At 37.5% G+C, this 144,179-nt stretch overlaps 1 protein-coding gene and 3 long non-coding RNA genes across 13 annotated transcripts in view, besides 13 other annotated features; 2 read left to right on the top strand and 2 right to left on the bottom strand.

Moving 5' to 3' along the window:
• Positions 683-1,674: an enhancer, noted in NCBI's record as "H3K4me1 hESC enhancer chr7:115825203-115826194 (GRCh37/hg19 assembly coordinates)". NCBI's record gives its function as "activates a minimal SCP1, AML or CMV promoter by ChIP-STARR-seq in naive H9 embryonic stem cells {active_cell/tissue: H9 hESC(naive)}" and the evidence as "EXISTENCE:reporter gene assay evidence [ECO:0000049][PMID:30033119]".
• Positions 1,675-2,664: an enhancer, noted in NCBI's record as "H3K4me1 hESC enhancer chr7:115826195-115827184 (GRCh37/hg19 assembly coordinates)". NCBI's record gives its function as "activates a minimal SCP1, AML or CMV promoter by ChIP-STARR-seq in naive H9 embryonic stem cells {active_cell/tissue: H9 hESC(naive)}" and the evidence as "EXISTENCE:reporter gene assay evidence [ECO:0000049][PMID:30033119]".
• Positions 25,792-25,921: a silencer, noted in NCBI's record as "silent region_18553". NCBI's record gives its function as "represses an Ori minimal core promoter by ATAC-STARR-seq in GM12878 lymphoblastoid cells {active_cell/tissue: GM12878}" and the evidence as "EXISTENCE:reporter gene assay evidence [ECO:0000049][PMID:35858748]".
• Positions 25,955-26,217: a silencer, noted in NCBI's record as "fragment chr7:115850475-115850737 (GRCh37/hg19 assembly coordinates)". NCBI's record gives its function as "represses an EF-1alpha promoter that drives an FKBP-Casp9 reporter gene in an ReSE screen in K562 erythroleukemia cells {active_cell/tissue: K562}" and the evidence as "EXISTENCE:reporter gene assay evidence [ECO:0000049][PMID:32094911]".
• Positions 25,972-26,171: a silencer, noted in NCBI's record as "silent region_18554". NCBI's record gives its function as "represses an Ori minimal core promoter by ATAC-STARR-seq in GM12878 lymphoblastoid cells {active_cell/tissue: GM12878}" and the evidence as "EXISTENCE:reporter gene assay evidence [ECO:0000049][PMID:35858748]".
• On the top strand, positions 26,073-74,317 carry TES (testin LIM domain protein). Of its 2 annotated transcripts, none has more exons than NM_015641.4 (7): positions 26,073-26,268; positions 50,068-50,153; positions 64,554-64,806; positions 65,695-66,030; positions 67,294-67,509; positions 67,852-68,010; positions 72,828-74,317. In NM_015641.4, exons 1-7 carry the CDS (start codon positions 26,242-26,244, stop codon positions 73,014-73,016), a joined length of 1,266 nt encoding a protein of 421 aa, NP_056456.1. In that variant the 5' UTR covers positions 26,073-26,241; the 3' UTR covers positions 73,017-74,317. The 2 variants fall into 2 exon arrangements, with proteins under 2 accessions (NP_056456.1, NP_690042.1); NM_152829.3 differs by lacking the exon at positions 26,073-26,268 and adding an exon at positions 38,487-38,560.
• Positions 26,312-26,401: a silencer, noted in NCBI's record as "silent region_18555". NCBI's record gives its function as "represses an Ori minimal core promoter by ATAC-STARR-seq in GM12878 lymphoblastoid cells {active_cell/tissue: GM12878}" and the evidence as "EXISTENCE:reporter gene assay evidence [ECO:0000049][PMID:35858748]".
• Positions 26,762-27,001: an enhancer, noted in NCBI's record as "active region_26526". NCBI's record gives its function as "activates an Ori minimal core promoter by ATAC-STARR-seq in GM12878 lymphoblastoid cells {active_cell/tissue: GM12878}" and the evidence as "EXISTENCE:reporter gene assay evidence [ECO:0000049][PMID:35858748]".
• Positions 45,086-45,205: an enhancer, noted in NCBI's record as "active region_26527". NCBI's record gives its function as "activates an Ori minimal core promoter by ATAC-STARR-seq in GM12878 lymphoblastoid cells {active_cell/tissue: GM12878}" and the evidence as "EXISTENCE:reporter gene assay evidence [ECO:0000049][PMID:35858748]".
• Positions 46,150-46,219: an enhancer, noted in NCBI's record as "active region_26528". NCBI's record gives its function as "activates an Ori minimal core promoter by ATAC-STARR-seq in GM12878 lymphoblastoid cells {active_cell/tissue: GM12878}" and the evidence as "EXISTENCE:reporter gene assay evidence [ECO:0000049][PMID:35858748]".
• Positions 46,290-46,369: an enhancer, noted in NCBI's record as "active region_26529". NCBI's record gives its function as "activates an Ori minimal core promoter by ATAC-STARR-seq in GM12878 lymphoblastoid cells {active_cell/tissue: GM12878}" and the evidence as "EXISTENCE:reporter gene assay evidence [ECO:0000049][PMID:35858748]".
• LOC124901730 (uncharacterized) lies at positions 51,402-72,838 on the bottom strand. Of its 3 annotated transcripts, none has more exons than XR_007060484.1 (4): positions 70,652-72,838; positions 59,376-59,470; positions 54,549-54,780; positions 51,402-53,810 (listed from the first exon to the last, which is right to left on the bottom strand). It is a non-coding gene; the product is annotated as an uncharacterized LOC124901730 (long non-coding RNA). The 3 variants fall into 3 exon arrangements; XR_007060483.1 differs by having other exon boundaries at positions 51,402-53,866; XR_007060485.1 differs by having other exon boundaries at positions 54,549-54,783.
• A 16,822-nt stretch (positions 74,318-91,139) lies between the features above and the next one.
• LOC102724434 (uncharacterized) lies at positions 91,140-102,261 on the bottom strand. 3 transcript variants are annotated; one of them, NR_130922.1, is made up of 4 exons: positions 102,233-102,261; positions 101,646-101,729; positions 99,902-99,940; positions 91,140-92,966 (listed from the first exon to the last, which is right to left on the bottom strand). It is a non-coding gene; the product is annotated as an uncharacterized LOC102724434 (long non-coding RNA). The 3 variants fall into 3 exon arrangements; NR_130921.2 differs by lacking the exon at positions 102,233-102,261 and adding an exon at positions 102,152-102,198; NR_130923.1 differs by lacking the exons at positions 99,902-99,940; positions 102,233-102,261 and adding an exon at positions 102,152-102,198.
• LOC105375463 (uncharacterized) overlaps positions 101,013-144,179 on the top strand; it is a 51,730-nt gene continuing 8,563 nt past the window's right edge. For 2 of the 5 annotated variants that reach the window (XR_001745329.2, XR_007060482.1), the window contains exons 1-5: positions 103,168-103,648; positions 105,386-105,584; positions 131,966-132,044; positions 135,175-135,293; positions 138,336-138,422. This is a non-coding gene — a long non-coding RNA (uncharacterized LOC105375463). Of the gene's footprint in view, positions 101,092-102,950; positions 102,963-103,167; positions 103,649-105,385; positions 105,585-131,965; positions 132,045-135,174; positions 135,294-138,335; positions 138,423-144,179 lie in introns of those variants that run through there. The other 3 variants (XR_001745336.2, XR_001745335.2, XR_001745332.2) reach the window with 3 other exon arrangements.
• Positions 132,673-132,752: an enhancer, noted in NCBI's record as "active region_26530". NCBI's record gives its function as "activates an Ori minimal core promoter by ATAC-STARR-seq in GM12878 lymphoblastoid cells {active_cell/tissue: GM12878}" and the evidence as "EXISTENCE:reporter gene assay evidence [ECO:0000049][PMID:35858748]".
• Positions 132,853-133,002: an enhancer, noted in NCBI's record as "active region_26531". NCBI's record gives its function as "activates an Ori minimal core promoter by ATAC-STARR-seq in GM12878 lymphoblastoid cells {active_cell/tissue: GM12878}" and the evidence as "EXISTENCE:reporter gene assay evidence [ECO:0000049][PMID:35858748]".
• Positions 143,389-143,683: an enhancer, noted in NCBI's record as "tiled region #1934; K562 Activating non-DNase unmatched - State 21:Repr". NCBI's record gives its function as "activates a minimal TATA promoter and a strong SV40 promoter by Sharpr-MPRA in K562 cells {active_cell/tissue: K562}" and the evidence as "EXISTENCE:reporter gene assay evidence [ECO:0000049][PMID:27701403]".

The raw sequence follows: 144,179 nt of genomic DNA on the forward strand, positions 1-144,179 counted from the left end.
TCTCCATTGTGTATTCTTGACACTTTTGTTGAAAATCAGTTAGCTGTAAGTGCATAGATTTATTTATTCTTCTCTATTCTGTCCCACTGGTTTGTGTGTGTCTATTTTTATGCCAGTACCATGCTGTTTTGGTTACTATCATTTTGTAGTATAGTTTGAAATCAAATCATACGATGCCTCAAGATTTGGTATTTTTGCTCAAGATTGCTTTGGTTATTCAGGGCCTTTTATGGTTTCCTATAAATTTTAGGATTGTTTTTTCTATTTCTGTGAAGAACTGCTGACCTACCAAAATGTAATGTAACACATTTGTCTTTTATAAGCCACCAAACTTGCACTGATCTGTTATAGCAGCAATAGAAAACTAATATATCTACATAAGTTATTTATTTATCAAGGATTAAGTGTATGAGCATGTGTGTGTATGTGTGTTGTACATCATTCATATTCCAAACCAGGTATTTGGCTTCTATTGAACTATAAATAAAATCCATGCCCTGTCAACATCTAAATAGTTATACTATGGAATTATCTTTTTCTAATTTTTATGTCACAGAATGGGAGTTTTCTGGTTTTTCAAGCACTCTGTGTTGTCTATCAAACTTATGGCTTTACTGTATGAAAACAGCAACATAGAGTATCCGAGAAAGTACTGATTTCTGGAAAGTATTATCACTCTCAGATAAGAATGTTGCTTATATGGAAATTTTTCAGCATTGTCTAGACAGCTTTGGAATCTTTATAAATGTCAGATTACACCTTTCTGTCCCGTACTTTTTCCTAGTAGAAAAATGATGGGCTTTTTCACATAGCCAAAGCAATCCTAAGCAAAAAGAACAAAGGTGGAGGCATCACACTACTCAACTTCAAACTTTAAGGCCACTGTAACCAAACCATGGTATTGTCATGGGATCCTTGGGGTGTCTCTTCACCAGCCAGAAACCTCTGTGGCCAGTGGTGCCTTCTACCTGAGTATTGCTCACACCTGCTGGGCTCATTCTGCCCACTCAGCCTGGCTAGCTGCACTTGGCTCACACTACCAGCCCAGATTTCACACCTGCCAAGGGTGAGCCAGGCATGGACCAGTGAAGGGTGTGTGAGTGAGTGCAGGGTCCAGCCACTGCACACAGCCAGGCACGCTGGCAGCTCCAGGTGCCGGCACAGGTGCTAGCTCCACGCAAAGCTATGGCTGGACCAGATGCACTGCACGCAGCTTCTGCTGTGGGCACCCACAACTGGATGAGGGAAACGCAGTGGCACCTGAAAATTTGGAGATGCCAGGAACCACAGAGCCCAAAAGAGGGTGTCACAGCCCTGGCTCAGGGAGCCCCTAAGTCTGGGCTCCCCGAAGGTCTGCAGCTCTTCTGTCCTCATCACCCACAACATGGTGAGCATGGGGGTGTGTTTCAGCCCTGTTTGTGTTACAGCTCTTTCAGTTCCGCCATTCAGTGGGTCCAGAATTCCCGTCCTGCGTCCAGAAAGAATGAGGTACATAGACAACTGGAGGGTGAGCAAGGCAGAGAGGAGCTTCATTGAGCAACAGAACAGCTCTCAGGGGACCTGAAATAGGTAGCTCCTTTCCACAGGCAGGTCATCCTGATGTGTGTCCAGCTCTCAGCAGAGAAGAGATCCACAGTGGGCAGCTCCTTTTCGCAGGCAGGTCGTCGGAACATGTGGTGACTCGTAGTGTGTAACTCCTTTCCACAGCTGGTAATCCTGATGTCTGTGTGAGTCTGGCTGGGTTTTTTGTGGTCTCAGAAGGGAGGAAATGTATGCTGATTGGTCCATGGGCAGCCATGGACGGGCCTGCAAAAAGCACCATAAGTTCTCACTCCAGGCTGTGGACTCCACCTGAAACTGACAGTCCAGCCCCCGGTTTTCAGGCCATCCATGGCTTGAAGGTGGGGCTTCACTAGGGACCTGCCCCTTTCTGCCCAGGAGCCTGTCTGCCTCCTGCCACCATCAACATGTCATCCATGGCACCCAGGCAGTTCCTACTGAAGAGCACCTGAAGGCCTGTGCTGAGCTGCCCTCAGCCCCTATTGGCCTCCCTCCCATGCTCGTTGGCACCCAAAGTCCAGAGGAGGCCCAGGCAGCAGGGGGCTGGCCTGTCAGTGCCACCCCAAGTGCATGCACACCTGGCTGGGTTGCAACAACACCCAGGCTCAGCCACAACTGTGCTGCACCCTGGAGTGGGTGCTGGGAGTTGGGAGAGAATAGGCAATGGGAGCAGGCACTTGCCAGCCTGTGGGAGCAAGGAGCTTTCTGGGCCCCCAAGAGCACAGGGATGCCCAGCTGGGTGGCTGCAGCTGTAGGAGCATGGGGCTCCTGCCCAGCTGACTCAGTAGAGGCCAGGGCTGCCACCTGTTCTGGCCCCCACTGGCTCCATGCAGCATGCAGCCCCACTGTGCCTCCGCCACTGCAGCCAGTGTCTTCCCAGTGGTCACTCCATGGTTAGTATCCTATTTAAAGCTGTTGTTATCATCTTGCTAATACTATGTAAGTTTGTTACATCTTTGCAGAAATGTAGCCATTTCTAGATAATAAATTTCCAACAATATTTTTATTTACAATTTCTTCCTAAACTGTAGCCTCACTGCTTGCTATTATTCTTCTTGCCCCCTCTCTTTACTTTCTCCAAGTAGCCTATGCTTATATCAGTAAAAATATTGGAGTAAACATCTTTAAAAATTACCTCCTTGGTAAAAGCAATAAGAATATTGGCAAAAATTATCAAAACCAACTTTTTTAGAACTCTGAAAATTAACCAAATGCTTGAGGCACTAAAGGGATAATTTATTTAAGAAAAACTTTAATTTTGTTATGAACAGCAAGATTTGTGGCATTTTAACTTGTCCTATTCTCAGCCTTCTCCCAGCTCCACAGTAGCCTTAAAAATCAACAGCTCATAATTACAGTGAAAATCTGCAGTGTGTCGACTCTTGAAAAAGTAAATGGAGATGGACCTCTTCAAAGACATGATGCAAAAAGTTGTTATTATTTGACCTCTCTGGTGGTTCTCTGGAAGACTCACTCACAAGGCTGTCTTTGTTTGATCTTACCCAGCCTAATCACTGGAAACAGCCTTTCCCCTAGGACATTTGTTGAAAACAATCAGAGACAATTGCTGAACATGCTGGTTGTCCACAGTGATAGAAAACAGTTGGGGCAAATGATAGGCTAACCTGTAAACTTAAAAGGAGAAGCTTGGAAATTAGATATCCATAGTTGGCTTTGAAAAGCTCTGCCATGTCACTGGGAATGTAGAAGGCCACATATATGCATAGTGCTATGTGTCTGCCCAGGGCCAACCTGAGAAGGCCCTAAGATTTACTACTGGCTAACATGAGGCTCTGTGCAAGTAGGTAATGAAAGCTATTGCAGAGTTGGTAAGTGCCTGACTGAGTGGTGAAGGCATGCCCCACCACACACAGAATTCCTCAACAAAGACTGGGAGACTTATTGGTTTCAAGAATTTAAGGAAGTATTTGTCCAATCACTAGCTGACCCCTAAGATAACCAAGCAGAGTCTTCAGTGTTCACACATAATAAAGAGTACAGTATTTACAGAATTAGTTCAGAAAAGTCACTAAACAAACAATGAAAACAAACAGCAACAACAAAATGTTTTGGGGGAGGGAGATATCTGATTTTCAGATTGGTCACATTATATTATTTAAAATCTAGTTTTCAACCAAAAATTATGAGACATATAAAGCAATAAGGGGGAATAGCCCATCCACAGGGGAGAAAAAGCAGTTTATAAAAATTGCCTTAAGGAAGTTCAGATGTTCAGCTTACTGGGGAATCTCTTTAAATAATATATTTTAAATATGTAAAAGAACTAAGGAATACTATGTTTTAAGAAGTAAAAGAAAACATGGAGACAGTGTCTCACCAAATAGAAAATATCAATAAGGATATAGAAATGATTAAAAAAAAACAGAAAGAGACAAAGAGAGACTTGGAGTTGACAAGTACAATGACTAAAATACAAAATTTACTAGAGGGGTTGAAGAGCAGACTTGAGGAGGTAGAAGAGTCAGGTAATTTGAATGTAAAAAAATTGAAATTACCCAGTCTGAAAAACAGAAAGAAAAAAGAATGAAGAGGCCAGGCGTGGTGGCTACACCTGTAATCCCAGCACTTTGGGAGGCCAAGGCAGGTGGATCATCAGGTCAGGAGTTCGAGACCAGCCTGACTAACATGGTGAAACCCCGTCTCTACTAAAAATACAAAAAAATTAGCCAGGCATGGTGGCATGCACCTGTAATCCCAGCTAATCCCAGCTACTCAGGAGGCTGAAGCAGGAGAATCACTTGAATCTGGGAGGCAGAGGTTGCAGTGAGCCAGGAGTGCACCACTGTACTCCAGCCTGGGCAACAGAGCCAGACTCCATCTCAAAAAAAAAAAGAATGAAGAAATATAAATAGAGCTGCAGTGACCTCTAGGATAACATCATGCATGAAGCATACACATAATATCCCAGGAGAGGAGAGAAAAAAATGGGGCAGAAAGAATATTTGAAGAAGGAATGAATAAAAACTATCCAAACTTTAAGAAAAACATAAATTTACACTTTCATAGAGACTAATGAACTCCAAGTAGGATAATCTCAAAGAAAGCCACACCTAAACAGATTATAATTAACCCATTGTAAGCTAGAAAGACAGAGAGACTCTTGAAAGCAACAAAATAGGAAAGCAATTCATCATACACAGGCATCCTCAACAAGATAGAGCTGATTTCTCATTGGAAACTGTAGAAGCCAGGAGGCAGTGTGATGATATACTTAACGTGCTGAGAGAAAAACTATTAGTGAAGAACTGTATATCTTGTAAAACTGTCTTTCAAAAATGAAGGAGTAATTCAAATATTCCAAAATAAAGAAAAACTAGGATAACTTGCTGCTAGCAGACCTAGCCTAAAATAAATACTAAAGGAAGTCCTTCAGGCTCAAATGGAAGGACATATATAGTAATTTGAATCCACATGAAGAAATAAAGAGGACTAGTAAGGAAAACACACAAATATAAAAGCTGGTATAAATTTTTTTAATGTAACTTTTTTCTTCTGTCTGATATAAAGCAATAATTGCTACCTTTGTTGATAGATACAAAATACACAAACATATAATTTGTAAGATAATAGTACCAAGGAAAAGAGAGGAAATTGAGCTCTATAGAAGCAAAGTTTTTATTAATATATCCTGTTGTAATTCAGTTGGTATTAATCCAAGCTAGACTGTCCTAAATTAAGATGTTAATTATAATCCCTGGGCTAAGAAAGTAGTTAAAAACCATATAGTAAAAGAAATAACAATGGAATTTAAAATGGTACACTTGTAAATGTCTATTTAATACAAAAGAAGGCAGCAATGGAGGAATAGAACAACAAAAAAGGTCTAAGGCATATAAAAACATCAAAAAATGGAAGACATAAAGCCCACCTTATCAGTAATTATATTAAATACAAATGGATTTAACACTCCAAATAAAAGGTAGAGATTGGCAGAATGCGTTTTTAAAATAACATGATCCAACTATATGCTGGCTACAAGAGACACTTTAGATTAAAAAATGTAAGTAGATTGGAGGTAAAAGGATGCCAAAATACACTATACCAACCGTCACCAAAAGAGACTTGGAGTGGCTAGACTAATATCAGACAAAAGATACTTTAAGATATAAGATAAAACTTTTTACTAGGGACAAAAAGGACATTTTACAATGTTAAAAGGATTGATTTATCGAGAAGATATAACAATTAAAACATATTCACCTAACAACAGAGCCCAAGAATACACAAAATTTAAAATGACACAATTGAAGGGAGAAACAGACAATTCACTGGTAATTGTTGGATGTTTCAGTCTTCTGTTTTCAATATTGGATATAACTAGACAGAAGATTCACAAGGAAATGGAAAACTTGAACATTATGAACCAACCAGATGTAGCAGACATCTATAGCACACTCACCCCAACAACAAAATACACGTTATTTTCAAGTGTGCATGGAACATTCTCTAGCATAGACCATACATTAAGCCATACAACAGTCTCAATAAATGTAAAAGGATTGAAATCACACAAAATGTGTTCTCCAACTACAATGAAATGAAATTAGAAACTGATAATACAGGGAAAATTGAAAAATTAAAATATGTGGAAATTTTACAACACATCCCTAAGTAATCAAGGGTTCCACCTGGTACGCATGGGATTGGTCAGTGCTAGTCATGTCGATGATTATCAGTGATGAGCCTGAAGGCTAGAGCCAGTGTTAGGCAGGGCCTAGGAAATGCTGCTGTGTTCAATTTTCAAATATTTCTTAGATCTGTTTTTGTAAACAAACAAACAAACCTTTAATGGTGTCCCAAATAAGGTCTCAATCCCATTATAATCCAACCTCTGAATCTATTGGTCCATTACTCATTACTACCTAACTCAACTGCCCAGCCGGGCGGATCCCTCAAAGTCTCATAATGCAGAATGTGCCTTCCCATCCTCTGTGCCTTGGCTATGCTTTTCTTTTTTTTATTATTTTTTATTTTTTCATTTTGAGTGCCTGCTCTCATTTATCTCTGTTATCAAAACAATATGATATCATATGCATGTAATGTTTTATAAACTATAAAATAATATATAAATATGAACTATATTTACTGGAATCCACACCCTGCAAGAACTAGTTTTTGTCCCCCTCCTTCCAGGAAAACTTACTAAACCCCTATAGCCTTCAGTGATTGACTTTTTCTTTTCTATGTTTTCTGCCTGCTTATCTTCCTTCAACCATTCTGAATTTTGTGTTAATCATTTCTTGTTTTTGTCACAGTATTTATTATAAACTGTTTTATTTTGCCTGTTTTTTAACTTCACATAAAAGCAGTCATAACATATTCATGCTTCTGTACTTTTTTCTTTCTTCTTTTCACCAGGGGTCTGTTAGTTAATTTCAGTAGGTATTATACACATGCTGCAAAAAAATCAAAACAATACAAAACAATACACAATAGACTAAAAATCCCTGCTTCCTCCCCTATTGCTGCCACTCTATGGACCCCTCCATCTTCTCCCCATAGATAATCACTCATTAATTTATTTTGAATCTTTCCAATATGAGCAAATACAATTATATTTTTATGTTTCTAGATTTTTGATTTTTAAAAATAAACATCTTGGCTGGGCGCGGTGGCTTACGCTTGTAATCCCAGCACTTTGAGAGGCCGAGGTGGGCAGATTATGAAGTCAGGAGTTTGAGACCAGCCTGGCCAACACAATGAAACCCCGTCTCTACTAAAAATGCAAAAATTAGCTGTGTGTGGTGGCGAGCACCTGTAATTCCAGCTACTCAGGAGGCTGAGGCAGGAGAATCACTTGAACCCAGGAAACAGAGGTTGCAGTAAGCCGAGATCACGCCATTGCACTCCAGCCTGGGCGACACAGCGAACTCTGTCTCAAAAAAAAAAAAAACAAACATCTTATCACATATAGATCTTTCCACATCCTTAACACAAAGCATTTTCTCATTCTTTTTTATAACTACATAATATTCCATAATGTACATCTACTATGGTTTCTATACCAGTCCTCTATTAATGGACATGACTATTCTCTAACATTTTACTAATACAATGTGCAGATCATAACATATGTCATCTCTTATGTGTGCATGTATTTCTGTAGGATAAATCCCTGTGAGTGGGACTCCTGGGTCAAAGGTGAGATACATTTGTAATGTGATAGATATTGCCAAATTATACTTCATAAAGAATATACTATTTGTACTCATACCAATGATATATGGGTGCCTCTTTCCCTTCAGCATCACTAAACTTAATTTTTGCTAATTTAATAACTGAAAAAATGCATCTGATTGTGGTTTAATTTAAATTCTCTTATTATGAAAGAAGTTGGGTATTTTTTTCTTATGTTTATAATAATTTATTTGACTTTTCTGTGAACTGGTTTTTCTGTCCTTTGCACATTTTTCTCTTAGATTATTGATACTTTAAAAAATAAATTCCCAGCATATTAATTCTGAATATTATTTTCCCCTCTGGTTTGCCATTTGTCTTCTGACAAATGGCAGATGGTTTTGTCACAAAAAAGATTGTTTAATGTAATCAGTTTTGTCAGTTTTAAAACAGCTTCTGCATTTTGAATCAAAGTTAGAAAGGACTCTCCTAACATAATTTTATAAAGAAGTTCTCTTCTGTTCTCTTTTCTGGTACTTAATAATTTCATTTAAACCTTTGAGTTTATATTGCTTTATGGTATAATAAATACATCTGTGTCTTTTCTAAGTGGAGTTGCCTGATTGCCCCAAACCAATATTGTATATAAGGTTCAATGTCAATGCATATAACTGTAGTTAATTCATTTTAAATGTTGAATTCCAAAGTGCGAATATAAATAATGTCTTTATCTTCTCCACTGATAATGAGCATTTCGATTGCTTCCAGTGTTTTGCTATTATGAATAGATCTGCTGTAAACATACTTATACATGTCTTATTTTTTAAGTCTACAGCACTTACTGTCTATCACTTATACCTCACATTAATTGAATAACTGAATTGCTATTTAACTGTTTCCTACCATTTACTCATTCTTTTTTTTACTAGAATTTAATGAAAGGTCATCTTACATCTTTGGACTATGTGCCATATTGACTAGGAGAGGAATAAGCTCTCAGTGGGAAATGAATTGAATTGAGGTGAATTAACTTGAATAGAATTAGTAGCCTGCTGTGGGCAGAGAAATGTAATATAAAATTAACTATTTCCTAATAATTCACCAAAACCAGAAAAAATGGGATGAAGTAAATTGTGCACATATTTTGACCATATTATTTTTTAAGATTACAGAGAGATTAAATCTTAACCAGTACCAAAGAAACCAATTAATTAATTCATCTGCCTTTGATACCTATAATTTCTCATGTGCATAGGAACACTGATGCAGTTTCTGTGATCTATCAAAAGCAGATGAAATATGGTGGAAAATTTGTTGCACAATTTACTTTTCACCGATCCAAAAAGAACATGTTGCCCTTATTTGGCATATTTTTCACATCGTTATTTTGACTAATCTATTTGTTCAAATGATAGGCGTCTTGAAGTTACTACATCCTCTTACGGTAGAAGCAAATGTTATGTCTTTCAGAATGCATTCCAGGCTAGGTTTTTATCCAGGGATTAAAAGCCTGAGTTTTAAGTGAACAAAATCTACATGTCTTTCAGAACTATAATTGATTTTCCTCCTTACCCGGCTATCACAGCAAGTGCTATACTAAAATAGTCACCAATAGACTTGTGCTATCCCTTTTTAGGGATGATTCAACTTATGAAAAATAAATGAGTAGCTTTTGTTCACACTGAGGCTTACCAGAGACTCATATTTATATTACAGTTAAGAGGCAATCTGACAATGACAACATTTCCATTAACCATAACACACTGAGCTCTCAGGAAATGGTATACCCAAGGGAAAGCAGTTTTAAAAATGAGATCTTGTGTAAATGTTTGGAGTAAGAAAATGTATTAAATGATAATTTAATAGAAGAATTTTTTATTATTAAGTAAAATTACTTAGTAGTAATAACCCATTAAGACAACATATTGTGTTGTAATTTATACAGAATTTGTTTAAATTTGCATGGTGCTTTGATCACAGAACATTTCCCCTGCTATTTTGATTACTGTGTAACACTTTGAAAAGCCCTTACTGCTTATTCCTAAAAGGTATCATTCTAATCATTCTACCTAGGGAGCGTGCTGCCATAGAGAATCATTCCACAAATACCACTCGGTACTCACTGTGTTTGCCCACAAGGAATTATTTGTTTTAAAAATGATGTGAAATTCTCCATTCTGAGACACATAGGAATTCCTAGCCAATTACCTCAATAAACTCCAATGCTATGATGCCTCACATTTCTATTTTACAATCCCATCTTTTATTCACATTTTCTGGGTTTGCTGAGGAAAAGAGTAGGCATATGTCTAACATTATTGTTAATACTTAACATTCACTCATGAGAAAAACAATCTATATCTTTCCTTTCTGCTTTTTACATCATTTCTAAATTTATTCAACAATTTAAAAGGGATTATTCTCCGCTTTGGATTTCTGCTTAAAATAAATCTTACTGTAATTTGGTGGAATAGTATGGAGTTTTTTTCAATCAAAAAAAATATTTCTAGAGTAGAAAATGAGTATTTTGTACCAGTATTTGCCTTAAGATTATAAAGGGCAGCAGCGGATAATGATACCTCATGACTCTTTAGTTTAATGAGAAGAGAAAACTCAGTTGATCACAGATCATTCCCAGGGTTTTTCAAAACTCAATTTGTAAAGACGAGGCCTCTTTTGTCTGGTTATGGAAGATGTGACCTGGAACTCTCTGTAGCTATGTTCCCCATGACATGGAAAAACTCTTCTAAGAGAATGAATCTGGAGTGCTGCAAGAAACAGAGAAAGAGAGTATTCTAATGGTGTTCAAATCTCTTTTTAGTGATCCTTAAAGGTAGTTCCAACCACCCTTCTCTCACTGTTACATAAAGCCAATAAAACCCCAACTGGCTTAAACTAGTTCGAATTATGTGCCTGTCATATGCAACTAGATAACAGCAAGACATTTAGGCATTATACCTAAAAGTGGGGTTTTACAAAGTAAAGACCATAAAATGTAGTTCTGTTTGAGGTGGGAGACCATGAGGAGATAGCAATCCTTTGAAAATGATATCAAGGGAGTTGGTTAAATCTGTTTCCAGTTTTCTGTTAGGACATAGGCCATATACACAAAAGCTGTTACTTAAGAGGATTTCATAGCAAATGTCAGGGTATTGGAGGGTGTTGGCGAATTCTTGCCACCTTCAATAAATTACAGGAAAGAAACAAGCTAGGATCTTTTTTCTGATTTATCAGACAGAATAAAAAGTCCATTAGTATGGATCAGCAATTTTTTAAGAGAAACTCTGGCTGTGGCCAGAAATACAAGTTAGCAAAAGTCAAAAAATCATGGGTCCTACTGAGGTACAAAAACTGAACATGTTGTCCTATATCAACCAGAGTGTATTAGCTTGGAGTAGTGTTTTTCAGGAGTCAGAGTAATGGGGGAGGTTTAATCTCCCATGATTCATCAAGTTACAGTCATGCATCTCTTAACAACAGGGATATTTTGAGAAATGTATTGTTAGGTGATTTCATCTTTGTGTGAACATCATAGAGTGTACTTACACAAACCCAAATGAGATAGCCACTGCACGCCTAGGCAATATGGCAGAGCCTATTGTTCCTAGGCTACTAACCAGTACAGCATGTTACTGTAATGAATACTGTAGGCAATTGTGACATGATGGTATTTGTGTATCTAAACATATCTCAACATAGAAAAGGTACAGTAAAATATATATATAAAAGATTTAAAATGGTATGTCTGTGTAGGGCACTTACTATGAATGGAGCTTGCAGGACTGGAAGTTGCTCTGGGTGAGTGAGTGAGTGAGTGAGTAGTGAATGAAGATGAGGGCCTAGGACAATACTGCACACCACTGTAGACTTTATAAACACTGTACACTTAGGCTACAATAAATTTAAAGTAGCTTTATTTCTTCAATAATAAATTAGCCTTGGCTTACTGTGACTTTTTTACTTCATACATTTTTTAAACTTTTAAAGATACTTTTTAACTCTTTCGTAATAGCACTTAGCTTAAAACGCAAATACATTGTGCAGCTGTACAAAAATATTTTCTTTCTTATATCTTGATTCTATAAGCTTTTTGGATTTCTTCTTTTTTTTTTTACTTTTTGACCCTTTTTAATTAAAATCTAAGATGCAAACACACACATTAGCCTAGGCATTCACAGGGTCAATTTCATCAATATCACCATCTTCCTTCTCCACATCTTGTCCCACTGGAAGGTTTTCAGAGGCAATAACATGCATGGAGTTCTATCTCCTGTGATAGCAATGCCTTCCTCTGGAATACCTCCTGAAGCACCTGCCTGAGGTTGTTTTACAGTTAACTTTTTCCATAAGTAGGAGTACACACCAAAATAATAAATTGTTAGTATTATAAATACCTAAACCAGTAACATAGTTATTATCATTGTCAAGTATTATATACTGTGCATAATTATATTGCTATAATTTTATATAACTGGCCACACAATGGGTGTGTTTTGGCAGCATAACTACAAACACATGAATTATGTGTTGTACTATAACATTCTAATGGCTACAGTGTCACCTGGCTGTACGAATTTTTAGTTCCATTACAGTCTTACGGGACCACCACCTTATGTGCGGTCATTGACTGAAACATCATCATTTGGTGCATGAATGTGTCTTCTATGCACTTCCTGCCTAAATCCTCTAAAACTCTGATTTCAAAGCACAGAAACCTGGAATCAATCCCCATACAAGATAAAACTTTCTATTATCTCTGACTATCTAAGACAGTGACCTCAATTTAAACAGGCCTTTAAATTGAGGATAGAAGAAATAGACGGAGACTTAAACCTGTTGCTGAGAGATTTAAAACTAGGGTTACAGGCTAGATACAAATATTTTACTCGGTAAGTGTAGCAGATTGTGTCTTCTAAAGTTAGACACAAAAATATTTTCCATACCATATTCTTACTATGTAATACGGATACTCTAACTATTGCATAATATGGTCTATGTCCCCTGAATCCTGAATGGACCTTTATGACTGCCTCAACCAAGAGAGTTTAGTGAAAGCAATACCACAGGACTTATGAGGCTAGTTCAGAAAAATGCCATATACTTCCAGCCTGCTCTCCTGGAATATGCAGTCCTGGAACCCAGCTATCAGACTGTGAGCAACTGGCCCATATAGAAAAAACACATGCTGAGGCCATGTAGAGAGACTCTCACTGATAGTCCTAGTCAACAGCCAGTATCAACCAGATATATAAAGACAACTCTAGATGATTCTGGCCCCCAGCTAGATGACTGAGTCATCACCAGCCTTCAACACTTCCAGCTGAAGCCCCATACACCATGGAAAAAGGCGGTCTTACTGTGCTCTGTTCTAATTCCTGGCCCATACAATTTCTAAGCCTACTAAAATGGCTGTGTTACGCCACTAACATTGGAATGGTTTGTCACAAAGCAATAAATACTACAACAGCTTTTGGGTACTAGTAGTGGAGTGCTGCCAAAAAGAAAATCTGAAGCATGTGGCATTGGTTATAGGCAGAAGAGAGCAGAAACTCAAAGTGCCTTGCGATACTATTTGAAAGTTTATCAAGCTTGTCCAACCCACAGCCCGTGGGCCACATGCAGCCCAGGACAGCTTTGAATGCAGCCCAACACAAATTTGTAAACTTTCTTAAAACATTATGACTTTTTTTTTGCTTTTTTTTTTTAAGTTTTGGCTCTTCAACTATCATTAGTGTTAGTGTGTTTTATGTGTGGCCCAAGACGATTCTTCTTCTTCCTAAGTGGCCCAGGGAAGCCAAAAGATTGGTCACCCCTGCCTCTTAAATTGTTTCTAAGCGACAGTTAGCTAAAGCTAAAAGGCCTGAAGGAGGCTGTCAATGAGGGTTTAACAGAAAGGTATGGTGAATGTTACTAGGAACTGGAGGAAGGGAAGCAATTGCTATGTACTGGCAGAAAGTTTGCCAAGATTGTTTTCTGCGATAACGTAGAAAATAGAAAATGTACCTAAAATTTGATGATTGCAGAATATTAAAAGGGCACCTATGATAAAATGTGAGAGGAGAGAAGAACTAAAGAATGCAATATTAGACAAAAAAGACTGTCAATTCCTGGGTTCTAAAGTAAACCTGTGTCTCATACCCAGGATTTCCATATGGAAAATAATTTTTTTAAATTAAGAAATGACTTCTGGGCAAAGATCAAGTCCAGGATGGTGATTAAGAGTCTTTGTGAAGACTTCAGAAACACATAACATAGTGACTGATATATAACCTTTCAGAGAGACAGAAGGCCCCCTAGGTATCTTAGAGTGCACCACATAGATATTACACATTAAAAAGAAAAGATTTATAAGAATAATAAATGTGTTATCCAATGAAAGTTTCACAGTTTGAGCTCAAGATAGGGAAAGAATAATCTCAAAGATATTTGTAGGTGTAGCTTTGACCTAATAGAATGTATTATATGTTGATACATAAGAAACTCACAAGATTTCTTTAAGTAATTGTAACAGCACAGACTCAACAGACAGAGTCAGTACAGCTCCATCGAACAGGCAGTTCCTTTGAATTCCCAAGTTTGCAAGCTGGAAGCTGGTTAAAAGAATGACTTAGGTGCAAACATGGAGTATTTTTGGTGGAAAAAGAAGATGATTGACTTGGAAACCGGAATGAATAGCCCAGAAGGTGAAAGCAAGATCCATGAAAAACAATCTTTAAAGAGCAAGAATAAGCCCTAGTCAAGAAAGTGACAACACATCCCTGGCTGGATTTCGGAACTGCTGTGGAACAGTGACTGTTACGTGCTTCCTGTTTTACCAGTATCTGAAGGGATTTTGTATAGCAGATATTCTAGGACTATCTCAATATATGCTGAGCGTGTGTGAAGAACAGATAACTTGTCCCTTTAGTTCAGAGCTTTTCAGATCAAGAGGAATAGTACTCAAGCAGCTATACTAATTAACCACACCTGAGGAGCATCGTCCACACCTAGACTTGATTCAGATGACAAGTACCAGACTAAGCTGTGGAGACTTGAAGATCTTAAAGGATGAAATCATTCTATTAGGCAGATGGAAAGAATGTGAGCTTTCATGTCCACAGGGCAAATGGCAAAACATTATATTTTCTGAAGATTGCAAGTATACCTCCCATTCCACATACTCTTCTTAAATAACAAATACTACATGACTTTGAAAGCCAGTTCATAAAAATTTCATGGACTCCACTTTACTCTTTTGGAACATTTTCTTTTGAAACCCAGTCACCGTTCATAAAGACACCAAAGCAACTCATAGAAGCCTAGCTGGAGAGGAACTGATGCCCCAGGTGACAGCCAGCACTAACTTGCCAATGAATTGTCCCATTTGGGCTATCTCAGCTGATGTTGTATTCAGCAGAGAAAAGATATCCTTACCTTTCCTGCCCAAACTGCAGATTTTTGAGCAAAATTAATGATTAGGGTTTTTTTTTTAATCAACTAACTTTTGAGGTATTTTTTTTTAACACAACAACAGATGATCCATTTCTGGTATCATGTATAGCAGTGGTTCTCAACTGAGGATGGGTTTGCTCTCCAGAAGACATTTGGCAATGTCTGGAGGTATTTTTGGTTGTCATAACTGGAGTGGGATGCTAGTGGCCTTTAGTGAGTCGAGGCCCAGAATGCTATTATACATTCTGCAATACACAGGAGAGCTCCCTACAACAAAGATTATCTGATCCAAATTATCATTAGTATCATGGCTGAGGAATACTTATTTAAAGGTTCCCTTGAAATAAAAATGACAGTCAAATGTTAAGTAAATCCCAAGCCTGGCAAAAGTAGCCTATATCTCGTTGTATTATGGCATCCCCCAAATCCCAAATACCCAAAGGACAGGACAGGATAGGACAGTTGTTGGGATAGGACTACTCTCCAGAACAAAAATTTCAAACAATGCCTCTCTGGAAGGTCATCACAGGGGACAATGGATAAGGAAGGGCATCTCGGTAGTAAGAATTCAGTGCATACACAATGGAAGACCAAGAACCTAACTCCACCCTTAGGAAAGTTAGCTCTTATGTTCTCAGTTCTGCATGATATAATATTTGCTATGAAACAGTTTGGAACAGAACAGATTGCTTTTGTTTTTTACCAAGAAGTTTTACTGTTGCTACCTTGCTTTCGTTTCCCCAAACAGAAGTGGGTTAAATAATGTTTATTTGTAGTGGGTTAAATAATGTTCCCCCAAAATTCATATATGCCCAGAACTTCAGAATGCGACTTTATTTGCAAATAGGATCTTTGCAGATATAATTAGTTAAGAGGTCATATTGAACTAGGGTGAGCCCTAAATCCAATGACTAGCATTTTTATAAGAGAAAGGAGAGGGAGATTCAGACACAGACAAACATAAAGAGAAGATGGTCATGTGAAGAACAAGGCAAAATTGGAGTATTGCAGCTACCCTAGTTGAGAACCACTGCTTTGCATGATGCCAGAAATGGATTGTCTGTTGTTGTATAACAAAATACCTCAAAACTTAGTAGATTTAAACAACCCAAACTATTAATTTTGCTCGTAAATCTGCAGTTTAGGCAGGAAAGACAGCAAGGATACCTTGCCTCTGCTGCATACATCAGCTGAAATGGCCCAGCTGGGGCACTTCCTTGGCAAGTTGGTGCGGGCTGTCAGCTGGGGCATCAGTTCCTCTCTAGCTAGGCTTCTAGACTGGGTTTCAAAAGAAAATGTCCAAGCAGGAAAGTGGGTGACTGGGTTTCAAAAGAAAATGTCCAATCAGGAAAGGCAAGCCAAGGAATGCCAAGGATTGCCAGCAAACACTAGAAGCTAGGAAGAGGCAAAGAGAATTCTTTCCTAGAACCCTCAGAGGGAGCATGGCCCTTCTGATACCTTGATTTCAGACTTCCAGCTTCCTGAGCCATGAGATAATAAATTTCTGTTATTTTAAGCCATCCAGTTTGTAGTAATTTGTTATGGCAGCCCTTGTAACTTGATACACCCACTTTACATTGTTTAAGTTGGCTGTTGGTTATGTTTATCATTTAGCTCATTTGAACAGAATCATGATAAACCACGTATAGACCTGATTGAGACTAATTTGTATCATCCAGATATCCTAGATTTAGAGTTAGATGCAATTGTTATATTTGAGCTGGGAAGAGTTAAATTTGTGTTTATACATGAAACAGATGTATTTTGGCAAAGCTGGGGGGGTATGAATGAAAAAAAGGCATGTTGGTGTATCAAGAACACAAGGAATAGATGTAACTGGGAATTATTATTTTCTGTTTAGAACAGAGATGCCCCATTAGCTTTCTGGGATTCCTTATTCTGTGAAGTTTGGTGAGTACACAAGAAACCTTGTCTATTTGCTCCATCTCAATCATAAGCCCCTCCTGTCCCCATTAGTAACCATTTTCCTTATTTTTTAAATGCCAATTACTTCCTGCATTTTTAAAGAATTTCATTATTCAAACTCGTATCCCTAGACACTATGGTTTAATTTTATCCTCGCCTATTTTTAAATAATTGATATGTCTTTTTAAGTCTCCTAATCTATAGGTACTCCTTTCATCCCTTTCTTTTCCTTAGAATTTTATATTGAAGAACCAAGATCATTTGATCTGTAGAGTTTCCTGCAGTCTGGATTTTGCTGATTTGGTGTTCTTGGAGTAGTTCAATATGTTCTTCTGTCCATGGCATTTCCTGCCAATTGGCAGCTGGATACAAAGATTGGACCAGATTCAGGTGTTACCCCTTTGGTAGCCCTATGGGAGGTGTTTGACACGTAATGTCAGATTGTGTCTCGTTTTATGATGGCAGCAGTCAGCGATACTGATTTTACTCATTGTTTTGAAATGGTGATATTCTAATTCTATCATTTTTAATGTATTAGTTGGAATACTTCTATAAAGAGACACATTCTAATATTTGGTTATCCAGTGGTACAGTTCATATTGAAAAGATACAATAAATCCTTGATTCTTTCTCTTTACTTACTAATTCTTTAGATTGTTAAATGCTTCCCTATTATTCTCCAAAGATGGCTCGTTTTAAAAATATTATTATGAATTTATAGATATTTGATGGGTTTTAGTTTACTGTAATTGTTATTATTATTGAAGCTCAAGTTGACCAATTTTTGGCCAGCAAGAGACTCTTCAAGCTGGCTTCTAACTTCTTTTGACATGAACCCAGTAGTTTTTCATACCCTCCTTGCTCTCTTCTATGACAACATGTTTCAGGCTTAACTTACACATTTTCTGCTTTAGAGCTGGAATCAGTAATTTTTCCATGAAGTTCTAGGTTCCTTTTAGTGATAAATTTTATTTCAAGATCACAATCTGGGTTCTAGAGATACTCTTTGCTACTAAGTTAGTCATTGTAGCCCTTCTCTGTGGAAAGAGCTAGTAAAGAGAGAGAAAGTCAAATTCAAAACTATTATAGTTTTAGGAATTTAGATTAACTTCTTTCTTCTACACCTCAAATCCTGGTTGTCAAGATGACAGGGGATGATAAAATTAGACTATCCCCTGATTACTCATTTGTCTTACTTCCTATTATATGCATAGCAGCAGATTACTAATGCTAATATTACCACCAATATGAATATTGAAAGTCTGTTAAAATTTGTATATGCTTTCCTCTCATTTTATTTTTATTATATCTACATTGTCAGATCATATGGTTAATATACATTACACTCTCTCCTTGTTCCTCATTTAGTTTTTGTTCTATAAGAGTTGTCTATATAGTTAACACTCACCTCCTTATTCCAATATCTCTCCAGTAACTTTGGTTGTCTGAAGCTCATTCTCTATAGATTCCTCATAAAGGGCTGATGGGACCAATATTTCTTGAGTTCTCGTATGTTGATAAAAGTTTGTCTGTGTCCTTTACACTTGAAAGTCACTTCAAATAAAATCCTTGGCTCACAGTATCTTTCCTAAATATCTTGTTTGTCCATTTTTTTCTGACCTAAAGGGATTACTATGTCAGATGATAATATAATTTTCTTTCTAAGTTATATACACTTTAAAAAATCTAAATACCCAAAGGATTTTTCCCCCCATTCTTCAAAGTCCAGTAATTTTACTAGATTATGCTTTGGTGTTGATTTTTCTGAGTTGATAGTGTCAGGTATGTAGAGCAATCTTTCAATATCTAGTTTTAAATCTTTTTTTAATTCAAGAAATACTTCTTTAATTATAGCTCTTAGTATTTGTTTTTTTCCTTTGGTTTGGTTTTCTTCTTCAGGGATTCCTATCATCCTTGTGTTTCATCTTTTTAGTCTATTTTCAATACTTGTTACTTTCTCTAGACTGTATCTTTTTTAAATATTCTTCTTCTGTTTTGCCTTGTATTGGTCTTAGCCATTATCAGTTTTTTGCTCTTTTATTCTTTTACTTTAGTCTTCATTTTGTTAATATTGTTTTCTTCATTTCTAATTTTTTCCTAAGTTCTCTCAACTCACTTCTTAGTTTTTCTAATTCTGATTTGTGTGATCCTTTACATATATTATCTTGTTAATGCCTTTTAGCTTGTTCTAAAATAATAGCCTATAGTTTTGTTTTGTGGACACATTTTTCTGATGCTCTTTCACTATCTGTAGTGATGTTATGCTGCTCCTTTTTTCTCTTTTTTTGTTATGACAACTTTTATGGAATTTGATCTTGATAATTTGCTGTTGCTCATTTTCATGTGGTATTAGTTTTCCTGAACTTTTATAATAATGCAAGGTTCAGAAAATCTTGCCCAACTTAGCTCCATCTTTCTTTGTTTTTATTTTATTTATTTATTTATTTATTTAATTTTTTTGAGACGGAGTTTTGCTCTTGTTGTTCGGGCTGGAGTATAATGGTGTGATTTTGGCTCACTGCAATCTCTGCCTCCTGGGTTCAAACGATTCTCCTGTCTCAGCCTTTTGAGTAGCTGGGATTACAGGCATGCACCACCACGCCTGGCTAATTTTGTATTTTGAGTAGAGACAGGGTTTCACCGCGTTGGTCAGGCTGGTCTTGAACTCCTGACCTCAGGTTATCCTCCCGCCTCGGCCTCCCAAAGTGTTCGGATTACAGGCGTGAGCCACCACACCTGGCCTCCTTGTTTTTATAAAGTGCTAAAAATAAAAATAAATAAAAAATACAGCAGTACTTTTGAGATTTCCTGATACTGCTCCCCTCTCTGGCTGTTGAACATTTGAAGCATGGCCAGTGTGACTGAGAAGCCAAATTTTAAATTTTAATTAATTTTAACTAATTAAAACTTAAATAAAATTAATTAAAATTGAAATAACCACGTGCAGTTAGTGGCTACCAAATTGGATGGTGCCCTTCTAGACTTATTTCCATTGCCTCTACTGCCCCATCCTGCTCAACTTTGATTTCTCTCTAAGCAACTTCTGATTGTGGAAACTTGTCCTAGAAGAGAGTCCTGGAGGGTCAGCTTTGACATAGCACAAGGGCTAGATGGCTTCATTCCCTCCCTTTGATCCTTTTTACTTTTCCAGCTGCTATTATAAAATTGGCCTGAAACGCTTTACAATAAATAACTGGAGGAGAGCATTCTAGTTCTTCCATCCATCAGACACCATTCCATTATTTTCTTCCCTCCTCAAAACATAATCTTTTATGCATATATGTCTTGTGGCTTTCGGTGGTTTGCCCTCACCTCTTGTGTTCTGGGGTTTATGAAGGTACCTTATTACCAAGTTTTATTGTAAAGTTTATCCCTGGGCATTTGGTTTTGCTAATTAGTGGATCTGGTTTTTGTTTGTTTGTTTATTTCTTAATGTAGATTTTTGTAGAGATTGAAAATTACACAGACACTCCTCTGTCCCCCTAAAATGCTTGAAATAATGTATTTTTAAATAAGGTTTTTCCATTTAAAATAGTCATACTAATCATGGAATATTTTTAAAAGGAGGAAAGAAATCCCCATGGACCCACCAATCAAAGGCAAACTGCGGGTGACATTTTAGTGTATTTCCCTCATGTTCTTTTTCTATTCATGGTATTTTTGTATAGCTGTGAGCATACTGTATATACAATTCCATATTATATTCTGTTCTTATAACATTATAATTGTTTTCCATTACAAACATTCCTAAGTATCATTGATCAGTAACTATGCTAAATCTGTCATGTGGCTCATCCATTATTTACTTAGTCAATCCCCAATTTTTGGTCAATTAAAAAAGTTATGGGATATTAGTTTGCTCTAAGCTACATTGGCACCTATTTTCTTTAAAAAATATCCCTAGAGAACAACCTGTAATCTTATACAACCTGCTAATGAGGAATAATAGCTGTGTCAGGCTCACAAAGGAGTTCCTATGACAGGTGTTAATAAATGATTAACATCTCTAAAGAGGCCTCCTGGGACCACATTAATAATTGATGAGACAGGTGTATCATTTTCATCTTGAAATGTTTACCTCATCTAGTATAGAAAAGTTTTCAATAATTATTTTCCCTGGCATATGTAGTGTTTACTCCGTATGTGTATTTATGTGTGTATATGTATATATGTTTATGTATGTGTACTTGTGTATGTAGCATCATCTGTATCTTCAGCCCTGATGTTTCTTTTGTCCACCAGACTCATATCCTATTGGCCTTGCCAAATCAATACACACAAAACAAAACCCATTATCTTTCTCAATCAAATTTTCTTCTCCACTTTTGTTTCCTGCCTTAAGGTGTGTGTTATATCCACCAAACTGGTCACCCAAAATAGATTCCTAAGAGATAGAAAATAGAATCCTAATGGATTCCTTATCCTCTCTCTTTTCAAGAATCAGTCAAGTCCAATATTTTCTACCTGTTTAATATCATTGATAAATCCTTCTAACTCTCCACAGTCATTGCTACTGCTTTACTTTGGCCCTCATCATATTTCTTGTGGGCTATAGCTAGAATCTCCTGATTAATCTTCCATTCTTTAGACTTGTCCTATTCATTATCTACCCCCATTCCTAGCAATAAAATAAACATCTACAACTTTTTGCCCAAGTGGGGTTTCTGTAATTTAAATAGTTTTTGAAATGTTCAGAAACATTGAGTACACCAGAACACACAGAGGGGAACAATAGACAATGGTACCTACTTGAGGGTAGAGGGTGGGAGGAGGGTGAGGTTCAAAAAGGTACCAGTTGTGTACTATGCTCACTACCTGGCTGATGAAATCATTTGTAAACCAAACCCCAGCAACATGCAATTTAATCATGTAACAAACCTGCAGATGTACTCCCAAACCTATAATAAAAGTCAAGGGAAAAAGTTCTCCAATATCGACAGAAAGAAAAATCTTCTGCTTGTACTTACTAAGCCTCTTCCTTTGCTAATTTCCTTGTAACATCTGAAACAGAGATAGATATCTTTGGAGGCATTTGGAAAACTCTTATTACTCCCTCTCTGTGAGATTTGTCCTACCTATAAGTTTGGGCTTTAGTCTATGTGTTGTCCTTTGTGTCTCTCAACTGGCACCAGCTTCAGCTAATTGAATCAGAAGTTTAAGCTTATCCAAGCTGGGCTATTTAAAGTCTTTTTGTTAGAGGGGTTGAAATCCCAAACTGGGTATTTTGCTTGAACTAGGGTGATGTCAATTAACGAGCTGAGACTGCCTTTATTGGTTGCCCATGTGTGCAGGAAAACAGAGTCTTCAAAGAGAAAGAACTAAAGCTGATGGAGGCCAAGCAGCAAGATGAGAGACCACATAACCCCAGTGAAGGAGTAGATTCCTTGTTCCAGATGTTGGCAAGTGCCTGGTCTAGTCGCAGATGCATCTGGCCCTTGAGTTTTGCAACAAGCCTCTGTATCCTTAAAATAAAATGCCATCTTTTTAAAAGTAAACTAGCTCGAGGGTTACTATTACTTGTGATATGGTTTGTATATTTGTCCCCACCCAAATCTCATGTTGAATTGTAATCCGTAATGCTGGAGGTAGGGCCCAATGGGAGGTGTTTGGATCATGAGTGGCTTGGGCCATCCCTTTGGCAATAAATGAGCATTCTCTCTGAGTTCACAGGGGAGCTGGTCATTTAAAATTGTGTGGCACACCTCATCCTCCCCCACCAACACATTCTGTCTCTCTTGCTCCTGCTTTTACCATGTGAAGTGCTTTCTCCCACTTTGCCTTCTGCCATGATTGTAAGCTTCCTGAGGCCTCCCCAGAAGCCAATGCAGAAGGTATGCTTCCTGTACAGCCTGTAGAACTGTGAGCTAATTAAACCTCTTTTCTTTATAAATTACCCAGTCTCAGGTATTTCTTTATAGTAGTGCAAGAACGGCCTAATATAACTTGCAATCAAGAGTTTTAACTAAGACACTTATTCATCTTCCAAGACTAAGCCAAGGTTACTCTTTTCTAAAGATTTTACAAATCCCAATACCACCTTCTCCCTGACTCTCACGTGTGCTTCCCTCTACCTGTAACATTTCATTACTCTTACACACCTGCTACTCCCATACTAATCTGTAAACTGCTTAAGAACAAAGGGAATGTCTTATGTATTTTTACATCTCTCCAGTGATGAAGGGTACATAAAAGTTTAACACATTTCCCTCATCGGATATTGTAATTTGATAGCATAGAAACTGAATTTAACCTGAATAAATATTTTGTTTGGCCTATACAGAGAACTTCAGTCTCTCTCTCTCTCTCTCCTCTGTCTCTGTCTCTGTCTGTCTCTCTCTCTCTGTGTGTGCCTGCACACATGTGTAAAATCTAGTATTTTCATTTACTTCTCTAAAGATAAAGATCTTAAGACCATTCCTTAGTATTATCCAGTATAGTATATTGATTTCCTCTCTACTTGATTGAAACAGCAGAGTTGGGCATTTATTTGGCTGATGTGTCCATAAGTTTTGTGGAAAAGTCAAGTCCAACATTGACTAAAGCACTCTGGTAGAAACAAAGGGAGATAAAATTATAAAGTAATATCTTTCCCCACAACTGCACCAAAAATGCACTTTCCAAAGTCACCAATGATCTCCTTTTTGTTAAATCCGAAGGGCATTTGACCCTTTTCTACAATTTGACATTGTTAACTAATTTCTTCTTCAATTTCCTTTCTTGCTTTTAGGGATTTGACTCCTAATTTTTTTCTTACCCTTAATCTAGCCCTTATCTCTTTTATGTGTTTCTCTTGCTCAGCCTTGCTCACTTGGTGTCTTTGATATTCTTCTCTTTTATTTTACTGTCTCCGAGGCTCATCTCACTTCTTGGCCTTTAATTATTTATTTATGTAGGATGTGAACTCCTAAATCAGCATTCAAGATGTATATTTGGATACTCATTTCAATGTCTCAGTCTCAAACTCAATATATTAAAAGTTGTATCCTTTATGTCCACCACCAGCCCCAAAGAATGCACAACTGAACAAAACCCTGACCATCATCCTATATTTTCTCTCTTTCTGAGCTATCCATAGAGGTGATCAAGATAGAAATGTGTGCCATCTTCTATTCATTCCACTGTCATCAACTACATGTACTCATCAAACCATGCCAGTTCTACCTCCTTAATAACTGTAGCTTAACACCTGAATAACTGAACAAAAACTTACAATTTAACTCTCTTAACACTTATCTACCTCAATTTTATTTTTATAATTTATACATAATCTATAATTATTTTTATATAATTGGCACAGTGATAATTCCAGATAAAACTCACTGAATTTCTATTTCCATCCTTGCCAATGATACACACACACAATGTAATGCTGAGAGGGTTGGGAAGGAAGAATGGGAGAAAGGCAGAAGTTGACAGTTAAAAAAAAAAAGTTTCCAGATGGTTTTCTTAGTGTCATCTCTGCAACCTCATCAAATAAGGGTCCAAAATTTATGTTACAACATTTGTTTGATGCCTTATTTAAATTGCTTTACTGGACATTTTCCATCTGTTAAGCTCTCTGAAAGAAACAAAATTGCCTTGTCATAGCTAGACCTCATGATCCTATACACTTACAACGGGCAGACTTTGCAGGGGCCCACACCTTTCAAGGTGGTTTGGGAAAATGACACAGAAAAGTTTTACATCAGCTGAAAAGAAAAATGCATAACTCATTTTGGTAATTTCAGTTTTAATTCTTAATAGGATAAAGGAAACATGCACATTATAAATCAATGCTCTGTGTTAACAAATAATCAAGTAAGCAGAGTTGCAAGTATTGGCTAAAATGAATTTTGGATATTTTTAGCTACCAAATTTCTCGAGGCAAGGCAGACATACATCTGGACCTGAATATCTGCATTATTAGGGAATTTTTGTTTGTTTGTTTTATATTGTTTTGTTATTTTTAAAAGTAGGTGCCAAATTAGGTCACCTGCTGTCTGGGCAATGTTATTTTTTGCCATAACCACAAATTGAAGAAAATTGACTGCTCTTTTTCCTTAGTCAACATGCTGTGCTTCCAGCCCCAAACATCTTTGAGAAGTTGTTTAGATTCATGAGCAATGCCTCTGTCCCCAACAGGCTAAGACATTAGGCAGGTCCCTGCACCTCTGGAGTCCTCAGTTCCCTGCAAAGTGAGGAAGCTAGACTAAGTAATCGTTAGGCTCCCTTCCAGACCGACCAATCTGATGGTATTAGATGCAATTGCTCCTGAATTAGGGCATGAAATGAATTCAGCTTTGGTGCACCAATGTGATGACTCTGCTTCATCAAAGCCTGAGCACGCGATAGGCCTAGCACCATCTCACACAGAGACAAAGGGCAACCCTCTGCTTCCAAAGGAATGACACAACCTGTTTCTGAAGTGATTCACATCATCTTTACTTTTGAACAACCCAATGCTCAGAAAACAATCTAAGAATCTTCGCTGACTTTAGGGATGTAAGATACGGTTTCTTGACAGTATTTGGGATTGTGGAAAAAAGCAATTGAGGAAAGGGCATCTCCACAACGCAATATTGAATTTAGTGCCCAAGGTCCATCACAGGAATCCCTAACGATCCCTACAATCTCTCTCTCTCTCTTTTTTTTCTCTCTTTACCCTGAAAATAAACTGAGAAGTTAGTATTGGGATAACTATTCCCCTTGACCCAAATAAAAAGTCCTGGGCAAACACAGGTACAAATTGCCAAATGGAAAAAGTTCTTCTCCATCTTCAGCTAGAGGGAGGCTGGGGATCCCAGCTCTTTAGAAGCCGGCCCGTGGACGCCCAGAGAATCCCTTCGGAGACCAGGTCAGGGTCACTGAGCTTGCCCAGCAGGGCGCCGCCTCGGACGCCGCCCCGCCTCTCACCTTGCCAGCGCCGCGCTCGGGCCGCGAAGGTGCGTGCGGCGCTCGGTGATTGGCGGCGGCCCGGAGCTGCCCGGCTGCCATTGGCTGCCCGGCCCCCTTTGTTCCCGGGTCCGGGCCGCAGGCCCGCTGCGGCGGACTGGGCGGCGGAAGTTCGACGGCGCCGGGCGAGTGGCTGTTGAGCGGCGCCGCGGGAGTTCCGCAGGTTTCCCGTGTTCGCAGCGGAGCCGGAGGCCAGCTGAACCCGGCCGTGGGATCCCGGATAGGAGGAGGAGGGGACCCATAGGACGCGTTAACATGGACCTGGAAAACAAAGTGAAGAAGGTAGGGGGGCGCTCGTGGCGGGCGGCGGCTGCTTCACCTGCGCGGGTCGCGCGGCGCGCGGCGGCCGGAGGTGCCGAGGTGGGTGGGGCTCGCGGGCCCCCCGGTGTGAGCCCGGCTCTGGGTCTGCGGTGCCCCGGGCCCAGGGACCTGGCCCCCTGGGTAGAGGAGGTGCTCGGCGGCCCCGCCAGCTCCCCACACTCGGGAGCGACAGAATTGGAAGCGCGAGCGAGGGCGGGCGCGGGACTCTTCTCTCCAGTCTCACGGAATCCCAGTGGTTGTAGGTGTTGGAAACTTTACTTAAGATGTTTCAGCTCTGCCTGTGCCTCCTCAAAAGGAAAGGACGAGCTTAGGGCGAGTGCGGGCGAGACCGTGACACTTCCTGGCTCAGGAAGTTGAATTTCATTAAGCCTTTGTGGTTTGGGGCTCTGCTGTGCTTTGACAGCTCTGATCTCCTCCCTTCCGGCTGGGCTGTCTGGGGCGCTCTAAAATGAGTGTTGATTTAATGCACTGCCTTCGCACCCGTGCTGGTGATAACTTCTAATGTGATTTTTTTTTCGGTCATTCATTACTTGTCTACCGACCGAGGCAGTGCCTCCCTCTTAGGGAATTATCTGTCAAAGAGCGCATTCTCCTTGTTTGGCAGGTAGTCCCAAAGGGCGGTTGTCACCAGCGTCTCAGCGCAGGGAGACATTTTCAGCTTGGCTGCTGCCTCGCAGGCACTGGAACCGACGGCCCTACCTGAGCCACTCCCGGGTTATGCGGAGCCTGGTGTCGCCTGGGAGAAAAGGGTGGGGACCAGACTATGACTCAGAAGGAATGCTGATGTCACATTCGAGTGAATTGCCCTGTGCGAAAGTTCTCCTCGTTCCAGGGGATTTGCTCATGTTTTACTTTGTGGTAAATTTAAGCTAGCTGTCCCTTATCAAATAGAGAAGTTTTGCAGAGAGAGGAAGGGAAAAATACAGAAAACAGTTTTTGTTTTTCTCATACTCATGGTTCCTAATATTTTATCTTCTAAACACAAAGTTTTTGACTTGAGCATTAATTCTATTTTATGCCCAGAACTGGATTTTTGAAAATGGATACAAAATATTGTGTTAGGACTGCAGAGTTTTCGGTTAGGAAGCTATTGACCAATAAAAACTCGAAATGAGAAAACAGTTTTTTTCATTCCTTGCGACTAAAATTCTCAGGCACTCAAAAAGGTATCCAAGAACAGAAAAACATAAATTGTTAATGGTAGCGTGATTGCATTCTATTCTCTTCCCATTTGGTTTCTTTCTTTTTTTCTTTTAAATAACTGTAATATTTTTGGTTAATCTTGCTTGTCATGGGGGAAAAGCGGGGAAAGCATTTTGCCCGCTTAGCTTTCTGTTGATGAATACTACTCTCATTTAGTTTTCAAGTAGGTAAGAGCTACTTAATTTAGTACTTGTCTAAAACTTGGGGGGTCTTGTCCTTGCTTTTAAGTATTTATTTGAAGACAACTTTGCAAAAGTAAACATATTTTGGGCTGCCGAGGATGAACAGGTGAAGCACAGGATTTTTAGGGTAATGACACTATTCTGTATGATACTATAAAATGGCTGATACATGTAATTATACATTAATCAAAATCCATAGAATGTAGAACACCAAGAGTAAACCCTAATGTAAACTATGTATGTTGGGGATAATGATGTGTCAATGTGTTTCATCACTTGTAACAAATGTACTGCACTGATACGGGTTGTTGGTAGTCCGGGAGGCTGCTGGAGACAGGAAGGCATGGGGGAGGTACATGGGAACTTCGAATTTTCTGCTCAATTTTGCTGTGAAGCTAAAAAATGCTTTAAAAATAAAGTCTGTTTAATAGGGGGAGAAAAATCAAAGACATTTTTGAAACTTTTTGAGACAAGGAGTAATTCTGAGGGAAGAAGTTCAAACTTAAAAATTGTATATGCTTGCAAAGGAAAAATCCAGACGTTGTTTATAAACAATTTCCTTAGAGTTTGAAAATGTGGATTATGATAAATAATGCCCTTGACATATGGTGTAATTTTCCTCGTTTATCCCCCACTTTACTTTTAAAAGTTATATTTTCAACCAAGAATCTTAACTTTCTCTAATCCTCCTCTTCTCCGCCTCTACCACCCCAGAAAGAATTCCATAAATTAAAGGTTTTAGAGAGAATCCCATGATATAACAAATCCCTGTTTCACTACGTTGTCTTCACTGATGATTCTTAGAATCCTCAACTGGTAAATTGGAAGCTATTAAAAAACCGCAGAGATGTCCCGTATGACTCCAATTTGTGAGTCCCTTAATAGGCTTGATAGTCTAACAAAAAGTTTCCCAGTACAAAATTTGGAAATCTCAGGAATGTATTTCACAATCTTAGCCATACTCTCAAAAAGAAATTTATGTTCCTTTTAGCAATTGTTTTCTAACACGTCCAAAGAAGGAAATATTACAAGACTATCTGATTTACCAGCAGAGTCCTCACCCTATTTTGGTACCTAGTTTTCAAGTCTCCTTTCTTTTTGACTCAGTTATTCAAGAAAATTTATAGTTTGAATGTACCTTGAGAAAAGGAAGATTAAAAGTTGGAACAAAGATACAACCATTTAAATACAACTAATATGACTTCTGTTTTAAGATGTATGACATTTTTTCCTTCTAAAACTTTTACATTGTTGATTTCATGAGGAATTTCTTCCAGACAGATGAAAAGCATCATTGTTCCACATTAACATTTCATGTAAAAAGAATTAAGGAGGACTGTCTTTATTAAACAGTGATTGAGATAGATGATACTATTATAAAATTCTTGGTTTGTAAAAGGAAAGCTCGTCCACATCAGTTGTACAAATTGGGATTAATTACCAGTTAAAACCCACCATCACAAAGACAAGGGGTTTTTATAATTAGATTTTGCTATATTTTGTTTTGTTTGAAGAAAGCGAGCTGTTGCTAGGATGTGGGAGCTAGTTTGGTTATACAAAGTTTTTGTTTTAATAATACTTTAGAACAGAATTGATTCTATGTCCTTGCCCTGTCTTCTGAGTTACACATCTAGACCTCTTTCTTATTTTTTAAGTCTCATCTTAATTGGCTTTGTGTCAGTATGGTCCATGTCTGCTTGGGAAAAACAGTGGACTTTGAGAAGCAGAAACAGTCTCATTTTGCGGTGAATGGTAAATCATGGCCAACAGCCAGCTGTTTTCCTCTTTCCTTTCTGTGTTACTCTCCCATGAGAAATATTTTTTTTCAATTAAGAACATACCAACAGAGAAAGAGAACTACAATAATTTCCCTTTTACTGCCTGGAATTGCTGCAGGGCTTTTTCATTTTACCGTGTTCATTTTTTCTCTCCTCTAACCCCTTTATTTTGATTAATCCTAATATTTTGCATACTTTTCTTAAGACTCTTATTTCTTTAATTTTACTTTTTAAAAATATGATGCATTTTAAAGATTACATGTTACTAAAAATCCCCTTTCTCTGTATCCAAACTTGTTTTCAAAACCTTTGTCATTAGCCAAAAAAGCATAGTGAAACCAAATGAATACTATTGGAAAAAGGACTAAACTACAAAGATTATTTCCATTGGAAATTAGAATGAGTTATTTGCCTTAGGTAGCCCCTGGTTGAAGTGGAAAAGGCAATATATGGTGACCTGGATGCTCAAATCTACAATTGCATTCCAGGCTTGAAGCCATTCTTGCTGCAAGAACCATTGGCAAGACTAAGGGTAAAGGTAGGGCAAGGCACATCCAGGGCTTTGCTTTAGAGGTGTTCTGCCTCTCTGAACAAGTGCAGAAGAAAATGAGTGGTCCTCGGCCAGGCTTTTATAAAACTATTCTAACCCATGGTGTGATTCATTACATTGGTAGAATATGAAAAGTCCCTTTCTCTTAATTGTCCTGAATATTGGTTGGAGAAAAAAACTATAGTAGGTTTTCTATTGATTCTGTTCCTTTATGCTGTCCTATGAAGTAGAAATAGGAATTTATATTGCTACTGGCTATTACCTATGTCCCATCAACTCACCCTATGACTTTGCTTGTGCATGCCCATACTCCATCTACAGTTCTAAATTTTTTCCATCCTTCAAGGACCAACCCTTCACACTGCACACTCCTCTAGGAAATCTTTCTCCATGCTGCCACCTAGATGAAAAATATTTTCTCCTTTTCTCCTGAATTCCCAAAACATGTTATTGGTAACACTTAGGACACTAATCACTCTCCACCTCTGGATTATACTTATCTGTTGTATGTTTCACCTTCTTACCTTGCTTACAAACTTCTTGAGAGATGAATCCATATCCTGTTACACTTACGTGGTTATTTTGTTTGCTGTTCAAAGCAACCTTAGGAAGTAGGCCTTAGCCCCATTTTCAGGATGAAGAAACTAAAAGTTTAGATAGCGTAATCTGAAACCTTACTATAGAGAACTTTACTATGAACTTGAACCATAATTTGAAGAATCCATGCTGCTTCCATCATGCCAACTAGGCCGAGTCTTATATTCTTCATCTTGCTCACTAAATATATGTGGAATGATAACTGTTATAAAAAGAGAAATAAAATAAGGTACATTTCAACACTTTCACTCATTTTTTAAAGGAATTATATTTGAGGAAGTGGTTTATATTCCAATAAAATCACCATCCTGCTAGTTTTCTATATTTTGTTTCTACTTTGTCCATGTTGTATGTATTCCCTTTAGTGTAAGTTGCCATTGACATTCTTTGGGCAGAGGCAAAGTATACGAAAAGTAAAAGTATTGTGAAAAGGAGTTTCTGGGAAACTTCTACAGTCAAAGAAATAGCATAAACTCCAATAATATTCTGTACCTTATCTTCTAAGATTCTCCCAACTTCCTGACTTTTGGTGTGAGCCAATGGTAATGCTGTCTCCTAACTATGTAAAATGGCCCTAGGTAACAGTGACCCTGTATTTGGCTCTTTGTTTTGTTAAGTTTAACCAATGGCATCTGGAACTATAAAGGGATGCTCGTGGTCTTTTCTCGTGTTGAGCTCTGCAGTTGAGAGAAAGCCTTACACATAGCATGAGTAGGCTAAACCTCTTTTCCCTTGTAGCAAAGTGTTCAGAGTGCCTCTGGAGTGGCAGACCAGACAGCTAAGAATGGAGCAGCTAAAAAGAAACAAAAAACAAACAAAAAACCTCTTAATATTGGGAGAACTATTTTTTTGTTTTAATTTCCCATTCTTCATGCAAAAACATTTCTTATGAAGCTGAGAAGCTGTGGGAAACACCAAAATGATCAGATATTTCATGAGGCTCTCATGGAGCTCCAGAGTGACATCCAGCATTGTTAGCATGCGATCAACATCATAGACCATCAGTGTGCAACACGAGTTACCAAGAGGGGCTTTCTTAGTGGAAAGAGAGTGATAAATTGGTAACATGGAAGCTACTTCCTGTGTTCTTTTTCTGAGAACTAGAAGAAGGAATACAAGTTGGCCCCATGCTAATGTGTATATACCTTTTTTACATACCAATCACTAGTGTGTTTAGAAATTAGGAAAGGTCAGTAAGTCTCCAGTATATATAAACATCTATAGTGTATGGAAAGGTCTTCCATAGTGTATCCGTTTTCTCACTTCCATTTATCAGTATAATATATTTAAAATTGCCCTAAGCTGAGAGTTGGTAGATCCGAGTCCACTATTTTTTGTGATATTAACCACTTTGGCTATCAATTTCTATTTATATAAAAATCAGTAGGGGAACCAGATGATTTCTGAGGTTTCTCCAAGTCCTGTGACTCTTTGATCGTGGGAAATAATATCAGTAGTCTACCATGTGTAATGTTCCACAGTGCTTTAAAATCACACAAATGAAGAACATATATGTATAAATATATACATAAAGGAGATGGCATAGTTTAAATGTTAGTGAATTCCATGAAGAACCTATAGATTGAACCAAATAATTTTTTTCCACAAATCTTAGCTATTTTCAACTTGTTTGTACTTAATTTTCATAATATTTGTGGAGGTATTTGAAGATATTAGGTTAAGTTTAATTAATTTAAATCTGTAGTATAAGGCTCTGAAGGCTGTAATAGTGTGGGTCCCATAAGTCTAGGAGTGATGTATTACTTACCTTGGTATTTAATTATGGGAAAATGAAAAATAATGGAACATTTATTTTCTTTAAAAGTTATCTCTCTCAAAATAAGGCTGTTAAAATAATTTTAAAAGATTAAAAAAAAACTATATGAGTGCTTTTTTACGTACCATGCACTGTTCTAGACTCTGGGGTTATAGTTGTGAACAAGAATGACACTGAACTTAAGCTTGTATCATAGAATTATGCTATTGCAAGTGTTGATAGAGCAATGTAAATATTGAAAGTAAGCACAACTGGAATTATACCCGTCAGTGAACTCTTGATAGGTTAGCAGTACGCTATGTTTCTAACACAGACAGTGAGCAATTTTGATGGTGATCCCTGGGCTTGATTCTTGGTTTTGCAAACTTTGTAATTAGGGATTCTTATTTCATTTGTCTTAAGTAATAGCAAATGTAAAAGATGGGAAAATGAGAAAGCAGCTTTTATGTATTAGAATGTGAAAAAGATTATGAATGCATAAAGCTATACAAATAGACTTACACCTATAATATACACAAACTATAAGTCTTCTCCCTGCCTACAAATGCCTTACAAAAGAGTCATTCTTGGATTTCCTGTTTGCAGTCATAGCTAATTTTTGTTTGGTAACTACTGCCATGGTAACCAAAATTATGATTTTAAAAGAATTGTTTATTAAATCATTAATATACAGGAAATTATTTTACTTTTTACAAGGTGGTGGTATCCAGAGAAATTATATTATTAATTATGAAATCAACTTTTTCTAGGAGAGGAAGATAAGGAAACAAAAGACTAATCAAAAACATTGCAAAACTGCAGATTTTCAGGATTTTAAAGAAAAATAATTTGGTAATTGATAACTTCACTACTGTTCTTTGAGTAAATATCCATGTTTAAAATTTGCCTCAAGCACTATTAGAGGATTAAATTTAGAGGTTATGCTTTTCAACTGCCCAACTACAATCTTTGACTCTCCTACAAAAGAGCTGCCATTTAGCATGGTTTTGTCAATTTTCAGTTCTAAGTGCCCTGTCTACCTAACATTCTAGTTAGATAATGGGGAATTAGAGCGATAAGGATATGCATGACTATAATTTTCTAAGTATCACTGTATTTATTTTGGTCAAATTCAAAAAAGTAAAAAAGCATAGTTTAGAATTGCCAATTTCTCTGTTCCTTAGTCTGTTAGAATGGTGGGGAGTCGGCTCAGATTTGAGCATGGCTTAAAGTGGGAGAGCGTTATTAGAAGCCAGCCTAGTGGGGATTGCTGAGATCTCATCTGCTGAATGACAGCAAAGTTACTACTCTGTAAATATACTTAATCTGAAATGCTGAATTATCCTCAAACCATGAGTGATTCAGCTTGTGTTTATCATTGTGACATTCTGGCCACTGTGAAAAGCTGTAAACAGGAGTTTCAGGGTGTTCATTGCATAGCTTATCTGAGCAGCGAGCCCAGCAGAAAAGATGGCATTCAGCCCAGCAGAAATGCCTTGATAAGGAGTCCATTAATGCATCTCTAGCCACAATGAACTTTTCCCTTGCTTTGTTTGATGATAAAGTGATATCATGTTTCATTGAAAAATGACCATGTAGATGTTAGGTGGATTTTTGTTTTTATATGACCACAACGTGACAGTCTTAACAGAATGAGTCACAAAGTAAGGATCAAGGATCTGATTTTTCCTTTATGAGATACTGGCCTACAATAAAAATAACTGGGGGTTAAAAAAATTACCCTTTGTTTTTCGTAGAGAATATTAAAAGTGCAGTTTAGATTTAAAACTACAGACTCTAAACTCCATATCTATCAGTATCACCTCTTGAGCAAAATACCGATGTCACCTTTGATAGATTTTTTTTTAAAAAAGGAAGGAAGATGAGTGAGCAAAACAGATGTGTAAGTTAACTACAGTGCTGGATAGAATGACATAAGTGCTATAATACAATTTCTTATCTGGGATGAGGAACCTTTTTATAAACAAAAATTAATCATTGGTTGATATTTTTAAAAACACAATAAAAATTTATTACTTAAAAGACAAATACAGGGCCAATTAAAAAAATTATTAAATGCAAGAGACACAAAATTACTTTAAGTATATAGTAGTTCCTAATTGCCTACTGTCAGTTTCTCTGCCTATCTCATCACAGACTAGTGACTTACACTTTGTGAACTGCCACTTTGAGTAGCACAGCAATAATAGAAATACAAACAACTGTTATGAAGTCTTAGAAGCAGAAGTAACTAACTTTAATTGTGTGGGTTGCGATTATTTTATCAAGGAAACACCTCCTATAGAATAAAGAAGCTTTCATTAGGCAAAGAAAGCATTCCATAAAGAGGAAATAGCATGAACCAAAGGTACCTGGCTGTGAAAAGTCAGTAAAACCACCCTTGACATTTTCAGTTTTGTCTCTTCTAAAATAAAGCTAAAGTAGATGAGCTGCAGTAATTTGTAATTTTTCCACAGTACAGGTTTGAATTAAAGAGGTATGTCACTGAGCTAGTATAAGACCCTAGCCCACAGCTGAAGAGTTTCTGATCTCCCTTAACTGTGATGATTATTTAATACATTGTGTCATCTATTGAGAGAGAGGAGGAAATTTCACAGTAGAGTCTAGCTCATTTAGGCTGGTCTGGACTCTGAGCTGTGGACTGGGACCACAATGTTGCCAGGTTTTCATCCTTCTTAGATCAGTGAAGCCAACAGTAAAGGTCATGCCCAACTGCAGGAGCACCTTTTAAGCCTCTTCTTATGCCAAAGCAGTCACATGTCCAGTTCTGAAGTCAAGGAGAGAAGTCCAGTCTAGCAACTATGAGGCTAGGGCAGGGATATGATGTTGAATACTATTACGTGGGAATGAAGGATTGGGACCATTACTTCAGTCTACCACGTGTGCTATAGAGGGACAGTTGAATGTAGGGGCTTGAGGATACTTTTCTGAAGATCTTTCATGTATCAAGAGTATTCTGAGATGATATTCTGTATGGTATCAGACTACACGTTTCAAAGCAGAGTAGTTTTTGGTCATTCTGAAAAACTGTAGAGGAAAGTTAACTTTGCAGTATCCCTTACTTGATATTTAGGGTTTCCTTTTTTTAATCTGGTCACTCTTCTGTTAGCTTTGAAACATAGGCCTCTCCAAATTCATTCCAGCCGGGTCATGTGACTTCCGTGTTAAACGAAGACATGTAAAACTCATTTCTTTGGGAAATGGCAAGTTGCCTAAGGTTTTGAAGGGGAATTACAAAATATTACCTTTTATATACTGCAACAAATGGAAAATATATTCTGTGAACATTCCAATAATATGTGTTAGACTCTATCTTTGGTAATGGAATAGAAGGTTATCCCAAGATAATTGGCAGAATTTAAAGGTAAAAAGAGGCAAGACAGATTTCAGTGGCCTAACTCCACAGCTCTTTTAAGATGTCCCAGGTAAACCAGTAGTGATGTTATTCATTGTTACTTTCTCATGGACCAGATAAAATTAAGCCAGAGGGTAGGATCATCCTGTGGACCACTGTTGCCCACTTTTCTCTAACAGTTAGGGAATTTAAAGGAAGCAGCGCAGACTTTGACTTTTCCAGACATAGATTTGGATCCCACCTTTGATATTTACTCAGTAATTTGGCAACAGTTGCTCCTTGGTTTCAGAGATCTAATCTGCAAAACATGGATAGTACTTCTTTATTGGATTATTGTGAAATTAAATAAAGTAGTACATGTAAATGTTTAGAACAGTGCCTGACATATAGCAAGTACCTGGTCAGTGTTATTAATGTTCTCTGATCAGTTTTGTTTAGTTAGTTAGACCTTAGTACCAATAAGTAAACATTTTGAGAACCAGAACTGCATTAAAGTTGGGTATCAGCTTTAGAACCCTGGGTTCAGTTTTTGGCCCTGGCGTTTATTAGCTGTGTGAATTTGGGAAAGCTACTTAGCCCTGTAAACCTTAGTATCCTCATCTGAAAATGGGTTTCAACTGTCTACCTCACAGGGTTGTAAGGATAATCGAGATGAATATCTTAAAGCACAAAGTATGGTGCCTACACATAGACAATAAACAAATGTGTGGTAATCCTCTTCAAGAAATTCAATCTAGAGGGAAGAAAATCCTGCATAGATCTTCATGCTATTTAACAGACACCTGAATATATTGTCAAGAATTTTATGATGGCATGCTCTCAGTAAATTATTGCCACTTGGTACTTTGTTGGACACAAATATCCATTTAAAGTTCGATAACTGGGGGATATATTAAATTACTGGATTTAATATATCCTTTTGCTAATTTAAAAATTTAATATATTTAATGTATCCTTTTGCTAATTTAAAAATTATTCTGATTTATATTTTTATAATGAAATTAAAATTTATAAATATTTCTGGAACTTGAGTACCTACCATGTGCCAATCGCTATGCAAAGGATTCAAAGCTGGGTATATTAGGTTCCCTGAGAAAGCACTTGATTGAACACTGCAACGTATTGTGGTCCCGTATAGGGAATTGGTATGTTTCCCTGATTGGAATCTTCCTCAGAGTTTCTGAGGTAAATTACAGAAATGGTTACTATTCTTTGCAGCACCTCCCATTAAAAAGTGGAGTCTGTTTTCCTTCCCTTTGAATCTGGACTGCTTTCTGACTTACTTGGATCAGTAGAATGTGGTAGAAGTGGTGTGTGAATCCTAAGCTTGGACCTCAAGAGACCTTGCTTGCTTCTATTGCTCTGTTGCTGGGATTTAAGTCTTCACAGCTTCCCACAGTGAAAGCTGTGGAAGGAGTCTTACAGAAGACTGTCCCCACTCTGAATTACTCTCATATTCCTCTGTACATCTGAAAGAATCAAGAATCAATGTACTGAAACTGCTCTAATTTCATTGGTGGCTTAAGATTGAGCCCACTTTCTGCTCTAGACGAATCTGATTTTGATTTTTGTGCTTGTTGTTCCATTAAAGTGAAGGAAAATTAAATTAACATGCAACTGCAATTTTATCTTAGTTGTAAATAGGTGGTATATGCATATTTTGAAAATTGTCTGATTTCCTTGAATCACTAGACAAATTTTAAATGATGTCTGTGCACCTTCTTTAGTGGTATAGTCTAAATATAGAGCAAAAAGTATGGTAATCCAAACCACTTCTCTGATACATCAAAAGTTAAAACATGGGTCAAAAATTAGTTAAGGCTCTTTGATTTATGCAGCACAACATATCAATAAACAGAATTCTTTTTTTTCCAGAATAAGGGATGGTGTGAAAAGGGTATGCAATAAATAAATAAGCAAGCATGAGGACCTGGCAGTAGGGTTCTTACATCTCTCCCTTCCTTTCCTGGTTTCCAAGACCCCTCTCCTTGCTATAAGACTTTGTTTTTGTTCTAAATGCCTGTGAATGCTAATTTGGGGCAAAAGAGAAAAACGAGAAGACTGTCTTTTTGCACCCCCTTTTCTGTTTTCTTTGCTGTCTCTGTTGGGCATTACTCTCTAGGTTTCCTTGGATCCTCCTGCTCCTCTGGGCAGCCTCCTTCAGTGAAGCCCTCAGCCAATGCCATGAGCCTTTTCTTTCATTCTCCAGTCTGTGAAAACACATCTGTACTGCCGTCTTTTTCTGCATGTGCTCCAGTTAGATAGTTAAAGAATTAGTGGCAATAAATCACTTAATTGTACAGTCAATCTACTCATCCCCTCACCCATGTATTATGATGGGTTACCCCTGAAGAAATAATACCATAGCCTTTAGGCATCGCAAGAATGATCGCAGTATTCAAGTTTGGGGATAAAGAGCCTTAATTAAGACCTCTCAAAGCAGCTCTCTGTGGGATCCACCCTTTAGAAGCAGCTGTGGAGATAGTGACACAAGACCAAATTAGGAATGGTTGCCATGATCCAGATTCTTTTATGGAACTCCTACAGATGCGTTTTGGAATCAGGTTTTTAAAGTCCCTTTTATAGCAAATAAATAGGAGGTTTTGAGGGCTGTTTATGAGCGCATTCCATTACAGTGTCTTTCAGCGGAGCCAGAGCTCAGCCAATCCTAATTAAGAAGCAATTTCAGCTGCAGTCATTGCTTATTATAATAATTGTGACATTTTTATAGCCCTACATTGTCTTTCTCAAAGTAACGGATTCAGGAGGAGTCCTTTTCTGAGTAGAGTCCACAGAAGAGGTATTCTATTGGTAAGCATTTCAAATGACTTCCTTCATACAGTAGTATAAAAATAATTTGATAGCAGTCCGTTTGAAAAATGTTTATAAGGAACCAGCTTAAACTGATCAGATGGAATATATTTTCATCAGTCGCTTACCTGAAATAAGTACAAACCTTTTTTATTTTTTAAAAGGGGGGCCTAAATTTCGCTCCTAATAATATTGTAAGGTTACATATTAAGTTTCAAATAGATAAGTAGTACTGTGAGGGAAGGAACTGCTAACTGTAAATACTACCTAATTTGAATCAAGTAATTTTGGCTCCTGATGTCACATGGAGGTACTGAAATTTATTTTCTTTTACTTAATTCCATCTCCAGGTGGATTTATATAATGGAATTTAAAAGTTTATGTAAATCTTTTCCAATTTTTATTCTGTGTTCTTTAAGGATGACTGTGGCATAATATAAACATTGCGAAAATTTTCTCCCAAGTATATTTGGTATTTTAATAATCTGGTTTGCAGCTGTCTTCTGTAACACAAGTGTGTGTGTATGTGTGTGTACCCAAGTGTGTGTAACTATATATTGAGAAAGAAAATGAGACTTAGAGGCTAAAAATCATATTCTACCCTGTCTTCTGAAAGATCATTTCCTGGTTCTTACTGAGTGAACAACTAACAAATTGAAGGGAATAAGTATTAATGAGGAAGGAACAAAGTTCTGCTTTAGATGCCCATTGGGTGAAGAGAATTTAAATATTTGAAATGGGCAAAATAAAGAGAAGTGGTAGATAAGTACCCCATATACCCCTGTTCCCCTTTATAATATGTCTGTCTCGTCACAAATCACTTAGTCTTTGGATTTAAAATCAAAACAGAAAAGAGGATATAGTAGGCAGCATCTAAGATGGTTCCCAATTACTCCCACCTACTAGTAGTCACACCCTTACATATTGCCCTGCCATTGAATGCAGGCTAGCCTGATCAGTTGCCAAAAAATGAAATGTGGCAGAAGCAATGGCATCACTTCCGAGATTAGGGATTACAGCTTCTATCTTGTGGTTCTCTTGCTCTCTCTGGGATCACTTGCCCTGGGGAGAACCAGCTACCATGTCCTGAGGTACCCATGTGGGCAGGCCCATGTGAGAAATCTTAGAAGTGGGTCTCTCCCTAGTCGATCCTTGCAGCCCAGCTGACCCCGATTGCAAACTTGTAAGAGACCGTAAACCTGCCCATCTACCTAAGCCACTTCCAAATTCCTGACACACACAAACTATGACATGATAAATCGTATTTTCAAACCCTAAGTTTTGGGGTAGTTTGCAGCGAATACAGAGGTGTTCCATTATGAATCTAGAAATTCAGTGATTTGAAAAATTTGAAAAGAATGATATTTTGCTTCATTGCCCTGAGTACTGCATAATGTATGTAATCTTACATATAATATAGCAGATAATTTTTAGTACTAGTCGTGTCTACATGTTTTGAGTAAACACCTTTCAATTTTGAAATATAATTTGTTCATTTGTATTTCTTGCTCATTCTTTTAATTTTTTTTTTCTCTTGCTGTAACATTGAAAGAGACCTATTTTGCGTCAGGACCCTGGAGATTTTTGTTGACTCACACCTCATTCTTCTGAGGATCCCCTTGTGTGTGAATTTATCACCTCGGGGACTTCCATGTTAGTGTAGCTGATGTGCAGACATTCAGCTTCCTCATAATAAGTCCCAGGTTTTGCCTAGGATGGAGGAATTCCTGCCTAGCAAACAATGAGCAGTCTTTAAGATCAAAATTGATTACTCTAGAGAAGTTACAGAAGAGGAATATTACCCTTTACATTACTATTTACCTTTTTAGTTTCAGTTTGGAGGGAAAAAAAAACAGTGACTTTGTAGTGAGTGCATAGAGTTTGAGTGAGAAATGCCAAGATGCAAATCTCACTTCTGCCACTTGCTAGTTGGGTAGTCTTAGGCAAGTTAATTTCTCCAAGTCTCAATTTCCTTTTTATGAAATAGGGATGATAATACTTTTCCAATAGGTTGTTGGGGATTAAATGTGATGGTTATATGTATTTTAGCTGGCAGGTAGTAACATTTTAACAAACGGTGGTTGAGGTGTTTTTACTAACACTTCCACCATCACAACCCTCAGTGCTCATTTTTTAAAGTATAGTTAAAAACACTTCAACATATCCTGCCAAAACTAAAATTTATTATTGTTTCCTAGAATGTAGCAGGATCTATTTCTGCTCTTCTTCAAATATGTTACTGTATGTATTGAGGTATAGATGTTTTGAGTAATCAGCTACAACTTGATTACATCTCAAACTCAAGTAGAGAAATTGTCTTGATGACAATACCTTTGTCATTAACTTAATACTGTTACTGCCTTAAGAAATGTAGGGATAGATTGAGTAGGAATCATCCACTTTAATTTGTTAAAGTCCCAGAAAACTTGACGTACTACCTCCAGAATATATTTTATTACAAAATATTTAGGCAGAAAGAACACTTGTTTCCTTTTCATTCCTAACATAATAGTCTATGTGATTATTTACTGCTGTCTGTGAACAAAAAAGATTTCTGACCATTTGGCTTACAGTGGATTTTGTGATAGAGATGCATACAGGGCTTCTGGCTTTATACATCTAAGCTGAAAAGGTGAGGGGATGTGGAAATGAATCCTAGAATCTGCAGTAAATAGTTTTATTCCTGTTTCCTTATGGATGAGCCATGTTGACAACTAAAGACCCTTAACTGATTATTCTATTCTTGAGCTATAATATTTGGTCTTCAGTTAAAAATTCCATTACATTCTATTTTTAAAACTGATTTAGGAAATAGGGCTTCTTTATCAGGGCGTTCCATTTTATGACCTATCTTGAGGCACTATTTATTGGTTAGGAGCAGTCACAGCTCTGTCCCAGTTTCTTCATGTGGATAAAAATGTGGGTAGTAATAGTATCTCAGACTCTCATAAGATTGTTATGAGGTTAAAATGAGATAATCCATGTAAAATACTTAGAACCCTGCATGGCAGTGTAAGTGCTCAATAAAAATCAGCTGCTGCTTTTATTATCACCACCCCTTCCAGTGTCTTTTTGTGTGTGTGTAAAAAGGCAGTGGAAGTTCCTTGGGATAAAGATATGTTATGATAAAGATTGTTTGATAATTAAAACAATTAAATAAATAAAACTTTCTAGCACTATTGTAAATCTCAGACACTGGCAGGTACTAGGAGTTCAAATATGAACAAGAAGCTCACAATCTAATGGGGGTAAATTGATGTGCACACAATCATAATATAGTAAGGAAGGACTTAATAACACAATTTGTGCCAAGGGGATAGTTAAAGAAAGGTATCACAGAGTTACTGACATTAGAATTGAGTCTGTGGGCCCAGTAGAGACAACGACTTTGGCAGATGGAGAAGAAGAGGAGCAGAGGTTCAAGCAAAGTGAAAAGCTCCGCTTAAAACAGAGAGCGGCTGGAGGGGAGTGGTGTGAGGAAGGCAGGTGGCGCCAGGCTTTAAAGGATCTTCTTTGCATGCTAAGAAAAGTGAAATTCATTGAACTTATTAAAACCATCTAGCAAGGGGAGTGTTATGATTATCTTTAGGTTTATTAAAATAATTTTGAGAATAGCAATACAACGTCATACAAAATGATCAGTTAGGAGAGTGTGGTCTCAGGATGATATGATGTGAGTTTGAACATGAACACTCGAGTGCAGATGAGGGAGCAGACTGTGTGGTTTTTAGAAAAGAGACACTAGAATTTGGAGCATCGTAAGCATGGCTAGACAAGGACAAGGAGGCCTCTGGGCCCCAGGTTGGGTGACCAAGTGGGTGGTGACAACTTTGTCTTCAGTCTTCTTCTCATGTATTTCAGCCTTGAGTAAGTGAGAGATGGGAAGTTTTTGTTTTTATTAGCAAAGAAAGAGAAATGTAGCAGATTTATTAAGAATGACTAATTGTAGCTCTTAATCACACTAGTTCTTTGTATTCTTACCTAAGAAAGTTGGCAAACTAATAAAATGTGCAACTATTTTTATATTTAAGTTTGGTTTTCTGTGTAACCTACACTTTTTATTTTATTTATTTATTTATTTATTTATTTATTTATTTATTTATTTATTGGAGATGGAGTCTCACTCTGTCACCCAGGCTGGAGTGCATGGCGTGATCTCAGCTCACTGCAACCTCTGTCCCCTGAGTTCAAGCGATTCTCCTGCCTCAGCCTCCCGAGTAGCTGGGATTACAGGCATCTATCACCGCGCCCGGCTATTTTTTGTATTTTTTTTTTTTAGTAGAAACGGGGTTTCACCATCTTGGCCAGGCTGGTCTTGAACTCTTGACCTCATGATCCACCCGCCTCAGCCTCCCAAATTGCTGGGATTACAGGCATGAGCCACCGTGTCTGGCCAACCTACACTTTTTTGGTAATGCAAATCTTGTTAGAGATTTGGAAACAGGCAATGAACTAAAACGTTCAAATTTTAAATCTTGTGTCAGATCTTAATAAAAATATATTGATTGGGTGGGGGACTTCACAGATCACACTGGATTTCTAAGAGAGCCATTTGCTAAGAGGAATTATTTAGATATGTAGTTCCTTTGTCCAGAATATTTATCTGGATGAACAAAATCTAAAATGCTTCTTTAGGAGTGTAATATGAATATATGTGTGTGTATATATACATGCATATGTGTGTGTATATATGATAGGTGGATAAACATGCATGCACACACACACTGAGAAAGCGGGAGTGGGAGAGAGAGATGTATATTTCATATGATCTACCTTCATTCCAATATTATTAAAGAAGTCTTAGTAATGCTTGTTTAGTAACCACATAGGATTCTTTACTCCAGAGGGAAATTTGGTTATGAAAACAGCATGAATCAGATGATCTCACCCTGAATACTGCATAATATCTTCCAGACCCAAATTGTCTCCAGATCAACTCAGACCATGTTTGAAATACCAGATGTTCCATAGTCTTTTTTTTGTTTTTTTTTTTTTGTTTTTTTTTAAGTATCTGACATGCAGTACCTTTTTCTGGGTCAGAAGGGTCACCTGAAATGTTGCCAACCTATTCGACTGCTGAAAATTATGAATATGGATACATTGATTCCATTCCCATTTCTTATTCTAAAATAAGCAGGGGATAAAAGGGTGTTTGGAGGCACAGATCATGGGAATGTAAATTCAGTTTATGGAGCCTGCAGTTAAAGATACTTAAGACCTATTTGTCTATGATTCGTGTTTCACAGTAAAATTATGTAGTCACTTTTATTTTTTTCTTAGGACCTTGATAGATAGTCCCAAAGCCTGACTGTAATTTCTCCCAATATAGTCAATCCAAAGGACCTGTTTTCTTGGACGCTGAAGAAGAAAAATTATTCTGTCATATCCTTTTATTGATGCTGGCCAGAATGTGTTACTAAAATTATATGAAGTAGACAGCTTTGAGACTTGTGCGCTTATGAAAAACATGTGTTTTTAGGCACTAAGTGTTGAGTCTGCAGGGAATACCGTATCACATTTACTGTTGAAATTATGTTAAAATAATTACGTGCAACAGGACTGAGTTTTATCATTCACAGCTTAAGTCTTTTGTTTCCTATGCATACTTTATAAAACTACTCCACCAGAGTTACAAGTGATTCTGACTTCTGAGAGTCATTAATATATTAGCTTTTTCAAATAATTATTTTCTATTTAGTGATTAAACTTTGAGCAGATGACCATGCTGAATAATAACCAAACTAAGACACAGTTAATCTGACACATGATTTGCAATAAAATTAAAAGGTATCTTGGAGCCAATCTAGTTTAATTTCCTCATTATCTAGATGAAGCCTAAAGAAGAAAGATCACTTTCAAAATCCCTGAACACGCCAGTGACACTCTGTGACCAGAACACAGGTTTCCTGACTCTCCTCCAGGGATCTTTCTACATTTTCAAAGTTCCCCGTTAGCTCTCTAGTATCTATAACTATATATATATATATATATATATATATATATATATAATCATTTCCTTAATATTTGGTAATTCTCACAACATAGATATGACATACAGGTACACCTATCTTGGTTATATTTGTCCAAGGGTCTAGATTTCACTTTCTAAACAGCTAGTTCGCCTTAGCTGAGGAGCTAAGCCTCTCTGGGCTCACCTTCCTCCCTGCCACTCTCTCTCGCACCCTGGGCATCATTAAATAACACCTTCCCTATTTATATCCCTCACCAAGAGTTCTCCAGCCCAGACATCTGTAGACATCTTGTAGGCAGAAACTAACCTACAAGATTTGGATGTCCAAGAATAGTCATAGCCTTGGCTCTTCAGGAAAGGAGAAGAACACTAAGGAGAAGGTGTGGTCTATGCTGAGGGTAAAGAGAAGAGATGAGAAGAATTCTGGGTCCTGGACTTCAGGGAATCCTGAATACAAAGTGAATAATGGAGAGAAATTAGAGAAGCCCTTAGAGTAGATGGGGTTCCAAATCCTTGAACTGAAACCAAGAGGAGTTGAGGAACCTCAGTTCTTGTGACACTCTGCCCAAAATAGGCCCTAAGAAACTGTACTTGGGGCAGTTCTGGCTGTGAAACTCCTTTTACCACAGATTAGAGTCCATATGCTTCCCTTCATCTGATATGCATTTGACTTATGAAGGGGAGAATAGCAGATGATTAGATGCCTCAGTTGGAAGAAATTTGCCTCACACTGGTAGAGGTATGTCTGCTACTGTGTAATTTTATAATATAAATTGGATTTAACAACTGCATTCTAAATTATAATTCAATCTGAAACTAGGCACATCCTAAACAAGGAAAATGCTAGAGTGTGAATCACGTATCTTCTTTCTTGGAAAGGCATTGTTTTTGTTTCCTAACAGAGGGTTGATAAAGAGGATAAAAATATGGAAAAAGTTCTCACCCAATAATGTGGCATAAGTCAGAGATCTTCAGTGCTGGTATCAATGAGATTTAAGTTTTGTAGCTATATACTTATAGCTATAAAATAAATTTCTTACTGAAATGTTCTCAGGAAAACAAGTTTATTGCCAGTCTGAAACTCTAATTTCTCTAGCTGCTAAAAGTGATTTTGAAAACTTGGTGTCATTTTTGTTTGTGTTTGGTGTGTGTGTTTGTTTTTAATTAGGACTGCTTCCATTGGGTTATAGTAGGAGAAAGTGTATCATATTGCCGTGACCCATTCCACTCTCTTTCACTTACTTGCTCTCTGTCTGTGATGTTTAAAAGTTCCCTCACACTTAGGTCTGAGCATGTGGGGAAAATGAAAGTGTTTGTGTTTGGAAAGGTAGAGGGGCACTTTTTCCAGGCAGTCACAAATCTAACTGGAAAGAGTCCATAAAGAGATTAAGTTGGCCTTCCAGGCAGGTCCCAAGGGCAAAAGAACCCTGGAACAATACTTTCTGGGTTTTCCAGAGCGGCCTACAGAGCCAATTTCTCAAGTTACTGCTTTTCCCAAGGCCTGGTCTCCTGGTCCCTGTGAGGGCTTCCTGAGCTTCTGCTAGCAGAGCTTGAGAGGTGCTCTTGCTCCTCACCCTCCCCTGTTGCCCTGTGGCTTTCCTCTTTACCAGTCTCTCCTGTCTCTGAGGATGTCATCCTCTGTTAAGCTGGTAGCCTAAGACATGGCATTGAATGCTTCAAGAGGTTTAGTTTCTTCCTTGGGAAAATGAAAAGGAAAACAAAACAAAGTACTCCGCCTGCTACAAGGCCAGCCCTGTCACTCTGAAAGTGCTTTACAATTTTTTGGCTCTTCCTTTGCCCTCTTCTGCCACAGGCCTTGTGTATGGTGTTTCCTCTGCCCTGAATGCACTTCTCTGAGCCAAATTAGATACTGCTCAGCCTTTCCATTGTAATTCATGCACCTCTCCTTCAGCGAAGCTTCCCCAGCCTTCCTTATTTATCTTGTCTTCCTTTTTAAAGCTCTCAGAAAGTCATCTACACTTAGAGATGGTGCAAGAGTGTTTCTGGAAAAGAAAGTTCTTTTCTTTGGGGCAGAAATTAGCTAGTGACTCTTTGGAAGACAAGAGCTCCCATTTGACACGCTAGTCCTCTGCCCCAAAAGAACAGTAGAGCAGGAGCCAGATGCTGAGTTTTAGGTCTGGTTTGCTATTGAGTAGCTGTGCAACCAGGAGCAAATTATCCCTCCTCTCTGGATTCTATTTTCCTGATCTCTTACATGAGGGAGATGCCTAGTCCTGTCCAGAATAAGAATATGTGGGAGACTTTAAAAGAGCAGCAGTTCATGAAATACCACCAGCTCTAGTAATTCTAATAAATAAAATGATAGCTATTTTAAGAATATATTGATGAAAAGTGTCAAACTCTGTAAAAGTATTTGAAGATCTTATTCTGAGCCAAATATGAGTGATCAATGGCCTATGACACAGCCCTGAGGAGACTCTGAGAACATGTGCCCAAGGTGGTCAGGCTACAACTTGGTTTTATACATATTACAGACATCCGTCAATACATGAAAGATGTACATTGCTTCAGTCTGGAAAGACAGGACCACTGGAGGTGGGGGGCGGTCCTTCCAGGTCATGGGCAGATTCACAGATTTTCTGATTGGTGATTAGTTGAAAGCCTTATTATCTAAAGACCTGAAATCCAAAAAAAGGAATGTCTGGGTTATGATAAGGGGGCTTGTAAGGACCAAGGTTTTATCATGTAGATGAAGCCTCCTGGTAGCAGGTGTCAGAGAGAATAGATTGTCAATGTTTCTTATCAGAGTCTGTTCTGTCAGTCTTAGGTCTCTGTGTTTCTGCTAATGCTGGTCAGCTGTGAAGCAGCGCCCACCCACCCCCAGCTCCCCATTTCCTATCATGGCCTGAACTAGTTTTTCAGGCTCACTTTGGAATGACCTTGGCCAAGAGGTGGGGTCCATTCAGATGCTTCATGGGTTTATAATTTTATTTTTGATTTACAAAGATAAAAAGTTGGTAGGAGAAAACAACTTGCCCCTTTGCAAAGTTGACTTTGTAAGTCAGTAGCGAGCTACTCCAAAGCCTTAGTGTAAAAACTGCTGACTCATGGAGGTTCTAGTTACATTTGCTGAACTTTCAAGTTGGATTCAGAAATAGTGAATGAGATGGTATTGTTCCAGGATGTTTGCAGTCTTTTATAAGCCCAGTGTTGTTCAGACCAGGCAATTCCAATCTGAAGGCATGCAAGAATTTAAGTGGCCATTTAATTTAGAGGCAGAAGCATATTTCTAGATATTATCTGTCCACAAATATCAGGATTTTATACACACATGTAAGTTTGTATGTGTATGTGCAAGTTCTTTGTCATGAGGTAAAATTTATTCCATGTTGTGAATTATATAAAAGAGAGTTTAAAAGCCTCTGATTTAAGCTAAGCTATGTGATTAAGCCTTAATAATGTAATCAAAATTTTCATTTGGGATTAGAGTTTATTTAGCAGGAGATGCATGAACATAGTATGAATCATATCCATACTCCAGGCACATTCAGAACTAACTCTTCTGTAATGGAAAATTAGAAAGGGCCTGAAAAAGAAAACTTTTTTGGATTTGCTTTTCATTTTACTATGGATATTGTAATGGAGAAAACATGTAACTATGCTTATTACACAAGACCAGAAAAGTTTCCCTCTGTCTTTTGTTTAACCTACATTATTTCCATACTGTGTGAACTGTGATCATCAGTGACAAGGAAACAATTTAATTGCTTTAAAAAAAAGCTTAGTGTTGACACTAAATATACAATTTAAAGACTTTCATTTCTTTTGAAAATTGGTAATATGGACATGGCAAAGATGATAAAGCTTAGCTAATGCTGGACAGTTGTTTATTCTTTAGAGAGTATACTTTATATGGTCTAACTTAAAAGTATTGTGGGTTTTCCTAAGCAACTGTGTGGACCAGTTGGGTTTGAATATGGCCTTAATTATGGAAAAAGGATGTGGTCATTTTCTTTAGGACAAAAGGAAAGGCTTCACTTAAACTTCAGGACATGTCAGACTGATCTTTCAAGGAACCAGTTACAATGTGGTTTTGATTGCATAGTGACAAACACAGCTTGGTAAAGTTACAAAAGAGGGCCATTGAAAAATACCTATTACTTGTCCAGCTTGAACTGCTACTCTAGGCACTAACCAGTAACTAATTCCTCATGGTCACTGATGTGATATTTAAAACACAGAGTAATCTGATTACTGGTGGTTTGCCACTGTACTGATGTAAGGCTGGCTACTCTTTTTTTTCCAATATCAGTCGTTGGGTAAAAGAGCTTAATTACAACCTTGTGTCCTTCTGCCATCTGCACCCCACTCCTTCCACTTATTAGGCCATGTCTCAGCAAGTTCTCAAAGACTATTGTTTAATATGGTAAAGAAGAAAAGGGTTTGCTATAGCAAGGGTGATAATACAGCTCTCCACTCCTTGCCTCCCTACAACTTCAGGCAGAAGAGCACAGGCCTTGGAGTCAGAAAGACTTGAACTCAAATCTCTACCATTTATTAACATTTTGATCTTAAGCAAGTTTCATAGTCTCTGAGTTTCAGCAAAAACATTTCAAAAATGGCAAATCATATTGCCTACTTTGTAAGCATTTTATATAGTTCTGTAAGATTTTAATGAGATATAAGTAAAGTACTTACCTCTATTCCTTGTGTCTTAGTCTATTCCTGCTGCCATAACAAAATACCTTAGACTGGGTAATTTATAAATAATAGAAATTTATTTGTCAAGTTCTGGAGGCTGGGAAGTTCAAAATCAAGGCACTGGCAGACTCAGTGTCTAGTGTGGGCTTGCTTTCTGCTTCCAAGATGGCACCTTGTTGCTGCATCTTCACATGGAGGAAGGTTCAGAAGAGATGGAAGAGAGGAACTCACTCCCTCAGGGGCTAATCCCATCAATGAGGGTGGAGCCCTCATTGCTAACTGCCTAATCATTTCATAAAGGCCCAGCTTCTTAATATTGGTACATTGGGGATTAAGTTGCAACATGAATTTTGGAGGAGCACGGACATTAAAGCCATAGCACTGGCATTCAATAAGTGTATATTGTAGCTATTATAATAATATTTATCATAATAAAAATAATATTTCAGTTGTAATTCCTAAAATCTTTAATTCCTTGTTTGATGTAAAATATGTTATTCAGGATGAGACTTGCTTTTTAAGGTATAGTTTTCTGAGTGTTGTACCTATTGTGCTATGGGGCTGTACTATGGGGCAAGTAGTGGCCAAAGACATAAATTCATGAGTTTTTGTTATTTGCAATATTTGTAGTTTTCTATACAGTTATATTCTGATGCTTTTCTTTTCATGATAAAAAGCAATCAGAATATAAAATATGTTATGTATGTACTTGGAACTGCCATGTACATACCTGGGTATCATCATTGACTAAATATAAGATTTGTTTGAAAGTTATCTCAACACAAGTGGTAAGTGGAATTAAAAGTGCAATTTATTGAATTTTTAGATTTGTAAAGAATCTAATAACAGATTCATGATGTTTTCTTTTTAACAGATGGGCTTAGGTCACGAGCAAGGATTTGGAGCCCCTTGTTTAAAATGCAAAGAAAAATGTGAAGGATTCGAACTGCACTTCTGGAGGTATTGTTTTGAAAACTGCAACCACATTAGTAATTTATACTTTTTGCAATACTTCCTCAGACAGTGGAGATATCTTCGAGTTCTCCAGCATGGTTGCTAAGTTGCAGACCTGTTACTGTCTTTTCTGAGAAATGAATACAACATAAAAAGTGTTCTGTCTTACTGTCATTAAGTTTGACTTAGTGAATTGGACCATAATAACTATTTAGAGTTGTTGGATTTGCTTGCTGTCTTTAAGATTTCCTTCGAGCCTGAAATACTGAATATATCATCTTTCTGGTGGTAAATAAGTTTGTGGTAATCCTCCAGGACTGTTTAATAATTTATTTGTTACTTTTTTTTTGAGACGAAGTCTCATTCTGTCACCTAGACTGGAGTGCAGTGGTGTGATCTCAGCTCACTGCAACCTCCGCTTCCTGGTTCAAGCGATTCTCTTGCCTTAGCCTCCTGAATAGCTGAGATTACAGGCTTGTGCCACGACACCTGGCTAATTTTTCTTTTTTGTATTCTTAGTAGAGATGGGGTTTCGCCATGTTGGCAAGGCTGGTCTCAAACTCCTGACCTCAAGTGATCAGCCCACCTCAACCTCCCAAAGTGCTGGGATTACAGGCGTGAGCCACCATGCCTGGCCCTGTTTAATAATTTAATTATTCTCTTCTTAAAAATTGGTAACTTTACATCTCATGTCTACATTTTCCGTAAACAAATATGAATACTGAATCAAGCATGTATATGTTAGTTATCAGGAAATGAAGTTGAATTTAGATCTCTTTAAAATTTTTAGCTGTAAAGTTACTAGTGAAAAACCATTGAAACACTTGAATTTTTTTAAGAAAAAAATTAATTGTAGTGTCTTGGTTTGAATGAAGTGCATATATACACAAGACAATGTTAGTGAGTCAAAAATGTGAATTTTCTATAGATCTTATCTTTAGGTTGTTTTGAAAGTACTACTGCATATCATATAAATCTAAAATCAGTATTTGAAACCTGTGCTTATGAATGACTGTCAAGTCCATAGTGGTAATTCACAAGTCTGCTCAAAGTTAGAATTAGCAGGAAAAAAAAATAAAGATAACTATACAGTTTTAGGATGGCAGCTACCTTGTTAGGATGACTCTCATTTGAGAAACACTTCTGTACTACAGATTTCCACAGGAAACCGTTTAGAATACTTTCATCAGCTCTTGGAGATGTGTACAGTGTAAATTAAAGGAGAATATAAACAAATAAAATTTTAGACATTAATCTCTTTTAAAAACTAGTTTATTGAATCAGTTTTCAGAAACAAAGATAATTGTTTAAAATAGGAAAGTCAGTAGAAACCTGCTAGAACTGATACAGTTCTTCAGTTTTGATACAATTCTTCAGTTTTAGGGAGCTAAAGTTTTCCAGAATTTTTTTTTACAAGACTTAAGCAGCTCTCCCTTGTGCTGTCTCTTCAAGGGACATAGAAGTGGCAGTATGTCTCTCATGTTTTAAAAAGGTAAAGTGACTTAACACAAAATAGTTTTCATGAATTAGAACATCTCTGCTCTTAATGCTCACACTATTTTCTATTGGGCCTATTAGTTAACTTTACAGAAGGCTGCACTGCCCTCTCCTGGGCATAGTTTTTACCTTACAATCTTATAATACATAAAATCCAAAATCCAAAATGCTCCAAAACCAAAACTTCTTGAGTGTCAACACGATGCCACAAGTGGAAAATTTCACATACCTGACCGTGTGACAGGTTGCATTCAAAAATGCATTCAAACCTTTGTGTCTTGTACAAAATTATTTAAAATATGTATAAAATTACCATCAGCTTATGTACATAAGCTGTATATGAAACAGAAATTAATTTTATGTTTAAACTTGGGCCCTATCCCCAAGATATCTCATTGTTTATGCAGATATTCCAAAATTTAAAAAAAATTTGAAATCTGATACACTTCTGTTTTATTTTACTTGTGAAACATTTTGGGTAAGAGATACTTAACCTGCATTCTTTTTAGTTCTGCTATGCAGTTGCCAAAAACCGCTCGTGAGATTTTAAAGCTCATTCCTAAGAGATATCATCTTTTCTCTAAAGCAAGTTAGTCATTTTTGTTATGTCTATATTAATCATTTTAATCGATATTTTCAGATGAAAATATATCCGACAAGAGCAGATCTCCATGGCATGAAAATAACCTTTTACATTTCAATTTATCACACAGACTCATTTAATCAACTGGGTGTAGTCTGAAAATCTAAGAGCCATAATAGTCTAGGACTTTGCATATGGCCTGTCATTCAGCTGGGGTTGATAACAGTCCACCCCATTGGTATTTCTTAGTAGTTCTGACATCTTCCTGGCATGGGTCCAGTCACATTTCTCTCAGAATTCTTGATAATTCCCTGACTTTTTCACCATAGCTAAAAGAGCTGAAGCAGGTGCCTTTGACCTCCCTATGTAGCCTCTTTCAGTACAGTCTTTGAAGTAAAATATTCTAGACTAGTTGTCCTGAGTGTAACAAAGATTCCAGGTCTAGTCTAGGGCCACAGAACTTATGTGGGTGAAGTAGACATGGGATCCCATGACCCTGCCCACTTAGCCTCCTCCTCCAGCTTCATGGTGATCCTTGACTTAGGACCCTGAGGGCTCCATCGGGCACATTTCAAAAATCAGAGTTAAATTATTCTCTACCTCTTTATTAGTCTGGCCTCTCACACAATCACAAGAATGGTCTTTTGAACATGGATACTATTACATACTTCAGATGACTTAAGAACCCTCAGTAGTTTCCCACTGGACTTCTTTTAGGCAAATTTCTTGGCCTTTGACATTAAACCCTAACATCTGGCCTCTGCTTGCTTTTCCAGCCTCTTCCACTTCCCTTCCAAGCACTCTATGATCCAAGTGCTTGATACATACTATTCCCTGAAATTTTGTGCCTTATTGCATGGTGTTCTCTGCCTGGAAAACCCTACCTCCCACCACTAGGAAACAAAAAGTCTCAGCTCAAGAAATACCTCTGAGAAGTCTTCCCTGCCCATGTATGTCTTTTCAGGCTGCCATAACAAAATATCACATACCTGGTAGTTTAAACAGAAATGTACTTTCTTCCAGTTCTAGAGGCTGGAAAGTTCGAGATCAGGTGCCAACATGGTTGAGTTCTGGTGAGGTCTCTCTTCCTGGCTTACAGACGGCTGCCTTCTCACCACGTGCTCACATGGCCTTTCCTTGGTGTGTGTGGGTGTGTGTGTGTGTGTCTGGAGAGGAAGAGATCTCTCTCCCTTTTCTTATAAGGTCACCTATTCCAATGGATTGTGACGTTCACCTTGTGACATCTTTTAACTTTACTTCTTAAAAGCCCCTGCTCCAAATACAGTCACATTAGGAGTTTGAGCTTCAGCATATGACTTTGAGGAAACACAGTTCAGCCCACAGCACCCCCTTCCCCTGCTTCCACATACCCCCAAGTTGTTAGGAATCATTTTCCTTTTTATCACCTTGTATACTTACAGAAAGCCAGGAGATAAATACCCAGACCTCATTCTTCATCACTCTGATTTTCTGCTGGCACCTCCCATTGTCCCATTGCCAGTGACAAGGGATCCCACAGGTGTAGTCCTTAAGGATCAGCCTTCTGGGAAATAGCACAGAGTACTGAGGCATGGAGAATGAATCTGGAGAGGTGAATGGAAGATGCCGGATCAAGGTGTATCACCATAGTTGCAGGAGACTAAAAATTAATTATTAGGAATTTAGAGTGAACTTGTAACTTAACTAGTCTAACCTCATTTTACAGATCAAAGACCTAAACCAAAGGAAGTTAAAATGACTTGTTTGAGCCCATGAGTTATTAATAATATAATTTGTGAATGATTTCTATGTGTCACACACCAGTAAGCACTTGTAATAATTTTCTACTGCTGCATAACAAATTACTACAAACTTTGCAAGTTAAAGCAACAACTGTTAACTCAACATCCATCATTATTATTATTATTATTATTATTATTATTTTTGAGATGGGGTTTCACCCTTGTTGCCCAGGCTGGAGTGCAATGGTGCGATCTCGGCTCACTGCAACCTCTGCCTCCTAGGTTCAAGTGATTCTCCTGCCTGCCTCCCGAGTATCTGGGATTACAGGCGCCCGCCACCACGCCCAGCTAATTTTTTCTATTTTTAGTAGAGACGGGGTTTCACCATGTTGGCCAGGCTGGTCTCAAACCCCTGACCTCAGCAGATCCACCAGCCTCAGCCTCCCAAAGTGCTGGGATTACAGACATGAGCCACTGTGCCCAGCCAACATCCATTATTTTTCAGGTTAGAAGTCTGGGATAGGGGAGCTGGCTTAGCTGTCTATGCTTAGCACCTCAAAAAGCTGAAATGAAGGTGTTGGCCAGGCTAAAAGTACTCACCTTTAAGTGCGAGGGAAGAATCTGCTTTCAAGCTCATTCTTGTTGGTAGAATCTATTTTCTGTGGTTGGAGAACCAAGGTCCCTGTTTCCTTGTTGGCTGTCAGCTGGGGGCTGGCTACTCTCAGCTTCTAGAAACCAGTCACATTCATTGAGGTACAATGCCTTCCATCTTCAAAGCCAGCACCACTGCTTAGAATCCTTCCTGCACCTCACATGCCTCCAACTTCCTCTTCTGCTGCGAGCCAGAGAAAATTCATTGCTTTTTAAGGGCTCACATGATTAGAGTAGGCACGCCTGGAAAATCTCCCATTTGCCATATAAAAGTAACATAATCATGAAAGTAACACCAGGGGACAGAAGTCATAGGGGCCATGTTAACATTCTGCTTACCACAGCACTGTATGTACCTGATTGTACCTAATCCTCCTAATATTTATTTTATTATGTATGAGAAATCAAAGACGTAGGAAAGTTAAATAACTTACTAAAGTTATGGCTTATAGATGGCAGAGCTGAATTTGAACTCAGAGTTTTCCAAAACCTTTCTCCATGGCAGAGTAGATATTAGAATGCACATTTTTCACTCTCAGGGCCAGTGAACTTTGAACTGCACCAGGCTGTCGCCTCTGAAGTGTGATTGTTGTGACACAGACATCCTTGTGGACAAAGGTGTACTTTTACTGTGAGCTCTCTCCTTTTTCAGTGTGCCCATGATTACAACAGTAGAGGAAAATAAAAGGTTCAGGAAGCCTAATAATGACCCAATAAGAAACACTATCTGCTGGGAATGCTTTCAAGTAATATATAGAGATAAAGAGTGTTTATTGAAATGTATGACACAGACCCAAGGTTTCCAGGAGTTTATAGCCAGTTATTTCACATTGAAGGTATAATTAATATAATTGCAACCATGTCATTTATCATATTAAGTAACAGAATTATTGTTTTGCTTTACCTTTGTTAAAGTCTCCTAATAAAACAGTTGCATTTTATTAAAAATGCGTTACTTGATTATAACATACATCTGTTCAGAATTTCTGATTGATTTAGAGCTGGGTGAAAACTAAAAATTCCCTACCATAAATGGATTAATACTTGTGTTGAATTCTGTCACAGAGGCCCACACTTAAATCCATATATGTATATCCCTGTTACAAAAGGGCAGCTTCCAACCCTTTTAAATTATGGTTTGTAGCAATGCCATGGCCGTGCTTTTAAATCACTGTGAATGCTGGCAGCATGTCAAAGCACTCTAGTTTCTACTGCTTGCCTTGGAAAAATAGTAAGTTTTACAAATAGTGATACAAAAAAATTTCTTTTGGGAGAATAAAGGATAGTTTCTTGATTTTTTTCAGCTTGAAAATGTAAATATGTTTATTTGTCTGAGGCAATACTTTTGGTAGTTTTGTTCTTGCATTCGCTCTCCCAGGCTCGCTCTTTCTCTCTCTCTCACTCCTTCCCTCCCCCTCGCTCCTCCCTTTCCTCCATACATATTAATGTTTGCATATATATGTGTTAATGGTGCTAAATTCTTTTTGTACAAACAACTTTTTATACAAATAACCCTCCTCCATCCCCACACCTTAGAGCTTCCCAATCTGCCAATCCACCTTTGCACCTTTTTAAAAGAATCATGAAAAAGACTTTTAAACTAACTTAATTCTGAATCCCCTTCCCTTTTTTTCCCCATAGAACTTTTCTTAACATCCTATGGAGAATCTGGAGAGAGAACTGCTCAATAGGACAGTTTAGAAAATTTAGAGGTTTGAAAACTGTGTTAAATATGGGAACTGATTTATATACTCTCTTAAAACTATCAACTCAGTATAGCACAAATAAATAAACAAGCTGTTTAAATCTATATATATCATCAGAAGTTACTTATGGATCATCTGATGAAAGATAATCCACACACCGTGCAAACAGCCCCTTGCACATGGGTATTGTGCTCACCCATACTCTGTTTGTGTTTTTGTTTTAGGTTTGTATAAAACCACGTTTTTAAAGTTCTTCATTTTCTTAAGGGTAGAATCTGGGTTAGTTTAGGCTGAAATTGAATATGTGATAAACGTCCCACTTATTCTCAGGCCGCTCTTGGATAACAAGATCACAGTGGCATCCTTTTCTTCTCCAATTCCACAACAAGGTTTTTCTTTTAATAAATGTATTGGATTGCTTCCAAATGACTTTGAAAGTTTTTATAGGTATTTCTAAAAGTAAAATGTTTTAGTTTAAATGTGGGAGACTCAAATATAAAACACTGTAGATTAGAACTCTAAGAAAAATATTTTTAAAACCTAAAACTAGGTAAGTGGTAATAGCACAGATTTCCACAATAGATAGCTCCTGGCACCTGGTGCTGATTTTATAGTATGTTTTCTTGCAGAGTAGTTTGTAGCTGGCTCTTCTCCTTGTAGAAATGGAGCTCCAGTGTAAGGCTTCTGGAAGGGATGTGGTCATCCCAACTGTTTTAATGATGACAGCTCTAGTTGAAGAGCCATCCCACCCTTCTTGGGTCACATTCTTACCAAGGACTCTGTCACCACAATTCACCACATTGGAGGATGCAGATGAGGCTTTTAATATAGTCATGATTTTTAAAATTATAACAAATCAATCATAGGTTTTCTCTACTTAGGAAACTGAAAATTATATGGCATAGTATGACTTCTTAGGTATTTCTTTTTTCTTACCACTAGCGTTATTGGTATGTTGTTTTAACCTGATTTTACTCACTTATTAACAAAGGTATGTTGGGTGGTTAAAGGCATTGATAGAAAAGCAGAGGCTTCCTGAGATTGTGAATTCTTCTAATTGTCAAGACAAATAATAATTTAAAAAAATACAGAGCTGGTTCTTCTATAATTAGTAAATTTAACTCTTTATATTTAACACTTTCACAGTAAATATAACTTTTTTAACCAAGCCACAGCTCACCATAGTTTATTCATGCTTCAGAAATCATCAGGCTTTATTTCACTTGTATCTTTTATTATTTATCTTTCAGATTCTAAAATCTGACCCTTATTTTGTGGTATTCATGTTGTACTGGTGTAGAACATAGATTGTAAAAATTTCCAAAGTCCAGTGTTTATTATACGGCCTCGATCCTTTAAGATACCACTTTGCTAATTATTGGGATGCATGCTGTAGCTCACAGCCATATAAGGATCTATTTAGCTATATTAAGAACTAAATTCCCACTCCACCTTCTTCCCCCCTCAGGAAGGTATAATTTTAAACTTGAACCAAAAGCAGTGTGATAGTTTTATAAATAATTACATTGTTTTTGTTAACCAAAGAGTAAAAGTAAAGAACATGCTGTAGTAGGATAACTTGCTGCTTTCCACTAGATGGGAGTATGAGATAACCAGATGTTAGAAAGATTATTTTATAGCTGAACTAGCATATGCAAATTCTTCAACAAATTCTTACCAAATAAAGATTTCTGACTAGTGTGCACAAGGAAAGCAATTTGCCTCTTCACCACCTATCTCTCTCTCTCTCTCTCTCTCTCTCTCTCTGTCTCTGTCTCGGAATATACAAGTCAAATCTAATATTTTCAGTTTGCATACTGAAAAGTATTTTAAGAAAATTCAGAATACAACAAACTAAAATCTATAATTAATAATGTATTATTTGGCAATGAGATACATTTGGGTTTTTAGTTGTTTTTTCTGTTTCTGATGTAGATAAATTCCATGATTTATATTAATTTTAAATTTAGAAAACTTAGTAAATTCTTCTTAATGCTAATTAATACATTGCATTTCTCTGTGGTCATAGCATCTGTGAATAGCAACAGTTTAGTTTTTTTCTTTCTGATGAATTCTTGTAACTTTTCACACTGCTCTGATTAGTACCTTCAGAACCATATGATTAGAATTGGTGATAGCAAGGTTGCTTTCTTGCTTCACATCTTAAAACTAATGCAGTAAGTATGATCTATGCTGAGTGTCTGGGTTTGTTCCCCCCATGCCTCATCCTCTAGGAACTCTTTCTAGAATAGTTTCTATTTCCTTTTACTAGTTTCTGCTATTCTCTTTATTTTCCTTCCTTTTACTTCAGGCTTATTATGCCTTTTTCCTAACTTCCTGAGTTGAACACTTAGTACTTTATTTTTTCCTTTTTTCTAATTTGAGTGTTTTAAACTATAAATTATTTAGTTATCTAGTTACTTCAACATGCATTCTTAGCCTAATTGTATCTAATGTTAATCCATGTTTATATAGACTGAACAATGTAAGTATCTTTAGAATGTGTTTTACAACACTCAGATCGCCACTCTTATTGTTATGTTGTCGTTGCCATGTATATTGCTTCCAGCTTAAATTTTTAACACCACTCCCTACTCCTCTGTTTTTCTCTGTCACCTTTTCCAGCTTCTTTTCCTCTACTAGACTCTTTCTTGAGTCCTTACTTTTTCCCTCTACATTTTTGCCAACAGGCACAGATGATCTCTTTAACTCATATTCATTATATATTGTTCCCTGACCACCAAATTTATATTTCCTACCAGGCTACAGTTTTTAACATGAGAGTTATAGATCCTACACTCTGTGATATCTTTACCTTGTCTCACAGGCATATCAAATTTATCAGTGGTTTCATTTTGGAGACTTCCATCAACCTTCCCCACTCCATACTGCAAAACTGTTCATCTTTTGAATATACTATCTTAATAAATTATATTCATTCTACTAATTTACTCATCCCAGAAACTTGGTTTTATTTTTCAAGAGACTGAGTGTATTAGTCTGCTCTCAGTTAGTCAAGACATACCCAAGACTGGGTAATTTATAAAGGAAAGAGCTTTAATTGACTCACAGTTCAGCATGGCTGGGAAGTCCTCAGGAAACTTACAATTGTGGCAAAAGAGGAAGCAAACACATCCTTCTTCACATGGTGGCAGCAAGAAGTGCCTAGCAAAAGGGAGAAAAGCCCCTTATAAAACCATTAGCTCTCATGAGAACTCACTCACCATCACGAGAACAGCATGAGGGTAACAGGCCCCATGATTCAGTTACCTCCCACCATGTCCCTCCCACAACACGTGGGGATTATGGGAAATACAATTCAAGATGAGATTTGGGTGGGGACACAGCCAAACCATATCATTCTGCCCCAGCCCCTCCCAAATCTCATGTCCTCACATTTCAAAACACAATTATGCCCTTCCAACAGTCCCCCAAAGTCTTAACTCACTCCAGCATTAACTCAAAAGTCCAAGTCCAAAGTCTCATCTGAGACCAGGCAAGTCCCTTCTGCCTGTGAGCCAGTAAAATTAAAAGCAAGTTAGTTACTTCCTAGATACAATGAGGGTACAGGCATTGGGTAAATACAGCCATTCCAAATGGGAGAAATTGGCCAAAAGAAAGGGGCTACAGGCCCTATGGGAGATCAAAATCCAATAGGGCAGTCATTAAACGTTAAAATTCCAAAATGTCCTTTGACTTCATGTCTCACATCCAGGGTGTGCTAATGCAAAAAAGGTGGGTTCCCATGGCCTTGGGCAACTCCGCCCCTGTGGCTTTGCAAGGTACAGTCCCACTCCCAGCTGCTTTCATTGGCTGGCATTGAGTGCCTGCAGCTGTCCTTGGATCTCCCATTCTGGGGTCTGGAGGATGGTGGCCCTCTTCTCACAGCTCCACTAGGCAGTGCCCTTGTGGGGACTCTGTGTGGGGGCTCCAACCCCACATTTCCCTTCCACACTACCCTAGCAGTGGTTCTCCATGAGGGCTCTGCCCCTGCAATAAACTTCTGCTTGGACATTCAGGCATTTTCATACATCCTCTGAAATCTAGGCAGAGGTTCCCAAACATCAGTTGTTGTCTTCTGCATACCTGCAGGACCAACACCGTATGGAAGCTGCCAAGGCTTGGGGCTTGCACCCTCTGAAGCAATGGGCCAAGCTATACCTTGGCCCCTTTTAGCCACCACTGGAGCTGAAGAAGCTGGGATGCAGGGCAGCATGTCCCAAGGCTGCACAGAGCAAGGGATCCCTGGGCGTGGTCCACGACAGCATTTTTCCCTCCTAGGCCTCCAGGCCTGTGATGGGAGGGGCTGCTGTGAAGCTCTCTGACATGCCCTGGAGACATTTTCTCCATTGTCTTGGTGATTAACATCCGGGCACCTTGTTACTTATGCAAATTTCTGCAGCGGGCTTGAATCCCTCCCCAGAAAATAACTTTTTCTTTTGTATCGCATTGTCAGGCTGCAAATTTTTCAAACTTTTATCCTCCGTCACCTCTTGAATGCTTTGCTGCTTAAAAATTTCTTCCACCAGACAACCTAAATCATCTCTCTCAAGTTCAAAGTTTTGCCCCTGCCTACAGATTCTAGGGCAGGGGCAAAATGCCACCAGTCTCTTTGAATAGCCAGAGTGGCCTTTACATCAGCTCCCAACAAGTTCCTCATCTCTATCTGAGACCACCTCAGCCTGGACTTCATTGTCCATATCACTATCAGCATTTTGGTAAAACTCATTCAACAAGTCTCTAGGAAGTTCGAAACTTTCCCACATCTTCCTGTCTTCTGAGCCCTCCAAGTCTCTAGGAATTTCCAAACTTTCTCACATCAACCTGTCTTCTTAGCCCTCCAGACTGTTCTAACCTCTAGCTATTACCCAGTTCCAAAATCACTTCCACATTTTCAGGTATCCTTATGGCAGCACCACACCCTTTAAAGTACCAGTTTACTGTATTTATTAGTCTATTCTCATGGTGCTAATAAAGACATACCTGAGACTGAGTAATTTATTTATAAAGGAAAGAGATTTAATTGACTTACAGTTCAGCATGGCTGAGGAGGCCTCAGGAAACTTACAAACATGGTGGAACGCAAAGCAAACATGTTCTTTACATTGTGGCAGCAAGGAGAAGTGCCGAGCAAAAGGGGAAAAAGTCCCTTATAAAACCATCAGCTCTCAAGAGAACTCAATCACTATCATGAGAATAGCATGAGGGTAACAGCCCTCATGATTCAATTACCTCCTACCACATCTCTCCCACAACACATGGGGATTATGGGAACTACGATTCAAGATGAAATTTGGGTGGGGTCACAGCCAAACCATATCACTGAGCCTTCCCTTTGCCATCACTATGTCCAAATAAACCACTAAGTTTAGTCAGTTTTTTGTTCAAGGAGACCTCAAATTTCTTCCTTTCTTTTCATCTCCACTGTTGAATACTCTAATCCAAGCCATAGCATATTTTACCTGGACCACAACAATAACCCTCCAAGATGTAAATTCCATTTGTGAAGTAGTGGCAGCATCCTGTTATTTAGAACCATGCCATTGCAAACTGGATGCATAATTAACATGTTAGCTTGTCTCCCTATTGCCAGTTATGTTTCACCCCTAATCCATTTACCACATGGCAGATATTGTGATATTTAAAATTACAGATCTGATCATTTTATTCCATTACCAAAAAGCCTTTGCTGCTTCCTGATTGCTCTTATGATGAAGCCCAAATTCCTTAATGTGTTCTATGAGCCCCTGCATGACTTCATGCCTACCTCTCCAGTCTTATCACCCTCCTATTGACTCATCTTCCTACAGTCATACCAACCTCCCCTGGTTATGACACCTAAGGGGACAATTTCTTTCCTAATTCAGGACCACTGAAGGTATTCCTCTTTATACCCAATACTAGAGACTTTTCTTTCCTTTTCTCCTCCCCAGATACACACCCACATACACAGTTTACACCTATGTTTCATACATCGTCCAGATCTCAACCTAAATATCATCTTCTTATGGGGTCCCTTCTTCACGAGTTTGAAGTCCAAATTACACCCTCTCAAGGGACCCTATACTTTCTTTCCTATCACAAATGAAATTTTCTCTGTGTATGTGTGTGTGTGTGATTATTTAATGTCTATCTCCCACCAGAGAGTAAGTTCTAGAAATCAGAGACTAGGCCCCTTTTTTTTTTTTTTTTTTTTAAGCACTATGTCCTAGTGTCAAGTACATTGCTTGGCACATGGGCACTCGTGTATGTTGCATGAATGAATGAATGTCTGTGTGCCAGACCAGAGTGAAGAAGAGAACATTGTCCTTGAACTATAAGAAACACCATGATGGCAGAGAGCACATGGTAGGTGGCAATAAGTGTTTGAAGAAATAAAATAAGGGAAGGAAAGAGAAAGGAAAAACAAAGGGAAGGAAATGGAGGGCAAAAGAAATTGAGAAAAAAATGAGAAAGGCTGTAAACCTAAATCTAGGATTATAATCTTTGATGGGAAAAGTTTCCCTGTCTCTCACTAAAAAAACAAACAAACAAGAAACCTTGGATAATAGCTATAAAATGTTAACATGCAATAAAGTACAAAGCCTCTTGCTTAAATAAGGAAACATATAATTTTTGTGGTTTTATTTAATTCATTTCTTTTTATTATTTATTTTATTCACTATTGGGTGACAGCATAAGGAATATCAGATGGGGTTACACTCAGACATGTCCCTTTAAGTGTGCACTTTTTAATCAGTCTTTTTTTTTAATGGTACAATTGAAGATGTCTATTATTGGGGCCATCACCACTTCTTTCAGTGAATTCATTGAAAAAATCTTGGTTGGTTTTGATAAAAATCAAATGAATAATTGCTTCTCGTTATCATATCAGAAATGCAGATGCACGTTTGGTTGACAAAACACACTGAATTTGTTAAAATACTTACTTAGAAAATTCAGTTGAAACGTTATGGTACCATCTAAATCACAAAACTTAATTCAGTAATTTCCAAAAATACATTATTAGTGACTGATAATTCTGCTGCTTTCCTCTTTTTTTCACCTTCCATTTTAGGTTCAGAATGTACCTGTGCAGTGCAGGTGTTTTACATGGGTAAATTGCATGTTACTGAGGCTTGGGTTATAAATGATCCCATCACCCAGGTAGTGACCATAGTACCTGAGAGTTAGCTTTTCAAACGTTTCTCCCTCTCACCCTCCCCACTCTAATATTCCCTAGTGTCTGTTAGTTCCATCTTTGTGTCCATGTGTACTCAATATTTAGCTCCCACTTATAAGTGAGAATATGTGGTATTTGGTTTTCCTTTCCTGTATTAATTCACTTAAGATAATGACTTCCAGCTGCATTCATTTTGCTTCAAAGGACATGATTTCATTCTTTTTTTATGGCTGCATAGTATTCTATGGTGAATATGTTCCACATTTTCTTTATCCAGTCTACCATTGATGGGCGTCTAGGTTGATTCCACCATGTCTTTTCTATTGTGAATACTACTGTGATAAACATACGGGTGCATTGTCCTTTTGGTGGAACAATGCATTTTCCTTTGGGATTGCTGGGTTGAATGATAGTTCTAAGTTCTTTGAGAAATCTCCAAACTGCTTTCCACAGTGGCTGAACTAATTTACATTCTCACCAACAGTGTATAAGCATTCCCTTTTCTCCGCAACATCTGTTATTTTTTGACTTTTTAGTAATAGCTATTCCGACTGATGGAAGATGGCATCTCATCATCGTTTTGATTTGCATTCCTTAATGATTAGTGATATTGAGCATGTTTTCATATATTTTTTGGCCATATGTATATCTTCTTTTGAGAAATATCTGTTCATGTCCTTTGCCCATTTTTTAATGGGGTTGTCTTTTGCTTGTTGAATTGTTCCTTATAGATTCTGAATATTAGACCTTTGTCAGTTGCAGGATTTGCAAATATTTTCTTCCATTCTATAGGTTGTCTGTTTGTCCTGTTGCCAGTTTCTTTTGCTTTGTAGAAGCTCTTCAGTTTAATTGGGTCCCTCTTTCAATTTTTACAACCTAGCTTTTAAAAGCCTTATCAAGCAAAGTCGTGTTTTGTTTCCTTCTTGCTTAAATATATGGATACTTATTCTCCCTCCTAAAAAAGGACTTGCCTTTGCATACCATGATATAGAATAGGCCTAAAAGTATTTTATGAACTATAAATGTATGAACATAAATATCAATTAGGTACAATTAATCATTTTCTACTTATTTTCAAAATTATAGAAAAATATGTCGTAACTGCAAGTGTGGCCAAGAAGAGCATGATGTCCTCTTGAGCAATGAAGAGGATCGAAAAGTGGGAAAACTTTTTGAAGACACCAAGTATACCACTCTGATTGCAAAACTAAAGTCAGATGGAATTCCCATGTATAAACGCAATGTTATGATATTGACGAATCCAGTTGCTGCCAAGAAGAATGTCTCCATCAATACAGTTACCTATGAGTGGGCTCCTCCTGTCCAGAATCAAGCATTGGTAAATGATATGGAACAGAGAGTTTCTTTATTGAAGTTCCTGGAGTATTTATTTGGGGCAGTTTCTTTGATGACCTAATCAACTTCACACATCCCAGATCTGTTATTCTTCCGGGGTTCTCATTACTTTGACTTCTGATTCCTGTTCTAGTCTTTTGAATGTAAGACTAGATACTTCATAAAATTTTTCCAACTCCCTAGATATGTTTACCTTTTTGAGGGAATGGTCTAACGTTCTTAATAATTAGATGGAAATCAGATGTTTTATATCAATCTAGTAACTCTTCTAGCTTAGTCTTGAGAGGATTTATCTTAAGATGGTAAAGAAGAGAATTTTTGTCATAGTTTAGAACTGAAAAAAATATTCAACATTATCTTTGTGTTTTTTTCATTTCCTTTATTAATACTATATAAGACCAAAAAGATCACAGTTTTATATCAAGCTCCTTCCACTATTATAACAACCAAATGAAACATTTGGAAGTCTTTTAAGGTTAGTTAAATCATTAAAGTGAATTTTGCGATATCATTTTTTATGTAATAAAAATGTTCCTGGTCCTACAGACCATTCCAAACATGTCTGCCTAAAAGTTTATGTTTTCTTTCAATTGTACATTTGTTTATTTAGCTTAAGTAAACAGTAGTAACTCAGATCTTACAAACTGAAAAAATATATAATTTCATGGAGAGAAAGTGTTACTTTTTACCCAACTAAATCTATTTAGTGTACCGTTTTTGAGTTTTAACTTCTTAATATACTGTGAGGGTGAGTTGCTGCTATTGGATAGAACCCACTTCTTTCTTAAGTAACTTGCTTCTGATGTGTGTTATGAAACATCACACTGCCTAATGGCCAATCCCAGTTAACATTGGCCTCCTTGTGGTTCAGGCCAGGCAGTACATGCAGATGCTACCCAAGGAAAAGCAGCCAGTAGCAGGCTCAGAGGGGGCACAGTACCGGAAGAAGCAGCTGGCAAAGCAGCTCCCTGCACATGACCAGGACCCTTCAAAGTGCCATGAGTTGTCTCCCAGAGAGGTGAAGGAGATGGAGCAGTTTGTGAAGAAATATAAGAGCGAAGCTCTGGGAGTAGGAGATGTCAAACTTCCCTGTGAGATGGATGCCCAAGGCCCCAAACAAATGAACATTCCTGGAGGGGATAGAAGCACCCCAGCAGCAGTGGGGGCCATGGAGGACAAATCTGCTGAGCACAAAAGAACTCAATATGTAAGTAGAGTGGTCACACTGTTAGCCTGATTTGTATACTTTACAGAATTTTTTTCCCTTACTTTGAACTTTTTTGGGGACTATTCCTCTGAGTTTCCAAAAGGGAATAAGTATGGGGAATAAATAGGATTTAGATTCAGTTTAGACTTCCCACAGAGGGTCATCGTGTTTGAAACTTCTGTCTAAAGCCAAATTTTCTATGTATTTATTATCAAGGATAATTGTGGATAGTGAGTTTTATGTACAGACAGTAGTTGGTATTGGCATGCTGATCAAAGACAGCATTATTATTCTATAGTCTGTTTCTAATCATAATGTTGGTATTAATTGCTTATCTCTGCTGCCCATAAATAGGAATATATGCTTAGGTTAATTCAGTTTTGCTTGTGAGAACGTGCCTAAAATTCAAACTTAAATTTAATTTTTGTGGATATATAGTGAAGCTTTTTTTTAAGTCTCTTCTAAAGGGAGAAATTGAAGTATTTTGCTAATGACTTGATGGTAGGAGGCAATTATGACACAGATGAACAGACATAAGAACTAAACCTGCTGTAATATATTCCTCATAGCTCCAGTTAGCACACCAACCAATAAGGCTTAGTCCTGAAAAAAGAGCACTAATAAGCCCTGAGGTGATAGTTTTAGAGAATCTACTTAAAATTGACCTGAAAATTACTATTTTCCTTTTTCCATAAGTGACCTTAATTCAGGAAATAATGCCTGTTACACACAGGGTGAATGAAGTAGATTTGAATAGCCGGGAGAAAGCTGAGATTCCATTTCACAGAATTATTAATACGTTATTATCTACATCGACAAATTTGTAATTTCAGTAGAAATTATGTCTCTTCAAAGTTGTTTCTCTGAATTTCTACTGAAGTCAATGATAAGAAATGGCAGTCTTAGCTGGGCACAGTGGCTCACGCCTGTAATCCCAGCACTTTGGGAGGCTGAGGCGGGTGAATCACGAGGTCAGGAGATTGAGACCATCCTGGCTAACACGGTGAAACCCCGTCTCTACTAAAAATACAAAAAAATTAGCCGGGCGTGGTGGCAGGCGCCTGTAGTCCCAGCTACTCGGGAGGCTGAGGCAGGAGAACGGCGTGAACCCAGGAGGCGGAGCTTGCAATGAGCCGAGATAGCACCACTGGACTCCAGCCTGGGCGACAGAGTGAGACTCAGTCTCAAAAAAAAAAAAAGAAAGAAAGAAAAGAAATGGCAGTCTTCTAATGACTAGGTTGTTCTGGATGGCTTCCCTTTCAGTCCTGCTATTGCTGCAAACTGAGTATGAAAGAAGGTGACCCAGCCATCTATGCCGAAAGGGCTGGCTATGATAAACTGTGGCACCCAGCTTGTTTTGTCTGCAGCACCTGCCATGAACTCCTGGTTGACATGATTTATTTTTGGAAGAATGAGAAGCTATACTGTGGCAGACATTACTGTGACAGCGAGAAACCCCGATGTGCTGGCTGTGACGAGGTATGTTCTATGGGACCACCGGCATGCTGGTGCCCTCTTAGACCCTCATATGGTCCCTTTACCTAGAAGGCAACAAGACTTGACCAAACAGCAGTTGCTCTGTTTACATCCAAAGAAGTTTTAAAAAATAAACTTCTGATATCATTCATTCTGTCTGTGTTAATTGGGTTGACAAATGAAAGACTAGAAATATAAAAGATTGATTTAGACTAAACTAAGTGATAGCATAAGTTCAAGCTTTAGGTTATCATTTTCAAACTTTAGACCCTGAGAAAGTATGTTGTTACAGATATAAATCTCTTATTATATAAAAATCCATCTTTATTTTTATCTTCTTCCTAGCTGATATTCAGCAATGAGTATACCCAGGCAGAAAACCAGAATTGGCACCTGAAACACTTCTGCTGCTTTGACTGTGATAGCATTCTAGCTGGGGAGATATACGTGATGGTCAATGACAAGCCCGTGTGCAAGCCCTGCTATGTGAAGAATCACGCTGTGGTGAGAAGTGTTCTAAGGATATGGTTGCCTCAGCCTGCTTTAGGACTTGAGTTTATGCTTTTCTTAAAGCCTCTTACAAATGGGAAACAGAAAGCAGTCCTCCTAAGTAGAAAGCAAATTATTCCTACCACAGGGTGTTAAAATCAAGGCAATTCAAAAACAATACATGCATTGACTATGAGCCACCTCAAGATTTCTACTTGTGAAATTTACAATATCAATTATAGGTACTGCTTAATAATAAAATCCTCACTTAAAAAAATTCTTAATGGGAATGAGATTGTTTTATTTTCATGGTTAGCAATCAGATTCCATTTCAATAAAGGTGTCTAGGGGCTATTGATATTCTTTAGCTCTATTTGAATATGATGCTTTCTGTTTGTGTTATTGGACCACCCACTGGAATTTTGTTTTTGCTACCTGGAGATTGTAAGATACCTATTTCTTAAACCCTCATTGAATTGATTTAGCATAACAAAACTTGGCCTGCGTATTTAGATTTTTGTGTGGGCCAAACATTCCAATGTGAAAGTATATTTTTTCTTGCATTTACTCTGCTTACACAGAGCTGCTGTTGTATAATGGCCAAGTGATGGTAATGTAGATAAAGGGTAAAAAGTTGACCATAGATGGTAAAGTGTATAATCCAGGAGTATCCAAATAGACATTTACTTCTTTATATGCAGCAAAACACATATGTGTTAATGGTCCCCTGAGCTATCAAGTAAAAGGGACTCCTGGCTAAGGAATGAAATTACATATGGTTTATATAGTTATATATAGTTATAAGAGTGTGGTACTGTGAAGATAAGGTAACAAGTTTTTATGTCAATGCCAATTTTCAGCGTTCACCCATTGCCCCAGATACAGTTATTCATTCTCTATCAACTGTGCCTCACCAATATATTTCACATTCTTATAATTACAACCATTCTACTTTAGACCTTTTTTTTTGTTGTTATTTTGACTATTGCAGTGGCCTCAAATTTCGTTCCTCCACTTTCATTCATCTTGCTCAAAAGCTACCCACCATAATGATGGAAAATTATCTTCCTAAAATGCAAATTATTAAACTTTTGATAGATCTGGCCCCTTCTTGCCTCTCCTGTCCCTTCTACTAGTTATCCAACGCAAATCATACATTTCCACACGTTCACCATCATTTTCTAGTTTACACACTGTTGTCTTTTGCTTACTCCTAATAGTTTTTCTAATACACCGTACTTTTCCCTGTTTTACCTGACTGTACCTACACATTTATTCCTTTAGATTCAGTTTAGGTTTAACTTTTTTTCGGAACACCTTTCCTGATTCACTATGCCCAAACTCCACCATTTCCTCCAGACTCTCCATGTTCCCAATGGTGTGTGTGTGGGTGGGTGTGTGGGGGTGTGTGTGTGTGTGAATATCATTCATCTGTCTCCTTCACTAGACTGTAAGCAGCTGGAGGGTAGAGCTTGCCTTATATCTTGCTTTCTATATCTTCAGTGTCAGCACTTAGAAAATGTTTGAGTGACTGACTCGTGTTCTTAATATTTCTCGCTTTGGGGTTACCATGGTCATTCCTTTACCTAGGGAACAAGACGTCAAATCACCATGTAACCTGATACATTATTTAGCTAAAAACTGCTTCAATGAATATTGTTGCAACAGTTTTTCTACAGACTAAAGGTATTATAATGTATACCTTTTTTTTTGCTGCTGTCTGACCTTTAGTCTCAAGGACTAGAATGTAACTCCATCAGGGCAGGGATTTTTTTATCTGCCTTTTCTATTCTGTTCCCAACACTAGGACAACATAGGTGCTCAATAAAAATTTATTGAAACAGATGAAACTGCTTTTTTTTCTTTTTTTAGCTGTTACAAGCTTCTCTGTATTACATTGTTTCTAATCAATGGCAGGGTATAACCACAGATATGATTTGTTTAAATAAAAGAATTTTCAAATTATTTAGTTTTATAGCATAGCATCATTTTGGCCAGGCATGGTGGCTCACGCCTGTAATCCCAGCACTTTGGGAGGCCAAGGTGGGCGAATCATGAGGTCAGGAGTTCGAGACCAGCCTGGCCAACATGGTGAAACCCCGTCTCTATTAAAAATACAAAAAAATTAGCTGGGCGTGGTGGCAGGTGCCTGTAATTCCAGCTACTTGGGAGGCTGAGGCAGGAGAATTGCTTGAACCTGGGAGGTGGAGGTTGCAATGAGCCGAGATCCTGCCACTGCACCCCAAGCCCAGGTGATTGATAGTGCGACACTCCGTCTCAAAAAAAATATATATATATGTGTGTGTGTGTGTGTGTGTGTGTGTGTGTGTGTGTGTAGCATCATTTCTTTTATGTTTACTTTCTCAGTGGGATATACCATTGGCCTTTGCCTAATATTAAAATGAGCATACATATCCATTGCCAGAACAGATTCCAGCTAACAGCAAAGAGAGCTACCCACACAGCATGCTACATTATATAAAATTTGGAGAAGGTTATCTAGTTCAGGGCATTGATCTGCTTAGATCTTTTCATCTTAAAGAGAGAAAATACAAATTATTTTTAGACCTGAAATCAAGTGCTCAACTCCAAACAACATTTCTGAGAAAAAAAAAAAAAAGTACCTGGAAGGAAAAAACATGGCAGATGCACCTACTTTGTCTCTGTGTAGTCACTAGAACTCCATAGTTACCCCCAGAATTCACATCCGTCAGATTCATAGGACACTCCTGCAGAGAGCTCATTACAACAGGTGTCATTAGCTCTTTTACATCCTGTGTACAAATAAGAAGAGGGATTGAAGGAAATAAGAATTCTTTGAAATATTAAAGGTTTAGGAACATGGGAAGATCAAATGGCAGGCAGGAAGTGGTGAAGCACATCATCTCCCTGAAGGGTTCTGCAGTCCCCAGGCCCTTGGCGCAGCCTGGGCCAATTTTAGATTTTTGAGGAATTAGGGAACAGTAGATTCGACCTGTGATTACATGTCAGATTTTGAATGAATGGTAATCAAATTATTAGTAAAATGAAATTTTATGAAACCCCAGACTTTAATTCTCTATACCATTTATGTGTACTAATTATCTTTTTGCTTAATTTTCTTAATTTCATGTGTAATTGAACATTAGTTATCTCTTTTTTGTAAATTGCAACTGAAAATGTGTGTTTTGGGTAATTTTAAAAAATCACAGGTCTGAGAAAAAGAAGATAGATCATGGTCTGAAAGCAAGGGAATAAAACACACGGTGTATTTTACAAGAACACATTCAAAATACATAAACAAGAAATATTGAAAGACTGTTCTTATCACAAGGAAATCATAAATGTTTAAGGAGAGGGATATCCTAATTACCCTGATTTGATCACTACACTATGTATACATGTATTGAAACATCACATAGTACACCCATAAATATGTACAATTATGTGTTGATCATAAATTTTAAAATGGAAAGATTAATATGAAATGCAGAAAATAAGACATTCTAAATGCATAATAAAGCTATAAAAATATATACAAAAAGCAGTTGCTTGCATGGTGCAGCTGCACATTAGAAATGTGCTTGTAATTGAAACGTTCATTTTTATAGTATTCAGGAATAGTGTGTTGATCAAAGAATTTTCATTGTATCTCAGGGAAGACTGGGTTGACCTAACTTATAGATTACAGAGCTATAATCTCTGTAATCAGAAGCAATGTAACAAAAATATGCAGGTCTGAAATGGACATATATAACCAGGCCTCACTTCACTGCCTAAACCAATTACCCAGTGAGTAGCAGCCACATTTTGAAGTCTTTTCAAGTAAGGAGGCTCAAGCTGAATGACCTCCACTCACCTGTTCCCACCCCTTATCCCTCAGTAATTCCTGACAATCACATTACGAGACCAAGGGTGCTTAAGATTAGTCACTGTGATACCAGACAGTCTTGCTGGCTTCTTCACTTGTTATGAAATATTTAAAACAAAAACTTTAAGACAGCCATATTCATTCAGAACATGTATAAACTATAAGGCATGGACTATCCAGTGTTTCAGAGGTCCGAACTGGTTTTCTGTTTTCTGCTATAACATAGGTTATTTATTCATTTTCCTCATGTGCATGTTTGAATAAGAAGAAAATTTTGTGGTGTAAATGTATGTATGTTTGTGTATGTATATACATGTTTGTATGTCATGTATATATACATAACACATACTGAATGGTACAGGGATTGTAAGTATTAATGTTCTACAATATTAGATTACACATAAATTATGACTGATCTTATGACAGAATAGAAGCCAATTAACTACAAGTTATATTTTTAGTGCAAATTCATTTTTCTCAAACACTGTCAGTATTTTTAATTGAGTCCTTAATTACTTTGAACATGATTTTAATTTACTACTGTCTAGAAATTAGTGGTGTTAATAATCTCATGTGTCATAGGTAAGACAGGTAAAATTACCACTTCAAAGCTTTAATGAACAAGGAAAAATCATAAACTTCTGTGTAATTACAAATGTGCAATCTAATAAAATACATCAGAACTAAGCACACTGCTTTGGAACTTCCCATCAAGACTTTCTGCCTTGAATGCCATGAAGTTATCTTACATGCATCAAATCACCTGTTTGGCCTTCACTCGTTATTTCTCAGGCTGCTCAGAATATTGACCTCCATTAACAGTTGGCCAAAAAGGTTAGCTAGAAGGCCACCCTCCATTGTGTATTTCTGAGGTTGTCATTATGAGTTTTAATTTATCATCTAAAGAAATATGTCCTAAGATGAAAATGTTACCATTACAGCTTGATCTCTCACCCTCTTCTCTTGTATTATTTCTTAATAGGTGTGTCAAGGATGCCACAATGCCATCGACCCAGAAGTGCAGCGGGTGACCTATAACAATTTCAGCTGGCATGCATCCACAGAGTGCTTTCTGTGCTCTTGCTGCAGCAAATGCCTCATTGGGCAGAAGTTCATGCCAGTAGAAGGGATGGTTTTCTGTTCAGTGGAATGTAAGAAGAGGATGTCTTAGGAGGAGGGCACCCAGAAGTATCGAGCCATAGCTATCCAAAGTGGTCTGCATTTCTACTGTAAAATGCAATTTGAAAAAAATAAAACGCAAAAAAAGAAACTGTAAAGGAAACCAAGAGATTTTGTTTAATTTTTTTGGCCATTTTTTCTTCATCAATTTTTTTTCGGTCTCAACTTTTAAACTTGGTTTAAGCATTTGATTTGTAAAACAGTAAATAATTGTATCTTTCCATAGCTTTTCAAATGTGAAATCATTTTTGGAAGCTTGGATCTCATTAAACTTCATGTCTCTATTCCATTTGTGCCACACACTTAAAAGTTAGTGTACTGAATGGAAAGATGAGCATTCCTAGTTCTACACTTCTTTTTTCCCCCTCATGTGTAAAATGAAAAGAAAACTAAATTTGCCCTAATACCAAGGCGCTACGTTTATTGCCTCGTCTTATTCACTGACCTTTGTAATGATACACAGTGAATTCTTTTTGACAAAGAGAAATGCAGTGTAGTATGCAGAGCTGCTGTTTTAATGCCTATGCATTTACTCTTTCCTGATTTAGGCAGAGGTGGCATTTTCTTTATTGCATTTCTCTATTTTTTTAATGTACCCTACCTTCAGTATTCTCTTTGTAAGTTGGTGACTTGCATCTGTGGCCTTGAATATTTTATTATCACATGTGGCATAACAGTATCCACACTTTTTAGTTCTTTATTTTTTTTTTTTTATTTTGAGCAATTCTCCTGCCTCAGCCTCCCAAATAGCTGGGATTACAGGTGCATGCCACCACACCCAGCTAATTTTTGTATTTTTAGTAGAGACAGGTTTTCACCATGTTAGCCAGGCTGGTCTCAAACTCCTGACCTCAGATGATCCGCCTGCCTTGGCCTCCCAAAGTGCTGGGATTACAGGTGTGGGAGCCACCATGCCTGACCCACACACTTTTTACTTGTATAGATGATTTTTGGCTTGGACATAAAAGCCAAGCCACCCATTTGCTTTTAATCCAAAGAACATGTATAGTTTTTGTACCCAGAGACTATGATTTATATTGATTGCACTTGCCTGCCATGATTTAGATAAGATTTTTTTTGCATGGTTTTTATTCTTTCCTAATGGATCCTGTTTTATAATACTTCCAAGCCTGTCCATGGATATATCAAATGTCTTCACTTGTATATTTTCATGGCTAGGTATTTCTAATGTTTATTCTTCCCTGTGTACTTCTACACATAGCTATGCACTATGAAAATTAAATGGAATGAATGATATGTATATTACTCAAAATAAAGTTTCTTTCACTTTAATAATCATTGTATCTTTTTATTCATATCCTTTTTTGAGTGAAAAATGCTTCTGCAACTAAGCATGTGTTACAGCAGGGGGCGATGTCTCCAAGGATAAAAATTACCCAAACGAAAATAAAAGTCTGCCTCTGACAGGACAGCACAGAATCTAGATGTTTCATTATGGAGAAAAGATAAGGTTTATGAAACTTTCAAATCAGGACTTTTAAGTTTGGTCATGCAAGAGTTTTTTTCTTTTTCAAAGAAAGGGAAAGTAATTTTAATTAAAATTTGGGAGAGCTTATTTTCTATTCAGTTGGATCTAACAAGCCTTTTATACTTGGGTTTCAACTCTGGTTTCTTTATATGTAAAAAATATTAAAAGAAGAATTTTTTCATGGAAACTTATCGTGAGACAGAAAGCAAATGGGGAATAGTGGTAGACTCATGCTTCCTAATGTTAGCAGGCCATAATACTTTCTCCCTCAGTCTACAATTATTTCTGTCATAGTGGGAGTTGCAGTTTTCTCTGATACATACCCAGAATAACTTGACTTTTTTTTTTTTCCAGCTCCTGTTTGGCCAATAGTACTTCTCTTTACATTCCACCTCTCCACTCCCCACCACCACACACACATGCACATGTGCATACCAAGCATACAAATTTACTCCTTCTGCACTATGCCTTCAACCATGCAAAAGTAACTTTTGGAGCTTGGATACGTGTCACCTTATCTAAAGTAATCTAATTCTGCATATAATTTTAGAAGCTAATATCACAAGTATCATTACTGTCTATAAAGATCGCTTTATGGTTGCTCATATCTTTATCTTAAATGGCAACAAATATATTTTCCACAGCATATTGTCCACAAAGTTGTACAACTTAACTTTTCCCAGACATGGCTAAGTGAGAATAAACTGAAACAGAACCCATCTGCTACTAACACGGCCAATCCCTTAGGAAATCTGGATTGCTCTTGAGACATACTAGCCTTCATATTTGTTGCATGGTACCTACATATCTCCCTTTCCTCCTTCCTTTTTTTTTTTTTTTTTTTTTTTGAGGTGGGGGGGGCGGCAAATGAGTTAGGGATTATTCTTTCTTTTCATTGACTAGCTGAAACTTCTATTACTGAAGTCTTCAAGCATAGATTTCCAAATTTGACTTTGAAGTATTTCAGCCCAATTTCACCAAAGGCAAGGGATTCATCACTGATTCATTCTCAAGGAATTTCCAACACATAGCGTTTAAGCTTATACAACTTCACCGTAGTTACCAAAGAGACACCAACACCCAAGATCAGTATTCAGCCTTTGTCTTGAGATGCCTTGGCATATCTGAACTTGTCTTCTGGGTATTCACTTAATTCTTTGGAAAACTTGGGTTTCCGTCAATGTCTCTATAAAAAGGCACTTTGCCACAATTTCTCACTCATCTGCCCCTTCTTGACCTCTGCTGATTTAAATGCTTGCCGACAACTTTGATGACTGTAATGAATGCCCACATGTATGCAAAGGACCCACTGTGCTGGTTTATGTGTATGTGCTTTGACCACACAAAACACATTCTGGCTCGATTAATAGATTAATAGGATCTTTTTTCATATATTTAGTTGATGCTTAAATAGCTTTGGCTAATTATTTTGTTCTTTCACAGAGAACTTGTCATTGTAGCTTTTATTTGATCTGATAATACAACTTGAAGCACTCAAAATAAGATGCCATTAACTTTTTATACTTGTTTTGAATGGCATCTTATGATGACATTTACGAAGGCTGCTATCAATTTTTTTTCAGTGATACTCCTCACCAGGGTATCTTGCCCCTCAGCCAATAATAAAACCAACTTGTATCCTGTTATCTTTACGAGAGTCAGACATTAGTGAATACAGAGACTAATATTACAGTTGATTTCTCCATAAATATTGATGGACTGTGAAGACATCATGGTATATAGTTCCAGGGAGAGCTGGATTTAGGAATCTAGACAAGACACTTTTTGCCACATCCCATTGATTCTCCTCCTCTCCCATTACAGTAGGATGGAGGACAACATTGTTGGATTTGAAGAGTAAGAAATACCGGGCCCAAGTGTTGAATGGATATAATGTATTGAAGTCATCAAGAATAACCACAGGGAAAATGGTGGAGAGAAGAGTAAGCCAGAGCTAAAGTTATAAAAGTATGTGGAGAAGTATTGTGGCATCTGATAGAAGATGGAAACTCAGGGTGGAGATGGGTGGTAAAGTCTAAGGCCATGTGCTACACCTCAAAGAGCTGTGATTGTTAGGAAACAAACAGCCTTTAATGGGAAAAACAGTAGACGGTGAAGAAGACACCTACCCCACAGGGATTGTGCCAGACACTACTTGAAATACTACAGAAGAAATAGGCTTTGGGGATAACTAGGTGTCAGTTGGAGAAGATGATGAGGAGTTTGAGAGTACAAAGGAGTCTGCAGTTCACAGAAGTTGGATGTCAGTGGGTACAGAGATAAGAGTATAGGAGGAGATAGGGCCAGATTCGAAGTACAAAGCAGAATGGGTATCAGGTTTCCAGTAAGGCTGAAAAATCTAGAGGCCAGGGGTAATAAACAGGGTCGAGAGGCAGGCTAAGGTTAGTTCTGGTAGTTTCCTAGGGAAAAGTGGGTTATCAGGGATGCTTTTGGCTGTAAGTAACTAAAAAACTAAGAGTGGTTTTAAGACAAGATAGAGGCTAACCCAAATTTGGCTCAGAACAAGTTTATTTTTATCTCTCTATTCTTCCACCCTCTATATGTTGTTGCCTTCTATTCTCATTTGTCCCTTCATTCAAGCAACACTCCCTCATATGACATCATCCAAAATAATAAAGAAGAGAAATGGCAAAAGCGTATTTTACCTCTAGACAACGAAGAAGATCTTTCCCAGGGGCCCCCAGCTGATTCACCTGCCTTTCCACTTCATTGGCTACAAATATGTCACCTGCTCATCCTCATCAAAGGCAAAGGGAAACAGAGTTGCTATGGTTGACTTATCCAAGCACAATTCATACCATGAGGTCTGGGCACATGCTGCCCAGAACAAAATTATTTTGCTAATGTATGATTGTTTAGATTCAGCATTGTTTAGATAACTAAAAGGTATGTTTGTAAATAAGTATGAATCTAAAGTTTTGGGTTTCTGTTGACTTGTGAGATGAGTCAGGAACATCATTTGGGGAATACCTTTCTTAGGTAACATTTCACTTTTCATGGCCAGCAATGATGTGGAGTCAGGGCAGGAGACACTGACGTCCTTGTGGTTCTGGTTACTGGACTATGCTTCGCTTGCTCCTCCCAGCATCTCATTCTGTCTGATCCATTCTCAAAGCCACAGGTCACTGTTATATGTCTATCAAGCACCACCCCCACCTCTCTCTCAGAAGCGATGATGACTTATTCCTTGATGTTCCTATCACACTGACTTATCTGGCCACTGAAACACTTATCTGAATCTGTCTATGCCTGCTTCTCCATTACTGTAACCAATACTTTGGCTGATAAACTTAGCATTTCTCACAAGGTATACTGTAAGTTCCTATCAGTTCCCTTGTTCTAATTCAGTGGCTCTCAGACTTTAACATGCATCCAATTCACCTGCAGGGCTCGTTAAATGCAGACTACTGGACTCCACTCCCCAGAGTGTCTGATTCAATAGATCTTATACAGGGCCTGATAATTTGCATTCTGAACAAATTCTCAGGCGATGCTTACACTTTAAGAAACATTGTTCTAATCCTGAGAATATTGAGGAAAAAATTAAACTCATTTTCTCCTATTTTCTCCTACTTCACTCTCAGCAACACATTTCTTTTTTTTTTCTTTTTCTTTTTTTTTTTTTTTTTGAGACAGTTTCACTCTTGTTGCCCAGGTTGGAATGCAGTGGCGCAATCTCAGCTCACTGCAACCTCTGCCTCCCAGGTTCAGGCCATTCTCCTGCCTCAGCCTCCTGAGTAGCTGGGATTACAGGTCCCCACCACCATGCTCAGCTAATTTTTTGAATTTCAGTAGAGATGGGGTTTCACCATGTTCGCCAGGCTGGTCTCAAACTCCTGACTTCAGGTGATCCACCCGCCTCGGCCTCCCAAAGTGCAGGGATTACAGATGTCAGCCACTGCGCCTAGCCCAGCCTTCACCAACACATTTCTAACACCAGACATAAGGGGGTGTTTCCCCACACACCAAGCAATCGGAAAATTCTGCAGCAGACACAAGCCAGGTGCCCTCCAGTTTACTTCTGATGCTATCTACCTGGAGGCTGTGTTAGATCCCACAGGTTGAGTGCTCACTTTCACAAGACTGTTCCCCATTTCCAATACCAATCTCAAGCCCCAAGTTGCTTTACCTGTGCTTCTGGTCAACTGGCTATAGAAATCAGGCTTCCCACAACCCCTTATTCAGGTTCTATTAACTTGCTAGAGCCACTCACAACAGAACTCAGGGACACAATTTACTTATATTTCCCAGTTTATTATAAAGAATGTTACCAAGGATACAGATGGAAAGACACATAAGGCAAGGCATGTGAGAAGGGGCACCATGCTGCCATTCGCTCTCTGAGGTACCACCCTCCAGGAACCAGAACGTGTTCAGTTATTTGGAAGCTCCAAGAATCCTGTCATTTGGGGTTTTTATGGAGGCTTCATTACATAAGCATGATTGATGAAATTATTGGTCATTGTTGATCAACTTAGCCTTCAGCCACTCTTCTCTCCCTGGAAGGTGGGTGGGGGGAGCTGAAAGTCCCAACCCCACCTCTTATCCTGCCCTGGTCTTTCTGTTGACCAACCCCTATTCTGAAGCTACCCAGGAGCTGCCAGCCATCAGTCAACTCATTCACATACAAAAACACATTATTACTAATAGATTACATCTATTACTTTGGAGAGTCTATGATTTTAGGAGTTAATGCCAGGAAATGGGAAGAAAGGTCAAATATATATTTTATACTATCAGATCCATTCTCTTTTCTTCTGCCAGAGTGCAATACAGAGAACATATTAGTATTCCCTTACTGAAAAATCTAACAATGATTCAGCCTCTTTTCCCACCCTTTTCATGTATACACATGGTCATCTAGCCATAACTGAATGCTTGCAGTTTTTTGAAGTTAGTCGCTTCCTTCATATCTCCATGACTTTGCAAAGATAGTTACCTCTAAGAAGCTGATCCATGACCCTTCCACACCCCCTCAAGCTTGAAGCCCATCTTTGTTCACATACATCTTGACCTATGCTACTAGTTCACTGATATCATTGCCCTATTTAAGTGCAGAAATATAATTTTTTCATGTTTATTTCCTTAGAACCAAATATAGCACTTAACACATGATATGTGCCCCAAAAATGGTAAATAACAAAATGAATTAAGTGGCATCTGAATAAGCCATAATAAATCAGGTAAGAGTTTTACTAATTGAGATGAAACTCATTTGGACAAGTTTCTAAAGGACAGAGCAAAAGAAGAAACATAGCTCAGTAACCGTAAGTATTTTTTTAATTAAAAAATCACTTGTGTTTTAAAAAATGACAGTACAAGGATCCAATTACATAATCCTCAGCAACACTTCTTAAAATTCCCTCTTCTCTGCTACCTGCCTTTCTCGTGCCTCCAGCTGCTCTCTCCACAAGTCCCCCAAACCTAAATCCTCCCCAATTTCTTTTCTCTCACACTCTGCCATCTCCACTTCTCTCCATTGCTTCATTCATTCATTCATTCATTCATTCGCTTAATCAAACAATATTTATTATCTGCTATGTGTCAGGAATGGTTGCAGGCACTGGGACCAATGATGTGAACAAGATAAACAAGATCCCTGCTCTTGTGGTGTTTTACATTCAAGAGAGAATAGGCCTGAAGTAAAGAATTCTAACAGAAAATGAAATGCTGGCCAAATGGGCATGGGGAGGGGAAGGCTCCAGAACAGAGGATATGTTAATAACAACAGAAGTCCAAGGCTATTAAAAATATTTCAGAAGGGCCTGCAATAATACCTAGAATGGAGATTCAAATTTTCTTCTCAGATTCTTAGCATTGCTCTTCACCTTGACATGTGAAAATTGGATTTCTCTTCAACAATCTGGAAGGATTGAGGAAAGGCTATGATCTTTCACATATGAATCATTTTTACCTGCCTAAGAAATTACTATTAGATCTTAATACTAACAGAGCTTCACTCCCCAAATAAAAGTGTATAGTTCCTCCTTTCTGAAATTGAGAGTAATGTCAATAACTGTATATTTTTTTCTTCATTTTGACTTCCAGGAAGCTTTGAGCAAAATCTGACCCTTCACTAACGTAGCAATTATGATTTAAATCTTTTTTCCAGACAATGTTGTTGTATGAATTCTCATTTCAGCCTGCTTCAAATTCTTTGTGGAATTTGGCAGGGGGTCTTCTTGGTTAGGATTATTTATCTTTTCTAAGTATCAAAAAACATTGATCATTATAAGGGTACAGCCAGGAGTATAGGAAGTAGCCTACAGATGGAACAGAAGCCAAGGCTGGGCAGCCACCAGGTCTTTTTCCCCTCCCTCCAAGTTCCTCCCTGAATATCTGCTTCTTTTTTCTTTCTCTGTAGGCACAGTCTCTCTGTTCCTTATCTGCATGATCAGTTAGTAAAGATGGGTGCCCTAAAATTTCTGAGTTCATAGATTACAAATGTTGTCACACTGAGAGACTGATGGGCTAACTCTTGGTTCTGATTCCAAATTCCCCAGGAAAAAAAAAAAAAAAACCTGATTGTCTTCAGTTGTTTTACAGATAGACAAACCAGTTTATGATCAGGGGACAGAGTCATGCAACCTAAGCAAAACAGTTAAAAATCTCACCAAATGAAGTTTGAGAGGGGAACACAGTGGAAATAAGTGGGAGTGAATCAAGGAGTTTAGGGGGTCACTGTGAGTGGAAAGACACTCTTCTAGTTTATTATTATAATTGTAAGTAGAGAGTTAGAAGGATAGCATGGCAGACACTGGCTAGATGATCTCTAAGCTTATTTCCAGTGAAACTATATTTCCCAGCATCCACTGTAGTTGTGTGGATCTTTCTGATTGAGTTTTGGCCAAGAGATCAAGGAAAGAAGCAATGTAGTCTCCTTCAGGCTTTGCCATGACAACTCAGGGCAAGATGGTGGAGCCAAGAGATAAAGCAGGATTTCTCCTTTGCAGTGTTGTGCATGGAAACATAACGTGGGCAAGAAATATGCATTTATTGGTTCAAGCCACTGATACTGGGCTTGTTGGTCATAGGAGTTAACCTTCCCTAACTAGTACAGATAAATAAATAATGAAGATCACGCTTTCATCCTGAAAATATCCCTTTACTAAGTCATGAGTCATATTGGGATGCTGGGGAACTGAGGGTGAATAGAGCAAAAACTTCTGCTGTCAATTGTTCAAAGGCTCATGGAAGAGACATGCAGGTAACAGAAAATGAAAATAATGAAGACCTGTCACTGACAGGAGACAACGGAAGTGATGCCAAAGCAGCTGTTTGTGATGTCAAAATATCTTCTCTAGTATGAGAGGTTGCTCTCACTGTTACCCTAGGTAAGTGGATGGATAAAAGGGAACTTTGCAAAAATAGAATCTATGAGGCATGGTCACAGTGGGACTGAAGGACAGGGAGGAGTCAAAGACAACCCTGCCAATTGGAAGAATGGTGGTGACCTCAACAGAAATGAGAAATCCACTTAGGGAAGAGCTGAGAAGAAAAATGATCAGTTCACTTGGGAGTATGTGGAGCTTGAGGCAAGTGGAGGAGTACAGCAGGCAGTTTGGGACCTGAAAGTGGATGCTCAAGAAAAAACTCTGGCTAGAGATATAGATGAAGAAGTCAACAGACAAAAGTTACCATTCACATCTGATAATAGCTTACTGGGGCTCCAGTCTCCTTATCAAATGTGATAGGACAAAGACAGTTTTGAAATGATTTTTACGTTACTTTATTTTTCTCCAGGTAGCAATGACAAGTTTAGTGTATTTTCTCTTTTTTGGTGAAATTATATCAGCAGTTTCTGTATTTCCACAATAGATACTGCAAGTTCCGAGACCTAAAAAATTCTGAGTATTCATTGCATTGCAAAGGTTGTCAAGGATCTGCTTATCTGACAATAAACTACAGAAAAGATTGTAGTATTAACTGTTTTAGCAATGCCAATTCCTTATTTTCCCTTTTCCCCTAGGGAATTTCAGATTTCCTCTAAAATCTCAGGTCCCAGTTTGCACATTGATTTTCTTGTACTATTATGAGCCACTGATTGCCGTATCCATTAACTTCACCTATGCATAAACCATGCAACAGATGACAATATATCACCCATTCCTCTCTTATCTTTCTTTTTCATTTTATTTTGCCTTTCTGAATTTTTCTCCTAAACTTTTCTTCCTCTAAATTTTACTTTCTTTCCCAAACTTACTCCTGATCTATTCTCTTCTTTCTCTATTTGATGTATTATTAATTTATAGTTTTATTCATTCATTAATAAAATCCATCAAACAGGAATTAAATATTTACCATAATCCAGATATGGATAAAAAGAAAAAATAAATATATTTCATGTATATTACATTGAATCAGCCTAAATACTGCAGCCCAATGACTCATTAGCTACAGTTTCATTCTGTATTCATTAGCTTCATTAGCTAGAGTTTCATTAGCTACTCTTACAAGTTGAAGGAGATTCTTCATTAACTACACTGCTTTCACTTGCATCCTATAAATGATAGACATCTTATAGTCCCATCTTACTGACAGAGAAGAGGACCATTAACAAAAGCAGACTCACACAGAGAAAAATAATTCCTAGACAAATTAGCTTTGTTTATTTTTTAAAACCCACATCTATTATGTCTTAAAGAATCATGAACTTCTCCAAGGTAGTAGTTACTCCTTTGAATAGCAGCTTTTTCCTTTGTGAGAAGATAAAAGGAAATATATTGACTTGCTGCTTTTCCTGAAAAAAATTATTCTATTCTAGTGTCTATTTAAATTGTAGCTAGTAAGGTTCATATATTAGATAATAGCATTATATAATATTTAATTTCCTGCTGTGATCATGCAAGAGAATGTCTTTGTTTTAAAGAAATTCACATTGAAGTAAGCATTTGGGGGTAAAGGAGTTATCGTATCTGCAACCTACACATAAGTGTTTAAAAAAAGTATAGTAGAGAGAGAATGAGAAAGCAAATGTGGTACAATGTTAACAGTTGAGGAATCTGGGTAAAGGGTAAACAAATTCTTTGTAATATTGTTTGCAGTTTTTCTATAGCCTCAAATTATTTCAAAATACAAAGTTTTAAAAGTTATCAGTCCATAGTTCAGGGGAAATTTGGAAATTTTTATTATAATTTTCTCTTATTAATGTTCTCAGTTTAAAATATCATGTTTCATAAGAAGTCTCATAATTATATTTTACCAATTGAAAGAAGAAAATACATCTCATCGAAAGTCATTCATCTCTTCATATAAGTGGAGTGTTGGTGTGAAGGTTTGGCTCTCCACAGTTATAGTGTAGTGGCAAAATTATATTGCTAAATCAAAAGAATTGGATTGAAGTGTGAACCCTCAACTTACCAGCTGTGGGGATGTGAATAACCATTTAAGCTGTGCCTCGATTTCTCACCTATGAAACAGGACTATCAATCCCTATATGGCAGCTTATGTTTTCACAAATGATCATAGCAATATTTCTGGTCACACGTTCTTGCAGAACCTTGTCGACAATCATCTGGAGTCTATCTTCCCTCTCCTTGAAACTGAGTGGAACTTTGTTACTGCCTGGACTAACAGACTGCAGCATGTCTGTCTGGCTAGGCAAGGTCATCAGAGGTGATAGGAGCTCTCCAGGATCACTCTCACCCTCTCTCTATCTTTCTCTCTCTTTCTGTCTCTTTCTCTCTCCCCCACCATCTACCCTGGGAATGCTTGCTTTTGAAACCCAATCATAATACTGTGGAGAAACCCAAAGTTTTCCACCCAGAGAGTCCATGTGGAAAGACACATGGAGACGAACTGAGGCTCCCAGCCCAATGCCAGCACTGACTGCCAGAAACCTGGGTGAACAAATCTTCAAACAGTTCCAATCCTGGGCCTCTAGTCTTCCAGCTGAAGCCCCTGACATCAGAAGAAAAACCTGAACCCACTGTGTCCCATTCAAATTCCTAAGCCACAGACTCTATAAGCAGAATAAATGGTTGTTTTATACTGCTGAATTTGGGGTCATTTTTTATGTGGCCAAGACATCTAACACCTACTGAATAGAATTATTATATAATAATTCTGTTATTATATAACAGATACATAAAAGGGAATTTCTATAAAACACATACATTTGCCCTGTATGCTATAAAATGTTATTTATACAAATTCATATAATTTGTTATTTACACAGATGCATTTTTTTGGATATTAACTTTCATCTTCTCATCTACCTTTCTTCTTCTTTTGCTTAGTTATTCATGCAGTTGTGCAGCCTTAAACTTAATTCTATTAACTCTATTTAAGAGTTTATAAACATCAGGAATATTTATAATATTCTAGACTCAGAAATTCTGGTGAGCACTATTTTCAGGACAGTACATTCCAGAGGTTAGGATCACAGTCATGGAGCAAACAGAAAGCCTATATTTTCACAGAGAGTCTTTGGTTCTTGAATTTCTATGCTGAACAAATGGAATCCTCAACACTCCAGGTGCTAAAGTGAGAAACACCTTTGGTGCTGCTAAAGATTCAGTGGGAAAGAACTTAGAATACAGGACCTTGTTTGTTCTCCAGATTCTATGAAATAAAGGACATTTATTTAAGGAAGATTGGGGGAAGTAGGGATTTATTAGTCACTCATGAACTCCAGAGTACTATGAGTACAAACTTTTATACAATGTAGACCTTGGCCTCAAGAAGTTTACAGTGTCGTATCTCATAAACGAGAGAGGTATTTAAACAAACTGGCAATCCATTGTGATAAATGCAATAGTAGCGAGAAAATCTAGTGCTTAGCCCTGAAGTTTGTGAATATGTACAATTTTCCAAAGAAAGATGGTATGCAATAGTATTCGTAATTAGTGACTTACCTGATTTATTACTTTTTTGTCAAATTTTTAAATAAATTACTTCTATTTAATTGCAACTGATAAAATTTAGGTAAGATACCTTTGAATAATTTATGTGTTTGTAAGAGAGAATTGTAAGGAAGGAGATAAGAGTACTGGCAGCTCTGCTTGACAAAGTCATATAGTACATTCTTTTTTATCCCACACACATTTTCTCTCTTTTCCCTTGGTCCAAACAAAGTTCTGAGGATGGGTGTGAAATGGGAGCAAGGAAGAGAGGAGCTGGAAGACAGCATAGGTCCGCAGCAACATGAGGTGCTTTCATTTTGAATTGGTTTTCCATGTCATGCTCCTTTTTTCACCAAATGGCACAGCACTCAGCATTTGCCTCTACTGGGAAATACCATATGCTGTTTTGCAAAATCCGTAAGGTAATGAACTATGAAACACTATTATGAATTATCATCACCACTCAATCTTTATTAAGCACTCCCTTCTGCCCATTCCAATGGCTGGCATAAGATGGCAAACATGGCAGGTGAAGCCCCTGCCTTAAAGGGTGGCACCTCAGAGGGAAGATTCAGTATTCTCATCGAAGGCTGAGATGGGTTCTTGATTCTTAACTTATAAAATGAAATGGAATTTCTATGACTTATTCCCATCCAGAAGAACTTTGCAGGATAATTATAGAACCTTTTCCAAAGTACTTATAGATTTTACAAATAGGAGAGGAAAAAACATTAGAATGACCTCTTTATCATCTCTTGCATGCATGTGTGAGCGAGTGAGTTGTGTGTGTGTGATCGAGTGTGTGTGCAAGTGTGTGTGAGCGTGTGTGAGCAGTGTGCATGTGTGAGAGCAAGCGAGTGTGTGTGTGTGTTAGGGCAAGTATTATCATATGAGAGTAAATTTACTGGAAAACTTTTAAAGATAAAGTTTATTCTTACTCTGTTCTATTTAAAATTTTCTTAGCATTATTTCAAAAAGTGGCTCTAGTCAATGTTATATCTACTTTATACATACAAACTCAGTTAATCCTCACAACGACCCTTCGAGGTAGGTACTTTATCATTTTACAGATAGAATAACTGAGGGCAGTAGAATTATTATGATTATGTAATTTGGAAAGCCACCAAGCTAAGAAGTAAAAGACCTGGAATTCACACCCTGACAATCAAGGCCTAAAGTGTGAATTTGTGTTCACCATGACATACTTAATACTGAATGTATATCTTCTTCCCTTTCATATGAACTATGTCAGGTCACGATGTCAGCACCACATAGAAATAGTTTTCTTTTGCTTGCTTGCCCTTTCACAGAGATTTCTTCCATGTGCCTTTGCAGCTTCCAAAAGCTGTAGCCTGTTCTTTGAGAAAGCTCTTCTCTCCTTAAGGAGTTGCTCCACATCGGATTGATTCTGGGCCATGCATCATGTCAGCTTGCAAAAGACAAAACCCTTTCTGTTTCTAAAGAAATTTCTCATATTTTGAAATGAAAGCAAGAATTGCTCTGCCGAGGTGCCAAGGGCAACATACTTCCATTACGAAGTGTTTCTAACAAAATGTTTTGGAGATTTTAAAGGGGCAGCTTTCTAAATATCCCAGGCATCTGCAAACAACCAGACATGCAGGCCCGCTTTTCAGCCCAAACATTGTTTCTGGGTTGTATCATTTTTTTTTCCTGAAAGTCAGCACAGCTGTTGCAATGCCCCTTTATCAATTGTCCAATGATCCCAACAATTTTTTTTCCAAGAGTGAATAATCAAAATGGTATTACAGGTCTTTGATTTTGAAATATATGCACTGTTAATATAATTTTGGCCTTCTTTAGCAGAATTTCAAAGGGGAACCAAAGGTTTATATTTATAAAGTTTATAATCATTCCACAAAGTTCAAGACATTTGGCAGTGCTTGGGAAACTTAAAAACAGTAATAAAAGGTTACTGCGAGGAATTCAAAGCTGCCTTGTATGGTAATGCTGATTCAAGCCACCACATACTGCAGCATTAGAAGTTTAGCTGTGATTTGGGGGTTGGATCAGAACTATGCAGCTGTAGAGATATTTAAATGGCTTACCCATTAACAACAAAGAAAGCACTTTGGAAAATTTACAATTAATATCTCCGCTTTGAAAACACATTAGGAGTATGCGGGGGGAGAAAATCATGCATTCTTAGCCTGATTTACTAAGCATCTATCAGCCTCCTTGACTGTTCTCAAGCACCAACCTTGCCTTGCAATTGTAAACTGTGCACTTTTGCCAACCTGGAATGCACACTCTGTCCCTGCCCAGCTCCAGATCATTCTGCATCTGTGCTTGCTCAAACTCTGGTAACCCAAGCTCTTCATTTGTTGGCAGCTGGTAAAAGGGGTTTCCTTATGAGTCACAGTGTGGAGGGAGGCTGAGTAATATACCCTATCCTGTGCTACAATCTGTATGGAATGTATTTGAAATAAAACTAAACTTAGAGTTTAGTTCGACATCTGATTTCAAACACATTCTTGAAAAATTGGAGTGCAATAGGGAAAAAATCACCATGTCTCTCCTGCTACGGAAAGCTTACTCCCCTACAACTGTCTCCAAAGGGACAGAAACTAAATTGCACTCATTCAGGCTCTGAGGTCTCTGATGAGGAAAGAGTCCACAGCTTGGCTTTTTTAGATGATCCTGCTTTCCTGTTATGGCAATGAAGTAGCTAGTCCCATGGCGAAGGAAAGTGGGAAAATGAAGTTGACAATGCACAAGTGTCACAGGCTAAGGCTTTTGTCAATGTTGTTTAACAAATGTAAGCATCTGACAGATCACATCTTTAACTGAAAGAAGGTAAAGAATATTACAAGACAAAGTGTGTTTACAAAAGTCATAGATGATGCAAGAACACTGTTTATCACCATATATTCACCTGTTTACAGTAAGTTCAGGAAAATGGGTTTTCTTACTATTAAATGCAGTAACATGCATTTATCTAGAAAAATAAATTAAGACTATCAAGGTCTAAATATAATTTCAAAAAAACTAGACACACTGTACTAACCAAATATTATATTTTTTTCTTTTTAAATATCATTAGATACCCAAATATCTGAAATGAAAAAAAGATTAGTGACGACATACTGAATGAACGGAAAAACTGGAAAATTTGTGGCTAGAAATTTAGAATTATACTATAAGCTAGATGTATCAAACTCACATATTCTTCCAAATTAGAGAATTAGTTATGCTTCAGAAATATAAAATACATATATGCCAGAAAGTTTGCTCTGTTTACTAAGCAATAAAATAATCATATCTTCTTAATTAATGAATCTTATAAAGTAAATGAAATGGAAATATGTCTGTTACCTGCTGCTTTTGACTAATATTCAAATAAAATAATCAAGTTATTTCCTTCTTATAATTTGTAACACACATTTCTAAATACAGGTGAGTTGCATGAGAAAAGGGGATTGAAAAATAAAAATTTCTATTTGGTTACTTGTAATTTGGGCTTGATACAAAAATTCCTTCAGTACCAACAATCTGATATGGTCACCAGGTATAGCCGATGTTAACAAATCCACCAGATTAAATCAGTATGTAGAAAATGTCAAGTCTGTGTTTACTCAGTTATTCAATAGTCAACACTCAGAGCTTACCAAATACCGTGATATTTACAAGGCATATAAGAAGCTCACCAAGTGAGGACAGAGGCAGACATGCAAACAAGTAACTGTCAAACACAAACTGAATGTTTGTGTCCCCTCAAAATTCGTATGCCAAAATCCTCACCCCTAAGGTGATGGTTATTAAAAGGTGGGCCTTTGGGAAGTGATTAGGTCATGGTGGAGGATGGGGGAACCCTCATGGATAGCATTAGCGCCCTCATAAAGGAAGTCTGAGAGAAATCCTTTGCCCCTTCCACCCTGTGAGGCTAGAGTGAGAAGATGACTATGAGGAAGTGGGCCCTCACCAGGTAGTGAATCTGCCAGAGCCTTGATCTTGGACTTTCCAGATTCTAGAACTAGGAGAAATAAATTTCTGTTGCCTATAAGCCACTCAGTTTATGGTATTTTATTACAGCAGCTCTAACAGACTAGGACCATCATATGCAATGTGATAAGCCCTCAATAGAGGGACACAAAAAGGGAGAAGAAGAGAGCAGAGAAGACTTGGGGGAGGAGGGCAACCTTTGAACTGGGTCTTAATAAGATAATAAGTGACCCAGGAGGAGAAGGGTGGGAATTGGGATAGCAAAGGGCATTCCAAACATAGTTTCACCACAGTCTTGTAGACAGAAGGCATTATGCAGTAAGAAGACATGAGCATCAGGGAGAAGTAACAGTTCTGACCGATGATAAGAGGGTTATTGGCAGGAAGACTAATGGACTTTGGGTTGGTGAAGAAGGGAAGTGGGGTATGAGTATCACTGTAAGGCTAGCTGAAGAGTATGACTATACTCAGTGACATTTTCCCAAAGGTGTTTTATAAAATATTAACTCCATAGACCACTTATTTATTGGATTATTTATGGGGACTAGCAAACAAATTTTTCTTTTTCAAGAAAGTGTGGGAAATGCTCAATTTTTTTTCTGTAAAACTTCTCACAGTCTTCAATGTGCTAATGTATATGGTTCTGCAAGATATGTTAATAAAGATAAAATTCCCCATACTTAGTTCACCAAATATCCCTTTAGCTGCACGGATATTTTGAAAAGTTAGTGTTCCATATAAGAGAGTTTGGAAATGCTACTATAAGGAATCGAGTAAAACAGAAAGTCTTAATTAATAAAGATGTGGAAAATTCATGGCCAAATTTGTATTTTAAAAACCTAACTTTGGCAAGAATATGGAAGAAGGGTTTGTACGTGAGATATAGTTGGGAAACTAGTGTCTGGGCAAAGCCCATGGGAATGAAGGAGAATATCTGAATTGGTAGAATTTCATAACTAAACATCCAGGTGTTCATGGCGAGTGAAGAAGTGAATGAGGGGAAAATGTCAATATATTACTTAATCAAGTGATCAAAGGTAACATAATTCGTAATGAGACAGACATTGTGAGCCTTCTGATGTGATGCACTGAGAAGAACACTACATTACTTATGTTACATCCCTGACAACAATGCATAAGCTGAAACTAGTCTTGAAAATCATTCTATAAAATCAATGGGCTGTTCTGTAAAAAAAAAAAAAAAAAAAAAGTTATAAAAAACAAAGAAAGGTCAAAGAACCACCCCGGATCAAGGACGACTAAAGAGATTTGAAAACTAAGTGCAACTGTGATTCTTCATTGCATTGTGGACCTGTAAAATACATGCTATAAAAGACATCAAAGAGACTATTAGAATAAATTGAATAGATCTTATGAATTAGATAATAGTACAATATCAACTTTTCTGATTTTGAAAATTTTACTGTGATTTCATAGGATAATGTTTTTATTCTTAGAAAATAACGCAATATTTAAGGGGAAAGAAACATGAACTTTGTAAGTTACTCCTGAATGACACAGAATAAAATAGATAAATATTATATATAAAATGCATATATTTATATAATTGGTCGGTCTTGGTTGGTGTCTATGTGTGTGTGTTTGTGTGTATATGTACATATATACACTATATATTTATACACATGTGTATATAGAGAGAATGCTAAAGCAAAGCAAATATGAGAAAATGTTAAAATTTGGTAACCAATTTGGGTGAAGGACCTATACAAAAACATTAGTACATTTTTGCCAATTTTCTGTAAGTTTGAAGTTATTTGAAAATAAAAAGTTAAAAAAATAATTCAGCAACCCCATTTGGAATTTATCTTAAGAAGCAAAGCCAACAGGTACTAAATATGAATCAATGACAATTATTCAGTTTCTAGCTTCAGTAATGGATGAGCATATGGAGAGCACAGGCTAGAGAGGAACAGGATTTGAAAGAGGAAGATGGTGATTTCTGTTTGAGGAATGTTTTTCAAAATGTCAGTATCATCTCCAGGGGGACATTACTGGTAAGACACGCCTGGAGTTCTTAAAAGAAGGAGCACTGGAGTTTGAGATTTTGAAGACATCTTTACAAGAGATATTCTCTGTTCAGGGATTCAGTTTCTTCCTGGTTCAATCTTGGGAGGTTGTATATTTCCAGGAATGTATCATTTCTTTTAGGTTTTCTAGCTTGAGTGCATAGAGGTGTTCACAGCAGTTTCTGAGAGTTTGTATTTCTGTGGAGTTGGTGGTAATATTCCCTTTGTCATTTCTGATTGTATTTATTTGGAACTTCTCTCTTTTTTTATTAGTCTAGCTAGAGGTATATCATTAATTCTTTCAAAGACTCAACTCCTGGATTCATTAGTCTTTTGTATGGTTTTTCACATCTCAACTTCCTTCAGTTTAGCTCTGATTTTGGTTATGTCTTGTCTTCTGCTAGCTTTGGGGTTGGTTTGTGATGTTAAGTTCTTAATTTGAGATCTTTCTTTTTGTTGTGGGCATTTAGTGCTATAAACTTCCCTCTTAACACTGCTTTAGCTATGTCCCAGAGATTCTGGTATATTGTAGCTTTGTTTGCTTTGGTTTCAAAGAATTTCTTGATTTCTGCCCTAATTTCATTGTTTACCCAAAAGTCATTCAAGAGCAGGTTGTTTAATTTCCATGTAATTGTGTGGTTTTGAGTGATATTCTTAGTCTTGATTTCTACTTTTATTGCCCTGTGGTCCAAGGGTATGGTTGGTATAATTTCAGTTTTTTTTTTTGTTTTATTTGCTGAGGACTGTTTTAAGCCTATTGCATGGCTGATTTTAGAGTATGTGCCATGTGCAGATGAGAAGAACGTATATTCAATCGTTTTTGGGTAGAGAGTTCTGTCGATATCTGTTAGATCCATCTGGTCAAGCATTGAGTTCAGGTCCCGAATATCTTTGTTAGTTTTCTGCCTCAATAATCTAATATTGTCAGTGGGGTGTTTGAATTCTCCCACTATTATTGTGCGATTATCTAAGTCATTTCATAGGTCTCTAAGAACTTGCTTTATAATCTGGGTGTTCTTGTGTTGGATACATATATATTTAGGATTGTTAGGTCAGCTTGTTGAATTGAGGCTTTCGCCATTATGTAATGCCCTTCTGTGTCTTTTTTGATCTTTGTTGGCTTAAAGTCTGTTTTGTCTGAAATTAGATTAGCAACTCCTCCTTTTTTCTGTTTTCTGTTTGCTTGGTAGATTTTTCTCCATTCTTTTACTTTGAGCCTATGGACATCATTGCATATAAGATGGGTCTTTTGAAGACAGCATACTGTTGAGTCTTGCTTCTTTAACCAACTGCCTACTCAGTGTTAATTGGGCATTTAGCCCATTTATATTCAAGGCTAGTTTTTACATATGCAGATTTGATCCTGTCATCATGTTGTTATCTAGTTATTATGCAGACTTGTTTGTGTGGTTGCTTTATAGTGTCACTGGTCCATGTACTTAAAGTGTGTTTTTGTAGTGGCTGGTAACAGTCTTTCCTTTCTATATTTAGTACTCCCTTGGCAACCTCCTGTAAGGCAGGTTATATTTAGCACTCCTTCTGGGACCTCTTGTAAGGCAGGTCTGGTGGCAAATATTTTACCACAAAGATGCCAAAAGCAACTGCAACAAAAACAAAAATGGGTAAATGGGACCTAATTAAACTAAAGACCTTCTGCAAAACAAAATATTGGCAGAGTAAACAGAGAGAATGGGAGAAAATATTTGCAAACTATGCATCCAACAAGAGTCTAATACCCAAAATCTATAAGGATGATAAACAAATCAACAAGCAAAAAACAAACAAACAAAATAAGCAATTATGTAATGCCCTTCTGTGTCTTTTTTGATCTTTGTTGGCTTAAAGTCTGTTTTGTCTGAAATTAGATTAGCAACTCCTCCTTTTTTCTGTTTACTGTTTGCTTGGTAGATTTTTCTCCATCCTTTTACTTTGAGCCTATGGACGTCATTGCATATAAGATGGGTCTTCTGAAGACAGCATACTGCTGCGTCTTGCTTTCTTATCCAACATGAACGTACACTTTTCAAAGATGATATACAAGAAACCAACAATCATATGAAAAAATGCTCAACACCATTAATCATTACAGAAATGCAAATCAAAACCACGATGAGATACCATCTCACACCAGTCAGAATGGCTATTACTAAAAAGTCAAAAAATAATAAATGCTGGCAAGATTGCAGGGAAAAGGGAATGCCTATACACTGCTCGTGGGAATATAAATTAGTTGAGCCATTATGGAAAGCTGTTTGATGATTTCTCAAATAACTCAAAGCAGAATTACCATTCAACCCAGTAATCCCATTATTGGGTATATACCGAAAGGAATATAGATCATTCTACCATAAAGACACATGCATGCACTATTCACAGTAACAAAGACATGGAATCAACCTAGATGCCCATCAATGGTAGACTAAATTTTAAAAATGTGGTACATATACACCATGGAATACTATGCACGCATAAAGAAAATGAGATTATATCCTTTGCAGCAACATGGATGGAGCTGGAGACCATTATCCTAAGTAAACTAACACAGGAACAGAAAATCAAATTGTGCATATTCTCACTTATAAGTGAAAGCTAAACACTGAGTACATATGGACACAAAGAAGGGAACAAGAGATACCAGGGCTTATTTGAGGGTAGAGGGAGGGAGAAGGGTAAGGATCAAAAACTACCTATCAGAGAGTATGCTTATTACCTGGGTAGTGACATAATCTGTACACCAAATCCCCGTGACACACAATTTACCTATATAACCTGAACATGTACCCCTGAACATAAAACAAAGGTTTTAAAAAAAGATATTCTCCACTTGCTGGTGTTTTTAATTAACTGACAATTTCTCTCTTCATTTAAACAATTTTTCCAAAGCAAACCTGCAACTTTGGCTTGGGTCTTAATATAATACATGAAATTTTCCTTTTTTATGAGCTAGACTCTCCTAGAAAAAATAGTGACATAAACAATTTATAATTAAGTTTAGAAGAAAAATTTAAGGGTATTATATTGAATAAGTGTCAATTGATAGTAGGGATCTAGCAATAGCCACAACCTGGCATTGCAGACATTAATGGCAATGAAGAAAATTTTGTATATGTTCCAAAAATTGATTGAAAATGATATTAGTTGAGGCTTTAAAATTCCTCAAGAAAATCAAGCACATGTTTTCAACCTTCCTAAACTTCACAATCTCCAGAGTTTATGTTCTAGGGGTCACCTTGGATACTAGTTTGGTTAAGCTAAACAACCTACCTGTGAAAACATTTGCCTTAATAAAGACTTCACTTTTAAATAAAGCTCGAATTTAATTAGAAAATGAAGAAAGCTGATGCTAAAATAGATTACACTAATTTAAGACTAAGAAAATGTCAGGTTTTCCAAACCTCAAGGTATAAAACTGACAGACTCAAAATGTTTTGCTAAAATAAATATAATTTTAATCATGTGTACCCAGGCAATTTCAACTTTTCCAAAGCAGAACACTAGACATTCTTGCCTGACCCTGGTCTGTTGTAAAATTCCAGAGATACCCTCCCATCATACTGTGAAGTAGCTCATCTTGACATGTAAATATCTCATACATAATTTATTCCATTCCTTGGAGCAATGATTTGAATAAAAGCAAAGCAGTGTTTCTGCTGTCTTTACTGTAAATGCTAATCTAAGAATATCAGAGTATCTAGCCAGACTGCATGGGTTTGAGTCTGAGTCTGCCACTTATGAACTGTGATCTTGTACAAGGTATGGAATCTCTTTGTGCCTTGTTTTCCCATCTACAAGATGGAGCAATGACATTACTTAGAGCTTTGGTCACATTATGTGCCAAATCAATTTGCCAAAGGAAAATGAATCCTACCTGCCTAGATGAACAGAGTTTCATCTTCCTCCAGAATATAATTCTTGGCCAAGAAACTACAGAGGTGCTTACTTATATCCGAAGGGTCAGCCTTAGGACTTCTTAGCTACAATGCAGATAGTATTTCTTGAGATGAAAGGACTCCACCAGCATTATTCATAAGCTGGCAGTTACAGAAACAAATGTCCCCAGCGCTGCTGCTATGGCTGCTGTCACTTCTGCCATGACCCCAGGAAGTTTCTAGAAGTGAGTGTGGTCACTGCTCATGCTCTGCCTGTGTACTGTTTAATATTACCATGCTCTGGCCTAGAAGAAGGGAACCCACCTTTCTTCTCCCTCCCTCTGCCCCAACAACTGTGAGCTCATCATTAGAGTTCAAGAACCCTAAAAGCTGGTCGATCACTAATTTTAAATTATCAAATTGTCTATTTTGGTATTTTCCTTGTAAATTTTTTCAATAAATTATGGCCACAGGTTATCCTGGGTAAAATGCTTGTCCCAATTCCTTGGAATATCATCTGAGGCTAGGAATAGCCACGGTTGTGCATGGATGTGGCATCATGTGCAGATTGTAGAATACCACTGCAAAGCCCAATTTAGACTCCATGGGTGAGATCATTCTACCTTATATAATACATAAAAATGCTCAGGGTATACACACTTTGCAAAATGCTTTGAGGAAACATTGTTATGCAGCATGGTCTCCACTGAACAGTTTTGACAGAACAGGGCACTTAAGAGCAGCTGTTGGCCAGGCGCGGTGGCTCACGCCTGTAATCCCAGCACTTTGGGAGGTCAAGGCGGGTGGATCACCTGAGGTCAGGAGCTCGAGACCAGCCTGGCCAACATGGCAAAACCCCATCTATACTAAAGATACAAAAAATAGCCAGGCATGGTGGCACATGCCTATAATCCCAGCTACTCAGGAGGCTAAGGCAGGAGAACTGCTTGAACCTGGGAGGAGGAGGTTGCAGTGAGTCGAGATTGTACCACTGCACTCCAGCCAGGGTGACAGAGCGACACTACATCTCAAAAAAAGATAAAAATAAAAAAGCACCTGTTACAGGAAAATAAATAACAATAACAATTTAAATCCATCTCTTGATAACTCAGATGACTGCATGTTCATGAAAACACCCTCTTCGATGGTCAGTATGATCTCTCTGAAGCAAATAGAATATTTCTTCAAATGTCTTTTACATGTCCCATTAATTGTTTCAGTATGATTATAGGAGACAGAAACGATGAGGTAATGTTCAGGAAAGCAGACACAAAGAGGCAGAGGAAGTATTCACTGATCAGGGCCACATATGATGCAGAGGAAGGAAGTGCAAAGAGCAAACTGGGACCTGAAGTGGGTTGAAGGAAACTTCTCACAAATTCTGTTATAACTCAATAAAGAATGTGTTTGAGATTTAATTAAAATGAAGCTCAAAAAGACTAATGCATGAATTTAGAATAATTCCAAACCCAACTAGAGAAAGCAGTAAGGGTTTCTACCCATGTACCACCTCTCAAGTGTCTTTTGCATTCTGCTCAAGGAATGCTTTTAATAAAAAAAAAGAATAAAATTAGAAATATTTTCTGATGAGTGATTTTTCCTAGTACCAATTTATGATGAACCTATATTTTTCTTACCAAAACTATGGATATTTTTTTACACACAATAGTTTGCCTTTTCAACACAGAGTTAGTAACCCTAATGAGAAGAAATCACAAGCAGAGGATGAGCTTACTGCTAATAGCAACCCTAGGTGACACCCCCAGGACAGTGTGTCCATAGGGGCTGAGCTACTGTGCTATAACATGCTGAGACCCTCAGCGCTGGGGCAGCAAGGCCAGGGATGGCAGAACTTCATCTGGGCTCCTCAGAGGGCAGCCTGAGGTATGCTATGGGCCACACAGGTAGGGAACCCCAAGATGGCCACTCCTGCCACTTTGCCCAGGTGGGATGCAACAGCCACCTCCCAAGTGCCTACTGCCCATTGTAGACAAGGGTCCTACATTAGTTTCCTGTAGCTATCGTAACAAATTCCCGAAAACTCAGTGACTTAAAAGAAGAAAAGAATTATTTTCTTGCAGTGCTAGAGTACAGAAGTCTGAAATTAAAGTGTCAGCAGGGGTTATGTTCCTTATGGAAGCTCTAGGAGAGTCTTTCTTTGTCTCTTCTAGTTTCTGGAGGCTTTTGGCATTCTTTGACTTGTGGCCTTGTGGCTGCATCACTCCAATCTCTGCCTCCGAGGCTATATCACCTCTTCCACTTCTGCCGAATCTGCTATTACAGACTCAATGTGTGTGCTCCACATTCATACATGTTGAAACCCTAATCCCAATGTAACAGTATATGGAGATAGGGACTTTGGGATGAGTGGAGCCCTTATGAATGAGATTAGTGCCTTTAAAAGAAGAGGCCAGAAACCTACCTTGCTCTTTTTTTAGTCATGTGAGGAAACAGCAAAAAGTTGGCAGCCTACAACCTGGAAGTGGGCTCACACAAGAATCTGACCATGGTGGCACCCCGACCTTAGACTTCCAACCTCCAGAACTGTGAGAAATAATTTCCTATTATTGACAAGCCACCCAGACTATGATATTCTGCTATAATGCCCTGAAGTGTCTAAGCAGTCTTCCCTGTGCATTTCTTATAAATAACTTGTCAGTGGATTTAGAGCCACACAGATAATCCAGGATGATCTCCTCATCTCAAGATCCTTAATTTAATTATATCTGCAAAGTTCCTTTTCCCACGTAAGATAATAGTCACAGATTCTGGTAATTAGGACATGGGCATATTTTGTGAGGGCCACTATTCAACTCACTACAGAGTCCATGAGACTGCCAAGAGAGCTGGTGTCCAAGATGTTCAATAGCTTAAGGTGAGCCTGGTAGGGGAAGGGATGGGGACAGGGAAGGAAGAAGCAGAAAGCTCAGGTGGGTGCTGGGAAAGAGGTAGCTCCAAGTAGTGGCCCCTACATTCTGGCATCACAGATATTGAATATTTCTGTTTTGTCATCCAAGCTGGCTGCATAGTAGCTCCTCTAACACACAGACCTGTCCCCAAATTAAATTGTCATTATTTCAAAATACTTGGCATTAAAAAAAAGTATTGGATTCAAAGATCTATTCTTTTTAGCAAGGGAAATTCTAATTTTACAGTTGTTTTTGAAAAAAAGGCACAAGGTGCTAAATTTTTCAAATACACTTTAACTGTTATGTTAACGGTTTTAATTTTTATAACTTATGCAAAAAAGTGTCTTATCAATGAGGATTGTTAAGACCTTGCAGGAATCATCATTAATAAGACTTGACTAGGAGACTAGGAAGTGTTTAACCATTTCAGGCATGAAAATATGCCAAAGAAAAAAAGGTCAGGAAAGCATACTGAAGTCTCATTTTAAAAACTGCAAAGATTTGACTGTTTCAATATTCAATCTTTTCATTAATATTTGTGTTTATCACAATGATATAGATAAAGTATACATAATATGTTTTTTCAACAGGTCCCATGCAGATGCCTGCAAATCCCTTTTAGTTTACTCCAGTGTGAAAAAGTTAGAACTGTTATATGAAATAAGCATGAAAAATGCTTTTTCTCTTTTCCTCTGATATTAAATTATATATAATATATATAATAGCAGAGGAATATATAACATATATACAATAGCAGAGGAAAAGTGTTTGTGTGTGTTACTACGTATAGCATATATATAAACACAAACATTTTATATATACATAATTTCCATAATATATATTACATATTCAGTGATCAAAATTACTCTTTAGTTAGAAAAGTCAAAGAGGAATATGTGGGAATTGGGGAATGGGAAGAAAGAAGAGAGAAAAGAAAGGAAGTAATTTGGGTTTAAGTAAGGCTGAGAGTGTTAAAAATGAGAAAGTACAAGTGGTTAGAAAAAAAAGGATATTTGCAAAGAAAGTCATGCAGCCAAAAGGGACCCATTATGGAAAGTATTTGGTTTATAGTTTAATGCCTATTCTTCAGTCTACTTATTTGTTAATTTATTTACTCTACTTCGCTCACAAGCTTCCTCTCAAAATTGTACCACTCTCCTCAGGCAGGTGGATAAAGTACGGACAAATAACTAGGAAACAGTCCAAGACTTTATATTGCTTGTCACAGCAGTACCTCTTGTAACAATTTTTTCATGTGTGTATAACAAAAATATGTAGGCCAGTGGTTTCTTCAGACAAAAGTAGTCTTCACATTCCAGAAACTCATGGGGAGGTTGTTGAAAGAACAAGTTGTGCACACAGAAACACACCTGAAGAATCAGCCATTCCCTGGACTGGAACTTTAGCTCTGTTTTGAAATAGCTGAGGTGATGTTGACCTCCCTGGAAAAGACTTAGTCAACCCCAACAAGGTCATTCACCTTGGGAGCACAGGTCAGAGTAGATTTGGCCAATCAGTTCATGGCCATATTCGTATTCAATGTTGTTGGTTCCTCAGGGGATGGGACTTGGGTTTCAACACCCAAGGAAACAGCAAGTGAAGACATCAATTTAAGAAGAAGAGGAAAAAAATATGACTACTAGGACAAATTAAAGACTTGGTTGTGCACAAACAGAATGCCAGGGGTTAGCATAACATGGGGTGGTGAAAGTTGACCAGAGGTGGAGGCCAGAGCCCTGGACACTAGTTTGCACCTACTGCAAGTCACTTTTCATGTCAGATCCTCATTTTTCTCATCTGTAAAGAGAAAATATTTTATGAAACGATTTATGAGGTTTCCTCTCATCTAATTCTACAAATGCTCTGTGAATAGCTTCTGACTGGCTAAAAAGTCTCACTCCGTATAACTTAAGAGAGTGTGACTTTGTTGTGGTATGTCCTTGATCCTGGAGCATTCAGGAAGCTTGAAATATTTTCTCTATGACCCTTCACTCTTTCAGTGATGAAACTTGCCACAACTTGCCACAACACAAACTTGCCATGTGTATAGTATATATACACATGACCCGATCCCTATTTTTATTACCAGGGATTTGGCTCTAACTTTGCCCAACTCTCAGGTGATACTAAACTCTGGAGATTTCCCTGACCTTCACATTTGCTGTAGAGGACTAAACCCTAGTGCTAGATGGAGTTTGGATGCTCACTTTCATTACCTGATCCTTAAAAATTTAGAGCAAATATTTCTGATTTAAGATAAAATTATTAATATGATGTGTTAACATTTGTTTCTGGGGTGTTATTATAGCAATTAATGAGTCATGTAGGAGCTCCAAAATAGCAATTCAGAAATAGATATTACTGAGTAAGCAGTAAAATAAATATCAAAATTCTAATGATTGCCAGCTTTGAGTAAATCATGCCAGTTTAGGAAACAGAAGTGTCTATGATACTGCTGAACTAACTATATACAGCCCCCCAACAATTAAAGCCATATTAATTTGAAAGCAGTCAGTAAATATAAGAAACTTAGTTATAATATATAATATATGAATATATAATATAATATAACTTAGTATATATAAGAAACAATAGATCAGTAGATCTTCACCATGACTGCATGTTAGACCTATCAAGAGAGTTTTTAAAAATTAGCTTCCTCTGTTCCCTTCCCTACCCAATCAATTAAATTGGGCTCTCTGTGATGCGGCCAAGGTGTTAATATTTGTGCTGAGTTCCCTAGGTACCAATAATTTTTCAACAGACAGGGCTGAGAAACATTGCAGTCTATTATTTTTCTGGGGCATTATATGGCACTTCCATAGAGTAAAATTGAAACAAAGAGGTTTGAGTGCAAAGTATGACTCACCCAACTTCTCTTAGCCTCAATTTCCCCAGCTATAAAGAAAGAGACAGTATCTGCTCCACCAAATTGTTGAGAAAGTTAAGTAAGTTATATTTGAAAGTATTTGATACACAATAGATGCTCAAAAGGTATTCATTGAATGTTGAATTCATTTTCTATAACTTTTGTTAGCTTAATGTTAGGTGGCGATGGACAGTGATGATCTCAGTGTTAATATGGTGACCATAGTAAAGAAGGTGCCTGTAAAATATATGTGAAGAGTAAATGTAGACATTGATTTTTCTTCTTATATACAAACATATAGATGAGAAATATGGGATTTTGTTAAGTTTCTTTTATATACTTTAATAACTCATGTTATTAAGTTCATTATATATATGTCTATTTATATATAGCTATTAATTGATCTAGGTATAGATGAGGAATATGGCATGTTATATTCATCTTAAAAATGTGTAAAATCGTGAATTCAAATATAAATAGGAAATAAAACAACAACATGACATTAAAGGGGATCTCATCAGCTAGATATGAGCCTTAAGAGGCAGGAGACCAACATGCCCCTCTGCTCAGCCTCAAGCCTGTCACTACCAAGCCACACCTTGGAGCTCAGCCTAGAGGGTCTCCATCACTCACCTGAAGTTGAATCTAAACTCCCTCTGTAACAGAACGCCAGTCTGGGGAACTCTGAATTGACTACAGGTTCACAGATAGAGATTGCTTAATTGGAAGAAAAGTAAGAAGAAAAATCAATGTCTACATTCATTCTTCACATATTCCTCAATAGATCTATATATCTATTGATTGAGGGGTCATATTTCTACATCTTGTTCATTTGTAACTTGGATATTACATAGTAAAATCTGTTTGATTGCCATCCTTGCCATCTCTTGTAGGACATTTTGGCTCTAATTTTGAAAGCTGGATATTACTTTCTTTCCACTTTCTGTAAACTGAGGCTAGGAAGGAGAAGAAAGGGAATACTCCAATGAAGCCACATACTTCCTTTCTGAAACACTGTTAAAGATACTCTGGCAGGCCCCCCTGCACCCAGCTGGGAGTGTATTCACTCCTTTATCATACAGGTAGGCTTCTGCTATACCCATCTTGGTATGAAGCCCTGGAAATAAGCAAATTCTTACACAGTGGGATCATGCAGCAAGAGTCTATATACTCAAAAGTGTTTACTAAATTTTTCTCTTAACCTTCCAAGGGTACCTCACCATTCCACCTGTCTCCCCATGGAAGATGCGAGTGAGAATGCCATGACTCTGTGACCTCACAATACTAAAAGAATTTTGCTTCTGCAGGATGGGACCACAGCCAGAACTCTATGCCACACCAGAATTTACTTATTCAACACATATTTCTGAGTGTCAACTCTGTGCCAAGTATCATTTTAGTTTTACAGCAGTGAACAAAATACACAATGTGCCTGAACTATGAATATTACTATTGTTGACGTGACAACAATGAATGAATAACAAAACAGATTTATATAAGCCAGGTTGTATAAGTGTTATAGACAAAAATGAAATAAGTGTTTAGCCAGGGTTCTCTAGAGGGACAGAACTAATAGGATAGATGTATATATGAGGGGGAGTTTATTAAAGATTATTGACTCACACAATCACAAGGCCCCACAATAGGCCGTCTGCAGGCTGAGGAACAAGGAAGCCAGTCCGAGTCCCAAAACCTCAAAAGTAAGGAAGTGGACAGTTCAGCCTTCAGTCTGTGGCTGAAGGCCCGAGAGACTGTGGCAAACCACTGGTGTCGGTTCAAGAGGCCAAGAGCTGGAAAACTTGGAGTCTGATGTTTGAGGGCAGGAAGCATCCAGCACAGGAGGAGGATGAAGGCTAGAAGACTCAGCAAGTCTGCTCCTTCCAAGTTCTTCTGCCTGCTTTATTCTAACCATGCTGGCAGCTGATTAGATGGTGCCCACTCAGATTAAAGGTGGGTCTGCCTCTCCCAATCCACTGACTCAAATGTTAGTCTCTGGTAACACCCTCACAGACACACCCAGGAACAATACTTTGCTTCCTTCAGTCTAATTAAGCTGACACTCAATATTAACCATCACAGTAAGCATATCAGAGACTATAGGGTCTGCTGTTTGGGACAGGGTGTTCTGAAAGGACCTCTGGTAAGGTGACTTTTGAGCATAGACCTGAAGAAAATGGAGGAATGAGCCCTGTACATTGTCAGGGAAGAACTGCTCTGGCAGAGGAAATACAGATGGAAAGGGCCTGCACTGGAAAAGTGATCGGCATGTTAGAGGCACAGTGAGGAGGCCAACACAACCGGTGAGGAGTGAATCAGGAGAATAATAGGGGATGAAGTCACAGTATTGGGACCCAGGTCATAGAGAGCCCTGGAAGGCATTTTAAGGACTTGGACTTTGAGGAAAATGAGAAACCATTGGCCAGTTTGGGGTACATGGATGATATTTAACCAGAAGATTCTTTTTCCTCTCTATCAAGTCATCACTTTCCACATTTTATGGAAAGAAGTTTTATCTTTTCTTGTTAAGCTATTGGTGAATTTTTAACTTTGGGGTTTTGTTTCGGATAGGTATTGGGAGAAGGAGAGGCTGTCAACCCATGCCACTATGCTATCTCTAATTCTGCCATCCAGACCGAGTAAGTTTTATTTCCACTGTATTCTGCCGTCCATGGCTTGCAGGAAGGGGTTCACCCCTACTCACCCTACAGGCCACTTCCATGAAGAGCTGTGCCCAGAGGCTCCCTGGGCCCAGCACAACAAGCACATTCACGTATCCCCAGCCTCAAATGAGCCTCATTTACAGTCCAGCAGTGTGTGCCTGCACGGTAGTTCTTTATGTTTCCTTTTCAATAAATATATGACTCATACCAGTATTGTCCTTTGTTTAGCTTTCATCTTTCTCAGAGTTTGAAGTGTTTGTAAGAAATAGTTGTAGATTTATTTTTAAAGCCTTGCTACCTTAAATCAAGAATTTTTTTTTTTTTTTTTTTTTGAGACGGAGTCTTGCTCTGTCGCCCAGGCTGGAGGGCAGTGGTGCCATCTCGGCTCACTGCAAGCACCGCCTCCTGGGTTCATGCCATTCTCCTGCCTCAGCCTCTGAGGTAGCTGGGACCACAGGTGCCTGCCACCACGCCCAGCTAATTTTTTTTTTTTTTATATTTTTAGTAGAGACGGGGTTTCACCATGTTAGCCAGGCTGGTCTCAATCTGCTGACCTTGTGATCCACCCACCTCAGCCTCCCAAAGGGCTGGGATTACAGGCGTGAGCCACCGCGCCTGGCCAAATCAGGAAATTTTAAAAGCATAACATGCCACTGTATTTCTTTTTCTTATGAAAAGCAATAATGCTAAATTTACAGGCATAATGTTGTATTGGCATTAAAGATGGCTATCAATCCATTAAAATAATCAATATGTTATTTCTTGACCTCCTGGCCTCATGATCCACCTGCCTCGGCCTCCCAAAGTGCTGGGATTACAGGCGTGAGCCACCGTGCCCAGCCAAAATAATCAATATGTTATTTCTGATGCTGAATGTATACACAAAAGTTTTCAACTATCTGAAAAAGAGGATCTTCTGATAAATATTCATCATATCCTAATTTTTAAAATTAGAGTACTTCAAATTTAGATGTTATGTTAAAAAAAAAAAACTCCAAATTCTCACACGTGAAACCTGATCTTGGTTCTGATGTTTACTTTTTTTGAAGTAAGTAGAAATAATTGAGTACAGAAGAAACAATTAGCTAGATTTGTTAAAATCTGGTTAAATATTGTTTTAATTATCACAGAAGATGTAAAGAACATGTAATTTTATGGATTATTTATAGAATAGTGGGCAAAACCAATTAGGTATTAAGAAGTGAACCTTGAATTTATGCATTTTTGTAACAGAACTTCTAGCTGTACTAAATACAAACTGAATTTTTGGAGTTAAAAAACTCTTTCATTACGCTTAAGATATATTATTTATCATATTAATAAGCTTCTCACATCATACATTGTGTATTGTTATTGTGGTTATTTTTGTCAACAATTTTTATCAAATGAGTTCTAATTTTTGGTGGAGAAATTTTGGCAACTACACAAAGAATGTACCAAATATCACTTCTGCAAACTACACATATGAACTTTTCAAAATCCATAAATTACTCTTCTCTGGTTTGGCTGAAGTTAGAGAAGCATTGTTAAATAATATTTACTGAACACTTTTTCTAAAAAAAATTGTGTGTTTTCATAATGTGTTTTGATTTAAAAGAAAGTTGTTATTATTAGTGAAAACATTTTTTGTAATGAGCCAATAAAGTCCTCAAAATTAAAATGAATCATACTATGGAAGACCTACATTTGATACACTTTTTTTTCTCTGAGCAGGCAAACGTACTTAAGACCTTTGTGTAAGATCAGAAAATCATAAGACAGCATTAAAAAGTACTATACAGGAGGAGATGGAACAAGATGGCCAAATAGAAGCCTCCAGCAATCATCTCCCCGAAAGGAATTGAACAACTATCAAAACAAAATTGAACAACTATCTAAACAAAAAAGTACCTTCATAAAAAACAAAAATCAGGTGAGTGATCACAGTACCTGCTTTTAACATCATTTTTTAAAATACTTTAAGTTCTAGGGTACATGTGCACAACGTGCAGGTTTGTTACTTATGCATACATGTGCCATGTTGGTGTGCTGCACCCATTAACTCGACTTTTACATTAGGTATATCTCCTAATGCTATTCCCTCCCCCCTCCCCCCACCCCACAACAGGCCCTGGTGTGTGATGTTCCCCACCCTGCATCCAAGTGTTCTCATTATTCAATTCCCACCTATGAGTGAGAACATGCGGTGTTTGGTTTTTTGTCCTTGCGATAGTTTGCTGAGAATGATGGTTTCCAGCTTCATCCATGTCCCTACAAAGGACATGAAATCATCCTTTTTTATGGCTGCATAGTATTCCATGGCATATATGTGCCACATTTTCTTAATCCAGTCTATCATTGTTGGACATTTGGGTTGGTTCCAAGTCTTTGCTATTGTGAATAGTGCCGCAATAAACATACGTGTGCATGTGTCTTCATAGTAGCATGATTTATAATCCTTTGGGTATATACCCAGTAATGGGACGGCTGGGTCAAATGGTATTTCTAGTTCTAGATCCTTGAGGAATAGCCACACTGTCTTCCCACAATGGTTGAACTAGTTTACAGTCCCACCAACAGTGTAAAAGTGTTCCTATTTCTCCACATCATATTAAGGAAAGAGGCACTGAAGAGGATAGGAAAGGCAGACTTGAATTGCCTACACCACTCTTCCCCCATCCCCAGACAGCAGCCCCTCATGATGCAGAGAGAGAATCTGTATGCTTGAGGGTGGGACAGTGCAGTGACTGTGGAATTTTGCATTGGAATTCAGTGCTGCTCTGTCACAGCAGAAAGCAACAAAGGCCAGAACTCAGCCAGTACCCATAGAGGGAGCATTTCAACCAACCCTAGCTAGAGGGAAATAGCCCATCCCAGTGACAGAACTTGAGTTTTGGCAAGTCTTGCCAACACAGGCTAAAGTGCTCTGGGGTTCTAAATAAACTTGAAATGAATGGCAGTCCAGGCCACAAGGACTGCAATTTCTGGGCAACTCCTGGTGCTGTGCTGGGCTTGAAACCAATGGGCTTGGGGTGCACACAACTTAGTGAGACATCAGCTGGGGTGGCCTAAGGAGTTCTTGTGTCACCCTTCCCAAACTCTAGGCAGTGAAGCTTGCAACTTCAGGAGAGAACCATTCCTTCCACTTGAGAGGAGAAGGGAGAGTAAAGAGTACTTTGTCTTACAACTTGGATACCACCTTAGCCACAGCAGGATAGAGCACAGAGCAGAGTCCCAGGCTCCCATTCCAGGCTCTAGCTCCCAGATGACATTTCTATACATACCCTGGGTCAGAGGAGAACCCATCACCTTGAAGGGAAGGACCTAGTTCTGGCAAGATTTATCACCTGCTGACTAAGGAACCCTTGGTCCCTGAACAATCAGCAGTGGTAGCCAGGCAGTACTTACCATGGGTTTGGGGTGAGATTCAGAGCCACGACCCAGTACATTCCCAGCTTTTGTGACTATGAGGAGAAACTCTTCTACTTGAAGAAAAGAGAGGGCAGAATAAACAAGACTTTGTCTTGTAGTTTGGGCACCAGCTCAGCCACAGTGGCGTAGAGCAGCAAGCATATCCTTGTGGTCCCTGATTCCAGGCCTTGGCTCTTAGGTGACATATCTGAACCTGCCATTGGCCAGAGGGGAGCTGACTGCCCTGAAGCAAGAGTCCCAGGCCTGGCAGCATTTACCATAACTGACTGAAGAGTGCTTGGATCTTGAGTGAACATGAGCAGTAGCAAGGCAGTTCTCACTGTGGACCTAGGGCAGTGGTAGCCATGAGGAGAGACTCCTCTGCTTGTGGAAAGAGAAGAGAAGAGTGGGAAGAATTTTGTCTTGTGGCTTGGGTGCCAGCTCAGCCACAGTAGAATAGAGCACCAGGTATATTTCTAAGGTTTCCAACTCCAGGCCCTGGCTGCTAGACAGAATCTCTGGACTTGCACAGGGCCAGGGGGAACTCACCACCCTGAGAAGGACACAGTCTGTCTGGCTTTGCCACTTACTGATTTTAGAGCCCTAGAGCCTTGAGCAAACATAGGTGGTAGCCAGGCAGTTTCACAGCTGACTCTGAGTGAAACCCAATGCTGTGCCGGCTTCAGGTCTGAAGCACTGTCCTAGTGGTGGTGGGTACAGGGTTGTTTGTGTCACCCCTCCTCTAGTTCCAAGAAACTCAGCACACACAGAGAGAGAGAGAGAGGGAGAGAGAGAGAGAGGGAGAGAGAGAGACTCCATTTGTTTGGGAGAAAGTAAGGGAGGAGAACAAGAGTCTCTGTCAGGTAATCCAGAGAATTATTTTGGATTTTATTCTAGACTATCAAGGCAATACCTCTATGAGTCTGCAAGAGCCACAGCATTACTGGGCTTGGGGTGGCTCCTAATGCAGATATGGCTACAGTAACCAAAAACTTAGATTACAACACTGAAGTTTCTTCAAATGCCTGAAAAGCCTTTCCAAGAAGGACAGGTACAAACAAGCCAAGACTGCAAAAACTGCAATAAATACCTTATCCTAACTCTTCAATGCCCAGACACTGACAAACTTCAAGGAAAATGACCTCACCAAATGAACTAAATAAGGCACAGGGGTCAATCCTGGGGACACAGAGATACGTGACCTTTCAGACAGAGAATTCAAAATAGCTGTTTTGAAGAAATGCAACAAAATTCAAGTTAAAACAGAGAAAGAATTCAGAATCCTATCAGATAAATCTAATAAACAGATTGAAATAATTTAAAAGAATCAAGCAGAAGTTCTGGAGTTGAAAAATACAAGTGACATACTGAAGAATACATCGAAGTCTCTTAACAAAATTGATTAAGCAGAAGAAAAAATTAGTGAACCTGAAGACAAGCTATTTAAAAATACACAATCAAAGGAGACAAAAGAAACAAGAATTTTAAAAAAGAAGCATGCACAACACCTAGAAAATAGCCTCAAATGGCAAACCTAAGAGTTATTGGCCTTAAAGAGGAGGTGGAGAGAGAAAGATAGGGGTAAAATGTTTATTCAAAGGGATAATAGCAAAGAACTTCTCAAACCTATATAAACGTATCAATATTCAAGTACAAGTTTAACCCAAATAAGATTATCTCAAGACATTTAACAGTCAAACTCCCAAAGGTCAAGGATAAAGAAGGGATCCTAAAAGCAGCAAGACAAAAGAAATAAATAACAAACAATGGAGTTCCAACACATCTAGCAGCATACTTTTCAGTGGAAACCCTACAGGCAAGCAGGAGAGTTGCAGGACATATTTAAAGTGTTGAAGGATAAAGATGATAACCTTTGAATAATATACCTGGTGAAAATATCCTTCAGACATGGAGGAGAGATAAAGACACCCAGACAAACAAAAGCTTAGGAATTTCATCAACACCAGACCTATCCTACAAGAAATAGTAAAGGGAATTCTTTAATCTGAAAGAAAAGGACATAAATGAGTAATAAATACTCTGAAAGCACCAAACTCACTGGTAATAGTAAGCACACAGAAAAACACAGAATATTATAATACTGTAATCACGGTGTGTGAACTACTCATATCGAGTAGAAGGATTAAAAGATAAACCTATAAAAAATAACTATAACCATGTTTCAAGATATAGACGGTATTATAAGATATAAATAGAAAAAACAAAAAGTTTAAAAGCAGGGAGATGAAGTTAAAATATGGAGTATTTATTAGTTTTCTCTTTGCTTGTTGTTTGATTATGCAATCAGTGTTAAGTTGTCATTAGTCTAAAATAATGAATTACAAGATGGTATTTGCAAGCCTCATAGTAATCTCAAATAAAAACCATGCAAAAGATACACAAAAAATAAAAAGCAAGAAATTAAAATGTACCACCAGAGAAAATCTCCATCACTAAAAGGAAGACAGGAAGGAATAAAAGAAGGAAGAGAAGACTATGAAACAACCAGAAAACAACAAAATCAAAGGAGTAAGTCCTTACCAATAATCACATTGAATGTGAATGGACTAAACTCTCCAATCAAAAGATACAGAATGGCTGAATAGAGTTTTTAAAAAGACTCAATGATACTATAAGAAACACACTTCACCTATAAAGACAACTATAGACTGAAAATGAAGGGATGGAAAAGATATTCCATGCCAATAGAAACAAAAAAAGAACAACATTTACTATATTTGTATCAGACAAAATAGGTTTTCCTGACTGTATTAGTCTGTTCTCATGCTGCTAATAAAGACATACCTGAAACTGGGTAATTTATAAAGAAAAGAGGTTTAATTGACTCAAAGTTCCAAATGGCTGGCCTCACAATTATGGCTGAAGGTGAGTGAGGAACAAAGTCATGTCTTACATGGCGGCAGGCAAGAGGGCATGTTCAGGAGAACTCCCCTTTGTAAAACCATCAGATCTCATGAAACTTATTCACTATCACAAGAATAGCACAAGAAAGACCCACCCCTATGATTCAATTGCCTCCCACCAGGACCCTCCCATGACACAAGGGAATGATGGAAGCTACAATTCAAGATGAGCTTTGGGTGAGGACACAGCCAAACAATATCACTGACAAAAACCATAAAAAGAGTAAAAGAAGGTCATTATATAATGATAAAGGGGTCAATTCATCAAGAAGATAGAGCAATTATATATGATACAGCACTTGTAAATATATATGCACCTAAAAATATATGCATCCAGATATAAAAAGCAAATACTATCAGAGATAAAGAGAGAGAGAGAAAATGCAATATAATAATAGCTGGTGATTTAACACCCCACTTTCAGCATTGACAGATCATCCAGACAGAAAATTAACAGAGAAACTATGGACTTAATTTGCACTATAGAACAAATGGACCTAGTGGATATCTACAGAACACTTCATCCAATGGCTGCAGAATACACATTCTCCTCAGCACATAGATCATTATCAGGGATAGACCACATGTTAGGTCACAAAACAAGTCTTAAAACATTAAAAAATTACAATAATATCAAGCATCTTCTCTGAGCACAATGGAATAAAACTAGAAATCAATAACAAGAGGAATTTTGGAAATGATACAGATATGTGGAAATTAAACAATATGCTCCTGAATGACCAGTGCATTAATTAATAAATTAAAAATGAAATTTAAAATTTCTTGAAACAAATGGCAATGGAACCACAATATAACAAAACCTTGGGATACAGCAAAAGTTGTGCTAAGAGGAAACTTTATAGCTATACATGTCTACATCAAAAAAGTAGAAAAAACTTCAAATAAACAGCCTAACAATGCATCTTAAAGAACTAGAAAAGCAAGACCAAATCAAACCCAAGATTAGTAGAAGAAAAGAAATAATAAAGATCAGAGCAGAGATAAATGAAAAAAAGTACAAAACACCAATGAAATGAAAAGTTGGTTGTTAGAAAAGATAAAATTGACAAATCTTTAGCCAGACTAACTAAGAAAAATAGAGAGAAGACCCAAATAAATAAAATGAGAAGAAAAAAGAAGACATTACAACTGATGTCACAGAAATTCAAAGGATCATTAGAGGCTACTATGAGCAATTATATGCCAATAAATTGAAAACCTAGAAGAAAATGATAAATTCCTAGACACATACATCTTACCAAGATTGATCTATGAAGAAATTCAAAACCTGAATTGACTAATACAAGTAACAAGATTGAAGCCACAATAATATGCCTCCCAGCAAAGAAAAGCCTGGGACCTGATGGCTTTACTGCTGAATTTTACCAAACATTTAAAGAAGAAATAATACCAACCCTATTGAAACTATTCCAATAAATAGAGGAGGAGGAGATACTTCCAAACTCTTTCTACAAGGCCAGTATTAGTCTATTTTCATACTGCTATAAGAAATACTGAAGATTGGGTAATTTATAAAGAAAAAGAGGTTTAAAGAACTCACAGTTCCACATGACTGGGGAGGCCTCACAATCATGGCAGAAGGCAAAGGAGGAGCAAAGTCATGTCTTACATGGCAGCAGGCAAGAGAGTGTGTGCAGGGAACCTGCCCTTTATAAAACCATCAGGTCTCATGAGATTTATTCACTATGATGAGAATAGCACAGTAAAAACCTGCCCCCATGATTCAATTACCTCCCACTCAGTCCTTCCCACAACAAGTTGGGATAATGGGAGCTACAATTCAAGATGAGATTTGGGTGGGGACACAGCCAAACTATATCAATTGCACTCATACCAAAACTAGGTAAAGACATACCAAGACAAACAACAACAAAAAAACTACATGCCAATATCCTTGATGAACATTGATGTGAAAATCCTCAGTAAAATACTAGCATACCAAATTCAATAACACATTTAAAAAATCATTTTTTATGACCAAGTGGGATTTATCCCTGGGATGCAAGTATGGTTCAACATACACAAATCCATCAATGTGATACATCATCTCAACAGAATGAAGGACAAAAAATCATATGATCATTTTAACTGATGCACAAAAAGCATTTGATAAAATTCAACATCCCTTCATGATTTAAAAAAACTCTCAAAAAAGTGGTTATAGAAGGAACATATGTCAACCCAACAAAAGCCATATGCACAATATCCGCAGCTAGTCTTATACTGAATGGGGAAATACTGAAAGCCTTTCCTCTAAGATCTGCAACACAAAGATGCCCACTTTCACCACTGTTATTCAGCATAGTACTGGAAGTCCTAGCTAGAACAATTAGAGAAGACAAAGAAATAAAGAGTGTTTACATTGAAAAGGAAGAAGTCAAATTATCCTTATTTGCAGATGATATGATCTTATATTTGGAAAAAGAAATGAAAGACTCCACAAGAAAACTATTGGAACTGATAAACAAATTCATTAAAGTTGCAAGATACAAAAACAACATACAAAAATCAGTAACATTTCTAGATGCTAACACTGACCAATCTGAAAAAGAAATCAAGAAAGCAATCCCACTTACAGTAACCACAAATAAAATTAAATACCTAGGAATTAACCAAAGAACTGAAAGATTTCTATATTGAAAACTATAAAACATTGATGCAAGAAATTGAAGAGGACACAAAAAATGTGAAGATGTTTCATGTTCATGGATTGGAAGAATCAGTATTGCCAAAATGTCCACACTACCCAAAACGATCTAAAGATTCAGTGCAATCTCTATCAAAATACCAATGGCATTCTTCACAGAGATAGAATAAACAATCCCAAAATTTATATAAAACCACAAAAGACCCAGAATAGCCATAGCTATCCTAAGCAAAAAGAACAAAATTGGAGGAATCATATTACCTGATTTCAAATTATACTACAGAGCTACAGTAACCAAAACAGCATGATACTGGCATAAAAACAGACACATAGATCAATGGAAAAGAATAGAGAACTTACAGATAAATACATGTATGTTCAGTGAACTCATTTTCAACAAAGGTGCCAAGAACATGAATTGGAGAAAAGACAGTCTGTTCAATGTATGTGCTGGGAAACCTGGATATCCATATGCAGAAGAATGATACTGAACCCTAAATCTAAGATTTCAAAATGTGAAATTACTAGAAGAAAACATTGAGAAAACTCTCCAGAACATTGGTCTGGGTAATGATTTCTTAAGTAATATTCCACAAGCACAGGCAATCAAAGCAAAAATGGACAAATGGTATCACATCAAGGTAAAAAGCTTCTGCACAGCAAAGGAAACAATCAACAAAGTGAAGAGAGAATCCACAGAATGGGAGAAAATATTTGCAAACTATCCCTCTGACAAGGGATTAATAAACAGAACAGATAAGGAGCTCAAACAACTCTATGGGAAAAATAGAATAATTTAGTTAAAAAGTAGTCAAAATATCTCGGTAGACATTTCTCAAAAGAAGACATACAAATGGCAAACAGGTATATGAAAATGTGCTCAACACCACTGATTATCAGAGAGATGAAAATCAAAACTACTGTGAGATATCATCTCACCTCAATTATAATGGTTTTCATTCAAAGACAGGCAATAATGGATGCTGGTGAGGATATGCAGAAAGGGGAATGCTTGCACCCTGTTGGTGGGAATGTAAATTAGTAAAAGCACTATGGAGAACAATTTAGAGGTGCCTCAGAAACTAAAAATAGAACTGCCATATGATCCAGCTGATATGGTTTGGCTGTGTTCCCATCCAAATCTCATCTTGAATTGTAGCTCCCATAATTCCCTTGTGTTGTGGAAGGGACCAGTGGGAGATAATTGAATCATGGGGGTGGTTTCCCCTACACTGTTCTTGTGGCAGTAAATAAGTCTCACAAGATCTGATGGTTTTATAAGGAGAAACCCTTTTTCTTGGCTCTCATTCGCTTCTCTTGTCTGCTGCCATGTGAGACTGCTTTTTGCCTTCTGCCATGATTGTGAGGCCTCCCCAGCCACGTGAAACCGTGAGTTCATTAAACCTCTTTTTCTTTTGCAAGTTGCCCAGTCTCGAGTATGTCTATATTAGCAGTGTGAAAACGGACTAATAGACAAGTAATCCCATTTCTAGGTATATACCCAAAAGAAAGCAAGTTAGTATATAGAAGAGATATCTACACCCTCATGTTAATTGCAGCACTATTCACAATGGCCAAGATTTGGAAGCAACCTAAGTGTCCATCAACAGATGAATGGATAAAGAAAAGGTTGTACTTATACATAGTGGAGTACTATTCAGCCATCAAAAAGAATGAGCTCCTGTCATTTGCAACAATATGGATGGATCTGGAAGACATTATGTTAAGTGAAATAAGCCAGGCACGGAAAGACAGCCTTCACATGTTCTCCCTTATTTGTGGTAGCTAAAAATTAAAACCATTGAACTCATGGAGATGGAGAGTAGAATGACGGTTACTTGAGTCTGGGAAGGGTAGTGATAGGGCTGGAGGGAAGTGGGGATGGTTAATGACCATAAAAATATAGTAGATAAAATGAATAAGAGCTAGTATCTGATGGCACAATGGGGTGACTACCATCAGCAATAATTTGTTGTACATTTCAAAATAACCAAAGAGTATAATTGAATTGTTTATAATACAAAGAATGATAAATGTTTGAAGTGATGATTACTGCATTTACCCTGATGTGATTATTACACAATGTATGCCTGTATCAAAATATCTCATGTACCCCGTAAATATATGCACCGACTTTATACCTACAATATTTTTCTAATGTACCCTATTCTAAAAAAAATACTATGCAAAGCAAAAATGTAAAACAAAAATGAAGGACAGCCAGTATTTCTACCTGTATCCTGTCTCTATTTTAAATAAAACCACAAGAAAAAAGATATAACCACAGGAAATCAATCAATATTCACATAACTTATTATTAGTTGAAGTCTCTACCAGGAAGTATTGCAAACATTTCCATGATAAATTTTGTCATGTTTCTCATGGCTCATAAATTTCCCTTTCTATTTAAAAATTCCACCGTTTCATATACATTTAAGTATAAAGTAAGCCAATTATAGTGAAGTTATAAATCTATTGTACTAGCTATAGATACAGAAATATGCACTAGGTTCACCAAGTCATGAACGGGAAATGTCTAATAAAATAATTCAAAATAGTGACATATCTCCTGCTAGTTTCTTCTAACTTTCAGCTCAGTCTTGTCTGAAACAGTATTCACATATAAATAGGCTAATGGATGCTTCATTACACTATTCCCTAAAGTGCCTAAGTCTCAAATCTGATTCCTAGTTGGAAAACAAAGCAAATCCTCAAGAGAGGCAAGGCCTACTGACTCAATATTTATTCATGATTCCTACTTTTATCTGATTTCCAGTTATTGAATACAAATGTACTCTCAGCTTCTGTATTTCTTATATATATTATTCTCCTTTTTATATTTTAGGATAATGCTTATATTGTTTTTATTGTTTTTGTTTAATAATAAAATTTTAATGTATTCAGTATATCTTTAGTTACAACTTTAACACCATTCCATAGACCTTTATAGGTAGTGATTTTATTAATATTCTTTTCTGGGTAATTGCTAATTTTTATTTCCTGTTTGTCCCTACTGTTACTGAGAATAATCATTTTCAGTGTTTGAGTGATTCATCTTTTCTAATATTTCTTTATAATGACTTTGTATGTTTTCTGCATTGTTGTCAGAGATTGCAGCCCTTACAGTGTCTTATAAGTTTGACAGATGCAATATTTGTTCTCTGTCCATAGGGCACAAAGTCTGATTTAGTTTTTTAAACTAACATAATCATCTTATTCATATCCCATATATTATTACATAATATCACTTAAAGTCTCAATTTCAGTTGAGTCCTAAATACCTTTCTTAAGGCTAAGAGCAATGGCTTAGGTGCCAAGCATCATCCTTAAATGGCAATTCGAGGGGCTGGATGGCCTAGATGATAAATATGAGGAGAATATAAAGCCAGTTCTTCCAACATCAGCAGGTCACTCTGGATTGGATTTGCTGCAAATTAATGAAGATTAATCTTCAGGGCCTCTTCTCTTGCACAGGGCCCTTTCTAGACAATAAATAATGTTAATTAAAAGAGTATTTAATATTACTGAACCAGAAAACTTGAAACATCCTGAGATTTTATAACTCAAATATGAAAAAAACTTAATAGTAATTTTTGCATGTTACAATAATTTGTAAGAATAAGAATCCCAAAAATTTATATGGCAGTTCCAATAGAGATGTATAAAGGTAGAAACAACTTCTAAACTAATAAAAAATGTAATAAACCATGCCAGAGCAAAAATTGAAATACCTTCCTATTACGTGTATTGAAAAATCACATTTCTTGCACATGTACCTCTGAACCTAAAACAAAAGTTGAAGAAAATCATATTTCTAAATCACTGGAATATGAAGAGGAGATCAATGAATAGACGGCCAAAAGTTATATGGCTTTAGAGGTATGTCAGGCAGTTAATAAAAATATATATTTTTTATTTTGTGAGATTTATAGTATTTGTGAGATTTTCAAAATTTGTAACTAGTTCTGATTTCTTTTTATCTTTTATTTTTTTGAGATGAGTCTTGCTCTGTCACCCAGGCTGGAGTGCAGTGGCTTAATCTCGGCTCACCGCAACCTCCACCTCCCGATTTCAAGCAATTATCTGCCTCAGCCTCCCAAGTGGCTGGGATTACAGGTGCCCACCACCACACCCGGCTAGGCTAATTTTTTTGTATTTTTAGTAGAGATGGGGTTTCACCATCTTGGCCAGGATGGTCTTGAACTCCTGACCTCATGATCCACCCACCTCGGCCTCCCAAAGTGCTGGGATTAGAGGTGTGAACCACCACGCCCAGCCTCTTTTTATCTTCTAAATAAGAATTCACATTCATTCTTAATTTTTATTTGTTACTTTGGATTTTTTTTAAGGCTTCTCCAAAACTGTATCAGCCTCATGCCCCTCAAAAGATAGGCAATTCCCTAGTGGTCACGTACTTTCAATGGCAAAAGATGATGTGTGGAAGAGTTGAAAAAGAAGATGCATTTGTATCCCCTCACCTCAAGCCAAATGACTACAAGTTTCATGGACACAGAAGCTGAGGAAACTGTTAAATCACTGTGTGTCCCCACCTCCCTTTATTTACTGCCAACTATGAGGAAGGGTTTCTCCATCACCTCAGCCAGGTGAGAAGGGCTATGAGAGAATCATAGCAAGACATCAGCATGTCCCCTGGAGAAATTGGTGCCTGACACTTCCTTCAAGATTTCTAAAGACTGGAGTTGTCTCTTTTTAGAAGTAAAGGGAAATCAGAGTGCTTGGGCACAAACTGCTCTTCCACGGAATAGGGCAAGGATGCCTGAGTTTCTCAAGAGTCAAGTTGTTCCCAGAAAGGGGACATACTTGGGAAATTTTAAGATTCCCCACTCAAGGGAACTACCTGGAGAGGCAAAAAGACCCCACAAGAGAGAAGCTGTATTGGGTGACCCCACCTCCTGCCTGGTTTCTGAGGAAGGAGAGAAAGTTTTCATTTAAATGAAATTTGGAGTTCTGATTATTGCATTGGACTGGATGTTTTAATTATTGAATTGTGATTGCTCTTGTGGCTCTGTGACCTGCCTGAGATATCATTCAACACTGAGGAAAGATCTAACTGAGTTTGAAGGGAGTAAGAGAAAAGAATAAAGTTGCTTTATAGTGTGTACCCTAATGAGCCCTAATTATTCAAGAACAGTTACACTCCATTTACCTTTCACCTTCATAATTTACCAGAGACTTAGATATTTATGTTAAAGCCTCCCTATTGTTTTTCTTCAGAGCTTCTTTTCTATTTTAACGAATATTTTTAAAAATTATTTTAAGGCTACATTACATAGTACATAAAGGCTTATTATGTTTTAACCTCAACAAACATATAGACATAAATAGTGTCTACTTCTTTCTTTTTCTTTAGCATTGACCTAACTAAATTCAGCTTTGAGAGAAGAAGATGTAGTCTGAGTAATTTCTGTGGTTTGGAATTGTTTTAATTTTTTGTTGTCTTAAAAAATGATTTTAGACAAAAGTGATTCATGGCATTTGAAAGAAATATATATTCACTGTTTAAAGAAGGCAAGTTTTTCTATATCTACATCTATATTATGCATATCTACAGCCAGATATAAAGCAAAATTATTTTTTCTCAAAAAAATCAATCAGAAAAAAGAAAGTACCTTCCTTATATTTGAAACCCATAGCAAGTTCCAAGAGGAGAAAAGGACAGAGTATAAAATTCTTCATTATGCTGAGCAGTGGACCTGATTTTCTCCAGGTCTTTAAGCCTATTTATGTATCCAAAAAAGGATGGAGATGACAGAGTTCCTCAATGTGATGACTCTATATGCTCTCCCCAGAGCTCTTGCAACATGACAGAACTTTGCTAAGCCCATATTAGACTAGGAATGTGATCAACAAGGCAAAGATTTCGGGGAGAGGTCAAAAATTATTTCGGATATACTGGAGAACCAGAGTGGGGAGAAAACAGAATGGCACTCCCAAGCTGGCCAAATTTATGCAAGCTAAAAATGCTTATTATCCTTCCGGCCAGCAGTTCCATTTATTAAGGTCTATCTTTAAAAAAAACATTGTACATCTACATAAAAAACCATGAACAAGAATTTTCAGGGAGCATTATTTTAAGAGCAAAAAAAAGGCAATCATCTAAATGCTCACCAACAGAAAGCTAACTAAATTATGCTACACCCATACCATGAAATACTGTAAGTAAAATTTATATACTGACATGTGAGATGCATAAGACCCTACAAAAATGTTTAAATGAGGTTGCAAAAATGTATAAAGTCTGATCACATTTGTGAAAATATGTTTGTGTATGGTTTTGAACAAATGCCTAGGAAAGGTTTTGGAGGGATGTAAAACAAAGCTCTTCATGCTATACTTTTGGGAGGCAAATGGGGCTAGGGAGAGTGTGCTGAAGCGATGCTGAAGATAAACTTCTCAACTGATTAAACTTTACAATGAGAATATGTTCATGTATTAATTACATAAAAGATTATAATAGGAATATGGAAATCATCCCTTTACAACTTGGAAGTTTGGATTTTTGTAACCCACAGAGCAAGCAAATGAAGCTGAATTCAATATGGATTATAAAGCTTTAGAATTTTGCATTTCCATTTTATCATATAATACTAAAAAAATTGACTTTCATTGCCACTAAAAATTTTATAGTAAAAAAGTTCTTACCCATTGACAAAGGTGCTAGATTATAAATGCTACTAATAAATAAAGAAATCATTGGGTCGACATCCATAAATCGTAAGCATTTATTAAATATAGGATACATTTCTGGTACTATATTACACACAAATATCACAAAGCATCTTGGAACTCAAGAAGGTAGAATGTAGTTACATTGTATCTGGTCTAATCAAAGAGATTCTAACAAATTACCAGATATGTTTACTTTCAATATTATCATAGTTGACTGCTTGAATAAATGACAGTTAACTTCTGTTGTATTTGCCAGTCTGTATATCCATAATAAAATACAAAATGCTAATAAAAATATTACATTGAATAGATAATATTGTCACTATTTCAAAACATGAGGAGCTGACAGTAAAAGACTTTGCTTACGGCCACTAGGCAAATAAATGTCAGAATCAGAATGTAATTCTGTTTCTAATGGGGCTACATATTTTATATCTTTCCATTCTTTCAAAATACCTCCTCCCTACCCATGTGGCAATTTAGAAAGGATTGCAAGAAAATACAATGGAGTGCTCCTCTCCACTTTATTTTTTTAAGTTTTAGAGCTGAAATAGTTAAGTTTCAAGAACTGTTAAATTTTCTAGCCCAGAGCATTGCATTGCTCATAAATATTAGAAATCAATTACTGTAAAATGGCCTATTACATGTATTTTAATTCATTTTTAAAAACAATTCAGATTTAGTCTTTTCTGGCCTTTTCCTGTTTTTAAGAAGTCTTGCAGAAAAAAATGTATTATTTATACTTTCTGAAATTTTTCCAGCTTAAGGTTTAACAAGTATTATTTGAAAGAGGCCAATACTCCTGAGTAGTTCAGATATTTGAGCTTTAACATTAATTATGCCCTTTAGTTGGATTGCTTCTATTTTAGGTTATAGTTGAAGTCGTAGACAATGGTATTGTTGATGGGGGCATAGGGTTGTTGGTTAGAGGAATAAGAAAAGGTAAAATGATTGAAAAACCGGTAATTTCAGAGCATAGACACTGTGAAAGAGCTGATACAGATGTCTGTCATCAGCCATAGGAGGCTGGGGGTCAGGAAGTATCAGGAAACAGGAAAGATGTAAAGAAATGACAGTGAAAGTGAACTTGATTATAAAAATAATATTGATAACACCATTATTAGAAATGTCACTACCAATAATGATTGGCATTTATAGTGTGCTTTACCAAGTGCCAGGCACTGATAAGCACTTTACATATGTTATTTCACTTAATCCTTACAGAAACCTTACAATATATTTTTATGCCCATTCTATAGATGAAGAAATGGTGGCTTAGAGATGTTGAGCAACTTGACCAGTTTACACATTAGTAAGTACTCTGATCCATCCAGAATAATTTTTAATATTTCTAGGAGGATCAGATCTCATATACAATGTGGAAATTCTCCAAGTTAATTCCATGAAATGTGGATTTATTTTGTGCTCAGAAATATAAGTAGAAACCTATAGCTAGATTTCCATTCCATGGCCGAAATTTTATTTTCTTCCAAGTGCCCTTCAAGAGGACTTAGAGCACAAAGGAAAAAATGATCTGTGAAAGTCAAGGAAAAGCTGACAATTGAAACCATGATTCCTAATCTAATGCCTTTCCATTGCTTTGCATTTCATATGAACATCTCTCTGTGTGTCTCTCTCTTCTCTCTGTCTCTCTCTCTCTCTCTCTCCCTTTCTCTCTCTTCTCCCTACACCCCTTCCTCTTATTTTTCCTTGCTTTGAAGATTAAGATTCTCCATCTCAGTCCCTCTGCTTCCCTCACTATTTTAGTTTTCATGTGGTTTGGGCCCACTATGGCTTTGATTTCAGCTTGGACTCTACATGACCTCATTGTGAGCTCATCACTGTTACCTGACATAGGTGTGTCAATGTCAAATTCCCAAGATCCTGCATTCCGATGAACCTGAATTGCATCACTTTTCCACTTCTGGTGCAATTGGTTGTTGTCATGGCCCCTATAATAATGGAGCTGCCTCCTTTGAGGGCTTGTAATTGGGATGTTTTTGCTAAGAAAAGAGCATGAACGGGGAAGAAATAATTTGTATTTTTAGAACAATAGCATTGAAGCAGTAGGTGGAGAAGCCAAACTTCTGAAAGGAGAGGAGCCTTTCAGTTAGGAAATAACCTGTGAGAACAGCCAGAATAGCAAAGGCTCTTCTCATCTTACGCTGTCTCATCTTTTTTTGTCTTCTGCTTTTTCTTTGCTTCATTTAATTACTAAAACTTTTATTTTTAACCTTCTCATTATTAAGGAATTTGTCAAGAGAAAGTAGATCTTTGTTTAATATCACTAGACTATGGGTAACTAAAAGGGAAGGACTCTTGTTATTTAACTCTGCGTCCTTAGCAACCAGCAAAGGGTCTGGGTTCTTGCACTTGTTTAATAAATATTTGCCGAAAGACTCAGACCTGGAGCAGACCACCCCAGGGAGGCAGATGTTGTGTTAGTAGAAGCAGACCATGATCAAGGGCAGAGGTGATTGGGCAATCAGGGCAGGCAGTGAAAGAGAATTTCAGAAGCTTACAAATCAACTGTAAATATGATGTTAGTATTTCTGAGCACATAATAGCCAGATGAAACTGGGAATAGACAGACTACTGTGCTTGGGGTGAAGCGTAAGCACTTAATAGAACAAAATTGTTCATTCCAGTACTACCAGCAATAGCTCAAAACTCAAAGGGCTTTGTGGTGCTTTAAACCTTTCTTTAAAACTCTGCAACTATGACTGATAGTAACACAGTATACCCTTTTCATTCAGGCAATTGGCTCACACCTTCGTCCTATCTTACTCCCACCACTGAGCATCTAAGAAGCCTCCTTGTGAGTGGGTAGCTATAGGCTTTTGTCCTGACACTCTTGCCAAGTTACCAAACAATAGTATACTAAAGAGATAGATAGCATGGGCCAAACAGAGATAAATGATGTTTTTCACCAAGTTTCCTGAACCCATTAAAAATGTGGTGTATGTATCACATTATATAATATGTACATAATAATATATAATAATATTCCATTATATAATGAAATATTATATATACTATATTTAATGGAATATTGTTAAATATATAATGGAATGTTATTATATATATAAAATATTCCATTTTATTCATATAAAATATATGATTTCATTCTTTTCATGGCTGAATATAATATGCCATTATATTCAGCCATGAAAAGAATGAAATCATATATTTTGCAGCAACATGGATGAAACTGGAAGTCACTGTCTTAAGTGAAGCAAGCCCAGCACAGAAAGTTAGATATTGCATCCTCTCACTCATAGGTGGATGCTAAGAAATGTGTCACATGGATGTAGAGAGTGGAATTATAGACAATGGAGACTTAGAAGGGTGATGGGGTGGGAGGAGGGTGGATGATGAGAAGTTAGTTAATGGGTATAACGTACATTATTTGGGTGATGGATACCCTAAAAACCCTGACTTGACCACTACATGATCTATGCATATAAAAAATTACACAAGTACCCAATACTTTTGTACAAATATTTTATAAAAAGCTTTGCCTCCAATCCATAGCAATCCCCTTTGATTTGTGGAAGAGTCAAAATGAATGGTAAAGATAGATTTTCTTTTCATAATCTTTTACTTGGTAACTAATCTCACTGAAAATGCATGAAAAGGAAGTGGGCTAGGGAAGCAAGGGGAACCATGACTAAATCATTCTGTTTCAGTCTCTGCATATTTTACTTTAACATAAATTAATCTAATAGTCTCCTTCTTTCAAGAACTACCATTTCTCTCCATCAGTATACTGACAAAAAATTGTCCTCCATAAAAATATGGGAAATGAGTATAAGTTTTAAGAAGTCTGATGTTCACAAGTATTTAATCATAAAATTTAATTTGCAAAAAAGGTGACTAACTTTCTGAATGTCCCTTTGGAGATTTTGATTAATGTCTTACTATGGAGGGCACAGCCTTTGAAATACCTTGTGATCTTGCATTACATGGGGTCAGGTGAGACTTCAATTTATCAGAGAGCCAAATTTCACTCTGACAATGAAAGTGACTCCTTGGGCACCTCATACTTTTCCTTTAAAAAGCCTCTGCTTTTTCTAAATTACATATTTAGCTCCTGTGTTACTCTTATCTCTTTTAATGCAGGGCTTGGCTCTAATGCAACTATCACAGGTGGACCAGGACCTGCTCTTGCCTGGCAAGAGCCTGTGGAACTTCAAATTCACACTTCAGGAAAATTTCATTTTCCCTCATATTAATTGTGATGTCAGACTCAAAATATTTCCTAGCTCCAAGTGAAATGTTTTCTTTTCCCCCCACATTCCCTCTCCCTAGTCCAGTATTATGGAACTAAAACTACAAATGCTGCTAAATCTCTTAAAATATGAGACATTGACATGGAGTATCTGCTGACATAGTTGGGTGATGTTTAAACAAATAATATAGCAATCTTCACTGAACTTCTCCTACCTGTAAAGCAATATGTGTTATAGGGGATACAGAGATATTTAGGGCCTAGCTGCATTTATAGTGTAATGGGATGATATATGTATAAGAACTTCTAGCATATAGTGTAAGGCAAGGCAAGATATGTGCCAAATCAATGTCATGATCAGCAAATTCTAATAGATGAACAAAATGTACAAATCCCTACAGGTAGAGTTTTGGAGATAGGTTCTGGTTTGAGTAAAGAAAGATGGGCAGGGTAGTTGGAATGGAGTTGGTAAGGGCATGAATAAGTTTACAGGTACAATGAATCAACACATTGGTTGGTGGAGCACGTGCTGGAGAAAAGTTTGGGACATTAGTCTGGAAATTTGATACTGACGCCAGTCTGTGGAAGGCAAACTGAGGATTGCAAAATAAGTTTCATGGTGATATAATACTACTGAAAATTTTTGAGCAGTTATGTGATATAGTGAATACATTAAGCTTTAGGAAGAGTATTATGGCACCTGTGTGAACCCTTCAACTAGTATATATGCTGTATGATGAAGGGACTGTCAGTCATGCTTCTCATGATATTCTATGACACATGGTACATGTCTAGTAAAATATATGTTGAGTAACTGAAAAAAAGAAGAAAATGCCCGGAGGAAGTGAATCAATAAATCTTGTAGTTTTCTTGGACCAGAGGAAATAAGCTTATGTTCCAGAACAATGGCTCCCAAATGGAGGTGATTTAGCCTCCCAAGAGACATTTAGCAACACTTGTAGACATTTTTTTTCACAACTCAGGGGATGTTACTGGTATCTGGAAGGTAAAAGGCAAGGATGATGCTAACTGTTCTACAAAACACAAAACAGCCTCTCAAGACAAAGAATTATCCATCCCCAAGTGTACATAGTGCCAAGGTTGAGTGGACCAGATCTAGAAGGAAGGCAGTCAAAAGAGAAAAAATAGAGATAAGACAAAGGATAGCTGTAAGAACTTGGTGACTGCTTTCATACAGAGGAGCAAAGGAGAACAAAGGCCAAAGATTACATGGGAATTCTCTTCTGGGTCACTCTGGAATCGTGACACTACAGGCAAAACTGGAGCCCAGAAAAGAGGCCAAATTGTTCATGTCTGTGTGTTGGTGAGTTTGGTTTAGATTTGCAGAATTTATGAAAAAGGTAAAATCTACTAATATAATTGTCTATTGGATGCTGGGGATGCTGGACTAGAAGTTAGGGGAAAAGTTAGGACTAATGTTCTAACTATGGTGGCTGACAAAGCTGATATGAGTCTTACCTTCATGGGGAGTTCAGTGGAGGAGGTGGGCATTAAATGGATAGTCTCTAGTATATCAGTATAATTGGAAATTGTAAGTTCTGTAAAAGAAATGTATAGTTTCTATGTGAAAGCATAACAGGCATCATCAGGACATATCTGTGGACTGGGAAATGCCTCTCTTAGCAAATGACATTTATACTGAACAATGAGTATGACTGCCACCAGGCAAAGAACAGGGAGAAAATATTGAAAGCGGTTGAAATGGCATGGGTGAAGGCTATGAGGCAGACAAAAATAGGTGGGTTTAACGAACAGAAGGAAGTGAATGAGCTGCAGAGAGAAAAGGGTGGGAAGTACAAGAGGTTGAAGAAATAGGCAGGGGATGAGCCCAGGGTTCATGCTAAAACTTCTGAATATAATCCAGTTGTAATAGGAAATGATTGAAAATTTTAAGCAGAGAACTGAGAAAATCCATTTTACATTTTTAAAAGAATGTATTTTATATTTTTACAATTTTAAAATTGGTTATTATTCATATATGGAGAATAAATTGGAGGATCCAAGAGTAGAAATAGGGAGATAAAGAGTTGGCTATTGCAGTTGGCAAGGCAAGAGATAACGGCAGCTTGGACTAAAGTGATAAATTGTTGGAAGAGAAATTTGAGAAAAGTCACATTATTCAAGTGACATTCTTGAAGCAGAATTCTTGGGGAGGTGATGGATTGGATAAGAAGAATAACAGAAAGGGGAGTATTCAGGTTGATAGCTCTATTAGTCTCCTGAGGCTGCTGTAACAAATGACCACAAACTGGGTGGCTTACAACAACTGAAATTTATCTTCTCACAGTTCCAAAGGGCAGAAATCCGAACTCCAGGTGTCAACAGGGCCACACTTCCACTGAAGGCTCTAGGAGGGAATTCTTCCTTGCTTCTTTCAGCTTCTAGTGGCTCCAGGCGTTCGTTGGCTTGTGGCTGGAAAACACCAATTTTCTCCTCTGTCTACACATAGTCTTCTCCTCTTCTCTCACTTAAATCTTTTTCAGCTTTTCTCCCATAAAAACATTTGTCATTGGATTTAGGATCTACCTGAATAACCGGGATGATATAATCTTGAGATATTTAATTACATCTGAAAAGACCCTTTTTCCAAATAAAGTCACATTCATGGTTCAGGGATATGGACATATCTTTTAGGGGACATATCCCTATTCACTCCACTACAATGGCTATGTATCTGGCTTTAATAATTGCGTAGGATAAGATTGAAGAAGAAGCAAAGTTTAGGGGAAGGATCAAGAGTTCAGTTTAGATACATTATATTGAGATGCCTGTGAAATAGTAAAAAGAAGCCGGATGTGGTGGCTCACGCCTGTAATCCCAGCACTTTGGGAGGCCAAGGCAGGTGGATCACTTGAGGTCAGGCCAGCCTGGCCAATATGGTGAAACCCTTTCTCTATGAAAAATAAAACAATCAGTCCAGCATGGTGGCGCATGCCTGTAGTCCCAGCTACTCGGAAGGCTGAGGCAGGATAATGGCACTCCAGCCTGGGTGACAAAGCAAGACTCTGTCTCAAAACAAAACAAAACAAATACTAAGGAGAGATGTCAAGTAGACAGTTTAATAAATAGTTCAGAAGAGGTTGATGTTTGTTATTCAAAGCCTGGGATGAGTGAGATTGCTGAGGGCAATTGTTTAGTGAGAAAATAAACCACGATTGTTATTTGAAAATTCCAAGTTTGAGACATATAGTAGAAGATTCGGAGCTAGCAAAAGAGTTCAAAAATGAACTGCCAGAGATGTGGAAGTGAAAAGAAGAGACTGGAGTACTTGAATGGTGGTGAGTAAAGGTGAACAATCAGGTTTATGCAAAGTTTCATCAGGTACGTATGTAAGGAAAGAAAATTGAGAGTATTTTAAGAAAAGAGGGGTTATTCCTAAAGAGGGAAAATTTAGCATATTCAGCATATTCATATTCAGCAATTGTAATAGTGATTACAACTACCAATAGAAAGAGGCAAGATTAGATTCTTGACTATTGAACCCTGGTGTATATCTGTATTTTGATATCAAAATTAGTCATTAAAAAGGAGAAAGAGAAATCACAGGGGTGCAATAGCAATAACGTAGAACTCCTAAATTTAAGGGAAGTAAAGTTAACTTCTACATATACTGGTAAAATGTTAAAATTGGATTTCTAAGGAGAATGATGAAATAAATGTGAATAACATTAAAGTTAAGTGTGAAACTTGGAGCTGCTCTTCAAGTTAATTACATATCCTAAAAGTGGGTGTTTTATTATGAAAATATGTTCCAGACAAGAACTCCAGTAACTAGAGTATCATGATGGGCTGAACACTGGAACCTTGGGATTCTCTACTTCTCTGCTATGAACTTGCTGTGTGACTTTGGGTAATTCATTTCACTTTTCTGAGCCTGACTCAGTTTCTGCCCCCATAAATAGTTTTGAGCTACATAATCTCTGAAGTTCTCTTGAGTTCTAGATATGATGACTCAATGTCACTTTCAGGCCTTCTATTTGGCTGTATTTAGATGTATTTCTATGAGGCCCTTTCAAGTTCTAAGGCTCAGAGGCATAGGAATCTGTTAGCCTGACACACAGACTCAGGCTGGATGGTGAGCTTTGTTCTTTCCTCTGGCTATGGCCATAGGCACTGGAACAATGTCCATTGCCATGGTCATTCTCCCTTCTCATTGGAGCAAAGCCTCTTCCAAGTCACAAGCTAGGTTTTGAGTACTTTCTGGATTTTCGTTATTTCACAATCTTTATCTTGATCATCAGGAAGCTTCTTCTTTTAAATCCTCAAAACATGAAAGTTCTGATTAGACCATGTACATTTCCTGATGTACATCTACGCACTCACATGCTAATGGATGCTACCCTCTCAGTTCCCATGGATCTTGCACACGCCCTTTAGAGAATGGCTACTCTCTTCCATGACACAAAGATAACTTACCCAAAAGGGCAACTCCTTATAGTTCTCAAGGTGATCTAGTGCCTTTTGTTAGCATGCAGAATCAAAAACTATAATTTTCATCAGAGCATCTTGATTTAGAGAAGTTTTACCCGAGGGTTTAAGTTTGTTTAGGAGATCATGATTTCTCTTAAATTGTGGGTGTGTATGTGAAAATGTGCTTTCTTTAAAAAAGAGAACGATTTACTTTCATCAGATCCTCAAGTAAGTCACAGCCCATTAAATATTAAGAACCACTGTTATAGGTTTCCTCTAGCCAGGACACCAATTCTTACTTCAGCCAACCGTGGAAAAGTTAAGGGTGCTACATGACAGTAGGTATGGCTACTTAAGCTGAAGGAAAATCTGTGAGACAGTATGTGGCCTATTCAGTAAAATATTATATTTCATATGCCATAAGCATGGAAAGGAATAAGCTCTTACATATTTCTATTTCTAGAACATTAGTTCCTTTACGAGGTAACCATCTTAGGCAAGGTTGTTATTAGTTTCCAAGGAATCAGTGGAGAGGCTCATGACAAAGGGAAGAAGGGGCTGCTTCTGCTTACAGAGAAAATTATGTGGAATTTGGGATTTTCATATACTTTCATAATCTGACTCCTCCCATTTAACTGTTTATTTATTTATTTATTTATTTATTGAGATGGAGTCTCACTCTGTTGCCCAGGCTGGAGTGCAGTGGCACCATCTTGGCTCACTGCAACCTCCGCCTCCCAGGTTCAAGCGATTCTCCCGCCTCAACCTCCCACGTAGCTGGGATTACAGGCGCCCACCACCACGCCCGGCTAATGTTTGTATTTTTGTAGAGACAGGGTTTCACCATGTTGGCCAGGCTGGTCTCGAACTCCTGACCTCAGGTGATCTGCCCTTGGCCTCCCAAAGTGCTGGGATTACAGGAGTGAGCCACCGCCTCCAGCCTAAATGAACCACTTCTGAGACTGCAAAAATTGTCTCACTGTTTTTATGCGTTATGACACAGTATTTTTCAGAAGGACAATTATTAAAAGGCATGAAAAGACTATTTGAAAAGGTTAAAGAAATAGGTTTGTTTTAATAAGGAGAGAATGATAAACAGCCAATATGAATGTTTACATGTATGAGAGAATACAGGGAATTAAAGCAGATGTTTTTGTTTTCAACTGATATAAAAAATTAGGAGTTAGTCTTTCATTTTAAAATGGAGGCATATGTTTGACTTAGAGAAAGTGTTGACTGTAGAATGTTACTAAAGGAGTTTGTAGAATCTCCTTTTTCAGATATTTTTAAAGAATAGAAAATGGTATCGCTTGACTTGGGCAGATTCTTGCCTAATGTGTCCTTTCTAAAATACAACCACAGACATCAGTATCATTTATGGTAGAGAATGGGGAGGCTTACTCTCCGAATTCATGCAACAAACATTTATGGAGCCTCATGATGTACCAGGCACTAGGAATTAAACTTCCAATTCAATGTCCCCATGCAAACAGATCTTCAGATAGATAGGCAGATAGACAGTGGAAAGGGAATGTGGTAAATGCCATGTAGGGAAGGGGAAAGACTGGCCCAGTAATTATGACCACCTTTAACTGAGTCCAGGCACTGTCAGGCAGTGTCCAGGCACAGTGTCAAGCACTCCATGTACATTATTTTATTTAGTGCTCACAACAACCCTATGGAATATATACTATCATTTGCCAGCTATTATCCATGAAGAAACTAAGGTTAAGGAGAGATTAAATAACTTGCCCAAGATCACGCAGACAGCAAATTGCAGAGATTGTTTTGACTGTAGAGTTGAAGTTCTTAAACCCTGGGCCAGCCAGTCAGAATCTGAGAGGAGACAAGTAAGGTTGGTGAGGGGAATGGGAATTGAAAGGGATGAGGAAAGCCTTCTGAAGGAGAAGCCATTTCAATGGAGTTTTGAATGAGCAGGAGTTGGCCAGGTGTATTTTATCCGGGGGGCTGGTAGTGGAGGAGAAGACATGTTTGCCAGATAAAGCAGCTGTGGAAGGGACTGAATTTCAGTCACTTGTTATTTAGCTAAAGACATGGTCATTCTAAAGTCCCTACCGAGTTCTTGCACACTGATACCAGGGTTTTCAATGAGTAGTGCTCAGTTTATAAGAGTTAAGAAGTCACCATTTTTTTTTCTTAGTCCAAATGAAAATAGTGCTTCATCTGAGATCTGCGTATGAATGGCTCTGCCTGTCTTTGGTCAACCCATTTTCCACTCCCTTTACTTGTCCCTTCTTTCCCTCCGGCCTCTAACTCTCTTAGTCCTTCCTTCTTTTCTCTGAAATGAAGCTCTCTCCTACCCATAGAGAACACTTCCTCCTCTGGTTCACCAGGAAGTTTTTTTGGGCACAGCTTCATGGCCTCTCACAGTGATGGATCCTTATTTAAAGCCTGAAATCGATTTCCCCATGGCATCACAATATCTATGGCCATGCTTCCCTCTCAAACATGTGCATTTACTTTTTTTTGGAAGGAGAGAGGAGCAAAATTCATAATTCTTTTCTTCTTTCAGGCCTTTTAATAGTTCCAGTTCTTCTCTGGTCAATCAATCCCCATTTAGTGGAGGCTTAAGCTCCCTCCAGCCTGATTCTCTTTTATACGGCTGCCTTTCTGATGTCGTATATCGGTACAAACAAATAAACATAAAGAGGTTTGGTTTTTCTTTTTTCAGTTTGTTTCTTCTCAGGAAAATAAATTCTATTTAATTTTTCTGACTCCAATATACTCTTGCATGTCATAGAATCTTGTTTTATAATCAGCTATTGGAACTTTAGTAGGTCTACAAACAACCATTTCCTTTCCTAACTAAAATCAGAACCAATTGAAAAAGAGAAGAGGAGTCAGACCACTGCCTCACAGACAGTGGATTTTAAAATGTGGCTTTAGATCTGCAGTCGTCACTGGCCTCCAACACGTAACTCCTGAAAGAGACTGTCAGAGCAGTGATGCCAACGCAGACCCGGGGAATGACAGGACTTCCCCAGACAGTCCCCACCGGGCAGAGTCTGCCCGGTGAGCTCATTCCCTCTAAGGAGGAGTGAATCAGGACAGCTAGAGCTGGGACTGACATGTTGAAGCAAGTTTCTGCACACAGAAATAGGAGGCCAGGGTAAAGGAAAATCCTCCATGTTGAGATGTGGAAAGAAACCTGATTTTTGTTTGTCTCCCTTTATAACATTAATTCCCATTCCTTTCAGATTAGACTTTCATGTGTTATTTGTCGTTTACATAATGCTTTTGAATACAATTATTTAAACCTTTTTCTGTCTGTCTCACATTTCTCGGATGAGATATTCTCACTTTCCTCTTAAGGGTATTTTATTGTTCTTGTGTAACTACTGTCAAAAAATAAAAATTTCAACAAATTTAGTTTAATGATCTAAACTATTAGTGATTCATTAATCAGACGGTATCCCATCTATGAAACAGAAAAGCACGCTAGTAAGCTGAGGAGAGGCAGTGGGCTTTATAGGCAGAAAAGCCTGAAGAAAGCAGAAACAGGAACAGAAAGCCGATTGGTTGTTTCAAAGTTACTTTCTTTAAAAGGATAAAGCAGAGCCAGGGGACTTTCTTATTATGTCAGCTCAGGTTGACTGGGCCCCTTTTAATTGATTGCTGTGAATCTGTTTTTTGTTGTTGTTGTTTTGTGTTTTTTTGGGGGTTTTTTTGTTTGTTTTCTAACTGGCTGATTTTAAAGTCCAGTTTGGGGACCTAGCACTAGTGATTCCATTCTGGTTTGGTCTGTTCTTCTGGGCCTAGTGCAAGAGCTTAGTCCAAAACAATAGCCTCCCATAAATTTAACACTACTCTCAGTAAAAATAACCATTGGTATTTTTATAGCATGGCTTTTAATAATGCCTATATTCTCATATTTGCAAAGTGCATTTTCCTGAGCTGATTTTATCAGTGGCTTTACTTCCAAAATAATTTCCTTTTAGGACAATATCAGAACGGCACATACAAGTGTCCCCAAGTCATATTTGGAATAAGATCACTTGGGAACACAAGTCAAAGAAGGTATGTAACCAACTCACCTCATCTAATGGAACAGGTTTCCCTGGGCAAGCATAAGATTATTGTACATTGTTCAAAGATTTCAAGACAGATAGCGTAGATTTCAAGAATGCCAAACATAAGGCAGAGAGGAGTCTACTGGGATATTTTCCCGAATTGTGGCTTGTATCTCTCTCTGGTCTATTAGAAGACCTCCTGCATACCCCTAACAAGAGAAAAAATGACAGATGAAAGAAAGAGAGAGAGAGAGACTTTCTTGTAATTAATCTAATAGGCATTTTTAAAATTGAACACTTGGACTTCCTCCAACTGGCATCTTTAAAACACCCATTGATTAACAGGCAAATGGGATGAGTGAATTCATTATAAGAAGTGAATCCTTTGCGTCCACCAGATTCTTCTGCCTTCATTGTCATCAAAGTTCTTGGGCTCACTCACTGGCTATCATCCCTCTCACTCATCTCTAAAATGGTTTCAACATCCCCTCTGTGCGGTCCAGTTTCTCACCTAATTTGCATTAGGCTGATTCATTCATTCCTCAGCAGGGTTACTTGATGTGCTTTCTTCCCAGTGGCATCCATGTGTAAAGCTGTCTCTCACTGGCTCTTATCACAGTCAGATTCAAAATGCTCATTTCAGAAAGACTGCAAGTCTTAATAGAAGGTATAGAATTTAACAACATGAACACAGTGAAAGTTTAAGAATGGTTTCTGGAATACCTGAAATCTATTCTGCTTATATTAAAATGGCTTTCGGCAGAGGGTGAAAAACCCTGCCGGCAATCAGAGCATTCTGTGACATTCAAGTCTGCCCAGAGTCAGCAGCCAAGCAGCGTGCTCTCTGATCTACAGATTTGCATTGTTCACTAACCTTCCTGTGCCAAAAACACTCAGTTGCTCCCTTTCACCAGCCTCTAAGGTCACAAGACAGACAGTTCTTTCTTGATTACTCAAACAAATACACGTCTGATTCAGAGCGGGGAAAAAAGAGTTGCCAACAGTCAAGGCTTAGAAAGGCCAGGGCTGCTTGCACTTAGAAGCCAGCCTGATGAATCACCACATCCATGACTAATTGTGGGGTTCAAGTGTGCCCAGTTATAGAGCCTGTTTTTTAGAAAGGAAAATGCTAAAGAAGACACATAGAAATGTGGAAGAAAACTAGACACTTTTGTGTGACTACACAGATGGCCCGTGGTCATTAACAGGCTTGATACATACCTTTCTCTATATATATATAGTTTTTTTTTTTTTTTTTGACAGAGTTTCACTCTTATTGCCCAGGCTAGAGTGCAATGGTGCAATCTCAGCTCACCAAAACCTCCGCCTCCCGGGTTCAAGCAATTCTCCTGCCTCAGCCTCCTGAGTAGCTGAGATTACAGGCATGCGCCACCATGCCTGACTAATTTTGTATTTTTAGTAGAGATGGGGTTTCTTCATGTTGGTCAGGCTGGTCTTGAACTCCCAACCTCAGGTGATCCGCCAGCCTCGGCCTCCCAAAGTGCTGGGATTAGAGGTATAAGCCACTGCACCCAGCCCTCTCTCTATGTTCTTTCAATTAAGCCCCAGAAAATGTGGAAATGCCATTGCCCTCAACCTGGCTTTCCTCACAAGAGTAAACTTCATGGGCTTAAAAAAAATTCCAAACATTTTTTAAATCTCATAAGGTTAAGAAAGGGCAGTCGACTTCAATAAATTATGATGCTGATGATTTTTGTTTTAAAAAACTGGCAAAAACAGACTTTTACATATATATGACTATCATATATGACTTTTACATATACGTATATAGGTGAATTACTTATATACATATAAGTACATAAAGTATACAGTTACATGTATGTTAAAGTATGTATATACATATCTAATGTAAATATACATATATATGCACATATGAACCTATATCTTCATTGCATGCTTATGTAATAGATGCAGTGTGTAATATGTGTAAATCCATGTTTTATTTGTATAGATACCAAGGACATGATAATAAAAATGACATAGTTCTTGTCCTCAATTGTATAGTCTGTTGGGAAAGAAAACACACAAATAGAAAAAATTTTCATATAGAGAATTTTTAATATTCTCTATATGCTGCTATAAAATCAATAGTAGTCATGCACAGGGTGTTGTTGGCATAAGGGAGGAAACCTTGAAAAAGGGGTACATGTTAGGGAAAGCTTTGGGAAAGTGAGAGATGAGCTGATCTGAAAGGACTTGTAGTAGTGACTCTTGTTGAGTGGGAGGGAGGGGTAGGCAATGAATGGAGGAAATCCCAGGTAGAGGAAAAAGAGAGTACCAGAACAGCCCCACATTTATTTAAGAAATTGAAATTATAGCTAAAAACCTCCACACACAAAACTCCAGGCACCAAAGTTTTCATGGTTAAATTGTACCAAACCTTTAGTAAATAAATAAAACCAATTATACACAAACTCTTCCAGAAAATTTAAGACAAGGAAATACTTCCCACTTTATCTGGGAGGGCTGCCTTACCTTAACCCAAAATCTAGATGTTACAAGAAAAGATAACTACACAACATTAAATATCCCACATAAACATAGGTACGAAAAACCTTGAGAAAATTATAGCAAATGAAATTTAACAACATATAGAAAGAATAATACATCATGAATAAATGAGGTTTATTATGAGAGTGCAGGGCAAACATTTGGAAATAAATTGACGTAATTCACCATATAAAAAACAGACGAACATCTCAATAGGTGCAGAAAATATAATTGACAAAATTCTATATAGATTCATGATAGAATGAACAGCACTCAGTAATCTGGGAATAGATGGGAATTCCCTTAACTTGATAAAGGCATCCATTTAAAAAACAAATAACCAAAATACTATAGCTAGCATCAAACTGAATGGGAAATGACAATTCAGTGCAGAAACAATTGGTGTTGAAACAATTTGATATCCACATGTCCTATAGTTTGAATATGTCCCCTTCAAAATTCAGGTGTTAAAACTTAATGGCCAATGCAGTGACATTAAAAGGTGGGTCTTCTCAGAGGTTATTAGGTAATGAGAGCTCCTCCCATTACGAGTGGGATTAAGGCCCTCATAAAAGGAGCTTCACTCAACATTTGACCCTCTTGCCCTCTGCCTTCCACCATATAAGGACACAGTGTTCTGCCTCTCCTGAGTAAGCAGCAACAACGCACCATCTTGGAATCAGGGGACGGCCCTCACCAGACAACTAAATCTGCAGACACCTTGGACTTCCCAGCCTCCAGAACTGTAAGAAATAGATTTCTGTTCTTTACACATTATCCAGTCTTGGGTGTTCTATCATAGCAACACTAGTAAACTAAGACAATATGCAGAGAGAGAAAAAGAGAGAGAGGAAGGAAGGAGGGAGGGAAGGAGGAACAAAAGAAAGAGAGATCTTTAAAGCATACCTTACATACAAATACTAACTCAAAATGGATCAATACCTAAAAGTGAAATCTAAATTAAATTATTGTACCTTTTGAAAAAATAAGCCACAGAATGGGAGAAAATGCTTGCAAATCATTTATCTGATAAAGAACTTATAACAAAGATATATAAGGATGTCTCAAAACTCAATACTAAGAAAACAACAATGTAATACAAAAAGGACAAAATTTATTTTCGTTTGGTCACTTTTTAAAAATTTTACTTTAAGTTCTGGGATATATTTGCAGAATGTGCAGGTTTGTTACGTAGGTATACATGAGTTGACACTTCACCAAAGAAGATATTCATATAACAAATAATTACATGAAAAGACCCTTGAGTTCATTAGTTATGAAGCAAATGAAAAACCCTAATGACATACTACTACATGCCTATTACAATTACTAAAATCAAAAGAACTGACAATATTGATGATCACATAGAAAAAGCGAAACTTTCATACATTCCTAATGGAAATGCAAAATAGTATTGTCACTTTAGAAAAACAGTTTAGCAGCTTCTTAAAGAGTTAAGTATTTACCTACAATACAATCTAGCATTGCCACTTCAAAGATGAAAGTTTTATTTACATAAAAGCAGATATAGAAAAGTTTATACAGCTTTTCTATATATCTTCCAAAACTGGAACAACACAAATGTTCTTCAACAGGTGAATGGATAACCAAATTATGGTACATCCATACAATGGAATACTATTCAGGATTAAAAAGGAATGAACTACTGATAGACACAACATGGCCAAGTGCATTATACCAAGCAAAAAAAGCCAGATTTAAAAGACTACATACTGGCTGGGCATGGTGGCTCAAGCCTGTAATCCTAGCACTTTGGGAGGCTGAGGCAGGTGGATCACTTGAGGTCAAGAGTTCAAGACTGGCCTGGCCAACATGATGAAACCCCATCTCTACTAAAAATAGCTAATTAGCTGGGCCTGCTGGCGGGAACCAGTAATCCCAGTTACTCAGGAGGCTGAGGCAGGAGAATCGCTTAAACCTGGGAGGTAGAGGGTACTGTGAACCAAGATCGTGCCACTGCACTCTAGCCTGGGTGACAGAGTAAGACTCTGCCTCAAAAATAAATAAAATAAAATAAAAGATTGCATACTTTTACTTGATTCCAGTTGTATGACATTCTGAAAAAAAGCAAAACTATAGGGACACAAAACAGAACTATACCTTAGAACAGGTAAATTTATTTATGTAAAGTGTATCTTAATAAAGCATGAAGAAAAATTAAAATGTCATCCATAATAAGAAAATTATTTAACATACATGAATTACCACATCTTAAAACTAAATCATAAAATTTAATGTATTAAAATTTTAGCATTTTAATTTGTTGTAATATGGAAAGTTATCTAGATCAACCCTCTTGCTGAAACAAGCTAATAATCCTGAGTAAATATATATTCTTAAAAATAATTATTGAACTGACAGGGTCATAAAGCATTTTTAGCAGAAATCCAGAAGGTAAGTGGAATTCTGCAGCCAACTTTCATTTTTATGGCATTTGCTAATTAGGATGAATTTGATCTACAATATTTTAGCTTCATGTGGTGCAAAGAACAAAAGACAAAAAGTCCAAAGCAGTTTATAAGAGACAAGTTTGAAATCTAAATATTCAGAACATTTGGAAGTAAAATGATTCAATAAATCATATACATGAATCAAAATCTAAGTACTTGGCAGGTAGTAAACTATTAGCATCACTCTAAATAGATTTACTAACTAAAGCATTAGGAGATTAAACTGATCACTACACGATGCTAAAACATTTAATAACTCAAGAAGATATAACAGTTCTAAACCTGTATGTACCTATCAACATAGCCTTAAATATGTAAACCAAAAATTGAAAGACAGGAAAAATAAATGCAAATAATAGTGAGGATGTTAGTATATTCCTCTCATAGCTAAAGAAACAGCTGACAAAATAAAATTAACATGATACTGATGATTTTTAAAACATGATTCAATGAATAAGCGGACATATATAGAACACTATATCCACCCATGTAAATTACAAAAACTTTTGAAACATACAGAAAACATATTATAAAATTGGCCATATTCTGATCCAAAAGCAGCTCTCAACAAAGTTTAAAGAACTAAGCCATGCATATCACATTCTCTATGATGAAATTTAGTTAAAAATCAAAACAAAAAGATAACTAGAAAAAAACACAGTATGTTTAGAAGAAAACCACAACTAAATAACCCATGAGCCAAAGATAAAATCATAATATTACAAAATATTCAAAGCTGAATAATAATGAATATATTATACATAAAAACTCACAGGACATGGTTAAAATAGCATATGTCTCCATTTCAGTGGTATTAGAAAAAAACAAAAGCTCAGAATTCAAGCTAAGCAACCATCTAAAAAGTAAGAAACAAACCAGAAAAACAGGGTAAATTTTTTAAATAGAAAAATGTATATATAATAGAACCAAAAGAGCCAAATGATGGTTCTTTGTGAGGATAAATAAAATTGATTAAATTGTGATGAGATTAATAAAGAAGAGAAAAGGTAGAAGCAGTCAAAATTAGGAATGAAAATGGAGGCATAGCTACAGTTGATGTAGACAGTTGAAAGACTTTGAGAAAATATAATAAACAACTTTATTCCTGTAAAATCACTACAGATTAACAGATTATGTTTCTATTAACTCAACCTGGAAAATGCATCTATCCTGTTCTCTGAAGGATTCCTAACATTTGATGATGCTGTCAGACATGACCAACAACATCATAAGGAATGTGGCTTTTCAGGGTGAGATAAGAAGCTTTGGGAAGTTTTTGTAGAGGGGTAACATAATCTCACTTTCATTTTGTATAGGTCTTTCTGGCAACTGTCTAAACATAAACCAGAGAAGGGCAAGGCAGACTCAGGAAGGACAAATAGAAGGCTATTTTCATAAATCGGGTAAGAGACGGTGGCATGGACTCAAGTGGTAGGGGTGAAGGTGGAGAGAAGTAATTAGTTTTAGATATTTTAGAAGGTAGAGCCAGAGGATTTACTGGTGAATTGAATATGGAACATGAGAGAAAGTAAATACAATGAGTTCAAAACAGTGATTTCTCCAAAGTTGTTTTGTTTTTTCTTTTGTTTGTTTCTTTGTCAAAGTGATCAGAAGAACATATTCCATTTCCTGAGATGAAAAAATCCTTAGGAAGAGAAAGTTTTAAGGAAACCAAGAGTTCCATTATGGACAAAGTAGGTTTGAAGTTCCTATACAGGTGGACTTCTTTATAGTGCACTTTCCTTTATTGTGCTTCACAGATATTGAAATTTTTACAAATTGAAGGTCTGTGGCAACCCTGCATTAAGCAAGTCTATCGGTGCCATTTTTCTAATAGCGTGTGCTTGCTTCGTGTCTCTGTGTTATGTTTTGGTAATTCCGGCAATATTTCAAACTTTTTCATTATTATTATATCTGTTATGGAGATCTGTGATCAGTGATCTTTGATTTTTATGACTGTAATTGTTTGGCAGCCCCACTAACCATGCCCATATAAGATGACAAACTTAACTGATAAATGTTAAGTGTGTTCTGACAGCTCCACTGGAAAACCGTTCCCTTGTCTTTGTCCCTCCCCTGGGGCCTCTCTACTCCCTGAGACACAACACTATTGAAATTAGGTCAATTAATAACTCTACGATGGCCTCTAAGTATTTAAGTGATAGGAAGAGTCACACATCTCTCACTTTAAATCAGAAGATAGAAATGATGAAGCTTAGTGAAGAAGGCATGTTGAAAGCCACAATAGGAAGTCCTCTTATGCCACACAGCCAAGTTTTGAATGCAAAGGAAAAGTTCTTGAAGGAAATTAAAAGTGCTACTCCAGTGAACACACAAATGATAAGAAAGTGAAACAGCCTACTGCTGATATGGAGAAAGTTTTTGTGATTTGGACAGAAAATCAAATTAGCCACAACATATCCTTAAGCCAAATCCTAATCCAGAGGAAGACCCTGACTCTTCAATTCTATGAATGCTGAGAGAGGTGAGAAAGCTGCAGAAGAAATGTTGGAAGCTAGCAGAGGCTGATTCATGAGGTGTAAGGAAAGAAGCCATCTCCACAGTACAAAAGTGAAAGGTGAAACAGCAAGTGCTGATGTAGAAGCTGCAGCAAGTTATCCAGAATATCTAGCTAAGGTCATTGATGAAGGTGCCTACACCTTTAGTATATTCCCCTCATAGCTAAATAAACTGCTGATAAAATAAAATTAACATGATATTGATGATTTTAAAAACATGATTAACTAAATGAATAAGTAGACATATATAGAACACCACACCCACCCAGATTTTGAATGTAGACGAAACAGCCTTCTATTGGAAGAAGATGTTATGTAGGACTATTGTAGCTAGAGAGGAGAAGCCAATGCCTGTAAGCTTCAAAAGACAGACTGATTCTCTTGTTAGGGACTAGCACAGCCGGTGACTTTAAGTTGAAACCAATACTACAGACTATTCCAAAATCCTGGGGCCCTTAAGAACTATGCTAAATCTATGCTGCCTATGCTCTATAAATGGAAAAATGCTTGAATAACAGTACAACTGTTTACAGCATGGTTTACTGAATATTTTAAGTTCACTGTTAAGACTTACTGCTCAGAAAAAAAGAATCCTTTCAGAGATAACTGCTCTGTATTAGTCCTTTTTCACACTGCTATAAGGAACTACCTGATGCTGGGTAATTTATGAAGGGGTTTAATTGACTCATAGTTCTTCAGGATTAACAGGAAGCATGGCTCAGAGGCTTCAGGAAACTTACAATCATGGCAGAAGGTGAAAGGGAAGCAAACACCTCTTACCATGGCAAAGCAGGAGAGAGAGAGAGACAGAGAGCACTAAAGGGGAAGTGCCACACACTTTTAAACAACCAGATCTTTTGAGAACACACTCACTATTACAAGAACAGCAAGGGGGAAATCGGCCCCCATGATTCAATCACTTCCCACCAGGCCATTCCCCAGACACATGCGGATTACAATTAGAGATGAGATTTGGGTGGGGACACAGAGCCAAACCATGTCATGCTCATTGACAATGCACCTGGCCACCCAAGAGCTCTGATAGAGATGTACAAGGAGATGAATGTTGTTTTCATGCCTGCTAACACAACACAATATCCATCCTGTAGCCCATAAATCAAGGAGTAATTTCTATTTTCAAGTTGCCTAATATAACAAATGCATTTTGTAAGGCTACAGTTGTCATACACAGTGATTCCTCCGATAGATCTGGATAAAGAAAACAGAAAATCTTCTGGAAAGGATTAATCATTCTAGATGCCACTAGGAACATTTGTGATTCATGGGAAGAGGTAAAAATATTAACATGAATGGGAGTTTAGACGAAGTTGATTCGAATCCCCACGGAAAACTAACTTAGAAGGGTTCAAGACTTCAGAGGAGGGAGTAACTGCAGCTGTGGTAGAAACAGCAAGAAACTACAATTAAAAGTGAAGCCTGAACATGTGACTGAATTGCTGCAATCTCATGATAAAACTTGAATAGATTGGGAATCTCTTCTTACGGACGAGCAAAGTGTTTTCTTGAGATCAAATCTATTCCTGGTGAAGATGCTATGAACAGTGTTGAAATGACAACAAAAGATTTAGACCATTGCATAAACTTAGTTGTTAAAGTAGCAGCAGGATTTCAGACAATTTCCTCCCATTTTGAAAGAAGTTCTACTGTGAGTATAATGCCATCAAACGGCATCACGTGCTACAGAGAAATTCTTTGTGAAAGGAAGATTCAATTGATACAGTAAACTTCAGTGCTGTCTTACTTTAAGTAATTGTCACAGCCACCCAACCTTCAGCAGCCCCCACCCTGGTTAGCTGCCATCAACACTGAGGCAAGTCCCTCTACCAGCAAAAAGAATATGACTCACTGAAGATTCAGATGATCACGAGCATTTTTCAGTAATAAACAATTTTTACACTAAGATATGTCCATGTTTTTTAAGACATAATGCTATTTTACACTGAACAGACTACAGTATAAACATATAACTTTTATACGCACTGGGAAATCAAAAACGTGTGTGGCTCACTTTATTGTGGTAGTCTGGAACAGAACTCACAACATCTCCAAGGTATGCCTGTATTTCATTTAGGTGAAGATATGAAAGCGGCAGTTGAATATACAAATCTGTAATTCATGGGACTGCTCAGTGTTGGAGATCTAATTTGGGTTCATCCATCTATAGGTATATTTAAAAAGCTGAGGCCTGAATAAAGATACCTAGGGAACACAGGTAGAGAGAGCACACAAAGCCTGACCTGCAGCATTCCAGTGTTTAGAGGTCAAGAAATAAGATAGAGTAGTGGACTAGTGGCCAAGTAATAAACTGGGTCAAAGATGAAGAATGAAGAATGCCAGTGGATTTTGCCATGTGGGGGTTTTAAGGGACCTCGATAAGAGAGCTTTTAGTACAGTTGTTAGGACAAGACAGGCCTAGAGTTTAGTCTTAAAAGGGAACAGAGAAATGACGTGGTTGTTGGAGGAGACCATAGAGACAAAGAAGGTTCATTTATTCATTTTTATGTTTAAGACAGGAGATAACTGTCCTATGTTGTATGATGATGGAAATGGCCCAGTAGAGACAGAAACATTGATGGTTTCTATTTTTTCCATCTTGTTTGGTTTGGTCTTTCAGAATTTAATACCTAATGAATGACTTTTTTTAACTTTTATTTTAGTTTCAGGGATACATGTGCAGGTTGGTTCTATAGATAAATTGCATGTTGCGGGGGTTTGGTGTACATATTATTTTGTCACCCAGGTAAAAGCATAGTACCCGATATGCAGTTTTTCAATCTTCACCCTTCACCCACCCTCCACGCTCAAGCAGGCCCCAGTGTCTATTGTTCTCTTCTTTGTATCCATGTGTACTCAATCTTTAGCTCCCAATTATAAGTAAGAACATGCAGTGTTTGGTTTTCTGTTTCTGCATTAATTCATTTATGATAATGGCCTCCAGCTCCATCCATGTTGCTGCAAAGGACATGTTCTCATTATTTTTTTATGACTGCGTAGTATTTCATGGTGTATATGTACCACATTTTCTTTATCCAGTCTACTGTTGATGGGCATTTAGGTTGATTTCATGTCTTTGCTATTGTGAATAGTGCTGCAACGAACATACGTGTGCATGTCACTTTATGATAGAATGATTTATATTCCTTTGGGTGTATACGCAGTAATGAGACTGCTGGGTCAAGTGGTAATTCTTCTTTGAGTTCTTTAAGAAATCTCCAGACTGCTTTCCACAATGGCTGAACTAACTTACATTCCAACCAGCAGTGTATAAGCGTCCCTTTCCTCCGCAGCCTCGCCAGCATCTGTTATTTTTTGACTTTTTAATAATGGCCTGAATGACACATTTGAATTAATTAGTTTGACAAGAGTTTTAAAATATCAAACACACTTTCCCACAGTGTTCATTTTGTTTATATTTGCTTATCTCAGTAAATTGTTAACATGTAGAAATGAAAGCTTAAATGTATAATGAGCCATATCTCTGCATTTATTCAAAGACTTTAGGGGTCAAATTTGCTTATTAAACTGTGTGACAACCAGTTCTGTTTTTGAAATGTTTAAAATTTATCTTAATGTCCACTTTAGGTTCTAAATAATTGAGATAGGCTATCTATAAACCCTGCATTCACCAGATAATGGCCTCAGTATATCCTGCACTTGGCCAGGAATTGACATTCAGTCTATAATTATTTACTTACGGAAGATTTATGTTTTATAAGTAAAAACAGAGAGTATTGGTTTTAGAAATATATGATGTAGTTAAGAAAATCCAAGAAAAGCATTAATTAATAATAGAAAAAATCACTCACAGTTATTGAAAGCATCCCGCATGATGGGCGCTGTGCTGCAATCTACGTTCATGCTCTCATTTACTCCCCTCAGCAATTCTCTCTGGTGGTGGCCACTATGATTCTATTTTACAGACCAGGAAGTTGAGTCATTACAGGGGGCAAGTGACTTGCTGAACGGTACACAGCTGGGAAGTGGTGTGGCTGGAATTTGAGGTCATGCTTTCCATAGTCATAGTACACGACCGCTCAAGCAGGCTAGCATATGGATGGAAGGAAGAGAATGCTTCCTTTTCATACCAATGTCTTTATGTATGAAAAGCAAAGTTATGTTGATCGTATTAGGAATCAGGGTGAGTAATTTCTATTTTACCATGGAAATGATGAATTAACAAATTATTTTAATGTAGCAAAATTCCTCTACTGAAAGAATTAGACAAAACTCCACCATATATTCACTGTGCATTTGGAAGGAGGAGGCCAGAAACTGAAAACTCCAAAAGCAATTTTATGAGGCAGACAGAATTCCTTTGGGACTTCATATTAAGCTATTTTCAGTAGGGAGTACAAATATTTTGTTGAAAATGCTAAGAAACGCCTTTAAAACATTTCCTAATAGGGTCATAGTGGCTTGTTGTAAAGAACAGAAACCAATTTGCCCCATGCCTGACATATTGTTCAGTATTTACTATTAATTTTGTTCTAACAAAAGCCTACCTCAGATCAATAAATATAAATGTTGTAAAAAATAAATTTGATAAAGATTACATTTTTTCATTTGATGTAAAAGTACTTTTCACACTTTTTGGTAATTCATTAGGATGGTGATTTCATT

This window comes from Homo sapiens, chromosome 7 (assembly GCF_000001405.40).
Source record: "Homo sapiens chromosome 7, GRCh38.p14 Primary Assembly".
NCBI classification, from domain to species: domain Eukaryota; kingdom Metazoa; phylum Chordata; class Mammalia; order Primates; family Hominidae; genus Homo; species Homo sapiens.

Coding starts and splice junctions, on each gene's coding strand:
- TES (NM_015641.4), top strand. CDS start 26,242: ATGGACCTGGAAAACAAAGTGAAGAAG. Junction 26,269..50,067: donor TGGAAAACAAAGTGAAGAAG/GTAGGGGGGCGC, acceptor TCTTTTTAACAG/ATGGGCTTAGGTCACGAGCA. Junction 68,011..72,827: donor ATGTGAAGAATCACGCTGTG/GTGAGAAGTGTT, acceptor ATTTCTTAATAG/GTGTGTCAAGGATGCCACAA.